The sequence below is a fragment of the Leptidea sinapis genome, chromosome 6 (assembly GCF_905404315.1).
Source record: "Leptidea sinapis chromosome 6, ilLepSina1.1, whole genome shotgun sequence".
In the NCBI taxonomy this organism is placed as follows: domain Eukaryota; kingdom Metazoa; phylum Arthropoda; class Insecta; order Lepidoptera; family Pieridae; genus Leptidea; species Leptidea sinapis.
The window spans coordinates 8,512,960-8,657,138 of record NC_066270.1 but is presented as its reverse complement, the minus strand read 5'-3'; the positions used below and the strand labels follow the sequence as shown (position 1 = coordinate 8,657,138).

General features: G+C 36.0%; 5 protein-coding genes across 7 annotated transcripts; 4 read left to right on the top strand and 1 right to left on the bottom strand.

Annotated features, from left to right (window-relative positions):
* Positions 1-53,732: 53,732 nt before the first annotated feature.
* Positions 53,733-56,904, top strand: LOC126965136 (40S ribosomal protein S15Aa). The gene is made up of 3 exons (XM_050808604.1): positions 53,733-53,830; positions 54,027-54,324; positions 56,787-56,904. Exons 2-3 carry the CDS (start codon positions 54,029-54,031, stop codon positions 56,878-56,880), a joined length of 390 nt encoding a protein of 129 aa, XP_050664561.1. The 5' UTR covers positions 53,733-53,830; positions 54,027-54,028; the 3' UTR covers positions 56,881-56,904.
* A 5,102-nt stretch (positions 56,905-62,006) lies between these two features.
* Positions 62,007-64,438, top strand: LOC126965092 (uncharacterized). Its single transcript, XM_050808555.1, has 2 exons — positions 62,007-62,193; positions 63,661-64,438. Exons 1-2 carry the CDS (start codon positions 62,007-62,009, stop codon positions 64,272-64,274), a joined length of 801 nt encoding a protein of 266 aa, XP_050664512.1. The 3' UTR covers positions 64,275-64,438.
* On the bottom strand, positions 62,164-64,951 carry LOC126965055 (uncharacterized). Of its 3 annotated transcripts, none has more exons than XR_007729452.1 (2): positions 63,890-64,035; positions 62,164-63,340 (listed from the first exon to the last, which is right to left on the bottom strand). XR_007729452.1 is itself a non-coding variant. In XM_050808499.1 (2 exons), the coding sequence occupies exons 1-2, from the start codon at positions 64,771-64,773 to the stop codon at positions 62,461-62,463; spliced, it is 1,179 nt and encodes a 392-aa protein (XP_050664456.1). In that variant the 5' UTR covers positions 64,774-64,951; the 3' UTR covers positions 62,164-62,460. The 3 variants fall into 3 exon arrangements, 2 of the variants coding, with proteins under 2 accessions (XP_050664456.1, XP_050664457.1); XM_050808499.1 differs by lacking the exon at positions 63,890-64,035 and adding an exon at positions 64,475-64,951; XM_050808500.1 differs by lacking the exon at positions 63,890-64,035 and adding an exon at positions 64,817-64,931.
* Positions 64,952-68,925: 3,974 nt separating this feature from the next.
* On the top strand, positions 68,926-109,961 carry LOC126965124 (CKLF-like MARVEL transmembrane domain-containing protein 4). The gene is made up of 4 exons (XM_050808590.1): positions 68,926-69,309; positions 103,423-103,581; positions 104,944-105,045; positions 107,454-109,961. Exons 1-4 carry the CDS (start codon positions 69,157-69,159, stop codon positions 107,544-107,546), a joined length of 507 nt encoding a protein of 168 aa, XP_050664547.1. The 5' UTR covers positions 68,926-69,156; the 3' UTR covers positions 107,547-109,961.
* Positions 109,962-113,373: 3,412 nt separating this feature from the next.
* LOC126965126 (uncharacterized) lies at positions 113,374-143,866 on the top strand. The gene is made up of 5 exons (XM_050808593.1): positions 113,374-113,502; positions 118,104-118,226; positions 135,880-136,068; positions 139,870-139,992; positions 140,571-143,866. The coding sequence occupies exons 2-5, from the start codon at positions 118,113-118,115 to the stop codon at positions 140,643-140,645; spliced, it is 501 nt and encodes a 166-aa protein (XP_050664550.1). The 5' UTR covers positions 113,374-113,502; positions 118,104-118,112; the 3' UTR covers positions 140,646-143,866.
* Positions 143,867-144,179: the final 313 nt, after the last annotated feature.

The following is a 144,179-nucleotide window of genomic DNA, read 5'->3' as shown; positions in this document are numbered from 1 at the left end:
AGTAACAAACACAAAAAAAAAGAATTAGCGAGTTCGGTCCAGCCGTTCACGCGTGATGGCGTGGCCAAGGGAAATTGGGATTCATTTTTATATATCATTTATTATACTGGCTGACCCGACAGACGTTGTTCTGTGCATAATAAATAAAATACGGTTTTTTTATGAATTTGTCAGTAATATTTCATAACACCAAGAATTATTATTTTGTAAAATATGTCTCTGTCAGTGACTAATCACGTTCTATATTATGTATAGAACGTCAATGCTTTCTGTTGTTAACTATAATGAGATTATTTCAAACCGTGCGTCAATAAATTCTCTCATAGAACATAATATGTCCATACAAAACAAATATTGGAAATATAAATAATTATGGGTCCCAAATCGAAATAAAAACTATCCTATCTCTCAAGTTGGACTAAACTGCACTCCATGAAGTAATCCCCATTAAAATCCGTTCATTAGTTTAGGAGTCCATCGCGGACAAACAACGTGTCACTTTATATATATTTAGATATCGCATTAAACACTCTGTCAAATCAGCTGCCTAATTATTACGTTTTATGAAATGTAGCCCGCTGGCTGGTAAATACATAGTTGATAGTTCCTAAAAAATCAATTCATGCTGAGGTAAGACCGTAATAACTAGAACCTATTTATTTTATTTATTTATTAGAAAACTTACAGCTAGTTATAACTATGTTGACATCGATTCGTGTAACAAAAAGCCATTTACTAGTTTTCACGTATATGATTCTAATTAATTTAAAAAATTACTAGAGAGTAATGATATTTTATAATCTATTACATTATTTCTAAGTATAGACTCAGTACTAGTAGTAGTAGCAGTAACTATATTTTTGTTTGTATTTTCCATGTGTTTCAAGAATACCAAGATACCAGCAAGAAGTTGTAACTTATAAAATATAATTACAGTTAATAATAATAATAACTACGGACCTGATGTAGACACGATTTCGTCTTTGACCTGGCTACGATTTGGTGACCTCTTTGGGGAAACTGAAGGATTAGCCTGTGCAATTGCTGATGTTGTTATCAATACGAATAACTACCGAAAATACATCATGAACAGTAGACATATGTGGGGCGTGTCACCATCCTCCTGATGAGTCTATCAGACATATTATTTCCGGGTGTTCTCGTCTTGCCAATGGAGAGTATTTGCACAGACACAACCAAGTAGCCAGGATTATCCATCAGCAACTTGCTCTTCGATACAATCTTGTGCATTTTGATATTATAAGTATTCTCCGGAGCCAGTTCTGAAAATAGTCGTGCCAAGCTCTACTGGAACCGATCTTTCATTCACGGACAGAACTGGTCGGAATAAGCCTGATATTGTGTTAGTAGATCGGTTAGAGCGTCGGGCATTTATTGTTGATATCACCGACCCGTGTGATGATAACCTTGTGAAAGCTGAAATAAACAAATTGTCGAAGATCTGACCTAGCACACGAGGTTACTGACATGTGGGATGTTGATACAACAATAATTGTCCCAATAGTCGTTTCCGTAAACGGTCTTATAGCAAAGAGCCTCGACCATCATCTCAAGAGGCTCTCGCTTAATAACTGGATTAAGGGTCAGTTACAGAAAGCAGCTGTTTTGGGACCGGCACGCATCGTGCGGAAGTTCCTCAGTCTGTCGCCCTAACCACCGGCGGAATTGTCGTGAACCAACGCCGGCGGGACTCTATTTTTTATATTTATATTCGTAATATTAATTGCAATTACAATGAAGAGAATAATAATAATATAATTTAAGTTTAAATTGATTTTATTGATACCATACTTTGATACTTAGTGGAGAAAGTATGATTTGGTTATCTGATGCCGAATTGCACTAGATTTAGTTAAAAGTGTATCAATTTCGGGGTAAGCATTTACAAGTTCATTAAATTTGACACTTGTACGGACGAAGAAGGAATTACTATACATCAATACTCTCAATAACAACCTTGATTACTTTTAACATGGAATCGATTGGATTCTTCTTCGATACTTTGGTTTTTTGAAGTGGAGAAATGCGCCGATGGTCCCCTTGATAATTAAGCGACGTCATATGCCCAGTACTCACAGCATGATTTGAGCCGCAACGCATTAAAAATGATTTAAGGCCAAGCGTAATGCGACACGACCCCGATCACATGGTTACATTCTGTTCTAAAGGTGGATGACCTACCAATAAGTGAAGCCTACGCTAATCGAACTAATTGTGGTAATTAAACTAAAAACAATTAAGCACAGACTAACTTTTTAAACTAATTATTTGTGTATTAATCCTAGAAGTGAGGGTTATCACTTTAAAAACATAACATATTGTTTAGATTTACAAGAGCGACATCCAATTTCCTACTATGCAAATATTGGGGTTGAGTAGGTTATCAACTGTAAAGTAGATCCTGTAGATGAAGCCACAATCTGAGAGTTGAACAAAGCATACAAGATTTTATAACGATACGTTACTCGAACGGTTGGCACAGTCGGTTAAAGCACCGGCACGGAACGCCGGAGGTCGTGGGCTCGAGTCCCGCAACGTTTATAAAATTTTGTTTTTCAAACTTTATTTGTGTATTAATCCCAGAAGTGAGAGTTATCATTTTAAAAACATAACATATTGTACAGACTAAGTATGAAAACATACAGAACCCATGTGCGTAACCTAGATGCCATTCAGTATTGACTGAATGCCAAATTCTGAACTGTTTCGCAAACGTGGAAGTACACATTTAACTATTAGACAAGTTTGACTTCGCTGTCAAATTCCATGTAACTGACACTGGAACACCTGTGTATTTTGTTTTGATTTCAAAGGAAAACAATTTGTAACGTCGGCTGCTGTGAGCTGTGTTTTCTTTAGTATTGATATTTTATATTACAGAACATTTTTTTTTATGGAAAAGGAGTACAAACTAGCGTACGGGTCACCTGGTCTTAAGTGATCACCGCCGCCCATATTCTCTCGCAACACCAGAGGAATCACAGGAGCGTTACCGGCCATGAAGGAAGGTGTACGCGCTTTTTTTGAAGGCATTTAACGCTGTTCAGTCTATCTCCGTTTGTGGCCTACTTGAGATAAAAATCGTAACTATCGTTGACTTTCCCATTAAACTTATCGACGGTAGCTCACTTTATCCTAACACGCTGTCTGTCAATGTGAGGGGACGTATAGCTTACCAGCGATAGAAGTTTGTATGGAAAATGCAATTCACACGTCCCAATATACGGCGATAGGAATGACTTAACGGGTATATTGGGACAGCTACAGATTATTGACAGCTAATTAATTACTGACAGTAAAAGGTAGTAATTCATCTCTATCTGTAGATAGTATATTGGGAACTGCCGTAAGTGACCAATGAACATATATCGTTAAAAACGTCATAACCTCTAGCTAAGTGTTAATTGCATATCATTCAGATGGCTAACAACGGCAATAAATTTTTAAAAAGGGGCAAATGTATTATTTTATTGGCAATGCAAAAGTGTTTTCATACATTCAATATTCATGAAAAACGGAAAATTCCGAGCTGCCTCGCAATTGCGTTCGTCACTTTGTATCCAGTAATTTCCTTGGCTACGGCGCCCTCAAAAGCCGAATAATGCTTCAAGGCAGAAAATGCGCCACTGTGGTACCCAAATAGCCAGCATCCTGTGCAAAGAAGCCTCGCACTGCTTAAACTGTTGACATCGATAAATCGCAATAAGATATTGATTAAAACAAAAAAAAAACAGCCAAGTGCGAGCCAGACTCAGGCACGAAGGGTTCCGTACCATTCGATCTATTAAATCATCATCTATACTTTTGTATTTGTACGTGATTTTTCACGTTTTTTTGTATAGGAGGTCCCTTAGCTATATATTTATTTGTTATAGCGGCAACAGAAATATATCGTTTGTGAAAATTTCAAGTGTCTATCTATCACGGTTCATGAGATACAGTCTGATGACAGAGAGACAGACGGACAGTGTAGTCTTAGTAATAGGGTTCCATTTTAACCCTTCGCGTACGGTGCCCTAAAAGGAACGCAATTAAAAGGACTTGATTAAGTCACTCGTAACGGTCATTTAAAATGCGAAGCGGTTTTCTCACATAAATTACCACAAAGCGAGAACTTATGTAAATATATTTTATCATGAGAACATAATTCTTTTTTGATGTACGCGAGCAAAGGCACAAGATAAAGCTAGTATTATAATGCAATATTATTACTTTGGCATTATCAATAAGCGTCATTAAGCCGAACGGCTTCCGAACAAATTACAGAGTTACGTCTGAGTACAATATGGAGGCATAGCTCTCCCATTAATGTTTTGTTTCAATTTGTAACAAGTCTAAAGAAGTACAATTATTAAACAAAAGTCGGGAACGCAGCTGGTTTGCGACAAATGTTACAATTCCAGACGCGTCACAGTACAGTGTATTTACAGTATGTAGGCCATAATTTATTCAAATTCTTAATTATTCAAAATAGGATTTAATATCACTTACTGAAAGTCACGCCGCCTATTTCTGCCGTGAAGTAATAATGTGCAAGCATTACTGCATTGCCGCAGCTAGTGAAATTACTGGGTAAATGAGACATAAGATCTTGTCTCAACTCAAGGTGACGAGCGCAATTGTAGTGCTCGGAATTTTTGGGTTTTTCAAGAGTCCTAAGCGGCATTGCATAGTAATGGGCAGGGCATATCAATAACCATCAGCTGAACGTCGCCCCTTTTTTTTATAAAAAAAAAAGTCAAATACAACCAATTCGATATATCAGTAGATATAGTATACACCAGACCTGAGAAGGACGGGCGTAAGAACCTCAACGCTCTTCTTCTTTTTATATAAAAGTATGGTTACAATGTAAAATCGTACAGTAAAATTTATTATTTAATAGCCTGAGGGTGGTCGCTCTATTCCCAATCTGTGGTATCGCTAGGAAAGTAATTTATGTTACAGTAACCTTTACCACATAAACGTTTTTTAAAAATTATTCTTTTGAATTCTGTAATACATTAAAAGCTTTATTAACTCGACCTAGCCGTGTAGTAGGCATTATAAGTTTATGTCTGTTCATAGTGTTAGCATTATGGTTATGACAGTTTCAGGTAAATTCACTTGTGTGCCTATATACATACATAACATAATAAAGAATATATTGAGAGGCAACAGTAAAGATGTTTATTTCTTTTAATTTTGCTCTCAATGATTCTTCATAATTTGTAGCAATCCGCGATCCAAATATTTGGAAGACTTATTAGGTTATTCTAGCTTAGTACTGATATTAAAGGAAACTGTTTATTAACCTAAAAACATTCATGTGTGCAATTCACACGTGGTAGAAGTAAAACCTTCAAAAATGATGAAGAATTTTACTATAAAAATGATGAAAAATCTCAAGAAAAGCGTATAATATACTAGTGGACCCGACAGACGTTGTCCTGTACACAATTCTTAATCGGTCAGGCCGTTAGGAGTTCACTAACATACACATGAGCAGGAGAATTATATTGTATGGACGGAATTGAGAATCTAAACCAATCTCAAATTCATTGAAACACAAAAAAATCATCAAAATCGGTCAAGCCGTTTATGAGGTAGTTCAATTGTGAATTTAAACTATTCTCGATTCCACCTGAAGACACACAGAAAGTTTCATTAAAATCGATCCAGCCGTTTAGGAGGAGTTCAGTTACAACAGACGCACAAAAGCAATATATATTAATACTAGCTGACCCAGCAAACGTTGTATTGCCGATATTAAAATCGCGATACAAAAGTAACCTTTGATCGTAGATGGGTGAAAATTTGAAGTTGTATGTATTTTTTAATGCTGACTCATAATAAACAAATTTAAAAAAAAATGTCAAAAAAATTATAAAAAAAAATGCCGTGGACCACCCCTAACATTCAGGGGGATGAAAAATAGATGTTGTCCGATTCTCAGACCTAAGTCAGAATGAGAAAAAACACTCCTTAGCGGCTGTTTAAAAATAGCGGACAATTATGAATAAGGGGGTAGATGTTATACTGTGATGCCTTTTCTCAAGCTTTGTAGGTACCTACTACGCATGCGCGCACAATTCCTCATTTCATCGAGTTTCAAATCACAACGATTCTAAAGAAGTTACACTTCAAGTTTCAACAAACCAATAAAACGATATTTTAATTGAGTAATATTTATTTCTTAGTACTTAAGTACATTATTTTGTATTCAAATCAGATGTTCGAAGTGGCGTCCTTGTGGCGCGATTCAATGACCTTTCTACTAATCTCATACTAAATGTATGGGAGTGTTTAATATCAAAATGTTGGATACATCTCGATTGATTTTTAATAATATATTGATGTCATTTTACTGATATGGAAACGTACTTTCTACATCTGTTTAAAGATTTTGATATTTGTCATAGTTACGTAATAATCGCCTGGTCATTCTTTAAGGCATAAAAGGCATTTATTTTCTCAAAATTGATTCCTTTAGAATTCTTTTTGATTTCATTTCTAACACTACCACCGTTTTGGAAACAAATGGCGCTCAGAGAGAAGCGACGCAAGAAACTCTGGGAGAGTTTTTATGAGAGAGAGCATTCTTTTTAATAAAATATTGTATTGTCATTGTTATTGCTATAAAATAATGATAATCTAGTCTCAGGCTGTCCGATCACTTAGATATTCAGCTGTGGAGTAATAGGATTTACGACAGAGCCATTCTTTAATAAAACATTTAAATTTACTTATAGATAATGCCTGAACAGTGGCTGGGACTTTATTATAAAACACGTTATACATTTACCCTTAAAGCTATTATGTATCTTATGAAGCCTACTAGAATTAGTTACAAGCAATCCCTTATTTGTAGTGTTATAAAACTGAAACACTTTACGATTACATCCTGAATATTATAGTTTATAATGCAAATAAAATTATTTGACTACGGGATTGTTTATAGAAGGTGATTATGACAATGATATGTGTGTCCATACACTTATAACTATATGTATATATAAAAATTGAAATGCATTCAAGTGGCCGAGGAGTTTCCGTTACGTGACTCACACGACTGGCACGCACGTTTGCTCGGGGCTGCGGCCACTAACACACGAATAATGATCCTCGGGGTTCCGTATCTTATTAACAAAATCTAATATATAAAATTCTCGTATCCCGGTGTTTGTTACCAAAGTCCTCCGAAACAGCTGAACCGATTAATATGAAATTTCGTGGGCTATATAGGTCTGAGGATCGGCCAATGAATGATATGTTTTTCATAGCCCTAAATGAAAAGGGTGACCCTCCCCTAAATATATATTTTTTTTATTTTTGTGACAATAATTTTTATTTTAATATGATTCAGCATTAAAAAATACATACATCTTCAAATTTTCGCCCTTCTTCGATGTACAAATATTTTTGTATCGCGATTTTTATATTATTCTGTTCCACCCACAAATACGCTTTATGGTTGTAAGATGGCAATCGAATACAATAATAATTGTAGAACGATATACTTGGTAGGTCTGAGAATCGGTTGCATCTATTTTTATACCCCAAAAATTTAATTATTGAATTTTTTTAAATTACTTTATGGCAATACAACGTTTGCTGGGTCAGCTAGTATTATTATAAAAAAGAAGTATCCTCTTAATTTTTAAAGTAATAATTATTAACGCACGCCTGACCTGGGGAGTAAGCTGGTGACTGCATGGCGAGAGCGTTACGAAAAGTGTGATCGGGCGAGGCGAACGGAAGTTAAATTAAGATATACGTTAGTGAAGATAGAAAGAGCGAGAGTTACGCTTTGTATTTTAATGATTAATATCAATTTAAAATTATATTAGTCATTGTAATGATGTGATATTTACTTTAACTTAAGTTAAATCTTTTCAGTGATAATGTTCTACTTCAATCGCCCGTAAAGTTTACACGCGAACCCTCTTTTTGTATTTCCTTTGAACTCCTGTCATTTATGAAGCCATTTCGTTAATTAAAAGTACTTTCTATACTTTTAAGTAATGTCATCTGCAAGTAAAGGCGCGATTGGGATTTATACCCAGCTGATCCATGATCCAATCTTGGTAACGATATTATTATCTATTCGACTGCGCGACTGTATATAACTATACAGGTTTCAAAATTTACCATAAATTAAAAACCTTTATAAAATTCACCCGCATAATCTATACATATAAATAAAATTGGAGTGTCTGTTTCTAATATTGAAATAACCGTTTTTTTACTACATGTCAATGAATATATATACATTTTTTTTTTACAATTTTTGTCTGTCAGTTTGTTCCGGGTAACCTCTGAAATGGCTAAATGACCGATTTTGACGGGACTTTTATTGGAAGGTAGCTTATGTAATAAGAAGTAACTTAGGCTAAGTTTATTTTAGAAAAATAAAGTAATGTTGCAATGTACTAGAAACGGTTTAACTCTAAAAATAATTTATATGGCAACACAACGTTTGCCGGGTCAGCTAGTAATGACAAAATCAATCTGGGTTATAGTCTTGTTTGAGTAGGAACCAATATATCTATTGATTTCAATAAGGAACCCTTGAATACGATATACACTCAGACAGCTTGCTCAATCGCTTCTAGTTACAACCTTTTTGTATTTCTATAAATACCTTAGCTGTAAGTTGTAACATTAAATTGATAGAACAATTATTATTAAATACACAAATTATAATCACTTTTTAATGTAATATGTTAAAAATCTTAGATAATTTATGTGTCTAGATATAAATAAGTGAATTTGCCAGAAACTGTCATAATGTTAACACCAGGAACAGACATAAACTTAGGACGCCTACTACTCGGCTAAGTCGAGTAAGTCTTTTGTGGGGCGATGTATATGCTTTTACAACAAGATCCCAGAAAATGTTCAAAACAAAAGTATAACGTTATTCAAATGAATTGTTAAAAAACGTTTGTGTGGTAAAGGTTACTATAACATAAATGACTTTCTTAATGATACCACAGATTGGGAATGGAGTGACCGCCCTCAGGCTATTGAATAATAAGTTTAATTGTACAATATTACTTGGTATCCATATTTTTTTATGAAAAAAAAGCCCGCTGAGTTTGTTGCGCCCATTCTTCTCAGGTCTGAGGCATTCATTTTGGAATGGTTGGTAGTTTTTTGACATTCAATAAGTGATGTCACATCCTATTTTGAATAAAAATATTTGAATTTGAATTTGAATACCCTCTTGCTTCTAAAAAACCGATGAAAACAAGCCAGATTTATAGGAGGACGAAATTTATCATGTAGGGCTTTTTCGAGCGAAGTGAAGCGAAGCTAAGCTCCCACCGTGTGACTCCAATTCATTTCTGTGTTAAATTGATTCTCGGCCATTGTCGGACCGATTTTAAAAATTTTTGAACTCATAGAAAGCTTTCGAAATTTTCTAGGTTATTATCTGAGACTGAATTTTGAATTTCGACTTGATACAATTATTATAATTAAAAACAAACATGATTTACAAATTATTCTTAATAAGCACGCGCTATTTATATATTTTATTTAAAAAATTGAACCGATTAATAATAATAACTATTTTTTTATTATTATTAACATCTAAAATAAGAGAAAGATAAAACTAAAAAATATATATAATGTATATTACTATGAAAACTTCCACCGATAATTTGTTTGAACGAGATCTATTACGTAGTTTTTTTTAATAAGCTCATTTGTGCTGTATGATTTTGAGCAGAGATTTTTTGCCTTTTCCATCTAAATAATTTAATACTATTTTCTTTCCTATATAACTCTTATATTATGTTACTTGCTGCTACGGAACCCTTCATGGGCGAGTCCGACTCGCACTTGGCCGCTTTTTGAAGTTATACTGCTTTAGGCGCGTTATGCAAATATCATGAGAGTGAAATTTTAACATGCGCGCGCATCACTGTAACACAAAAGTAACAGGTTGAAAGTGAAGTTGGTTCCTAAAATTTTCTGACGTTTGCGACATTTGTTTTTTTTTTTTTTGGTTTCTTCGTCCATTATTAGGACAGGCAAAGGGTTCAAGCTCGTACAGCCGTATTCGTTAATCAATAATTAATTGTCAAAGCCATCGTTGCAAGATTTTAACAATATTGTTCTTTCAACAAACGTAGAACAGCACGACGAATAAATAATTTTAAGGATTTTTGCTTGGTCAAACAAGTATAACTTCTTGCGTGCATACATAAGTACACACACACTTATTTTTATGATTTAGTATTATTATAAGTTTAGTACGAAATGAGTAAACGCGTTACCACAAAGTAAGGCTTGTTGGTCGGTCAATCAGTCAATCAAACGGTACTTGAAGTACATCACTTGTAATACAAGCTAAACCGCACCCGCGATATTGGCCAGAGAAACCTTTCGTCATCGCACGATTTGTTCACGTGTTACGACGAAGCCGTACACGTACTACAGCTCGACTATTGTACATTCCGTTCGACTGAATTCGTCACAATAATGAGGGTATTATACACCGGTTATAGTCATTCATCTCATCGTCATTTTTTGGGAAATTCTGTTATATTCTATAACTAGCTGACCCGGCAAACGTCGTTTTGCCATATAAATTATTTTTAGAGTTAGGCCGTTTCTTCGACATAGCAACATTATCTTTCTAAAATAAACGTAGCCTATTCCCCGTATATTATTCCTTATTACATCAGCTACGTGCCAATCAAAGTCGCGTCAAAATCGGTCCAGCCATTTCGGAGATTAGCCGGAACAAACAAACAGACAGACAGACAGACAGAAAAAAATTGTAACAAATGTTAATTTGGTGTATGTACCGCACATATATGATAGGAATAGGAAGTGACATCACTTATTGAACGTCAAAAACTACCACCCATTCCAAAATGTATGCCTCAGACCTGAGAAGAATGGGCGCAACAAACTTAGCGGGCTTTTTTTTATCAAAAAATTATGTTTACAAAGTAATATTTTACAATTAAACTTATTATTTAATAGCCTGACGACGATCGATCCACTCCCAATCTGTGGTATCATAAAGAAAGTAATATATGCTATAGTAACCTTTACCACAACGTTTTTTAACAATTCTTTTGAATCACGTAATCCTTTAGTTTTGAAGATTTTTTGGGATCTTTTTGTAAAAGCATATACATCGCCCCACAACAGACTTACTAACTCGACTTAGCCGAGTAGTAGGCACTATAAGTTTATGTCTGTGCCTGGTGTTAACATTATGGTTATGACAGTTTCTAGCAAATTCACTTATGTGCCTATGTACATACATTACATTATCCTACTAATATTATAAATGTGAAAGTTTGTATGTCTGGATGTATCTTTGACCTTCTTTAACGCAAAATCTACTGAATAAATTTTGATGAAACTTTACAATAATATAGCTTACACACCAGAATAACATATAGGCTATAATTTATAAAACTATAGTGTGAATTATACAAAATATAAAAGAAGCGTGATTGTTACTAATGAATACAACTAGCGCCATCTCTTATCAACTAGCAAGCAAAAGATCAATACAATAATTTATATGGCAAAACAACGTTTGCCGGGTCAGCTAGTCCAGAATACATTGAGAAGCAACAGTCAAGATGTATATTCTTTGAATTTTGCTCTCAGCGATTCTTTAGGATTATAATATTAAAGAGCACTTATATTGAGGACTAGCTGACCCGGCAAACGTTGTTTTGCCATATAAAGTATAATTCACGCGATAGTTTTATAAGTAATAAAATTAATTAAAATTATAGCCTGTACATCATTTTGTTCTATTGTCAATAGTTTTTGCAGCGCACGCAAAAATAGGTTTTCGATTTTACACCTTGTGTTACAAAATAGCAATTTTATTACGGATCCCTAATTTTGAAAAAAAACATAGCCTATAGCCTTCCTCGATAAATGGACTACCCAACACTGAAAGAATCATTCAAATCGGACCAGTAGTACCAGAGATTAGCGCGTTCAAACAAACAAACACTGCAGCTTTATATATTAGTATAGATGAAGAGAAGTTTGTCTTGCGTCTTGCTTTATAGCGCAAGTCTCTGCGAGCCCGTAGCATCCACTACTAACATATTATATTTAATTATTTCTGTAATTTACTTTTTGACGCTTTTTCGCAATTTTATTTTGTATTCATTTTATCATTTATGATTATACACAAATTGTCTTGCCCCAAACTAGGCAGAGCCTGTACTATCTATGGGTGCAAGACAACGATATATTTAATACTTACTTACACATAGAAATAAACATCCATGACTCGGAAACATCAAAGACATGACAAACATTCATATTCACCATATAAATGATCGCACCTACCGGGATTCGAACCTGGGACCTCTAGCTCAGGAGGCAGGGTCACTAACCAGTTGGCTACAGGGTCGTCAACAAATAAGTCTACGTTAAAGAAATCATTTTCATTTCATTAATGTTTATATGGTACTACTTTCCATACTAAGGTTACGTGGTAATCACTTTGATAACCGAAACTGTAAATAACCGGTTAAGTAAAAGTCAGTTTCGGAAATTAAGGGCTCGGTACCTGCATCTTACAATTATAATTATTCGATATTATAATTATTTTTAAATTCTATCAATTAAATACATTTTTAGCACGGTCGCCATCTTAGAATTCGCCATCTTGTTTTTATTATGTCTTAGTAAAAACGGTAGTTCCTGTCAAATTTTAAGCTGTTTGTCGGTCTCTTTGCATCTCATAAAAATTAAGTAATACTTAACGGTTTTTGAGATGACCCGGAATGGACGGACTAAAGTAAAATTTTATAATTCCCATTATTTTATTTTTCTATTTATTCAGAAAAACACGTACTTACAGTTTAGTATCAATCCGCTATACAGCATAATATAATATTGTTACTTATAAACCTACAATTTATGCAACTAAGAAAATCTAAAAAAAAATATCGCTAGAAAAGTTTAACCATGCTATGTTAACTATGCCGAAGGGGTTACAAATTTACTAAGTAATAAAATCGCACCAACAAAAAGAAAGCAATTTAAAGAGTCGAGAGTTTTTACAGTACCTAGTATAAAGCAGTCTTTTACTCAATTTATTTTAATAACTTCGCAAGAATAGGTTAAATATAATATTGTCTCTATTGAAGATCATTTACTAAGTTAAGCGATGTTTATCGTTAAAAACAACATGATTTGAGTAAAGATATACACATTATGTATTATTTAGTTTTAAGTTGAGTTACGCGACCATAACCTTCTTCCTTCCGATACCACTATAAGCTTATCTGAATATTCGGGTTAGCTGCTGCCCTTGTTGGTTATGGTAGATCCAAGGTACTGGAATTGATCCACAGTCTCATATTCTTGTAGGTGGTTGGTACGTTGGATGGCTCCGAAACGGTCAGTCACCATGAGTTTGGTGTTGGACATGTTGATGGCAATACCCATTTCTAGACTGACTGTCTCTAGAAGATTCATCAGTTCCGCGATTTCCGTCTGCATAGCGTAGATTGGATAGTCTGACACCGTTTATCTTAACACCGCACAATGCTAGTTCTCCAGACTTTGACGCATTATATATTATCCATATATGTTAAATAACATAGGAGAAATCACGCATCCCTGACAAACTCCTTATTGAAGCTTGAACTGACTGGACGTAACTTTTCCTACCGTGACTGTGCCATATCCCGATTCATATAGACTGCGAATCGACGATACGAGCTGATTGGTGACCCTTACTTCGGTCAACACTTGCCATAATTTTGCCCACTTGACACAGTCAAAGGCCGTCTGGTAATCCGCGAAGCACATGAAAGTTGGGGTGTTATATTCGTAGCACTTCTCCACAATGAGGCGGATGTTCAGTATTTGTACTCTGGTTCCTCTCCCTTTGACAAACGTGTCCGTACACGTTTTAGTAGGGGATACTCTTATGGGTTCGTGTTTGTAAATACACTTGCCCGTCCTGCATCTAAGGATGAAGTCTTATTTGTTGAAAACTGTATATCTTGCTTTTCTTTTTATAATATTGTTTTAGTTACTTAAGATTTTCTTTGTTTGAGTGTTAATGTACTCAGATTATCACGGCGCTAAAATGTACATACATATAAAAGCCCTTAAAAATAAAGCATCTAAAGAAGGTACATAATATGAATTCGATAAGTGATAATAAGTTGGTGCATATGTAGCTAGCGGGCGGACTCCGTGGTTAAAATCATCGGTACTGCCTTATATAAAATAAACAACCGAATTTACTGTACAAGCATTTAACTTTATACAAAGCGGATTCAAACTGCTGCGGGCTGCGAATTTTATTTGAGAGTTGTATTGTTATTTTAACTTAAATGCTCGAATCAACCATGTTTAAATAATTCTGTTTGCCATCCCAGTGAATATCTAGGTCTTGAGCCACTTAACACTACATTTCCAGAATAATGTCATATTTAATATTATCATATTATGTAGTAGGATCCATTGCGTGATTTCAACCGGGTTTAACTTACATTAAAATATTAGTTAAGGCGCGGCCATACCTCAATATCCACAAAAATAGGTTTCTTAGAGAGTCGATTACAACATAATGAAACATTCCGACGCAAAAAATACAGTGCACAAAGACGGAATCATAGAAAAATTTAGAATATTTATATATACTTTGGAATATCCAATAAAAAATTTGGAAGTTGCTTCCTAAAACTAAACTTTGAGGTCAAAAAAATTTTTTTTTAAAGAATTCAATAGAATTAGTATTTTTCTAAGACTTAAACCGAACAATTATTCAATTACATATGTAGGTATATTTTGAATAAACAAAAGAAAACCAGTAAATGCCCATTTTAGTCAGTCCGCGCCTTAATACAAAAATAAAATGGCAGTTGTAGAGACTGCCGATAGAAGTGAAAACTTAGAAATTTTTGTATTAAAAGTTGAAATTTTATAGCATTTAAAAGAATTTAATTATTTATTTAATTTTTTTTAAGATAATAAGGGACGAGACGCACAGGACGTTCAGCTGATTGTAATTAATACGGCCCGTCCATTTCAGTGCAGTGTCGCTCAGGATTCTTGAAAAACACAAAACGCGGCACTACAATTATTGCCCTCGTCACCAGAGATATTAAATCTCATTTGCCCAGTAATTTCATTAGCTACGGCGAACTTCAGACCGAAACACAATAATGCTTACACATACTGCTTCACTGCAGAAAAACACTCATAATCTAGCCGATATCCAGTGCAAAGGAGCCTCCCATTGGTAAAAAAGTTATTTAAACATATTTTCAATAATATAGTAAACAAACAAAACCACTATTTCAACAATGCACAGTGTATACACGTTTAATTTTTCACTAAATCTATTCAATTTCAATTATACGATACACACAGCACCTATGTTGCACAATACGTCAGCTGTATAATATATATATAGTATACTAGTGGACCCAACAGACGTTGTCCTGTAGACACGTCTTAAATTTGAAAAATCGGTCCAGCCGTTAGGAGGAGTTCACTAACATACACATGAGCAGGAGAATTATATTATATGGACGGAATTGGGAATCTAAACCAATCACAAATTCACTGAAACAAACAAAACAATCATCAAAATCGGTCCAGCCGTTTAGGAGGTAGTTTAATTGCAAATCTAAACCATTCTCGAATCCACCTGAAGACACACACCAATCTCAAATTCACTGGAACACACAAAAATATCATCAAAATCGGTCCAGCCGTTTAGGAGGTAGTTTAATTGTGAATCTAAACCATCCTCGAATCCCCTTGAACTCATACAAAAAATTTCATCAAAATCTGTCCAGCCGTCTAGGAGGAGTTCAGTGACATACACACGCACACAAGAATTATATATATAAAGATATACTGCTATAAGCATTTCGGTGACGCGAACTCACGAGATTTCGATTTTCCCCTACCAAAAAGTGCCCTTAGCGGATAAGGTGCTTACTTCAAAAATTGAATCCCATAATGGTTAAAATAACTAGGTACGACGGATTACATCTATAGATGCAGTACAATTGATATGATCTTAATTTACTGCTAGCCATTGTATTCAACGGGCATTCGTTCATTCGAGAGATACGCGCATTAAAACAATGGAACATTGCGTTTTATATTTCTAATGGTTAAAATATATTTGTTTAGCAAAAATACCTGTGTCTGTTTTCAGGCAATTATCGTTTATAATTATATAGTTCCAAAGCATATGCGGAAAAATACACAGTATTGGTCTTAGATCATAATATATAGTCTAGACTCTAGACAGACTGTGACAGATGTGAAAACGTCCTGTGATGTCTCTGGTGTTGCAGGAGAATGTGGGTCTTTTGTGGGGATGATGTATATGCTTTTACAACAAGATCCCAGAAAATGTTAAAAACAAATGTATTAATTACGAATTTGTTTAAGTAATGTATAAAAAGAATTGTTAAAAGTCGTTTGAGTGGTATCACTATTACATAAACGATTTTATTAATTATACCACAGATTGGGAATAGAGCAACCGCCCACAGGCTATTAAATAATAAGTTTTAATGTACGATATTACTTTCTAACCATATTTTATATTTTATGAAAAAAAAAAAGAAACCGCTGAGTTTGTTGCGCCCGTTCTCCACAGTTCTGTGGCATACTTTTTCGAATGGATGGTGGTTTTTGACTTTCAATAACTAATATCATATAATATTTTGAATAAAAATATTTGAACTTGAAAACGACAGAGTTTCATCGAACGCCCTACGTATATGTAGGTAAATAATACTTAAAAAACACGGTAAAGAAGCCGGACATAAATGTTTATTTACACATATTTTTTTAACAGAAGTAGACAGTTTGTTCATTAGGGAATATACAGTTCGCTGGTTGATTACTTAAATTAAAAAAATATCTCAAATATTAAAAATATTTTCAAACTTTTCAGTTGAGCTTGTTACTAAGCGTGTTTATTTAGTTCTTACTGTTCCGTACCTGTACGTTACAATAACCAATGGTGACACTATATTCACTATATAGTCCTTCGCCGCGTCTGTCTGTCTGTTCGCGATAAACTCAAAAACTACTGCACTGATTTTCATGGAGTTTTCACCATTGGATAGCATGGTTCTTTAGGAATGTTTTAGTATATAATTTGTTATATTTTTTCTACATATTTGTGTACATTAACGATATTTGTTGAAGGTGTCGGAAAAAATAAGTCGTTTGGGGCTTTCAACGAAAACGCTGACTACATAAACCCTTACAGATATAACAAAACAATGGATGGTGGAATTATTTTGTATCTTTTTATATAATATAGGTCTATAGAAAAGTCCGAGATAGCACATGGCTATTTCTTAAGGATAATATACTACTTATATCCATTTTAATACTTCAAAAAAGAGGCAATAATAAAGAAGTAATATTATAAAAGCTGTTCACACAAATACGATATTAATCCTTATCATTTTATTACTGCATTATTATAATATCAATTAAAAAAATGTTTTTATTTCATTTTTAACTCATTAGCTTTGATTACACATTCGGCTCTATCTATTCTATATACTTACATCCCTTTTTTTTATTGACATAACAGCGTCTGTCGGGTCAGGTAGTTTATTATATTTTATCTAAGAGGGGGTAAATGTTCAAAAGACTGACGTGATGGTGGTGAAGCCCATGGAAATCAGCATGACATGAAGCAACGCAACACCGGGGATCAAGAGATTCCTTGCCGGCCCTTCATCATATTCATCAGCCGGAACGTCCACTGCAGGACAAAGGCCTGCCTAAAAGATTTCCACGACGATCGGTCCTGCGCTGCCCTCGTCCAACGTATTGTCCTGCGATCTTGACCAGATCATCGGTCATCGGAACACTGCGTCTTCCGGTACGTGGTGACCATTCGAGGACTTTACAGCCCCAACGGCCATCTGTCCGTCGAACTATGTGCCTCACCCACCGCCACTTCAGTTTCGCAATCATTTGGACTATGTCGGTAACTTTGGTTCACCTACGGATCTCCTCATTTCTGATGCGATCTCGCAGGCCGGCCTTTAAGGAAGGCGTATGCGTATCAGTTGTGGGAATACTGCAACCGGTAAACCACAAAGTGGCTGTTCAGAGCAATAAAAATTTCTCGTAGACAATACGCGCCGTTGAAATACGCTCAATATTAATATGTAAGCATTACAGATGGATATTGTTGGAGGCCAGTGGGAGGCTCTTTTGCACAGGATGCCGGCTTGATTATGGGTACCACAACGGCGCCTATTTCTGCCGTGAAGCAGTAATGTGTAATCATTACTGTGTTTCGGTCTGAAGGGTGCCGTAGCTAGTGAAATTACTGGGCAAATGAGACTTAACATCTTTTGTCTCAAGGTGACGAGCGTAGTTGTAGTGCCGCTTAGAATTGTTGGGGTTATTCAAGAATCCTGAGCGGCACTGCATTGTAATGGGTAGGGCAATTACCATCAGCTGGACGTCCTGCTCGTCTCATCCCTTATTTTCATAAAAAAAGGCCACTTGCAGTTAAAGATTTGTAGATTCATGCTTTAAGTGGTCAAATGTTCAAGGGCGCAGCTTGGATTTTTTTAAGAGGTTCAGGTGTAGACAAACCAAGAATATATCAGTAAATATAGATTAAACCGTTCATAGTACAATCATAGTATAATCATTCCACCTTCGCACGACACGCCACAAGTTAGGATATCATCCTCACCATCTGGATGTGTGGCGGTTGAACGGCGAACCTCCACAGTGCGGTTTTCAAGGAGCTTTCTTCCACGTACTACAAAGCTGTGGAATGAGCTTCCTTGTGCGGTGTTTCCGGGACGATACGACATGGGCATGACATCAAAAAAAGCGCGTACACCTTCCTTAAAGGCCGGCAACGCTCCTGTTTCCTCTGGTGTTGCAAGAGATTGTGGGCGGCGGTGATCACTTAACAACAGGTGATCCGTACGCTCGTTTGTCCTCCTATTCCATAAAAAAAAAAAACATGGATAATTATAATTATTATCATGGAGCACGCAAGACCACCCCCAGAGCTTAGCGTGGATAGCATCTCCGTCAGCCGGGCTGACGCGTGGAAAAGGCTACAGGTGTACACTAGGAAGATCCAGCCTTCTGATGAACCTGATAGGACCGGATGGATTGATGTATACCAAACATTCCTTACACCTTTAAATATGATACAGAGCGCGATGATGTTGCATTTTTGTTAAAGTTTGACAGTTGCTTTGGCGTGAAACCGCATATAACATTAGCGATTTTTTAACTAGAAATCATGTTGAAGGCGAGTAAATTTTTCTAGTTTTTAGTTCAGTTTTCTATAAAAAGCGTGTTTTTTTAAACTATTTTATCATATTACTAGCTGACCCAGCAAAAGAGTATTGCCGATATTAAAATCGCGATACAAAAGTAACTGCTGATCGTAGATGGGTGAAAATTTGAAGTTGTATGTATTTTTTAATGCTGACTCATAATCAAACAAATTTAAAAAAAAATGTCAAAGAAATTAAAAAAAAAAATGGCGTGGACCACCCTTAACATTTAGGTTGATGAAAAATAGATGTTGTCCGATTTTCAGACCTACCCACTATGCACTCAAAATTTTATGAGAATCGGTCAAGGAGTTTAACTACAAACACCGCGACATGAGAGTTTTATATATTAGATTGTTCATTAATAATGGGCTACCTACGTAATATAACCTTACGGTTTGTGAGCATTCCTAGCATTATCTGCTACGTCCTTGCAAACGATGCCTTTTAAAATTTAGCTACGAAAGCTATAAGTTACGTTATGCCCCTTTCATTCATTTCAATTGAATATATAGTTCATTGTATGTTCGAACAATAAATATAGTTCTAAGCATGCCCTTGGCGAGCCACAACGGAGCGAACAATCCCATGAAACCGGTCCCGACTCAATTCATTATTGGCGAAGAAAATACCAGAGAACCACATTCACCTTTCACAGTTGATTAAATCACAGGCGATGCATTACATAACTGCGTCGTAATTCTCATTAATCTATAAAATGCTTATTAATTACGATCAGAATCTTTGTCGCCATCTTAGGTCATTTAAATACGTCTAGACTCTAGGCAGACTATGCCAGCTGTGTTTAGACAGAAAAATTTAATTTAAAAAAAGAAAAACTAACTTCTATTTTGAGCAATTCACGCAACTCTATGTACACGTATAAATTATCTAAGGTTGCCATGTTGTCTAAGAAATTGAAACAAAAATATCAAATTTTAGATAACTGGTCATTTAAATCATAAATCCCTTATTTTGCTAGAAAATATGTAACAGTGGGTGTAAATAACTTTAAGGTATCAATGTAATTGGACATATCTGGCATGCAAAATTACTATTGAGTATTAATTCATTTTTCATTCAAAATTCTAGTTATTATTACAATTGATTAAACATTAATAAACTCTTGTAACACAATAGAAGTGTCATTCATATATTTAGTTCCAAAGGTGAACCAGAGATGGCGCTATTGGAATATTAAATCGCACATAAACAACTTTTTGCAAAATTGTCACGTTAGCTCTTCAACTCTCGTATTATCCATTATTCTTAAGCTAGGGACTGTTACTCGTTTTAAATATAGCTTCTTCAACTACTTACACGCTAGTTGCGACTGTTCTGGGACATTAATATATATATGGGGATACTTACAGAGCGCTTACACGTTAGTGTGAAACTTTGTTAAGTATTTCATTGTAGTAAAACTAAATTTGTTAAGTTGTACGTTAGACCAATAAATAGTTAATCTCTGAGATTCTGAGAGTTTTTTCACTATAACAAGTGTCCAGCAAAACCCCACCTTACACTCTATATTTTAAGCACTTAGGTCAATTTAAATTATATGTATTATTATTAGAAGTCATTATTTAAAGTCAATTTAATTTAATATACTGTGTCAACATTTCATTTATGGAATAAAAACATTTATCTATACGCCATGTAAAAAGATCTTAAATGCTGGGACGGGTAATACGCGTAAGATGGGAGGGAGTTAAAGTAAGCATTAATCGGAAGAGCGGTATTATCAATATCACGCACTCACTCGCACTAATATGGGAAGGCGTAGTAAAGCGTTACTTATCTCTGGAATATTTAAAATGCTTCAGTTTTCGTTACATCGAACAAATATTTATATGACATTAAAATTCCTATCACCTAGAATACCCCAACTCCAATATAAGCCTCGACTTGGATAAGATTTTTTTTTTTCATGGCAGGCTTCGTGCTTGCTCAAGAGGCAAATTCGAAGGCTTCGCTTGGTGCGACACTAAACCTTTTATTACCTAGCATTAGGCCCGTCACTGTAACAGACTGCTCACCATATTCCATTGTTAATATTACCCATTTTGATATAACATTCAGAATATTAAGTTAAAATAACTAATAAACTCTGCGCAATTAATAAACGCGAAGTTATTTCAAATTTAAAAATTTTTGTTTTTATCTTATCTTTGCCACTAGACAACTACATGACAGGGACAAGTTTACCAGTGGGAGGCTCCTTTCCATAGGATGCCGGCTAGATAATGGATACCACAACGGCGTCTATTTCTGCCGTGAAGCAGTTATGTGTAAATATAACTGTGTTTCGTTCTGAAGGGCGTCGTAGCTAGTGAAATTACTGGGCAAATGAGACTTAACATCTTTTGTCTCAAGATGACGAGCGCATTTGTAGTGCCGCTCAGAATTTTTGGTTTTTTTCAAGAAACCTGAGTGGCACTGCGTTCGTGCTGAACGTCCTGCTCGTCTCGTCTCTTATTTTCATAAAAAATCTAGTATTTAATATAACGTTAAGAATAGTTGTTGAAATAACCAATAAAAAGTGTAAATTAATAACCGGCTTTTGATCCAGCACTCATTTACAGTTAAAATGTTATATTTATAGTCGTACACATAAATTACTCACATAGGTATGTGACGTTACAGGTTCATCCCGTTACTATCAACTTGTTAGTGCCTCCCCTCCCGGCAACACTCCCTCCATATATGGAACGAGCTCCTAGATGCTATTCAAGACAAGCTTAAATTTCAAAAGTTGCTTCGTGCAACTTTCCCAATTAGAGCATCTGATTGTCAATAGTCAAATTAGAGCATAGTTATCAACTTCACCTTTCCGGCGCCTCTTATGCATGTCAGCAGTTTTCAAATACCATGCAATCTTTTACTGAAAAGTTCAATTTATAGTGAAATAGTCTTGAAAAGTTTTAGTATTCACCAGTGGGCTTCTTTGCACAGGATGCCGACTAGATTATGGGTACCACAACGGCGCCTATTTCTGCCGTGAAGCACTAATTACTGTGTTACGGTCTGAAGGGCGCCGTAACTAGTGAAATTACTGGGCAAATGAGACTTAACATTTTATATCTCAAGGTGACGAGCGCAAGAGTAGTACCGCTCAGAATTTTTGAGGTTTATCAAAAATCCTGAATGGCACAGCATTGTAATGGGCAGGGCGTATCAATTACCATTAGCTGAACGACCTGCTCGTCTCGTCACTTATTTTTTATAAAAAAAAATAATTTAAGACTAGCAAAGAGTTCACTTGATTGTTAGTGATACGCTCATTACAATGCAGTTCCGTTCAGTGCTTTTTTTTAAACCCGTAGTTCTGAGCGGCATCCCAATAGCGTTCGTCACATTGACACATAAGTTTTTGAGTTTCCGTAGCCCAGTACTGTAATTAGGTACGGCGCATATAACCAACCGCAACATAAATAAAAATAAAATTCTATTAGGCTTCATAAGATACATAATAGCTTTAAGCGTAAATGTATACACTCTTATAATAAAGTCACAGCCACTGTTCAGACATTATCTATAAATAAATTTAAATATTTTATTAAAAAATATCTCTGTCGTAAATCCTACTTTATAACTACGTGATCGGACAGCCTGGGACTTGATTATGATTATTTTATTGCAATAACAATGACAGTACAATATTGTACATTTTATTAAGAAGAGCGCAATAATAAGAATGCTGGGAGAGTTTCTTGCGCCGCTTCTTCTCTCTCAGTGCCGTTGTTTCCGAAGCGGTAGTAGTATTAGAAATGACATCAAAAACGATTCTTCAGTAATCAATTTTGAGAAAATAAATGCCTTTAAAATATAAATAACAAAAACCTAATATAGAGAGGTAGTCATGAACGTCATAGGCGTCATTCTAGTGAGATATTTAAAACAACAGAATGTAAGTAATGAACAGTTTCTAATATCCAAAAATAATTCAGAACATGGAAATATATCACCCGACAGATAATATAATGTAAAATTTAGAACAGTGAATGAAGGTTTAGGCAATTTAACACAAAAAAGCACTTGAGTTTCAATTTCGTGATCCTTTGTGTAGAAGGCTATGTTCAACTAAAGCGAGCGGTCGGGCGCGACCCATAACTGCCCCGAAGAGTAAAAATAGCATCTAATTGATCCCATTATTCGTGTCACTTGTTACCAACCTGTGTTACCAGCTACAGGCATCATTTACTCTCTAAAAGGAGAAAAGTTTTAACTTCAGGTTAGATGAGTTTTATTTATTTATTTGGAGAGGTTGCCTATTTCATAATCCGGACAGTCCTAGTAACATTGCGTCCAGAATTGAACTATTGTGTTCGCCACTCATACTAATAGCTTGTCGTCAAGTTTTGTTTTAATGAAAATAAGGGACGAGACGAGCAGGACGTTTATCTGATGGTAATTGATACGCCCTACCCATTACAATACAGTGCCGCTCAGGATTTTTGAAAAACCCAAAAAATTCTTAGCGACACTACAATCGCGCTCATCACCTTGAGTCATAAGATGTTAAGTCTCATTTGCCAAGTAATTTCACTAGCTACGGCGCTCTTCAGAGCGAAGCACAGTAATGTTTACACATTACTGGTTCACGGCAGAAATAGGCGCTGGTGTTACGCTTATGCATTAGCGGATCGCAATCGCAGAGGAGAGAGGCGTTTTATCGGCCTCAAGACAAAATCTGTAGGTTCTTTCGTTTTTGACTGACTGACGCACACACTGAGGTGCCCGTTTAAGCGACAGTGCCAAGTTAGCATCCTGGTTAGTGTATATAATGAAAATGGTCATTGTTTGAGGCTCTTTCACGCCCAAACCACAGATCGTATCGACATGAAACTACCACCATTCGATGCGAATTTATCCTAGATGGTTTATGGCTTATTTCTTTATTCTATTTGTAAGAAGATGAATCAAATTTAATTTATTTCAGTTTAAAATTCGCCCAGTGAAGCGGGCGGCAACGGCTAGTTATATATATAGTAGGTTAGATAATATTTTTTAACCCTTAAATTAAAAGGGTGGGCCAGGGCAAATGTAGCAAGAAGAAGAGCACGAGACAATGCGAGGAATCCGGGACACCTGATGACATGTCATCACTGCATTTTATTAATTAGCTTGTGCGAGTCGGAAAATCCAGACGGGCAAATGGGGTTCTGCAGTCTCCGTTTCCTCTAGGGGATTATTATAATAACATGCACATGTATGAAAACTACATTTTTATGACAGTAAGGGACGAGACGAGCAGGACGTTCAGTTGATGGTAAATGATACAGTCTGCATATTACAATGCAGTACCGCTCAGGATTATTGAAAAACCCAAAAATTCTGAGCGGCACTACATGACGTAGCTGCTGGAATTTTGACAATTCTGTCTCATCATCATCATCATCATCAGCCGGAAGACGTCCACTGCTGGGCAAAGACCTCCACCAAATACCTCCACGAAGATCGGTCCTGCGCTGCCCTCATCCTACGTATTTCGGCGATCTTGACCACACCGTCGGTACATCTTGTGGGGGGCTACCAACACTGCGTCTTCCGCTACGTGGTCGGCATTCGAGGACTTTTCTGCCCCACCGGTTATCTGTACGTCAAACTATGTGCCCTGCCCACTGCCACTTTACTTTAGACTTTAGTTTTTACTTTCTCTGAATCCTATTCTCTATATAAAATTCTTCGTCCATTGCACGGTGATGTGCCAATTTATTTTACTTGCAGCGTTGACAAAATTCAGAAACTGAGGCTAAAACAGACAGTCCGCACCTGCGTGGCGGTGTATCGTTGAACCGGATGGACTTCTGCTTGAACGAGTTCATTGCCGTCACGTTTGCATTATTGCGCGTCTTTTAAAATTTTATATTTATGGGAATATTCCCAACAGTCTTTTGATAGTGCAATCAAAAATTTTCATAAATGTGTTCTTTTTTTTACGAAAATAAGGGACGAGACGAGCAGGACGTTCAGCTGATGGTAATTGATGCGCCCTGCCCATTACAATGCAGTGCCGCTCAGGATTTTTGAAAAACCCAAAAAAAAAAATCTGAGCGGCACTACAACTGCGCTCGTCACCTTGAGACATAAGATGTTTAGTCTCATTTGCCCAGTAATTTCACTAGCTACGGCGCACTTCAGACCGAAACACAGTAAAGCTTACACTGATTTACTATTTCACGGCAGAAATTGGCGCTGTTGTGGTATCCATAATCTAGCCGGCATCCTGTGCAAAGGAGCCTCCCACTGGTATATAGTACACACTGCCGAGTGACAGAAGTATCCTCTACCGGCGGGGTTTACAAGTGTTATTAATGTTCCATCAAAATCTGGCACTCATTTAAAATAACCGCTCTAGTATTTTTATATTATAAGTGTTTATTTTTATAATTTTTTTTTATGGAAAAGGAGGACAAAAGATCGTAGGGTCACCTGGTGTTAAGTGATGACCGCCGCCCATATTATCTTGCAACACCAGAGGAATCGCAGGAGCGTTGCTGGCCTCTATGGAAGGTGTGCGCGCTTTTTTTTGAAGGTACCCATGTCGTATCGTCCCTGAAACACCGCACAAGGAAGCTCATTCCACAGCTTTGTAGTACGTGAAAGAAAACTACACTGTGGAGGACCGGCACACATCCAGATGGTGGCGATGAAATCCTAATTTGTGGCGTGTCGTGCGAAGGTGAAATTCGGCGGCAGGAATTATGTGAAACAACACGTGATAAATGCAGTAGAAGACAGATAATGAAGCGATGTCTCTACGCAACGCCAAGTGATACAGCCATTCCCAGAGCTCTGGGTACCTCCGATAATTCGAGCTGCTCTGCGTTGCACGCAGTCAAATGGTTCGAGCTGATACTGGGGTGCGCCAGACCTAGGTAGGGCGCTAGAATGTGGGCCTGCTTGAAGTATTACCATTTAAACAAATATCTATCTGTTTGTCCCGGCTTATCTGTGAATGTGTTAAACCGATCAAACGGGATATTTAGGACTCAAAGCAAAAAAAAATACATTCGATTAAAACGTGAACGAAATCAGAAGAATGCTCTTAGAGAAAAAATACGTGAAAAACAATTAATTTGATCGATCATACTTTTACAAGATAAGTGTAGAACTTGGCTCCAATCCTACCCACCTGACCTTATAACATCACACCCAACTCGTAACACTTTTGAATAATGATTTTAATTGCAAACTGCTACGTGTAACATTCAATATTATATTTATCTAGATATAAGATATTATTTACACAAGATAAAAGGAATTTATTTTCTTAAAATTGATTCCTTTATGCTTCTTCCGCAAATGACGCTCTGGGAGAGATAAAGCGGCGCAAGAAAACTCTCCCAGCATTCTAGTTTGCGCTCTTTTTAATCTATATACATATATAAAAATGAATTGCTGTTCGTTAATCTCGCTAAAACTCGAGAACGGCTGGACCGATCTGACTAATTTTGGTCTTGAACTATTTGTGGAAGTCCAGGGAAGGTTTAAAAGGTGAATAAACATGAAATTGTCCGGAATAAAAACAACAATTTTGTTTTTCCTTTGATGTGTCCCCCGTCGTCCGATATTTGTTTTGTATGGACATATTATTTTCTATGAGAGAATTTATTGACGCACGGTTTGACAGTTCTGCTGTTAAACAATTTCATTACAACAACAGGGTGCACATTTTACGAAATAATTCTTGATGTTATGAAATATTATTGACAAATTAATAAAAAAACATTATTTTATTTATTATATACAGAACAACGTCTGTCGGGTCAACTAGTAAAATTACCATAATCTAGTTCCAGGCTTGCCGATCACATAGATATCTAGATAGAGATAATATATCATTTACATAAAATGACGTCACCGGAGGCGAGGAGTAGAATTATTTTTGATGTCAATTCTAACACTACCACCACTGTATACTGTGCTACCACTGCACCGCTTCGGAAACAAATGACGCTCTGGGAGAGATAAAGCGGCGCAAGAAACTCTCACAGCATTCTCTTTTTTTGAGCTCTTTTTAATAATATATACAATATTGTACTGTCATTGTTATTGCTATAAAATAACCATAATCTAGTCCCAGGCTGACCGATCACTTAGATATTACTGTGGAATAGTAGGACAGAGCCATTTTTAACATACATAACAGTGGCTGGGACTAGTTTTGATAGTCATTAGACAGCTGAAATTATGCCGAGCTTAAGCTAATACAGCCCAATGTAAAAGTAAAGATTGCGTTTTATCACACTCAGCAAACATGGGTACCTTAAAAAAAAGCGCGTACACCTTCCTTGAAGGCCGGCAACGCTACTGTGATTCCTCTGGTGTTGCAAGAGAATGTGGGCGGATTTTGACCCACTTTAAACGGCTAGATTTCGTTCAAACTTTGTAGATTTATCGAGGACCGATGACATTACACTAATTTGATAAAATTATTCAATTTTTCAATTTGCAAAATATGATTATTGTTAATTTATATAATTTTCATCTCTAGTCCATAAGGCAAGAATTGATGTTAAAGTACTTAATACTTTAAAAATACTCTTTTATAGAAAATTTAACTAAAAAATTAAAAATAAATAATAGTTAAAAAAAACTAAAAAGCACGCTTTATACAAAATTCAACTAAAAAATAGAAAATAAATTAATAGAAAAGAATTAAGTTAATAACTTTTAAGATATTATTAAAATAATAATTCTTCTACATCCCACGCTTTTTTTACAATAAAATATATTTTTTTACACTATTTTAAATTTAAATTTAGTAAAATTTATTTTCTATTTTTTAGTTGAATTTTATATAAAGCGTGCTTTTTAGTTTTTTTTAACTATTATTTATTAATCAAAATGGTTGGATACAATATTCAGATTGCCACGTAATTGCAATGTACGCGGGCGATGTGACGGGTTGCGGGCGCACTCCAATAATAAAACGCCAAGAATAGTGAGGCCTTTGCAAGAAATCCCCAAGCTATTACACAATATTGAAGTGCTTTCATGTAAGCAATTAATCTAGATAATTTTATTATTGCTTAACATTTACGTTCAATATATAACTAGATTCAGAAAAATTGTCTGAAGCAAATTTCAAGAAACTAAGGGCCCCTTAAAAGACGAGTTTCTTGCTCGTTCTTTTCCAACGAAGTCTGCCTGCCGAATGAGCTGTATAAAAAAAAAATAGATATTTCAAGTGTAATATGATTTACCTTTGAAATAAAATATTTTTGATTTGCGTCTGAATAATGTTAGCAGTAAGGTTTGAGTGACAAATAACGACGTCATTTTATATTCTTTTAGGGATCTGTACTTAAAGGGTAAAAACGAAATCTTATTACTAAGACGACACTGTCCGTCAGTCTGTCTGTTTGTCACCAGGCTTTCTGTATCTCATGAACTATGATCTTTTTATGGGGGCTTCTATACTTACTACAAACGTGATATTTTGCTGTTTTTATAGACAATTAGCTTTTACCCGCAACTCGTGGACATTCATCTTCAAATAGATGATTATTTCTTTGTTATCAAGTACCTAAAGCAAAGTTTCATGTTTCATCTCCAAAAATGAAGAATTTTTATGAAAACTTTCATCCCTTATTCCAACCCCATCATGCCCTTTTTAACATCAACGCTTGGTCTATTTTTGAACCAAATATAATCACAATCGAGTTCGGAGTTAGGCGTGAAAGCGTGAGTTTGTTTGGACTTCCAAACGAACTTGTATCCCCCCACATGTCGAAATTTCTAAATCGCTAGAAAAATATTTATTTATATCTTATCAAGTGCCTAAATACAAATTTTCATTATATTTGATAATGTCGAAATTCCATACAAACTTCCATCCTCTATTTCAACCCCTCCAAGCCTTTTTCGCAATAAAAGGTAGCCTATATTCTTTCCCGAGCTCTAGTCTATCTATGTACTGGTTGATCCAAATTGGTTTAGGCGTGAAAGCGACTCACTGCATGGTAAGTGATCACCGCCACGCTCTATTGCAACCTTTGCCTTCCGCCTTGTAGCTTTATATTCTTTAAGGTCATGTCGCCCTGATAGCAACGTATACATACGCCGGGGAACCTGCCAGAAACTGAGCCCCAAGCAATCTATTTTTACTGATATAATATTTTATTTATAGAGGGAAGGTGCGGGTCGGGGTCACCTGATGTTAAGTGATCACCGCCGTCACATTCTCTTACAAAACCAAAGGAATCACAGGAACGTTTCCAGCCTTTTTGAAAGGTTTACGCGTTAGGCGTGAAAAGCACTGTATATTATGGATAATGAATGAGATTAAGCTGTCACGATCGTGTCACTGTCCAAATACGATGTATATGAACAAATATAAAAATTGTGGCGACCCGAGACCGCTCGCGTTCCGTGAGAGCGCTCTTCCACTGACCCAACCGTTCCAGTGACGTAGAGTTCATAAATCTTGTCTTTATCCAACTCTCAGGTTTTGGCTTCGTCTACAGGATTTACTTTACAGTTTAAAACCTGCTCAACTCCAATATTTGCATATGTCTCTTTTAAATCTTGTTTAGATTTAAAAGAGACATCTCAAGTCATTTGTTATTTTTTAAAGTGATAACCCTCACTTCTGGGCTTCATTAATAACACAAATAAAAAAAACACACGCAAGGAACGCGAAGGTCGCAGTATCGAATACCGCATCGTTCATAAATTTTGTTTTTAAATTTAATTAGTGAAAGAGCAATAACATAAAATTCTGCCTAAGCGAATACAGGTCTAGCTACTAGTATCTGTTAAAAAATAATTTAAAAGTGAATTTAACAACTTGATATAAATTCCAAAATTCATATGCTTTCACATGTAGGCCAAGTAAGCGCTCATTTAAAATAGAAACACGTATTTCGTTACTTATAAATAAATTATTACGTAGTATTCAATATTTAATGTTTCACCTCCGGGTTTCCTTTAAAGAGAGCCCAAAGAGGCTGATTAGAATCCTTTCATGATGTTCAAAAAGGTCGCTACGGCATATGTAAATATTCCATAGGTTATTAGGACCCCGCACACGGAGACTAAAATTAATGCCAATCAAAAAACAGTATTTTCCGTAACTGTTGGTGTTTTAGCAAAAATTTGTTAACGTAGCGGGGCACGATCCCGCGATATCTGGGGTTCCGTCCGAGCGCTCCTCCACTGAGCCAGCCGTTCGAGTGATGTATGGTTCGTAAATCTTGGTATGTTGTGTTCAACTCTGGCAACCATCTACAGTTGATGATATTATTGCATATTAGGAAATTGTCTGGCTATTTGACAGAAAGATAATCGTATAACAGTATAAACAAACCATAAAATGTAGGTACTTTAATTTTTTTATAAAATACGCGTTGCCCATTACAATGCCATGCCGCTCATGATTCTTGAAAAACACAAAATTCTCATCGTTACTACAATTGCGCTCGTCACCCGGAGATGTTAAGTCTCATTTGCCCGGTAATTTCACGGCGCCTTTCAGAGCGAAATACAATAATGTTTAGACATTACTACTTCACAGCAGAAATAGACGCCGTTTTGGTGCCCATAATGTAGCCGGCATCCTGTGCAAAGGAGCCTCCCACCTAATTATTTAAGTAAATTAATATCTATCAAGGTCACTTAGCGTTTTTAGAAATATTTTTGGAAGTTAGTTTTTATTAATTTGTTGGCAGTAAGAAATACCTACGTCGCAGCGCTGCAGTCATTTTGAAACATAATTAATTGATTTTATTATCAAAACTAGCTGATACCCGCGACTTCGTCCGCGTACACACATGAATAAGCTCGTAAAAATACTTGTAAAAATCTTTATTCCTTATGACAAAACTTAAGATTCATGCTTCATAAAAAATTTGATTTCAAATTTGAGCTAAAATTAAGTTTATATTTTACCTCCTGAGAAAGTTGGAAAGATATAAAAATTCTAATGAGTTATTCATTGATACAAACTATTCTTTCAATTTGATTTCTTGGCGACGGTGGACCCATCAAAGGAAAAACGAAAGTGTTGTTTTTTATTTAATTCCCAGAATTTTCATATTTATTCACCTTTTTAAATCTTCTCTGGACTTCCACACAAATAATTCAAGACAAAAATTAGCCAAATTGATCCAGCCGTTCTCGAGTTTTAGCGAGACTAACGAACAGCAATTCATTTTTATATATATAGATTAACGTAATGGTAGGTAAAGACGTATAATGTAGTGTAAGCGAGACCACAACATCGGCAATACCACTCCCCCACGCTGCGCACGCTAAAATATTTCTCGACTAAAGTAATGTATGTTCAATTCAGTTAGTTCTACAATATAGATGCGTGTGTAAGTTAAGTTTTATGAGGTGAGTGTTGACCCATGTTACCTGCATTGTGAATGTGTCAAGAAACTTAAATAATTTAGAAGGGTCGCTAAGGTTACAGCCGCTGGGAAAAACAAAGAGCCTACATTTACCCAGTTAACTTATGTTTTCTTCACAAATCCACAAGTAAATCTGACTAAATATGTTAACTTATTAATTTACTTAGTTTTTTTGAAGTGAAAATTTCTTTAGCAGCGTGCCATGGGATGGGTATAAAATGTTAAACTCGCGTCAGGACACGTGACCTGATCGAAAATTCGTAAGACAGTCGTTGAAATTATGGATGAAAGTTTTTTGAGAGATAAACTTTTTAATGTAAAATGATTGTAATAGTTTTGAGGTGTATTTATGTATATAAGTTGTCATTTTTATGTACGATAAATAAGTGAATATTGTATTTAACCATACGAGTATAAGTGCTAGTATTTTTATGTAAGAACTAATATATAAAGCAATTTGTCTGAAATTGTTTGTTATGTGACAGTGCCCTGTAAAAGTGTGTAATCTTAAATTTTGTGAAGAAGAATAAGTACTATAATGTGTAACATGTATGTACTGAACATCTAAAGAACGGCGGATAAATTATTACATCATATTTTTATGTTCTCATGTAAGTGACAATATTATGTTTTTAATGAGAAATAAATATCTTTAAACGTAATTTGTGTGAAATTATTTCCTAACCATTCTAAAATATTCAAAAATGCACAACGTTAATGTTCAAGTTTTCACTTCTGCCGGCACTCCCGTGCAACATGTATTTTTTTATATAAGAGGTTCAAGAGCTAACGTGCAAGAGGTTCAAGTGATGGGACCTGGAGAAGCAACCGCCAATGGACATCCACAACAGCAGGGGATCAAGAGATGCGTTGGCGGACTTTAAGTTCACTCTATGCTTGAGGTCCCGATATCGTATCGGTTCGGGAAAACTGAAGCCGGTATTGATTCCACAAAGTCGCTGTGCGAGGCAAGACATTCCTCGCAAATCGCGTGGTTGTAGAATGCCAGCCGTCAACATGATGCGGGTGGTATTTCGCATTTTGACGTAATGTCCGGTGGTGGAAATCGGAGCTAGTATTAACCCAAATAACTCCTCTGAGAACTCCCCGTGATTTATGTGGTAGCAAAGAACCCAAATCTCTACGCAACACCAAAGAGTCAAGCCGTCAAGATTTCATCGAGATGATTCGAGCCGCTCTTCATCACCAGGCTCCTTTGCACAGGATGCCGGCTAGATTATAGGTATCCCAACGGCGCCTATTTCTGCCGTGAAACAATTGTGTGTAAGCAATATTGTGTTTCGGTCTGAAGGGCGCCGTAGCTAGTGAAATTACTGGGGAAATAAGACTTAACATCTTATATCTCTAGGTGACAAGCGCAATTGTAGTGCCGCTCAGATTTTTGGGTTTTTCAAGAATCCTGAACGGCACTGCATTGTAAAGGGCGTGCCTTATTTTCATAAAAAAAAATCATTGTATGCGGTCACATGGAAGGTGGCAATTTTTTGTTTGTCCTTCCTTCTACCAAGTGACCACGGAACTGAACGTCGTTCGATATGTCGACGGCGAGTTTGCCGACACAGGCTGTGGCAGTTAGAGGGCTTGAATCGAGGGGAAACGACAAAGGGAGACTTTTAGCGGTGATGCACAAACGTTGTTACGTTAGCTTGTCGATAGCTTTAGACCAGGTAAGAACATCCTAACTTACGCTGTATATCTGACCCGGCTATATTGGCCACTTCTATTGTTTTGCAAAGTATTTTTATTAAAGCCGCATTAACTAAAGTCTTAAGTCAGTATCAAGCCTAGTTAAGGTTATTCCATAGCTTGGTTGTGCGTGATTATAGTTCCTTGAAAACAGCCCTTTAGCGATACGAAATAGTACGTCCAGAGGGTGAGTATAATAAATTCTTTATAACAAAGTAACCTTAAACCTACTGTTAGTACAAGATATCTTAAAATATGAGCCTTTCTAACCTAGGACAGGACCGTATTGTCAGCACATGTATCATACAGCAGTGGTTCAGATACTGACAATCGAACCTTTGCGTTAATGCCCTCAGAATACCAGTGGGAGGCTCCTTTGCACAGGATGCCGGCTAGATTATGGGTACCATAATGTGGCATGAAGTTGGGCGGCAGGAATCAGGTCAAACAGCTAATAGAGTCCTCGTATACTTCTTTAAACAACTCACATCTTTCATGCAAGCTCACAACACGCATGCCGTGCTGAAAGGCGTTTAAGACGTCTAAGTGTATGTCTAGCTTTTTGATTATATTTATATATGGACGACATGTATAGCCGAGTGGTAAGCGATCCTACCTACAAATCTAGAGGTCCCGGGTTCGAATCCCGGTAGGTGCAAGCATTTATATGATGAATATCGATGTTTGTTTCCGAGTCATGGATGTTTATATGTATTTATGTATGTTTAAGTAAGTATATTGTATTAAATATATCGTTGTCTTGCAAATTAATTTGGGGCAAGATAATTTGTGTAAAAAGTGTGTCAGTATTATTATATATATATAATTCTTCTGTACGTGTGTTTCAGTGAATTTGAGATTAGTTTAGATTCTCAATTCAGTCCATATACATAATTCTCCTTCTCATATATATGTATATTAGTGAACACCTACTAACGGCTGGGCCGATTTTTCAAATTTAACACGTGTGTACAGGACCTGTGTCGGGTCCGCTAGTTTTATGATATATTAATTTAACAATAATAACAATCTACGCCAACGGTCGACGTCTTCCCATCCAGCGACTACCAAACGACTTATAGGTATTCATATGGTTGTTGTTCTAGAAAGCTTACATTGAAGGAGGGCTATGCCAAAACGACAAACTGAGCTGAGAGACATTTCATAACAGTAGAAATTTAGTATAGTATATGCTGTGAGTGAAACTGAAGTGGTAATGGGCAGGGCACATAGTTTGTCGGACAGATGGCCGTTGGGGCAGTAAAGTCCTCGAATGGCGACCACGTACAGGAAGTCGCAGTGTTGGTAGGCGCCCCACAAGATGGAGCGACGATCTGATAAAGATCGCCGGAATTCGTTGGAAGAGGGCAGCCCAGGACCGAACGTCGTGGAAATCTTCGGGGGAGGCGTTTGTCCAGCAGTAGACGTCTACCGTCTGATGATAATGATATGCTGTGAGTATATGGGTGTTCCAAATAATTACTAGCTGACCTGACAGACACTGTTCTGATCGAGGACAATTAAAATGGTCCTCGATAAATCTATGAGGTTTGAACGTGGCCGTTTAAAGTGGGTCATAATGGCGCCAAATGAGTCGGTTACAAACAAACAAACATACATACATATGAAGCTAATAAAAAAGTAAATAATGTACCTATGTGTTCAGGAATAATGTCGTCTAAAGCCATCGGAAATTAATGATTTTATAATATGTAGTAATAAACTGATAAGGATTAATATCATATTTGTGTAAACAGCTTTTTACATTACCACTTTATAATTGATAATTTTCAAAATATTAAAATGGATATAGTATGTTATACTTAAGAGATAGACATGCCATATCGGACTTTCCTGTAGAACTATATAAGATACACAATTCCACCGCACATTATTTTATTATTACCGATTTAATTGAAAGAGACGGCTTATTTTTTTTCGACATCTCCAACAAATATCGTTAATTTATACACAAGTGTAGACAAAAACAAAATATACTTAAACCTTCCTCAAGAACCACACTATCCATTGGTGAAAACAGCATGAAAATCGGTGAAGTAGTTTTTAAGTTTAGTTTTAGCGAACAGACAGACAGACACTGCGACAATATGTTATATATAATTAAACAGGATTAGGATAGCGGTTCCGACGTTATCGCTTCATGGGGTTATCACACAACTTTATTTACAGCATACTCGTTCGTCAAAATCACAGAGAAACAGGGGAAAAGGCATTGAACTTCAATCACTGCCACAGTTAAGGTACATCCAGTAGGCACGGACTAGTAAAAAAAGAAGGACTCCGTGCCGTGGTATTAGCTATTATGCTAGTGTGTGTGTGGTTACGGGGGATACCAGTTACACAATTTTTTCTCCCTTAAATAATCATATATCCACAAATACTTTTATTGTATTGTTTTTACACTTTTTCACAACGCACGACGGCATTTATAAAATATTTTATTGCGACGCAAACTGATCTGTCACAGACGATGGCAAATCTCATAATGGCGGCCGATCGGCTTGTATTAGTGTGTAAGTGTATGCGTGGGGCCAGGTATTTACACGTTTACCGGCTTCTTTGGTACCTCACTGTTATGTAAGGTGACACGGAGTCCATATTTTTTTACTCGTCCGTGCCAGCAGGTAAAAATAGGGAGTCGCTATTTTCTTTTGATGTGCGGCCATTAACATTGCTTACGATGGCGATAGACTTGAGGAACAAATAAAAATTTCTATTGTAAGTTGTATTTAACTTTACTAGCGTATTCTTTGATATTTCATGTAAGCCTTAATCTGATCACCACAACAAAAAAACACGTTTTAAAAGCGTTACAAAAAGACAAATATAGAAAATAATGTTTCGTTAAAGTAGGCTTCATCTTTATTTACTAATATACATAGCCCAGTGGTTAGTGACCCTGCCTACTGAGGTCCCCGGTTTGAATCCCGGTAGGTGCAAACATTTATATGATGAATATGCGTGTTTGTTTCCGATTCATGGATGTTTATTTGAAATTATGTATGTTTACGCATATTGTATTAAATATATCGTTGTGTTGCAACCCATATCTCAGTGGGAGGCTCCTTTGCACAGGATGCCGGCTAGATTATGGATAACACAACGGCGCCTATTTCTGCCGTGAAGCAGTAATGTGTAAGCATTACTGTGTTTCGGCCTGAAGGACGCCGTAGCTAGTGAAATTACTGGGCAAATGAGACTTAATATCGTATGTCTCAAGATGACGCGAGCAATTGTGCCACTCAGAATTTTTGGGGTTTTTCAAGAATCTTGTGCCGAGTGCATTGTTATGTGCAGGGCGTATTAATTAACATCAGCCATTAGTAAGTCCTATACTGTACTCTACGTATACTGTAGAACTAAGTCTATTACACAGTCCTTAATATTACCCAATTGTACTTTTAATTTTAAGAACATCATTTGCGTTGCTTCCTCAAACCATGCACACGGTACCTGCGTACAGTTTGTCGTCAGTTTCCCGCGAGTCGTACCTGTACTGTGGCAGCGCGTCGCTAGATTGCCTGTATTTACTCGGCTAGCGCACGTTTTAATATTAATAGGTTCCCATACACGAAGAGCTCCTGCACCTGTTTCGATGAAGCCGCGCTGACTACAACTTTTATGCCGATGTTTATGCTTGCAGGTGGGCCGCTTTATGAAATGCACTTTGAACTCATTTACTACAGTCGCGAGCAAAAGTTTGGGATCACTTACATGAAATTGCTTCCGCGCGATCTTGCTTACCTACTAAATAAATTTCTAATTATCATAAAAACTATATCATTTTAAAGGTTCAACTCTTAACTTTAAACTGATACCGAATTCATTAAAATCAAGCCAGTATTTAAGAAGCTATCCCGTATTAAGTGAAGAACTAACGACGTAAGTGATTCCAAACTTTTGCTCGCGACTGTACATTACTTATGTATTACTTTACAGTATCGCGACATGATTCTATTATTCTCTAGTCGTGTTGACATGCAAGCTGGTAATAAAAGTTTAATGACACACAAACGAAAAGCTGTTCAAAATTGAATTAAAAGAATGCAGTCGGTATGTTTTTAATTTTAGTGTGCATGGTTGGTGAATTACTTGATCAGAGATTGATCTATTATCTTCCAACGGCGTTTAAGGACAATCAGATGACCCCTGTCATTAAGTCGGCAGCCATTACTAAAAAAATATCTTTTAAATAAAACGCTTTTAAAAGGATAAAATCGCGTGTAATTGTAACTGTATTATAACATTCGATTTGCGTTAAAGTTAAATTTTTATTATTATTACAGTTAACCTGACGTTTCAAGACCTTTCCAGATCTAGTTTTCAGGGGGAAAATTTTACTGAAAAAATTTAACTTTTACGCAAAATCTAATTTAAAAACACAGTTACAATTACACGCGTTTTAATCCTTTTAAAAATATTTTATTTAAATGTGTAACACTCGCGTTAATCAATGAAAAAGAAAATTCTCTGATTATATTAGAACAGGTGGTTTCTAGGAAAATGCACATGAGAATAGTATCGTTTTATAGTTTGGAGGCTGGTGGGAACACCTTGAGACCGCACTAAGGGAGAATGCCAGATTATCAATAAAATAATATCCGCAGTACTAATGAAACAGTTTTCTATTAAAGTTTGCGCACAAATGGATGTTATGGAACCAAGCTTGATACAATAATAATTATAATATAATATATATAATATTGACACACTTTTCACACAAATTATCTTGCCCCAAGTTAAGCATGTATAGCCTGTGTTATGGGTTACAAGACAATGATATATTTAATACAATATACTTACTTAAACATACATAAATACATTTAAACATCCATGACTCGGAAAGAAACATCCATATTCATCATATAAATGCACCTACCGGGATTCGAACCCGGGACTACTAATCTAGAGGATTAGTAGGTAGGATCGCTAACCACTCGGCTATTAACAATTAACCGGGCGAAGTAGTGTCAGCGACAAGTTTTTAATATTGAAAACCCATGTCGTAAGCTAGTATCGAGATAGAAACTTGCTTTGCCGACTTTCTGGCTGGTTGACTACGGACCTCCATAAAGAATATCATTTATTTTTATTATTTTTAAATACAATCAAATTATAAAAATAAAATGTGTTTGCATAATATTACATGACAGGCGTCATATAGTATAGTAAACATTGTGTACAAAAAGAGGATTTTTAACCGACTTGAAAAAAGGAGGAGCTTCTCAATTCGACAGTATTTTTTTGTTTGTTACCTCGGAACTTTCGACTGGGTGAACCGATTTTGATAATTATTTTATTATTTTAAAGGATACACTTCAAATGTAGTTTTGTGAGAGTTTGGATATGTTCTAATTATGGGATCCAATAGTAACGAAACTCTTCTATTCTTAGGAGCAAATTAACGATACTAGGCCGAATCTTTTTTACGCTATCCGGATATTTGAGTCGTCAAATATGATGATCAATGGAACTCCTTAAAGACTTACAAAAATAACAATAATCGTAACTAGAATTAGATTAATTAATTAGGTTGTATATATATATACATATTACCTATATCTATTGTGGAATAGTGTTTTAGAAGTCGGTTTTTTAGCATACTCTATTATTATTATAGATTATAGAGCACGGCTACATGATATAGAGTACAATACTCTATTTTAGAGTACGGTTGGCAACCCTATGGTTGACCGCAGGTATCTCGGTTCTAAATGGTCGCTGGTCGCACCCGGTTCTCATGCCGCGCGGATATACATGGGTAACTGTATACGAATATAATTCATATTAGTCAATTCATTATGTGCGGTATTCTGGTTAACAATGTAATGCGTAGCCCTGGTCTCCCCCCCCCCCCCCGGCCACTTTGCGTGCGTCATCGCTCGTGCTCGTGAATGCATTCTGTGACGCGACTAGTGCCTATTCACATCCTTGAAGGCCTTAAAGAGTTATTCAGTCTGCGTATCATATTCGACGTATACACTATAATATGAACGTAGGATAAGATGATGTTGCCATACTACATACATACATACTGCACATAATTATTAATAAATAAATCAGTTTAAAATAAGTATTTATTATGGACTTCACAAGGACCACGCGGACGATCTCCCAGCCTATGGTCGGGCCAGATAAAACACTCACGAAGGCCCACCACTTACGACCGCTATAAAGAAGGCCGAGGACCGAAGGGAGTGGAAGGCTTTAGTGACCAAGGTTATGAAAACGTTGAATTATGGACACGACCTTCAGAAATGAAGAATGCGAGAAATAATTGTTGTTATTGTCATCCACCCATCATTCATTTCGACCGCCCGATAGTTAAGAATCGCCCCCCAGTTAGGAGATGTAGTCGGGCCACACGTCGGGTACTTTTGGCGAGTAAATTGTTTATAGCATCATATAATACGCTATTGTATATCTGAATGTATGTAGTGGTTCTTGTGTGCGAGTCCACTACGTGGCCCAAAAATGGAAAGGTTGATGCGACTTGAAGAAGCCAGGCAGGTATGTATGGAAGAGTCCATGGCAAATGGAGGTCCGGAAATTGTACCGACCTCTCCGACAACCAGAGTCACAAAGAGCGAGCTCTGTAGTAAGTTTTGTTAAGTATACTATATACATTTGTGGTACATATTCATTATTACAACATTTCTTGTAACCTTCCGAAATCGGCAGCGCCCCAGGGCACTAGATTATTCAGATACACCATAACTGAGAGTGCCGTACGGCACACTATTCCATCACCAATTTCTGACACTTATATTGTTTTTAAGATGGTTTATTTTGCATGGTTTCATAGCTTGTTTCAATAGCTTTCAGATACAATCACTCATTTATAAGAAATCTATAATTAATACACGTAAAATAATACGCATTGACAAAACGCTGTGCGGGCGAAAATCACGCCGATCTGAGGCAAACCGTGCGATCAGAGTTTCCTGGAACGGAAAGGGTAATCAATAACTTCGGTACCAGTATATCGACTAGGGGAAATCGCGGTTTAGCTCAGGAACGAATCAGCTATCCATTCGTAGTAGTTTGGGGTGAAACTGAACACGGCGGTCGTTGAAACTCCTGACTAAGGACATGCGGTGTGAAGTATTGGACCCGTTGGTGGGTTCGCTTCCCATTATGGTGTTACACTTGCATAATTCAAACGCACTTCAAAGCCAATAAAATCTAAATATTTGTGAAGCATGGCTACACACAAATCACGTTGAATCATTAAGAAAAAAATAGAAATAAACATTTTGACTGTTGAGCACATTGAGGAATTTTCTAGAAACTGTGACATTCATAATGTTAACACGAGGAACAAACATAAACATTTGTTACGCCTACTACTCGGCTGAGACGAATTAATAAGTCTTTAATGGGCGATGTGTGATGACGAAGCAAGAGATAGATCTTTGTGGAGAAAACTTGGGGAGGCCTATGCTAAAAAGCAAAACAATCTAGAAACCGGTGTCTAATATAGTAAATTATCACATAAGTACTTTTATATAATCAAATTAAAATAGTAGATTTAAGATTAGAAATGTAACTGCACTTATTTATAGATTGTTAATAAAGGCTTTTATTATTATTATTATTATCAGTATAATGGGCGATGTATATGCTTTTACAACATGATCCCAGAATATGTACAAAACAAAAGTTTTACCAAATTCAAACGAATTGTTAAAAACGTCTGTGTGATAAAGGTTACTATAGCATAAATGTTTTTCTTAATGATACCACGAACTGCGAATAGAGCAAACACTCTTAGGCTATTCTACGATATTACTGTAAGTATATTATATTGTAACGAAAACTTAAAAAAAAAGCCCGCTGTTTCCGGCGCCCGTTCTTCTCAGGTCTGAGAACTATTTAGAATGGGTGGTAGTTTTTGACGTTCAATGTATTAAATTATATCTATATATATCTTATATCTTTAAACGAGCAATTCTTGAATATATATATATATTCTGAATCTCGGAAACGGCTCCAACGATTTTCAAGGCTTGGTCGTCCGGATATTAAAAATGAATTGCTGTTCGTTAGTCTCGCTAAGACTCGAGAATGGCTGGACCGATTTGGCTAATTTTGGTCTTGAACTATTTGTGGAAGTCCAGGGAAGGTTTAAAAGGTGAATAAACAATATGAAAGTGTTCGGAATTAAATAAAAACAACAATTTTGTTTTTCCTTTGATGTGTCCCCCGTCGTCCGATATTTGTTTTGTATGGACATATTTTCTATGAGAGAATTTATTGACGCACGGTTTGACAGTTCTGCTGTGAAACAATTTCATTACAACAACAGGGTGCACATTTTACGAAATAATTCTTGATGTTATGATATATTATTGACAAATTCATAAAAAACATTATTTTATTTATTATATACAGAACAACGTCTGTCGGGTCAATTAGTTTAGAATAAAATTATTTGAATTTGAAAATAGTTTTAAATATTTTTTCTTGTATACTACGTGATACTTTGTGTACATGGGTATACATTAAAATACTGAAGAGCACTTAAATGTCGGCGCTGTTTTTGCACTTTAATGGGTACAGTGGGAATAAGAGACGGTCCCTCTCTGTTACATCACTGAGAGACATCAGGCGAGAGCTGGCTCTTAATGCTGTTTATTTTGCTAACCGTTAAATTTTTGAATAAGGCAACGTTATTTTATTAATAAGCAGAATTACAGTAAATTTAAAACAGGATTTTTATGTTTTTCATTAATATTCTCATTAACTGTCGAATTTAATTAGCTAATGCTTAACAATTAATTGTATAATTACTTTCATTTTTATTTATAACTAGTTGACCCGACAGACGTTGTTCTGTATATAATGAATAAAATAATGTTTTTTTATGAATTTGTCAGTAGTATATCATAACATCAAGAATTATTTCGTAAAATATGCTCCCTGTTGTTATAATGAAATTGTTTAACAGCAGAACTGTCAAACCGTGCGTCAATAAATTCTCTCATAGAAAATAATATGTCCATACAAAACAAATATCGGACGACGGGGGACACATCAAAGGAAAAACAAAATTGTTGTTTTTATTTAATTCCGAACACTTTCATATTTATTCAATTTAATATATAAAAATGAATTGTTGTTCGTTAGTCTCGCTATAACTCGATAACGGCTGGATCGATTTGGCTAATTTTTGTCTTGAATTATTTGTGGAAGTCCAGAGAAGGTTTAAAAGTTGAATAAATATGAAAATGCTCGGAATTACATAAAAACAACAATTTTGTTTTTCCTTTGATGTGTCCCGCGTCGTTTAGAAATCAAATTGAAAGAATAGTTTAAAATGAATAACTAATTAGAATCTTTATATATTTCTAACTTTCCCAGAAGATAAAAAACAAACTTAATTTTAACTACCTATTAGTTGATAGATTTTATGTACGATTTAATATTTGGTTGGTCTGATAATCGGTCGTCATCTATTTTTTATACTCCAAAAATTTTAATTCTTGATTTTTTTTTCTTATTACTTTATATGGCAATACAATGTTTGCTGGGTCAGCTAGTAAATAATAAAAAATTGGAACCTGTAATTATTTCTGTTTTCTCATTATCCCGCCAAACGGTGTTTAAACTTCATGTGAATCAAAAAGTACTGGGATAATAAAGGGAATCATTGCTGTGACAATACGTAAGTAAAGAAAGTAGGTATGGAGCCAAACGCAACTTTTCAAACTCTTCATCCGCTGTACTTCGTGGTTGTTTCGAGGAGTGGCCTTACTTTTGCCTCTCTTTATATTGTGAGTATTGTTTAACTAGAGCCTTTCTTTGGTTTCTACCTCAAAGTTACACTGTGGCTCGGCCATTGTGGAAAAAAGTTTTTAATTCAAACAAAATCGTGTATTGCAGCTTTAAAATATTTTATAAAAACCTAACATTAAGAGACTAAAGCTATTTTAACATTCTTACAAAATTCACAATATAAGAACTAACCATTTTCTATCTTTAGCCATTTTAACATTATATTGAATTCAATACTGAGTTAGAAGATGCGAAATAGCTCAAAGTAAGCGAAATAGCTATATTTTTCTGATATATATACATACATAATTAAGTATAAAAAAATTCATTACAAGCCATACTACATTACTTCACACCAATTAATAATAAAAATAATATTGACACACTTTTACATTAAATTCTTTCAAATTCCATTAAATTATCTTGCCCCAAACTAGGCATAGCCTGTACTATGGGTACAAGACAACAATATATTTTATTACAATATACTTATTTAAACATACATAAATACAAATAAACATCCATGACTCGGAAACAAACATCTATATTCATCATATTATAATTGTGTGCAACAACCAGGATGCGAGCCCAGGACCTCTAGTTCAGTAGGCAGGGTCACTAACAACTGGGCTATATGGGTCACTATTAAATATATAATTAAAACAATTCCTATTTTTATTCATGTTAAGATTCATCTAAGTCTACGATACATTACTAATTCTATTCTGTTTGGTGCTCAAGGATGAGATGAATACGAATCACCCGGTCAGGAAGTCCTGTTATTTTCACTGGTGTTGTTGACCCGACAGACTGGCAGAGCAGGCGTACTACAATATAAATTGCATAGTATGGCAGAAGATTCAGCTCAGAATGTAGGAACTTTGAGATGACTAACACATATTAAATGATTCAATTATAGTCGGAAATGTAATTCGAGATCAAAAATGTAAACAAAGAAATGTCACTGTCAATTTGACAATTCAGAGGTTATCAACATTTTTCTAGGTAGTTTAATAATAAACTTATTTTGATTAAAAATACATACAACATTTTAAAATGATATCTTTATATATATATATTTCTTGTGTGCGTGTGTATGTCACTGAACTCCTCCTAGACGGCTGGACCGATTTTGATGATATTTTTGTGTATTCCGGTGAATTTGAGATTGGTGTGTGCCTTCAGGTGGATTCAAGAATGGTTTAGATTCACAATTCAAATACCTCCTAAACGGCCGATTTTGATGATTTTTTTGTTTGTTTCAGTGAATTTGAGTCTGGTTTAGATTCTCAATTTCGTCCATATAATATAATTCTCCTGCTCATGTGTATGTTAGTGAAATCCTCCTAACGGCTGGACCGATTTTTCAAATTTAAGACGTGTGTACAGGACAACGTCTGTTGGGTCCACTAGTTTTAGTATATTTCAACACGCACAATGAAAAAGGTTATTTGTGGTTGGCAATAATTTTGGGCTTTACAAGAATCCTGAGCGGCACTGCATTGTAATGGGCAGGGTGTATGAAATACCATCAGGTGAACGTCCTGCTCGTCTCTACCCGTATTTTCATAAAAAAAAGGCTGTATCGTGGGATCAAAAGAGCTATAATGAACAGTAAACCATTTAACTTGGTAGTCATCATTGGCATTACTATGGCAATTTTTGAAGATACCGTAAAATAACAATTTAATTAAATAACTACAAATTCATCAATACTAAATTTTAAAGACGTTGACGTCATATCGTCGCTTTGTTACGGTGTACACTAAATAAGTGGACAACGATTTATTTTTTTAATATTACAGATTGATGTAAAGGTGTTGTGTTGTGATCCTTATTATTATTATTATTATATTCAAATTCAAATATTTTTATTGAAAATAGGATTTAAAATCACTTATTGAACGTCAAAATCTACCACCCATTCTAGAGACTGCCTCAGACCTGAGAAGAATTGGCGCAAGAGACTCAGCGGGCTTTATTTTAATATAAAATATGGATTACAATGTAATATCGTACAATAAACATTTATAATTAAAGAGCCTGAGGGTATTCGCTTTATTCCCAGTCCGTGGTGTCATTTGAAAATCGTTTATGCTATAATAACCTTTCCCACACAAACGTTTTTTAACAATTCTTTTAAATTTCGTAACACATTTGTTTTGTACATTTTCTGGGATCATATTGTAGAAGCATATACATCGCCCAACAAAAGACTTACTAACTCGACCCAACCGAGTAGTAGGCATAACAAGTTTATGTTTGTTCCTCGTGTTAACATTATAAATGTCACAGTTTCTAGAAAATTCCTCAATGTGCTTATGAACATACAAAACATTATCGAAAATGTATTGAGAAGCAACAGTCAAAATGTTTATTTCTTTAAATTTTTCTCTTAATGATTCTTTAGGACCTAGGTTATAAATCGCGCGAATAGCCCTCTTCTGCAGCACAAAGATAGTATTTATATCGGCCGCAATGCCCCATAACAATATACCATGGGACATAATACTATGAAAATAACTAAAGTATACTAATCTCGCCGTATCTATGTCAGTTAACCGTCTAATTTTCTTAACCGCATATGCTGCAGAACTAAGCCTATTCGCCAATCCTTCAATATGGGGACCCCACTGCAATTTAATTAATGTTGAGATATCAATGAAAGAATCTGGATTAAGTAAAAAAAAATAATAATCTTTTACTATTATAGCGACACGGAACAACAGAAACTGCAGAACAATTAACAACGAAATTCAAAACTGAACAATGAAAACTTTAAAAAAAGCAGTAATAGCAAGAAAATATCACGACAACGTAATAAAACTGCAAACCGTACTGACACAACGGACGAGCGCGAGGGGTGCAGGGGGAACGGGAGGGGGCTTCACGTTCCGGCGAGATCCAGAGATTATGTGGCCGTGTATTATCATCAGTCGTTAATGTGTTTAAATCTTCCAGTAAATCGTTAAATATTGCATCTAATGTGACGAAAATGGAATACCTTACGCCCTTATACATATAACAACTAAAAAAGCTTTTTTTATATAAACACTAGCTGACCCAGAAAACGCTGTGTATTGCCGATATTAAAATCGCGATACAAAAGTAACTGTTGAACGTAGATGGGTGAAAATTTTAAGATGTATGTAATTTTTAATGCTGACTCATAATCAAACAAATTAAAAAAAAAAACAAAAATTTAAAAAAAAAAATTTCGTGTGGACCTTTAACATTTAGGGGGATGAAAAATAGATGTTGTCCGATTCTCAGACCTACCCAATATGCACTCAAAACTTCATGAGAATCGGTCAAGCCGTTTCGGAGGAGTTCAAAGTTTAACACCATGACACGAGAATTTTATATATTAGATTAGATGCCCTTAAAAAAAAGGTATGTTTATTTGACTTACTATTCGTTAAATGTTTTGTTTATAAATATAAGCTCACCAAACTATCATTACTTTAGGCGGTGCTGAGGGTGGAATTACTATTAATGGAACAATTATTTTTGCCACACAAATTATCTTGCCCCAAATTAGGCATAGCCTGTGCTATGGGTTGCAAAACAACGATATACTTAAACATACATAAATACATCCATGACTCGAAAACAAACATCCATATTCATCATATAAATGTTTGCATCTACCGGAATTCGAACACAGTACATCTAGCTTAGTATTGTTTAATTTTTTTTACGGAAAAAGGAGGACAAATGAGCGTACGGGTCACCTGGTGTCAAGCGATCACCGCCGCCCAGTCTCTTGCAACACCAGAGGAATCACAGGAGCGTTGCCGGCCTTTAAGGAAGGTGTACGCGCTTTTTTTGAAGATCCCCATGTCGTAACGTCCTGGAAACAACGCACAAGAACGTTCGTTCCACAGCTTTGTAGTACGTGGAAGAAAGCTCCTTAAAAACCGCACTGTGGAGGACCGCCACACATCCAGATGGTGGGGATGATATCCTAATTTGTGGTGTGTCGTGCGAAGGTGGAATTCGGCGGCAGGAATCAGGTTAAACAGCTCTTCGGAACACTCCCCGTGATAAATGCGGTAGAAAACACACAATGAAGCGACGTCTCTACGCAACGCCAAGTCATCCAGCCGTTCACAGAGCACTGGGTCCCCCACAAATCGAGCTGATGATGAAGGTACCCATGTCGTATCGTCCTGGAAACAACGCACAAGAAAGTTCGTTCCACAGCTTTGTAGTACGTGGAAGAAAGCTCCTTGAAAACCGCACTGTGGAGGACCGCCACACATCCAGATGGTAGGGATGAAATGTAGTAGGGTCGCTAACCACTCGATATAGCTTAACAACTAAATAGCTTTTTTCATATAAATATGAACTAGTGTTATTTGTTAGATATTTACAATAACCCTCCCCTTTGTGTCGTGATCACCGAAGCGAAACATCTTTTCCTCATTTACGCAGGATGTCGTGTTGTTACTATAATAGCCTGAACACATGATCGGATTTGGTACGGCAGAACCTAATAGACTAATTTTTTGATATAAATGTCCATAAAATGAAAACTACTGGGCCAAACTATGGAAAAATTTTATGGGAGCAAATGGCATCTATTTTGCATCAAACAAAAGAAGAATTACGTAAATCGGATCATAAATCTCAGAGTAATCGGTGTACATACATAAAAAAAATACCGATAGAATTGATTAAACCTCCTCCTTTTTGAAGTCGGTTAAAAAATCTCCCTTTTGGCACTCTGGGCTAGGCGAGGGCCAGTTTCCAGCATCAATTTCTTTAATTACATTATTGTAATTTAATATTAACCTCGTTAAAAATAAATGGCGGGACATGATCGATTCCTGTCAATTCAAAAAATTAAAAATAGAATTTTGAATTTTATGAACAATATGAATAACTCATATTCATAAAATTCTCACACGAAACGCTCTAGTCGCATTATTACATCAACACTTGCTACAAGTCTGAAATGCGTGAATATTTTAACACCACTTTAAGTTAGTTGTTAAGTTCATCATGGAGCATGAGTTAATAATGTCTTAACTTAGTCCTCACTCTGAAGTGGGCATTCAAAATGCATGTATCGCGCGATTAAACTTTAAAGATTGATTTGGTAAACAGATGTGTGCTGCATTGCAATATTTAGATTGAATAGAGTAACATTTGGAGGTGAATAAGCCAATGGCTCGTATCATACTGCCTTTCTGGGACTTATTTTGATTAGTACTTAAAAAATGTAATGGTGGGGGCGTATTCTCTTAATACCAATATAAACGTGACCTTACCACTAGGGGAATTACTTGATATTTGCCTATTTTTGCCGTGAAGCAGTAATGTGTAAGCGTTACTGTGTTTCGGTCTGAAGGGCGCCGTAGCTAGTGAAATTACTGGGCAAATGAGACTTAATTTGAATTTTTGGGTCTTTCAAGAATCCTGAGCGGCACTGCATTGTAATGGGTAGGGCGTAACAATTATCATCAACGTCTGGCTCGTCTCGTCCCTTATTTTCATTAAAAAAAATATTCCGGTGCTAAGCTCATAGTGCTCAAAATTGTATCACTAGTTCACACAACAAACCCTGGGGTATATAGAAGTCGTAACATAACACTTAAGTTACTAATAATATTGATGCAGTTCTGCCAATTCCAATCTAATAGTGTGCGTCGGCAGGAGTTTCATCCGAAGACTGACGATTCGTTTTTTAATACAGCTGACGCGAAGTGGTTCCCATTCTTCACCCCAGGTGGAGCGAGGTCATGATTAAGATTAGTCACGAAAATGGCGCGAACAGTAAGAGTTGAGCAGTATTACAATATTTAGGTTGAATATAGTATCATTTGGCAGGAGTTGCGGGATAGCGGCCGTTCCCAATATACTATCTACAGATAGAGATAAATTACTACCTTCTAATATCAGTAATTAGCTGTCAATAATCTGAAGCTGTCCCAATATACCCTATATAATAATATAAGTCATTCTAGCGCCTTACATTGGGACGCGTGAATTGCAATTTCCATACAAACTTTATATCGCTGGTAAGCTATACGTGACAGACAGCGTGCACGGATAAGGTGTGGATAAGGTGAGTTACCGTCGATATGTTTATTGGGACAGAAAAGTCAACGATAGTTAAGATTTTTATCTCAAGTAAGAGATAGACTGAATATTGGGAATGGCCGTAAAAGGTATTTAACTTTTAAAAGAATAACCCATATACCTCGAGAAATTATAAAAAAAACACAACAAATGAGATAAAAAGGTAAAATGGATTGAACGAAAACATTGAACATTCAAAGTGAGTTACAGATGACACGAACATACTGAGGTGCGATTATTGATAGTCAAGCGCTTCAGAGAGCTGTTTAAAGTAGATTATAGGTTTTATGATTAGTGAAAAATACATGATCTATGTGTATATAAAAAGTAGTTGCACCAGGACAACTTAGCATGAAGAGCGAAAGAGTCAGGACTTCCCATCTCCCGCCCGTTCATGGTTTCTTTCTTACATATAAGGTGTAAGGTTTCTACTATGCTTTACTACTTTAAGAATTTTAAGGTAAGCTTACAATAATTTTACTTATGTTTCTAGCAAATAAAAAACATTGACTTCGATGTCTTTCTATATCTCTTCTCCTCAGATATTCATTAATTAAATCATTATTATTGTTGATTGATTTTAGACTTAGATTATTGGTAATGAAGAGCTAAAAACTGCAAATACACTGCAACCCGACACCTGTCGTAAAGATCAAATTCTGACATAACAGTAAATAATCCACTGAGCAGATCTGTTGGAGTTATTGTGCAGCACTGCAACTGCATGTTTACTGCAAGAAAAGATTGGAACAGCAGTATTCATGCAGTTAATTTGCAGTAATTTTAGAACAGGTTACTTTTACTGTCGTTTCAAATAAATCATACTTAAAATGTTTGGGTTTACGAGATAATGGTCAGTTGTGTAATATAATATAATTAATTGTAATCATTATTATGCAAAAATTAAGGATAAGTAATATTAATATAAAAACTCAAATATCTAAATAACCTTATTTTAGATTGATTAAATACATACAACCACACTGCTGCGCGCCACGGTTAAATCATATTTTCAGACAAGAATATTTTACGGAAAAGCAATTTTTAATTAACCCTCTTTAGGTTTTTTAGCTTTTAGTAACCATTTAATTAATATTAATTTATATCTCTCTTTGAGCAATTATTAATTGGTCAAAATTCATAAATGGTAACATTACTTGTAGCAGTTTTATTGCAGGATTCATGCAGTGTAAACTGGTAGAATACATCAATTAGCACTACAGTGTTAGTTGAGGTATTGAAATTTGCTGTAAACAAGCAACATGCAAGACTCAAATGATATGTGTAGCAGTGCAGGTGAAGTAATTTAACAGCATGTATATTTGTTTCAGGTATAATAAGAAAATAAATCTGTTTTGAATCAGAGCACCGGTCATTACTATAATCACTTCTAAATTCGTTAACACCAATCAAATGACACACTCTAATCTTGGTGGTCTACTGAAACATGACATTGGCTAGTTGTGGTGCCCCTTCTACAGAAGCAACTAGAAAGAATAGAATAGAATTTCGTTTTAGATTTTTATTTGATTTGAGGTGAGAAACATTTTTTATTATTTATTAATAATATTATAATAGTTGTGAATGTCTTTAGTGCTGGAATCTGACCCAAAATCAGTCTATATACTATGAAAACCAAAAATTTTGCTCTAAATAAAAAAGAATAGAAATTTGTGTGAAAAATAAAAAACTTTTAAAATTTAAGTTATAGTATAATGACCGAAAGCCTCGTCTAAACCTAGCCAGACGCTCCAATCATCCTCCCTGTTATTTCTTAGAGTAACCTCATATTTTCAAGGAGTTTAGTGTGTTCGTCATCCACTCCTGTACATTTGAGTATTACTTTAGTGATGGTCTTATAAACAAACAGTCAGCTTCAGCACTTGGGGCAGTCTGGTTGTTGGTATTACAATTGGTGGGAGATTGTCACCTTGATCATATTTGTCTTTAAACAATTCAACATGTGTTTTGCCTCTACACAAGGCATCCTCAGGACATGTTGTCTCGCCAAAATCTGGCATGAGACAAAAAGACAAATATTGGCGGAATTAACACTAAAGAAAACTCAAATCATTTGTAGAATTATGGATTTCCATAAAGTAATGCCTACTTCAATAAATTTTCATGAGTCATAGAGACCTGCCTGGCGAGTTTATCTGCTACATTGTTACCTAAGAAGCATTGTGTCCCTTGATCCTTTGTAGTCACTGAATTATTAAGTATTGTTTTTTATATGATTGGTGGTAGATTAGCCTAGACTTAAAAGTGTTAGTTACTCTACAGCAGTTAACACCATCTACTGTTGGAGAGAATTCCTACATAGTAGCAATTCACTTTCGTAGAGGGAATGTATACAGTGATAAATAGTATAGAAATAGAAAAAGTTTATTATGCTATGAAAAGTGTTGGTACTAATCTTCTCTCCTAAGACTAAGAGTATAAATTTATTGTTATATTTAATAATTTCAATTTAACGTTTAAAATAAACACACTCAATTTTGACTGTAAGCTAGTTTTTCTTAAGAATAAATATGTCTACTGATAAACTTATTTTTTTTTACTAAAACTAAGTTATTTACATGAAAGAAAAAATAAATATACCTGAGCTATCACCTCTCGCTGATAATCGCATGCAAGATGTAAACACGACCAAAAACAAGCCATTCCTCAGTGAAAACATTTTGGTCAACTTCTCCGGCTCACCCACAACACAAAAACACGTTTTCTCATTACTTTCAGAACAATCCGATACACACAAAAAGTATTTCGTTGTATTCAATATAAATACATTTCTTATGCATTTCACTTCTCAAAAGTTGCCTCATTATGGAAACGTTGCTAGGATTCCAAATATCACAACATAAAGGTATAACACCTGTGGAATACCTTACAAGTAATAGCCAGAAAGGAATAATATAAGTCACTAAAACATGCAAACTGGTACATTAAACTCTTTATAGATGTCACAATTTAGTTTTTATCACATAAAAACGATAACACAGTAATTTTTTATAAAAAGAAAAACTTTCGCAAAGTTTCAAAACTTATTTCCACAATTCATTATTTTGAAGGACGCTAGAAAACACGCACTACCGTCTACGCTCTAACGTAGAGCGAGGAATGGCAATTGGCCAATCGCTAGCACTTGCCAGCAAATTGACAATTTGACATTGACAGTATCTACTGTACTGGTTGTTCTACTGACTGCGTAGATACAAACAAGAAGGTAGGTGTAGACAAATAGAATTTAAGGTCTATGTTCAGGTGTAGATCCAAAAATTAATGATTTTGTATTGGCACGAAATGCAAGTCCATAGGCGACCTTCAAAAAATTGTCGGAGCGGCCGTATTCTAATAATATTAATGAAATCAACTGAAAGCTCTGTGAACCTTGCAACTGAAATATTTGCTATATCATTGTTCAATAGCTCAGCATTATGGAAGTCATTTCTCTGATAGACTAGGATTCCCATCTATTCTGTGTGTTTTCTTCTCATATTTTTAGTTGCCTTCAATAAATCGCAGGTTAGATGGTTAATTTAAAGGTTTAATAAAAATGGCGAATTACTACTACAAAAGTTGTTGGATAAGAGAATGTGACAAATATTCGTTGTGCGGTTCAGTTATACCACCACAACATAATAACCCAGGTATGAGCCAAGTTAAAATTACAATGATGTATTAATAAAGTACAGTAATGAATACATTAAAATTTTGACATTATTTGAATACAATTCTGTACTTAGGTCTATTTATTTTCTATTAGCCTCCTGGTCCACCGAACGCCAATGCTTGAGAAATGACAAACTCTGATCCAGCGTGCTCAGGATCTCATTCTTGGATTCTGGCAACCGGCTCCAGAATGTTGCGCTACGCAATCTCATTATCGCAAAGAAATCCAGTACTCTGGCCCCGGCAAACATATCTGACGCATGCAGTACCGAGGCAACTTAATCAGGATGCTTATCATACGCATCATTGTATTGCACCCTGATGACGCGTATAGAAGCATAAATAGTAAGCTCTAAACAGTCACCCTCAATGGGTTGTAAAATTGGTTGTCTGTAAAGTCGTTTTATGGACCATAATTACTTCATAATGTCATAAGAAAACATTTAAAAAAATTGCATACTTTTATGAATTGAATTATTATTACTGAATTATCATTATTTATATTTATTATCATATAATTATAAAATAACATTTATTTGCACTCGTTAATTCAAATATTTTTTCGCTTATGTGCCACACATTAGGCCTTAGTTATGTGCGCAACATATGTTTGTATAAGTGTGCACTTAGAAGCGCGAATAACAAAAAGAAATTCAGAATGTCGTTCTGGAAAACATGTACGGCAGAGATTAGGGTGAAAGAGTGGCTCTGGCTTCCAAAAACATTCTTTATCTTAGTTTTACTGTGACAAACTGACAACTGATAATCGACACTTGACAGTGACGTTTTAATGCGTTCACCAAATTTCTGAAAAGTGAAAAACAATTCTTTTTAGCTAACCTGTCATTTTAGCAAGTTGAGGCGGGTTTTAAATCCTAGGTAATCATAATAAATATGGCATAAAAGTGTATAAATCTATTCTAATTCGAGACCGTGACACCTTATTAATAATTTTAACTCTTTATTTTGTTATGTCTACGTAGACATTACTTATTTTCTTGTGTTTTTGTTTCTTCCATTTACGGAGGTTATAAATATTTGAACTGATTGTACTGCAATGCATTTAATATTTCAGCCATGGTGCGTATGAATGTATTGAGTGATGCGTTAAAATCTATCCACAATGCTGAGAAGAGAGGGAAAAGGCAAGTGCTGATCCGGCCTTGCTCAAAAGTAATCGTCAAATTTCTGACTGTGATGATGAAGCATGGCTATATTGGAGAGTTTGAAATCGTAGATGATCACAGAGCTGGAAAAATTGTGGTCAACTTGACAGGAAGATTAAATAAATGTGGTGTTATATCGCCTAGATTTGATGTACCTATTAACGACATTGAGAGGTGGACCAACCTTTTACCTTCCCGACAGTTTGGGTAAGTTCTAAGTTTACCAAAGCCTATAACCATTGTTATCAAAGATATTTAATTTAAAACTAGGAGTACGCACAACTACCGCGAATCACCAATAGATCTTGTTGGTTGCTATTTGATATGTTGTGCTATATCATAAGACTTTGGTATCAAGTGATGTTGCTCTTTAGCAAACGCTGTTACTGCCATTGCGGACAAAGCAAAACCCACACCTTCATGGTGTTTCTTTGGTTTTAATAAAAAATTTAAATATAAATTTTATTAGACATATTTCAAGCATTGAATTCGTACTGGATGTTGAGTTATGCTTATTATTCAAATTCAAATATTTTTATTCAAAATAGCATTTATAATCACTTATTGAACGTCAAAATCTACCACCCATTCAAGAGACTGCCTCAGACCTGAGAAGAATGGGCGCAATAAACTCAGCGGGCTTTTTTTTTTATATAAAATATGGATTACAATGTAATATCGTACAATAAACATTAATAATTAAAGAGCCTGAGGGTGTTCGTTTTAATCCCAGTCCATAAGCTGAACTGTCTTACATGTTTATGTCTCAGTAACTTGAATCTGTCCTGGTTTTTAAACTTTATTCTGAGTCTTATATTAAATTGAAATGAGACAGAAAATCAAAATAAAAATTTTTTGGCTGCCATATGATGGAGATGCTGCACTCTGTATTATAACCTCCCCCAATAGTGGCTAGAATTCATTAACGAAACTATACATTTTAGGTGATCACCTTATATATACTATACTCATTCACGGCTATCTGTAGAGAAGTCCTACAGACTGAATAATGCTAGGTGAGATAAATATCACACAGGAATTGAATTTGAAAACACAATATAAATTGTGATCACTTGACAGCCCTAATGTGTTAAAAAAACCTGGCTGTCTATGATTAAGCCTGATAAGTCCCCTCTTAAGGTTAAGGGTGCCTTTACCTCTGCTAAAATAATTTATTAGCATGTTGCCTGTTTGTGCATTATTATAATACATTTTTGGTTCAGCTGTGATGTCTGTGCATTACATGTAATGAATGAATGAGCCTATTTTTAAATTGGATTTAATTGACAGGTTGTGGGAACTATATCTTTATTATTTTGCAGGCTGTTAACTTGAACAGACTTACTATAAAGCATTATTATTTGAATAAAAATTACTTGTAAAAAATTTGATGTCACAGGTACTTAACCAAAATACTCTAAACAGGCAATATGTTAACTATTTTATTTACTTGTACCTTGTAAATGTTAAAGTTTTATCAGTACATATCAAACATAAATATTCATTGTTTAAAATTACTAAATTGGCAGGTAGACTCAGTTTTTCATATTTACTTTTCCACATGGCTCATTGAGAGAATCCACTGTTCATCCATTTTTCACTATCAAAAGTTTATATATGTCCACACCAAGAACACTGAGGAATGTTAGCCAATGGGAGGACACAATCATTCTACATTTCACTCACACTCTTTCATATTAGATGTCTTTCATTACATATTGTATCTATGTGTGGGTAAAGTTACAGCTCTCTGTATCTAAGTACCATACCTAGCTCTTTCAGTCATGGTTTGACTAATACCTATATCTTAGGGCAAATTATAGAGACAATTATTTGGTAGGCCATGTACGTTACTTATTCTGATTTTTTTGTTCCACTTGTTACATATTTTTAAAGTAATAATAATATAAATATATCATTTACCTATGCTTAAAACAGGGAATCTTATATTTACCCAGTATTCATATAAGTGAAAAGTATTAACCTCCTCTTTGCTGAGAGACCTCTTCTCTCTTTCATGAGACCACCGTTTAGTACTCTGTTATTTGTTTAGCACACAAGACATTAATATATAGCCTAACTCATTACTTCATTGTGTCTCTTCTACCATATTTAACAGGGGAGTGTTCCGAAGAGGTGTTTGACCTGATTCCTGTTGCTCAATTCCACCTTCGCATGACACACCATAAATTAGGACATCATCCTCACCATCTGGATTAGTGGTGTTCCTTCCGTACATCCATTTGTCCTCCACTTCCTTAAAAAACTTATATTCAGTACTAATTATAAATAATTAGTCATCAAGCTATATCATACCTAACCAGCAGGTCTAAAAACACCCCTCCTTCCATTATGAGGTTAGCAGTGAATGTGTTAAGTTAAACATTTTAACACTATGTAATCAAAAACTGGTAAAATATAAATTTCATCTTCAACTTAAAACTAAGAATTTGAGCTAAAAAGAGATAAGAAAGAACACAGTTCACCCAACAGTGTTCTAATTTGAACACTAAGCATGACTTGAAGGTATTTACCTTAGATTTGATCAAATCTCCACTTGGTTGTTCAATGTAACAAGCAATTTAGCCCATAAAACTTATAAATAATTTATCAGTTCCTTATGATTTACCTCTATTACAAATCAATTTAATATTGTGTTTCATTTTCAGATACCTAGTGCTTACTACCAGTGGTGGTATCATGGACCATGAAGAAGCGAGACGGAAACACTTGGGAGGAAAAATATTAGGTTTCTTCTTTTAATCTAATACATTAAGTTAAAATGTATTTGTAGTTTTTTTTAAAAGCAAATTCCATTGAGAACCAAACCATCATCATCATTGCAGCCGAAAGAAGTCCACTGCTGATTAAAAAGAGTGCAAAAGAAATGCTGTGAGAGTTTCTTGTGCTGCTTCCTCTCTCTCAGAGCGCCATTTGTTTCCGAAGCGGTAGTTGTGTCTTGTATATTAGAAATGACATCAAAAAGAATTCTAATGGAATCAATTTTGAGAAAATAAATTCCCTTTTTATGCTGGACAAAGTTCTCCCATAGATCGCCGTTAGAGAGTGGTGGGGCCTGCTCTACCAACCTATTCTGGCAATATTGAGCAGATTGTCAGTCCATCTTGTGGGAGGCCTACCAACATTACTTCTTCCGGTACATGGTTGCCATTCGAGGTCTTTACTGTCCTAATGGCCATCTGTCTATCCAGCTATGTGCACTGCCACTTAAGTTCCGTAACCATCTAAGGATGTCAGTGTCATTGGTTCTCCTATAGATCTCCTCATTTCTGATTTGATCTCTCATTCTCCATTGCCCTCTTAGTGACCATGATCTTCTTCATAAGGCCCCCAAAACCCCCCAAAAAATGAGATTCAAATAAGATCTTTTCATTTTCTCTATAAAAGTTGTTTACGGGCAGATGAGTTAAATATGAAATAGTATTTTTAGAATAGAATAGCTAGCATGTAATTTAACATAACTCACAGCTCATGGTCGCTCACGAGGTCTATGCTCAGAGTTTCCCTGCGAGATTGAATCAGAAATGAGGAGATCCAAAAGCAAATCAGTTACCGACATAGCCTAAATGATTGCAAAACTGAAGTGGCAGGGGGCAGGGCACATAGTTTAACAGACAGATGGCTGTTGGTGCTGTAAAGTCCTCAAATTGCAACCACATACCGGAAGACGCAGTGTTCTTTTTTTGTTCAAGATCACTGGAAAATGTTTGATGAGGGCAGGTCCGTTTGTCGTGGATATCTTTGGGGGGTGCCTTTGTCCAGCAGTCTTCCGGCTGATGATGAATTTAAATTATCTGGCTAATTTCAGTAACATAGCTTTAGATTTTCACATATATCATTACTAAGCCATATGAGTGATATCCTAGTAAATTAATTGCTTGCTTTTATTGGTGATTGCTACAATTTATAGTATGTATTGATCCATTCCAAAACCAATCCTAGCTAACTAGAAGGCTGTGCATGAGTCACTAGGGTTATGTAGGGGAAAAACTTACGCATTTTAACCAGGACACTAACAGGGCACTGCAGGTTAAACAAACACTTTGATTGCAGATTCTGTAATAGAGCAGATGAAACCCCATTTCACATCCACTCCAAATGTGGTTCTTTAATGTGTATACATAGCATCTCTGAGAAGTTCAATTCTTGACTCCGTGTCACCTTACATAACTGAGGCACCAAAACAAGCCGGTAAACGTGTAAATACATAGCCCCACGCATACACTTACACTAATACAAGCCGATCGGCCGCCATTATGAGATTTGCCATCGTCTGTGACAGATCAGTTAGCGTCGCAATAAAATATTTTAAAAATGCCGTCGTGCGTTGTGAAAAAGTGTAAAAACAATACTATGAAAGTATTTGTTATGGTTATATGGTTTATTTTTTAAGGGAGAAAAAAATGTGTATCTGGTATACCCCGTAACCGCACACACACTAGCATAAAGGTGCTTCACTTGCTAATATCACGGCGCGGAGTCCTTTTTTTACTAGTCCGTGATTAAACCAAACAAAACTTATTTTCCTTCATGATAAAAAAAGAAACAAAACTAAATTGACTCCGAGACTCAAGTCTCGTGCCCGAATTTGGCGAGTCAACATCTTCTCGATCCTCGTCCTCCTCAGGATGCGTCGGGTAGCGGCGAAACACGTGTCGAATTGATTGAAGACGAATCTTAGCGGAATTTACACTCAAGAAGGCTCACCACACTTGAATAAAAAATGGATTTCCGCAAAATAATGCTTAATTAAATAAATTATCTGTATTCACATCAGTCGAACTGTTTGATATTTTTACGGGCAAAAGCTGAATAACTCAATTAAATTGCCAAGTTACTGATAGTTGATAATGTGGGTTCCATTGTAGTTTGTTTTGTATTAAGTTACATTTTTTTTACTTCCTATTGTGCCAATGTCACGTTAAGGTAGACCACCAAGCTTAGAGTATTTGTTTACTAATTTTAATGGTAGTGATCAGTGCTAAAGATTGAAACAAATTTTATTTTCTTATACCTGAAACAAATATACACGCTGTTAGGACTATAAAGGACATACACTAATATAATTACTTGAATTATTAAATATAGGTACTTAGTGATATTTACAACTTAATCTTATTTATTTTAATATATTTACATAAAATATATACAATAGGAGTTAAAACTAGGGAGAGGAGACATGTAAAGGAAGTTGGGCTTCAGGAGGTATAAAATTGTACAAAGAAGGTTGCATTAAAGGGCATTTGAAAAATAAATGATCCAGATTTCTCTCATCTAGACCCCTGATTTGATTTGAGTCTACTATCTAAAGTAATGCCAAGAAAAATTCCAGAATTATGGAATCTAGCATTGTCGTCGTCGTGAGTATAGAGTCACGCAAATCTGTGATCTTGGTATTGTTATGGACTCTAAATTTTCATTGATACCTCATCTGGATTCAGTAGTAAAAAAAGCTTATAAGCAGCTTGGGTTCATCTTGCAAGTCGGAAAACTATATAAAAAAAATCTGTTTAATAGTTTTGTTGGCAGCCATGCTGTTCATAACGAAAGAATTGGAATGATACAAAAAAGTTGGTAATAGCTCTTGATTTTAGAACCGGCCATATTTATGGTAGCTATTTTATGGATTTATTTTTATGAAAATTAGGGACGAGACGAGCAGGACGTTCAGTTGATGGTAACTGATACGCCTTGCCCATTACAATGTAGTGCCGCTCAGGATTCTTGTAAAACCCAAATATTCTGAGCGGCACTACAATTGCGCTCGTCACCTTCAGACATAAGATGTTAAGTCTCATTTGCCCAGTAATTTCACTAGCTACGCTAGCTAGCTAGCCCTTCGGACCGAAGACCGCGCCGTTGTAGTACCCATAATCCAGCCGGCATCCTGTGCAAAGGAGGTTCCCACTGGTCACTGGTGAAATGGACGTCCCCTCACTACTCCATCAAATTAACCTTAGAGTCCCTCGTTGTCGTCAGCGTCAATACACGAATACAGCTTTGTTTTCAATTCCTTGTAGGACGTGTTATCCAATCCAATGTATTTGTAAGGCATGCTTGCAAATAGTTCAATAAGAATGAGAAACTTCAGAAAATAGATTTGTTCAACAGTAACCGTCCAGGTTTCAGCAAACTAATTTGAAGCAATAATTTTCAATTTCTTACTTTCTTTTGTAAATGATTATTTTTTAATAAAATAAAAATAAAAAATTATAATTTCTTCTCCCCATGTCAAATCCCCTTTACTAACTGATGTAGCCTCATGAAAAAATAAAAGCCAACATATTTGATTGATTTGAACTATTTACCAGGATACAAAGGTGAACCAATAAATAAATTTCTCTTAATACCTAACCGTTATATTTTTCTTATTTTTAGTATAAACATTTTGAATACTACCCTCAGTATTCACAATGACATTATCTAGCCACAAATAAGGAATATTAAAGCAAAGCCTGTAGTATATGTTATGGGTGCCAGACAATATTATATTTAATACAGTAAACATATATACACACGTGGACTCGGAAACACATATTAATATTCAACATACAAAAGTTTTCACCTACCGTAATGCTAAACCGGGACCTCTAGTTCAGTAGCCAGTGTCACTTACTTAGTCTTTTGAGTTGTCATAAGCTCGGATACAAAATATGTAAGAAAATCAGTGCAGAATTTGAAATTTGAGTCTATTCACCCCATTTTACCGTACATAGAGTTTGTTTGCGGTCTCTATGAAATATACAATAACTAGTTAACTTTGTTTAATGTTGCCGACTATTTAGGAAAAAATACAGAATCATAGACAGGGGGGCATTCTTATAACAAATATTTATTAATACGTTCTTATATTTAAGACCAACTATAGAATTTGTAATAATAAGACTACATTTTATAATAATGAATAATCAAACAAAAATATGAACTGTAATTTGTTTAAAATAAATTAATATTATCGCAAACATTCTCGTGAGTCATAGGTACTATTAATCAGACTTATCTTGTTTTACTAAACACCTGGTTTATTAATTTTCTACAAGATAAACGATATACATACGTAAATTTGATACCTACGATTACTGATCATGACAGTAATCACGACCTTCATGTTCACGAAGCATCCTTACACAAGCAATGAATTTATATTGATACAGTTTATATTTTTTATGAAATATTTGATATTTAAAGCACTTTTTATCATGATTCACATTTTTCACATTTTTGATGCAGCACCTCTTTGCACGAGCTCTACTTTTTCCGAACGTAATAATATTATGTCTCAATAATCTCAGTAATTTAACCCTTAACTACCTAACCACCTATTTCTGTCACACAACCACCTGTTATACGTCTGTATTACCCCGGATTAATTTTGATAATATTTGTAAGGAAAGATTTTGTTATTAATTAAAAGGCACATTCCAATCAACATTATGTTTAATTTCTAATAATTGTCAATGTCTCTGTTATTAGGCCTACAAACGAACATATTTCGAAAATGAGATTGATAAAAAGTACAATATAAAATAGGAACTTTTTTATAACTCTTTATAATTTAAATTCAAATAAGAGCCAGTCCACACGGCGCGTTGCGTCAGCGTTGCGTCGACGCAGCGCTACCACTGCGTTGTTTTACATACAAATAACCAAGGTGTTCACACGGCGCGCTGCGTCGTCGCAACGCACACATGACGGACAGCAGCCCCCGAGACGAAGCGGGAGGGGGTGTACTCATGCGACGTCGGAGCGTCAGCGCTCAGTTGCTTGTGCGTTGACAGAGAGGATACACGGAAGCTCATTTCGTTTTACGTTTACGTTTTTGTATTTAGTTTTATTTGCAGGGTAATTAGTTTTATTTGCAGGGTAAAATGAATACCATTGAAGAAATTGACATAGATTACTTGATTACATTGATACAGGAAAGGGAAATTATATGGGACAAGTCAAACGTAGATTTTAAAAATAAAAATTTAAAAACAAAAGCCTGGGAAGACATATCAAAAGTTTTATTTCCTGATTACGAGAATTTCACAGCTGAACGAAAAAATAAAGTTGGTGAGTTCACAGTACAGATATTTATTGTTTTTTTTATTTAAGAGGGCTTTCAAGATTTTCTTGCACCGCCAATTCCGCGATCAGTACAAAATTAATATCTCGACACTCTAAAATTTTAAAACTTAGGGAATTTAGATTAGCGTGAGTACTATTTTATTACTTAGCTCAAAACTAACCTAGACTACGCTGAGTAGGTATAAAATATTATTTTTTTACTGATCGCGGAATTGGCGGTGCAAGAAAATCTTGAAAACCCTCATAATACAATTATACCTTATTTAGCTGCCAAGGCAGAGTTCCTCTAGTCATAAAATAGGTCGCATATTGCTGTCTTATGACATTCGGTGCTGTCTGTTCTTCATGTACGGGTTGTATTGGGAGAAATTCATCAACACTTATAGCAAATTTATCTCTTTGTCTAAAACCATCTCGATCAGCGACAAAATTGTTAAATACACAACATGCTTTTATAATGTCAGTAGCGAAGTCATAGGACACGTCTATCGGTCTGTGAAAAATGCGCCATTTGTTAGCCATAATCCCAAAAGCGCATTCGACATATCTTCTGGCTCTGCTTAGACGGTAATTGAAAACCTTTTGTTGTAAGTCGAGATTTTGACCGCCATATGGACGCATAATATGTTTGCTCAGTCCAAAAGCTTCGTCACCCACAAATACATACGGGGTTGGTATATTGCTACCAGAGAGTGGCTGGGGTTGAGGTAGTGGTAAGTTGTTGTTAATCATTAGCTCGTACAGTTTAGAATTTTGTAATATGGTTGAATCGCATTCTTTTCCGTATGCACCGATGTCGACAAATACGAATTTGTAATTTGAATCCACAATAGCTAGCAACACAATCGAAAAAAAGGCTTTATAATTAAAAAAAAGTGAGCCACTATTTGCAGGATTACACACGCGGATATGTTTGCCGTCGATGGCACCAACACATTGAGGAAAATTTGCCTTTACATCAAAACCCCTCGCTATTGTTTGGAAACTTTCAGTTGTCAGTTCAGGGATGTTGTCTCGAAGAAGATTGGTCCATATAGCACGACAAACTCTTTGTATTATATATGCAATAGTAGATTTTCCCCGTTTGAATTTGAAATGTAAATCAGTTATTGAATTTCCACTTCCTAGGTATCTGAAAAGAAAATAATTATTATAATATGCATTTATGAGATAGATAGATACCCGAAAAAAAATACTGACATATTCAGACATCGATAGCAAATAACTTTCTCTATGTAACCAATTAATTCTAGAATCGCGAAAAAAATAGCAGCTGTTGCATACATTTTGATTCAGTAGGTATTGCTTTTTGTATGTAACAGCTGTTATATTTTCACGATTCCAGAGTCGGTCACATAGTGTTTGTTAACGATATCTGAATATGTCATTAAATTTTATCGAGAAATTCACTATGTATAAATTATTAAATCATGTTTACTATTGGTTTTGCAGGTAATGATTTAATAAAAAAATGGAGAAGTGTAAAAGATAATTACTTCAGATATTCAAAAAAATTAAAAGAAGCATCAAAATCGGGCTCGGGCGCTACGAAACTGAAGAAGTATCATTTATACAATCAACTCCTTTTTTTGAGAAAAGTGGAACAAAATGCCACCGAATCTAGCTTAGACTCGCCTAGAGAAATCAACAATGAATCTACGTCTACAAATGATGACATTACCACAGACAACACTCCGCGCTATGTTCCAGTCGCGCGCAAAAGGGCAATGCAAATGGATGAGTTTGAAAGAGAAGGACTAAAACTTCTCAAGGAGCCGGAAAATCGCCATATGTCCTTTTTCAGAGCTATATTGCCATCTATTCAAGAATTTTCCGACCGAGAAACTCTCCGTTTCCAAAGTAAAGTTATACAAATTATAGATGAAATGCGGTATGGACAAACATCATCATATGTGAGTGGCCCATCAACGTCTCACCAACCACCATATGGGTATCAAACAGCAAATTTTCAAAGTACATACATTTCTGATTTTAATAATTCAATTACATCTCCAGAAACATCTCAAGCAAGTGAAGAAACTGAATACGATTTTTCTAATTTGTAATTACTGGATGATATCTCTCTTAAATAATGTCTAAATTTAAAATTATGACAATTGCTGATTATTTGTGAGTTGATTACTCTCTTAAATAATGTCTAAATTTAAAATTATGACAATTGCTGATTATTTGTGAGTTGATTACTAATTAAACAAACCAAAAAAACTGTTATATTTTTATTACTTAAATATATTTATATAGTTACCTTAAAGTGATTCCCAGCATTTCTACTGGTTCCACTGGATTCCTCATATTAGTATAGTTTTTTCGTATGTGTGGTTCTAAGGACTTCAATAAACATTCGAAGCTGGATACACTCATTCTAAAAAAATTATAAAACTTCTTTTCGTCTAATAGCAACTCCCGATATTCTAAAAAAAAAAACTGTCCATCACGATTTCTTAATGAAATGAAAGGACTGATCCAGTACCGTCTTGTGATCTTGCGTCGATTTCGGCGGTGACGTAGTAATAGGAGCAATGCTAGACGTCTTTTCCGATCCATGATTTGCTATAGACTGACTGCGAATTTTTTTCAAAATACTTGCCGCAACTGTGCGTCGCCGCTGCGCCGACGGAACGTTGACTGCGTCATAGTAACGCTGCAGCGCCCGTGTGGCCGGCTATGCGTCAAAATATTTGCGTTGCGACGACGCAACGCAACGCAACGCGCCGTGTGGACACGCTCTAATAATCACAATTAAAACTCGACAGCTACAACATAACTTGTATGAGCATTGAAGCCAAATAATTTACAATGAAAGCTTTGCATTTGAAAGACATGTATTGTGTTTTGAATTTCTTTGTTACCGTGCAGGTTAAAAAGGCTTCTTCAAGCCGAACCTCTCTCCAGCACTGCTGCTTTTTGAAACTGCAGCTAGAGTCGACTGGGTTTCCGCGCGTTGCAAGTATTGCCTCGTCAGTTGTTCAGCTAGTTTCCTTATAAATTTGAACCTGCTTCACAACAATTTCAGGCAGCAATTTCAAGTAAACGGTAAAAAACTGCGAGCATGTTTGATGGAGCTTGGCCACTCCAATTTGTTTGTTTATAAAATAATATTATCTCCGGTTTCATATGTTTTCGTCATTGGACAAATCTTTTTCGAACCACCACTTAATGTCTAAATCACTGAGAGCCATTTTTTAACTAAAACAAAAATATAAAATGAAAGAAAAATCATTTGGAGTATTGCTGTCATCTCTGGTCTGGCGCACCCCAGTATCAGCTCGATCCATTTGACCGCGTGCAACGCAGAGCAGCTCGAATTGTCGGAGACCCAGTGCTCTGTGAAGGGCTAGATCACTTCATTGTGTGTCCTCTACCGCATTTCTCATGGGGAGTGTTCCGAAGAGCTGTTTCACCTGATTCCTGCCGCCGAACTCCACCTTCGCAGGACATGCCACAAGTTAGGATATCATCCTCACCTTCCACGTACTACAAAGCTGTGGGATGGACTTCCTTGTGCGGTGTTTCCGGGACGATACGACATGGGTACCTGCAAAAAAGCGCGTACACCTTAAAGGCCGACAACGGTCCTGTGATTTCTCTGGTATTGCAAGAGAATGTGGGCGGCGGTGATCACTTAACACCAGGTGACCCATACGCTCGTTTGTCCTCCTTTTCCATAAAAAAAATCACGTAACCACCTAACAGGTGTCAGACGCATGACGCTAGTTTTTTATTCATCCGAGACAAACGCGTGCACATAGGTACATCCTCGCCGATTTGTTGCGCGGTGCTGAGGAGGAGAGAAAAAGGTACCGGAACGAACAAGATGATATTCGGCTCGAGCGAAAAAAAAATATTTTTGCAACTGCAAGGAGGGGTATGGAAAAAAAACGGTTTATCTCGGTTTCCACCGAAACTACAAGTCATATGGAAAAAACTTTATTCCGTTCCATCACAATAAGATACCAAATATCATGTGGGTACTTTAGTAATAATATATTGGTCCAAAATCATATAAAATATTTTAGAAAAACAATATTCCGAACAAATCACAATATCAATCGAATATGTAATGGTAAAGATCGATCATCAAGAACCGATACCACTACATTATATTTATAACTTAGGCTTTATAACCTCACCAGAGGATAGTAAAACTAAGTCGTAATACGGTGTAAGAAGCAATGGAGCCTTTATAACTATATATCTAACTATGGGAAAGTCACGCTGCCGTCTTATGACGTCGGCATAATCGGGCCAGACTCGTCCGGGTTACTTACCACACTCGCACAGAATACCAGCGTGAAATAGCGGGCTAGTGCCGCTATGTTTCGCATAGGTTAGTGTCGAGGTCCGGAGGTTCTGCTAGGTGCTTCCAATCCCATCATAACCTTAATGCGGGTTTTGTCAGTTTGTGACCCACCATGACCTTCTTCAGACGTTCAGGGACGTGATCTTATTCTATTCAAAAACGGTTCATTTTAATTGCGTCTCAATAAAGAACCGAACATGAGTAGACAGGTTTCTTTCAGTGAGCTCTACGTTTTGGGTCAAGAATGTTTTGTTTTATAACTTTGCTACTTATTCAAAAACGGCGTCCATTTTATCCGTAACAGGACAATACGGCCCGTTTCATCATCCCCACCATCTGGATGTGTGGCGTTCCTCCACAGCGCAGTTTTCACATTAACCATGTTGTAGCATGAGCTTCCTTGAGCCGGTATTCACAGGACGACATGGTTTTATTCAAAAAAGCGAGTATACCTTTCTAAAATGCCAGCAACGCCTCTGTGATTTCTCTGTTGTTACAAGAGGTGGTGATCACGTGTTAATATCCGCTAATTAGAAATTATTTTTAAATAGGTATCAAATAATAAGATTATTTTAAAACGTCATTGTTTTCTGTTGTGTAGGCAGGTAGGTGTTTTATATGAAAATTTAAGTGACTTTTTAATAAAATATTAAAAAGGTACAGGAGTATAAGTGAGTCTTATAGATTTGATGTTAGCTGTGCCACAAAAAAAAGTTCAATCGAAAATTTGTTCCTCGATGCGATATCGACTCCTCCGACGGGTCTCGCGCCAATCATGTGTGATTCAACCCTAGTAGGGAAGATGTCCTACTTTCTCGGGCCCCCGCACTCCACGTAGGTACTTTGCTAATTGTATGAAGCCTTGTCCTCATACAGCGAATCAAATGCAGCGAACGGTCTCCCCTTCCCATCTACGACTCGCCTCACCACACATTGTTTCGTTGTTTAATAGTATCGAATTTATAACAATATGAACGAAGTGATTAAATTCTCTTTGAGTATTATTTCACCGCCCTTTTGTATCATAAATATCTAATTATAAAAGTATGCACAGTTGGTACTTAAATTTTACATCTCGCCAAACTGTTGCAACTGTTTGTTGGCGAGTTTACGCTCTTAGACTAAGTATATTATAATATCGTGCATCTTTAATAAATTAAACTATACCTAATTTGTAAGTTATCTACACTATTACTAATACACAATACTATTACTTAGTTATTAATTCAAAATTGCTTTGAATTTGAGAGAGCTAAAACGGCGCACGAAACTCCTAGCATTTTTCTTGCGCTCTTTTTAATAAAAATACCTACAATTATTACAAAAGTTATTCCTACGATATAGCCACAATCTAGTGCCAGGCTGTACGATCGCTTAGATATTCAGCTGTGGAGTAGAAGGATTTACGACAAAGCCATTCTTTATTAAAACTAAATTTATTTATATTTGAACAACGACTGGTACTTTATTATAAAAGTGTAGGTATACATTAGTAAATTCCAAATGTACGATATTCCGAGGGAGATTTATTTTTTCCAAATCAGATTTCTGAACGCAAGTTTAAAGAATAATATGGAAAATATTGTATGTAATGAGCGTGGTGCATTCGAAAGACCGAAATGAATGAAAAATGCGTGCTTCTGATTTTAGCTGCCTGGCAAGGTTCAATAGCAAAACGCTTACAAGCAGGTATATACGTATTACTTACTTGCTAGGATAAGTCCTACTTCCAAAAAAGCCCTATTTTAGAGTTTATATATCGAAGAGTTTTTTTCCAGTAACTCTTTACCAGGTTCTATAAAGCCATAATATATAAAACCGCTAGAACCTTGAAAATCTCCTACAAGATGCGGAGCAAGAGGCTAATTTTAACTAATGTATTTACTAGCATTAATTATTGTGGTTGTATATATAGGATTAGGTAGGTACTAACTAGGGAAAATAGGATAGATAGTTTATTTTAATGTCTCTGAATATATATTTCACATAGACCGTGGAGATGTAACTTAATATATTCGAACAACAAAATATAATATCAGAATAGTTACGTAAAAGATAAGCTTGAGCCTCTCAACCCTGATTCCACAAGTAGGAAATGCAACGGTCGATTGTCGAATGGTATCTGTAAGAATGATAAGTAATAAGTATCTAAAAATATCACATAGACCGTGGAAAATGTGCAACTAGAAATTATATTGCAATCCCAGAATAGTTCAGTAAAAAATAATGTTCAGCCTCGCAACCCTAATTTTGTAAACAAGTGGGAAAGGCAATGATCGATTGTCGAATGCTATCGATAAGGACGTTAAGTATCTAAACCAAAACGCCACGCGATAGGTATGAACGTAAAACCAAGCGACGAGTGACTAGTCAGCCGACTCTCGAGGACGGTCGCCGGTCGCCACTCGCCGTCCAATAGGCAATAGCACCATTCTTATAACTTGTTCCCCGCCATTCGACAGTCGAGACTCGAGCGCCGTCGCCGTACTCAATAAACAACGTTCACACACGCCGGACGAAAATGTGTCATGCGTCTTTAGTGTGCTAAAGTTTCAAGTGTCTGTGCTCGTGCCCTACTCGTAGTATTTTAATTATTATACACAAAATATATAACTAATAATAGTAGGATGATGGCTCCCGAGACAGTTGTGACCGTCGACCACAACAAGCCTAACTCTCCTCAGGCGACGCCTCAGCAGAACGGCGGCTCATTGGACTGGATTAAAGTCAATGTGGAATATTTCAAAACTACACCCGGATTACTCAAAGTGATACAATTGGTGAGTAATGTTTTGCCCACACTTCACGAAACAAACGGACTGTCTTAAGGTATAATTTGTTACAATGCCACCGCATCGTTTCCTTATTCTTGGAATAGAAATACATTTTGTATTGTATAAATTGATGTCATGCGTGATGCGATAATGTTTATTTTCGTACTTAGCATTCTGTCGTTTTATATTGGCACGTAGGTACCTTTTTAATATGTAATTGTATCGGGTGATTAACATTACTAGGTGTGTTCCCAAAGTAATTGAAAATACATGATAAAGTATAAACACACCGAATGCGCTGCATGACGCAATTAATTATATTTCAATAACTAGTATAAGCCCACTGAAATGCTTAGGTACAACTTCCGTCCTACCCTAATTCGAATATGCGTTGGCGCAAGTGTTAGTATGACACACTCAGTTGTTAAATTCCATCTGTAGACAATTTGTTCAATCTAGTCATTTGCATACAGATAAGTTTTCGTTAAACCAGATAGATTCTTTAGATGACGATGCTTAATCTGATAATCTTTGTGTGTATGCCTTTGCTTATATCGGCTACCTATATTCACGGACGAGAAAAAAATAAGGACTCCGTATCACCTTACATAACAGTGAGGCACCAAAACAAGCCGGTAAACGTCTAAATACATAGCCCCACGCATACCCTTACAGTAATACAAGCCGATCGGCCGCCATTATGAGATTTGCCATAGTCTGTGACAGATCAATTTGCGTCGCAATAAAATATTTTAAAAATGCCGTCGTGCGTTGTAAAAACTGTAAAAACAATAATATAAACGTATTTGTGGATATATGATTATTTAAGGGAGAAAAAATTGTGTAACTGGTATACCCCGTAACCGCACACACACTAGCGTAAAGGTGCTTCACTTGCTAATATCACGGCGCGGAGTCCTTCTTTTTTTACTAGCCCGTGCCTATATTATATATGTTATGTCAAAATCGAAGCTCGCTCTATTTCGTTTAGTGACTAGGTACCTTTTACCTAAGTCCACATACATTAAAAAAAGTGTAAATTGCTCCTAAAACCAGAAAAATCGAAAAAGTATTTGAAAACCCAAATACAATATTGCAATGATAATAGTGTACAATGCATTTGCACATTGAGTTAGACACCTAATTAAAAATTAATTTGCTAATTATTTGGACAATTAAGCCCAATACTGATGGCACACTATTAACAAATTTGGTAATATTTTAATTACGAAATATACACTCGATATCGAAACTGGAAAGTACAATAGGCAATAGGTACAATTGAAGCATATTATATGTATACGGAAATTACAATATAACATAATTCCTACTAATATTATAAATGTGAATGTAAGTTTGTTTGATACGCTTTCACGCCGAAACCACTGAACCGTTTTTCATGAAATTTATTAAAGAGATAGACAAGAGCTTGTGAAAGGACATAAGTTACCTTTTATTGCGAAAAAAGCCTTGGAGAGTTTGAAATAGGAGATGGAATTTAGTATGGACGTTCGGCATTACCGAAGATGACATCATGAAACTTTGTATTTAGGCACTTGATAAGAAATAAATTCATATTTGTTCTAGAATTTTTTAAATTCAGACCTGTGAGGGAAATGAAATAGGGGACGAAAGTTCGTATGGAGTCTAAAGAAAGTCACGCTTTCACGCCTAACTAAAATTCGATTCTGATTAAATTTGGTGCAAAAATAGACTAGACCTTGCGAAAGGACATTAAATACCTTTTGTTGTACAAAAGTGCATGAAAAGGTTAAATAAAGGATGAACAATTCTACGCGGACGAAGTCTCGCGTAAACACTACTAGTTTCAATATAAATTTTCATACTTATCGAATTGATATAGGTACCTAATACGAGTATAATATTAATAAAGTATCTAGTAGGTTCCTACTGCTGCTTGTTACTTTGTGATCTCATCATTAATTAGGTGTCCGTGGGTGCATCGTGTAGGTACTGACAAGATTCTTATCTAATATATTTACAGTTAAATTACGAAGTGACTGCCTGAAAGAAAATATAGCCGAGAAAAACAAATACCTACCAATACAAATAATAGTTTAGAAACAGTTTTACACTAACTTAAATTACTGGGAAAATGAGACTTAACATCTTATGTCTCAAGGTGACCAGCGCAATTGTAGTGCCGCTCAGAATTTTTGGGTTTTTCAAGAATCCTGAGCGACACTGCATTGTAACGGACAGGGCGTATCAATCACCATTAGCTGAACATCCTGCTCGTCTCGTCCCTTATTTTCATAAAAAAAAAACTTGGTACACTAAAGGAGTGTCAAGTTTTCGCTCATAAAAGTAGGTGCTCGTTTGAATAATATGTGTAAATAATCTGTTACTTATATTTTTTTTGTTTTATTTATTCAGAGCATTGGTTACAAGACCATCAGATCAAACCAAAATACAATGAAAGAAGAATATTTAAATCATTTTTCAATATAACGGAAAACAAAAAAAACCCCTGTTAGACATATGGGCAAAAAAAAATTAATGTAGGTCAGATCCTCATTTTTATTCTGTTAATAATTATAAGCAAATTAAAAAAAAAAACGATATTTATTGAGAAGGCCTACAGGAAGAGGATTGATATCATTTTAGTCTCGGTCTATTGAGCACCCCAAGTATTGAATTACTAATGAAAAAAGACTGCGTAATGTAGGTAGAATTTTTTGTCGAATATTGTGGGAGCGGCATTACCGATATCGCTCTCTCGCACTAATTTTCACACCATTGACTTTTCTTCTATCTTGACTTTGTAGTTTGTAATGTATATAATATATATTTATCAATCTAATATAATAAAATACAGTGTAGGTAACATTAATTATATGCTTAATCAAGTTTCTTTATTCAAGTTACAAAGGGCCTTGTGCTAGCGTGCCTATCGATTTTGGCTTTATCGGTCACTGTCGAAGTTATCAGCATGGCGTGGGTTTCAACCGTTTCAATTTGTTCTATAAGTACTTATTTCATTTCTTTTTTGAGTAATGCCTAAATTTCCTAATCCTTTCATCTCGAACTTGTTTAAAAACTCCTAAAAACATCTTTTATGTAGTAGTTTCTTGAATTCTTAATAAAAATTTCGAGGATTCTAAACTCCGTCAAAAAACTTGAAACTTTATGGATATATCTTATGCTAAGGTATGCCTAGAAATACACTAGAATTGTTTCATTAAAATCCAGAGAGTAGTTTCGAAATTATAGATAATTTTCGATTACCTATACTGTAAGGTAAAAACAAAATTTTCGTTTATTAAGTTCTTAATTTTTACTGTCCATCTGTTTACTGATGTGTTAATAGGTTGGGACTGGAACAGAACCGTATCATATATTGTTATTTATTCGTAATGTAGCAAGTAGCCGTCACTTTGTTTGCAAGTGGTACTTCCCTCATGTTCTTTTTTTTTTATGAAAATAACGGACAAGACGAGCAGGACGTTGAGCTGATGGTAATTGATACTACCTACCCATTACTATGCAGTACCGCTCAGGATTCTTTCACCTTAAGACATAAGATGTGAAGTCTCATTTGCCCAGTAATATCACTAGCTATGGCGTCCTTCAGACTGAACCACAGTAATGTTTACACATTACTCCTTTACGGCAGAAATAGTCGCCGTTGTGGTACCCATAATCTAGCCGGCATCCTGTGCAAAGGAGCCTCCCACTGGTCAGCAGGTTTCCGTCAATTTGTGTACAAGTGGTACTGACTTAATATTCTTGATAGATGAGGAGTCTCTTTGGAGTCTGGACTACAAAGAAATGACCGAAATACAGTTTGCTCTCGATTCCTGTGGTGTTTCTAATGCTAGGAATTGACAGAGAAAATGACATGTCAAAGATTTTTCATTAAAAGCCCCCTCGTCGAATATATCTCCGCTAACTTGAATAACATTATCTGCTATTGCCAAGAGATCCTGTGCCCTCATAGTGCTTTAAGAAAAAATAGAGTAAGATTACTTAATTTTGTCTGTAACATCTTTTTTATATGGCTTTTTAAGTTGTAGAAAATACATAGCTATAACTTGAAAAGTTATCTTCGGTGGACATATATTATCTTGTAGCCAAAACTATCTATGAGTCATTGATAGTAAGAGACAACACATCGTCGTGGTTCGTGTATCGCAGAAAGTATAACCGAAGGATGTTCTTATCTAGAACAATAATAACTATGAAACATCATTAGTCATATTATATCTTTACATAATATTATTAAATCGTACAAAGTCAAAACTGCACATTGATGAATTTCTGTGTATTAAAAAATAATAACGAATCCAAAAAAGTACCTACTTTATAGAATTTTTGTCTGGTCAGTATTTACCTACTTATATAGCCGGACAAAAAGCGAATCAAATTTTACGTGAATTTTAAATACGAGGTCAGGAGAGTCTCCTTTGCACAGGATGCCGACTTGATTATGGGTAGGTTAATTCTGTCGTGAAGCTGTAATGTGTAAACATTATTGTGTTTCGGTCTGAAGGGCGCCGTAGCTTGTGAAATTACTGAGCAAATGAGACTTAACATATTAGTATAGTCTCAAGGTGACGAGCGCAATTGTAGTGCCGCTCAGAATTTTTCGGGTTTTACTGCATTGTAATGGACAGGGCGTATCAATTACCACCTACTGAACGTCCTGCTCGTCTCGTCCCTTATTTTCATAAAAAAAAACACATTTTTGCTGCTTCGATGACGTCGCGGACTTCAGCTAGTTTAAGTAGGTAGTTAGTTAGTCAGTTTATAGTACGCTATTGTCCTTTCTAGATTATTTAAGAATCCTAGGCTATATTTTGATTTCTAAATAGGTACCTACTACCTACCTATATTATACTACCTATATTATATAATAATAAATGATTAATTGTTTAAATATTCATAGCAATCTAGACGAACTATGAATTCCAAGTTGGAACTTAAGCCGTGACGTAAGTTCTTAATATAAATTTACGCATTTAATATTGCAGAAAAAACACAAGATGAAATTTGAGTACGACCTTTTAAACTTATACATTTATAATTCAATATTACCAAGGTAAAGTACAGAATAGTTTATCATAAATACATTGAACGTAAAGACACAATAGGTATAAAACTCTGTTATCAAGATCGTTTGTAAGCCCAGGGCAAAAAACAATTGTTAATAAAAACAAAAGAAGTGAAAACTGATAAAAGCCAAAAACATTACAAATATGTGAACTCTTATCATAAACCAGTGTTTATCTTGTAATATCTTGGCAGATTATATAGCCCAAAGGAATAAGTATGACTAAGGCCTGTGAAATATAGTCAAATATTTGAGGGCTTTCTGTTCTGCACTATAGTGAGATATTAAAAAAATCCGTAGTTGTAAGGAACAACAAGGTAAGGAACAAATAATAATAATAACATTATTTCCCAAACATTACAATAATTAATAATAGTTAGTAGTTACAAGTTTTTTTTTTTATGGAATAGGAGGACAAACGAGCGTACGGGCCATCTGGTGTTAAGTGATCACCGCCGCCCACATTCTCTTGCAACACCAGAGGAATCACAAGAGCGTTGCCGGCCTTTAAGGTGTACGCTTTTTTTTTGAAGGTACCCATGTCGTATTGTCCCGGAAACAACGCACAAGGAAGCTCATTCCATAGCTTTGTAGTACGAGGGAGAAAGCTCCTTGAAAACCGCACTGTGGAGGACCGCCACACATCCAGATGGTGGGGATGAAATCCTAACTTGTGGCGTGTCGTGCGAAGGTGGAATTCGGCGGCAGGAATCAGGTTAAACAGCTCTTCGGAACACTCCCCGTGATAAATGCGGTAGAAGACACACAATGATGCGACGTCTCTACGCAACGCCAAGAGATCCAGCCGTTCACAGAGCACTGAGTCCCCGACAATTCGAGCTGCTCTACGTTGCACGCGGTCAAATGGATCGAGCAGATACTCCATGATCCCCTGATGACAGCAATACTCCATGTGTGGCCGGGCCTGCGCTTTGTAGAGCGCTACAAGCGCTACAAGTTACAAATAGTTCTAAATTATATTATTAATTATTTACATACAAAGACAGCTAAACTAGTATGAACTGTGTTTCAGCTGTCGGAGACGTCTCGGTACAAGACATCATTACCTATATAGTCAATCAAATTATCAAAATCAGATAAAATAAAAGTATAACTTCTAAGAATATGTGTGTGTGTGTGTGTCTTTTTTGTTCTGAGGGGAAAAATACTATTACGTATCGTGGGGTCAGGATGCCAGGGACCCCGTATGTCGGATCCAGTCTTATACCGACTAAAAAACCGCCTCTTTCTTCTGTTCCCTCGTTGTTCCCCGCGGGATTGCCGTCAAGCATTTCGTCACGGGGAGTGACTTAGCTGTTAGCAGCTACTTAGGGACTTAGCTGTTAGCAGCTACTTCCACTCGATGCTTGACTTAGTTGGGATCTTTCCCTCTCTTGGGTGCGTAGCTCCTTTAGCACTTCGGTTGCATAGCCGTTTGTAGCATCCCAAGCTTCCTGTGATTCCAGCAGTATGTTTATAATATTTTCTGGCTGAATCCTGGTTGTGCTTTTTATCGCCTCTTCCCATTTACTTTGGGCAACTTGTGTGTGTGTGTGTGTGTGTGTGTGTGTGTGTGTGTGTATGTGTGTGTGTGTGTATGTGTGTGTGTGTGTATGTGTTATTATGATTTGATTATATTTATTAAGTTGTACTGGCCTTGTTTGCGGTATAGGTAAGTAGGTATTTAAGGCAGAAGAATATTGAGTGTTTTGATAATATCATTCTACAATATGAACTCAATTACTGTGATTAAAACCACATTACAACTGTAATTCATTAACGAACAGGTCACACGGTGATGTCGTGGCTTGACATACTTTTAAGTCAACGGAGTTAACTTTTTAATGACAGATTAAAAGTATAAATAAATAACCAGTGGGAGGCTCCTTTGCACAGGAAGCCGGCTAGATTACGGGTACCACAACGGCGCCTATTTCTGCCGTGAAGCAGTAATGTGTAAACATTTCTATATAATGACAGATATGTACCTACTCCTCCGCCAATTTCTATCAATATTCTGGTAATAAAAACACCCACTAAAACAACTTGGTTTTGTGTGATTTCTACGCATTTGTATGGTATCGTATGTAGTGTCGTATCGGGCTGGTGAAAGCTGTTATAGAAATGAAAGTAGTCCCCCACAGCCAACATATTGGAACCAACGCTTTTGGAGCAGCGTAGCCGGTGTTACAACCTAGCGTTTCTCATCATTTCACTTTCTGTACATTTAGGTAAATTACCAAATAGGTATTACAATTTCATAATAACAATAGAAAATTAGGAAATTTATTGAAGTAGGCGTTACTTTACGGAAATCTATAATTATACAAATGATTTGAGTTTTAAACAATTCGACACGTGTTTCGCCTCTACACGACGCATCCTCAGGACGTGTTGTCTCGTTGAGTCTCGTGGCAGATTTTGGCGAGACAACACGTCCTGAGGATGCCTAGTGTAGAGCCGAAACACGTCGAATTGTTTGAAGACAAATATTGGCGGAATTAACACTAAAGAAAACTCAAAACATTTGTATAATAGAAAATTATGTTTAAAACGCAATAATTAAGACTATTCTCGTGTAACACAACTAAACGCCTGTAGAATTACTAAACATAGAGTAAATACAAAACGAATTTGTTAGTTAGGTAATAGGTACGTACTACCTATTTACTTCGAAACAATGATGGATGAATGCCATTTGAAACGGAACAAAAACTCTTGCTATCCGTGTTTGAGTTGCCAAGGATAAATGTAAGTAAAATGCAATTTGTAGTAAGTTATAGAACAGTTATACAAGATTGTCCATGTTGTACATATTATTGTTATAATAAAAATCACATCTCGCAGAAACCTGACGCGTCTCAAGGACTCTTGATTAGCGCATTGTTGCACAACACACTACATAAACAAAATGAAGTCATTGTTATTTATTATGTATCTACTACTACTATTTATATATTATATAATACTAGCTGACCCAGCAAACGTTGTATTTCCATATAAAGTAATAAAATTTTTTGGGGTGTAAAAAGTACATGCAACCGATTCTCAGACCTACCAAATTTATCGTACTACAATTATTGTAAGTATTGATCCATTGCCATCTTGCAACCCTATAGCGGATTTGTGGATGGAACAGAATAATATAAATATAGCGATACGAAAATAGGGGTTGATCGTAGAGGGTTGAAAATTTAGGGATGTATGTATTTTTTAATGTTGTATCATAAAAAAATAAAAACAAAAATTACGTTCAAAAAAATAAAATTAGGGATTACCCGTAACATTTAGGTGGATGAAAAATAGATAGTAGCCGATTCTCAGACCTACTGAATATGTATATAAAATTTGGTAAAATTCAGTAAAGCCGTTTCGGAGGAGTAAGGTAACTAACATTGTGACACTTGAATTTTATATATAAGATTATATAATTCTCTATTAATTAAAAGATAAAAAGATTTTCTTGGTATTGACGAATTGAAAAAAGAAGTTCATAGTTTGGTACTTCCTGAGAATATTATATTAATATTAGATCGGATACCTGTAAGTAAAGCAAATTAAGAGACTATCATATGGCTATCAGCGAAGGCTTTTGATCGCGTGTTGCACAAAGCGCTTATAGCGAAACTGCCACCATATGGACTTCCCGAGAGGTTGAGCATATGGGTTACCAGGTTTTTTGGCAGACCGGAGCATCAAGGTCGTTATGGACGGTGCATGCTCTGACTTAAAACCCATAAACGCTGGTGTCCCCCAAGGCTACGTTCTTTACCCTACACTGTTTCTACTTCTGCATAGCAATGAATACTGCTGATTAGCAGCATATCATTGCTGCATAGCAAAGAGTGAAGACAGACCATCGTATGCTTCGTACATCAGACGTGCCAACATCTCCCGAGAAAGCGTCGACGAGTACAGGAACAAACATTTCTGAAATTGAGACCATGCTTTGCAAAGATTTGAAACAAGACCGACAAAATTTAGTCCAATTTAACTTCGAAGACAAGATTATGTGTGCACGGCTAAAAAGTGTCAATTTGCCGTATCCCCTCGATTTGTGAGCACTCCTCTAACTGCCACAGCCTGTATCAAAGACCGACGATAAGACATATTATAATGGGCCTTACAGACGGGTTTAAAGATTTGTTTATATTATATATGAATAAGGTCTGAAGACGAAGGTTTTCGACCAGTGTGTATCCAGTTATGACTTACGATACGCAGACGTGGTCGCTAACTATGGGCCTTATGAGAAAGGAGAGAGGGCTATGCTCGGAGTTTCCCTGCGAGATCGAATCAGAAATGAGGAGATCCGTAGGAGAACCAAAGTCGCCGACATAGTCCAAATGATTGCGAAACTGAAGTGGCAGTGGGTAGAGCACATAGTTCGACGGACAGATGGCCTTTGGGGAAGTAAAGTCCTCGAATGGTGACCACGTACCGGAAGACGCAGTATGTGTAGGCCCCCCACAAGATGGACTGACGATCTGGTCAAGATCGCCGGAATGCGTTGGATGAGGGCAGCGCAGACCCGATCGCCGTGGAGATCTTTGGGGGAGCATATATGAATAAAATAATATTTAATAAAATTGGTAGGTACCTTATTGTAATTGACTCACAGCGAAACTTTAAAAACATTAAACATTTAGCACAGTTACGGTACGACTTTTAAATTTCGCTTTCACTTTCCTTATATTTTCGAAACGTTTTTATTTGATATTTATTAAATGATGTTCTCTTACTTCCTGTTCAAATATTTATATTACACAATGCGAGAGCCGTCCAAATTAAAAATTTGTAGTCTTTAACTGAAAACATTTCTAACATTTCCCGACACTAAAGAAAAATATGATGTTGATAAACAACAAAATGAAGTTAATTTTGTCTGTCTCGTAATATGGTTACAGCATTGTTTTCAGAACAATTGGTAAAATTTTTTTCCTAATTAACAGTATTTTCGAAAAATCGCTACCAAATAGTGAATCTTCTGTTAGAAACTGTAAATATTCGGATCGTTAGTTCAATTTGATTCGTGTAAGTTAGTTGACACTAAGGCCAGCTGTCGTGCTATATAAGCTAGAGTGCTAAGTTCGAGTATTCATGACTTATTGTGAATTTATAGTTTGAACTCTTTTTTTTATGGAAAAGGAGGACAAACGGGCGTATGGGTCACCTGGTGTTAAGTGATCACCGCCGCCCACATTCTCTTGCAACACCAGAGGAATCACAGGAGCGGAAGATGTACGCGCTTTTTCTTAAGGTACTCATGTCGTATCGTCCCGAAAACATCACACAATGAATTTCATTCCACAACTTTGTAGAAAGTTGAAGAAAGCTCCTTGAAAACCGCACTGTGGAGGACCGCCACACATCCAGATTGTGGGGATGATATCCTAACTTGTGGCGTGTCGTGCGAAGGTGGAATTCGGAGGCAGGAATGAGGTGAAACAGCTCTTCGGAACACGATAAATGCGGTAGAGGACACACAATGAAGCGCTGTCTCTACGCAACGCCAAGTGATCCAGCCGTTGACAGAGCACCGGGTCCACGACAATTCGAGCTGCCCAAATACAGTGATTACAAGAATTGTGTGTATTTAAATAACCTCCCCTCTAACCATTTAATACTATAAATATCATTGCCCTCTAACACGTATTTGAGATGTCCGCGCCGTCTGATCACGTCAGGTGTGCGGACCTCACACTAATGTTTAAATAGTTAGTAGTAATAGAATATCATCTTCCTGTCTATTCTTGTTTACATTACCAGGTTGTTTATTTTGTTTTACGCCCAGTCGGCTGTCGGCTGCTATTTTTGGAGCTATCTATTCCCTTGTTCTTTTAGATGATGTTTTCTGTTAATAAATTTATATGATACGTCCTTTAGAACCTAAGTTTTTTATTCTTTACTAGCTTTTTACCGCGACGACGTGCGCGTGAAATAGTTTTGGCAACATTTTTTATTTCTTAATATACTCACTTTGCAAATAATACACTACAAACTACAGTGATTAGTAAATTCATTTTTATAAGCTACCAACTATAAAACTTTCATCCCCCTTTTTCATCCCCACACAGGTAAATTTAAAAACGATAGAACAAATATTTATTTATTTCTTATCAAGTGCCTAAATACAAATCTTCCTACCTTCGATAATGACGATCTTTTATACAAATTTACACCCCCTTCTCAACCCCACCAAGCCTTTTATTCGTAATAAAGGTAGCCTATGTCCTTTCCCAAGCTCTTGTCTATCTCATTATTAAATTTTATGAAAATCGTTTCAGTGGTTTTGGCGTGAAAGTGTAACAAAGAAACTTACATTCACATTTATAAAAAAAAAACGAATGGCATTCGTTTTTTGTAGAATCTTAAACTGAAACTGGATTCTTTGATTCGCACTTACACGTTATAATTACGAACGGCGATACGTCGCCCGCAGGAATTTATTGGTTAACTACTTAACTTCTTCCAAATAAGTTATTACTGAAAAACATTATGCAGTAGAGATGATTTGAGAACCTCATTTTTTCAACATTCATGCTTATCCCCAAGATGATTTTTTTTTCTTTATTTATTTAGAGGCTTTTATATGTATGTACATGTCAGCTCCATTATAATCTAAGTACATTAATTTAACTAACTTAACAAACTAAAAAAAAGTTAATAAAAAGAACCCCAAGATGATGTATCATCAACTCGGGTTTCTATTTAATTATTATCGTTATTAACTAAGTACTTACTTTAAGTACTTAGTTTGTTTTATCTTTTAAGTACAACCAAACTTAATTGAGCTTTTTGACATATATTTAAGTATTAAAAGTGCGTACCTACCTACATCTTCCAAAAAAAAGGCATTCATTTTCTCAATATTGATTCCTTTAGAATTCTGTTTGATGTCATTTCTAATATCCTAGATACTACTACCGCTTCGGAAACACATGGAAGTACTAAAAGGACCTATCCTAAAGCCACAGCCTCAGCTGACTCACTGCCTCAGACTCGTTTGTATCCCCACCAATAATAAATTGAGAATATTAAAAGGTGATGACGTAAGTCCTATATTAAAGTTAACATTGTGCAAGTTATTACGTAATAACATGCCCACCGAAATACACAAACGATGGAGTCAGCTATAATGTTACACACATGCAAGCACCAGTTAGATTCATCTGTCGTAAGACTTAACTAAATTACCGCAGGATGTGTGAGGCAGTTCAAGTGGTGACCCCTGAGCGACTTCCTAATTAACAATTATGGTCTTTTATGCTGTTACTCATAGAAATATCACAAGCGAGCTATATAACCTGATCCTCTTATTAAGCGATCAATCTCTTCAGTAGGTCTTACCAGAATACGCAAGTTTACAAAAAAAAAATAGGAAAATGGTTGACCCGAAAGGCCATCCCCGCTAGTTCCATACATGTTCGCTTCAAACTGTACTTATGACGATTACATACAGACGTACGAACACCATACGCACGGGGATAGTACTTAAAACGTAGAGATCACGACCTTCGCACGACACGCCACAAATTAGGATATCATACCCACCATCTGGATGTGTGGCGGTCCTCCACAGTGCGGTTTTCAAGGAACTTTCTTCCACGTACTACAAAGCTGTGGAATGAGCTTCCTTGTGCGGTGTTTCCGGGACGATACGACATGGGTACCTTCAAAAAAAGCGCGTACACCTTCCTTAAAGGCCGGCAACGCTCTTGTGATTCCTCTGGTGTTGCAAGAGAATGTGGGCAGCGGTGATCACTTAACACCAGGTGACCCGTACGCTCGTTTGTCCTCCTATTCCATAAAAAAAAAGAGATCTGATGAAAACTCGATTTTCGAAAAACGGGGTAAACCAATTACTTCCCGAAATTTCATTTAAATTTAACCTTGAAGCCCAGTTCCATTATTGCTATTGGGTGATAGATTCAGGTTTCAAATATGTTAAATGTATTTATTATGAAAATCTAATTACATCATTGGTTGCCATAATGAAACAGACTGAGCTTAAAAGTTAAACCCCCCACCCAATGTGATATTAATGAGCTTTTAAAGTTATACTTCTTTAGGTGTGTTGTGAAAAATGATGAGAGTGAAATTTTATGTGCCGTATTCGTTATTTATTAATTAATTGTCAAAGCCATGGTTGCAAGATTTTTACAATATTGTTCTTTCAACAAACGTAGAATAGCAGGAGAAATAAAAAAATTTAAGGATTTTTGCTTTGTTAGGTCAAAGAAGTATACCTAACTTCTTGCGTGCATACATAAGTACATACACACTTTTTTTATCATCAGATATTATAAAACAAAGTCCTCCACCGCGTCTGTCTGTTCGCGATAAACTCAAAAACTACACCACCGATCTTCATACTGTTTTCAGCAATGGATTGCGTGGTTCTCGAGGAAGGTTTAAGTATATAATTTGTTAAGTTTATGTATACATTAACGATATTTGTTGAACGATACGTGTCGGAAAAATATTAGCCGTCTTGGAGTTACGAAAACGCAGTCTAACCCCATAGATATATACTAAAATAATGGAATTGTGTATCTTATATTGGTCTCGAGAAAAGTCCGCGATGTCTTTCTATTTAGGGATAACATACCTACTACCTATATCCATTTATTTTTATTGACAGAACAGAACAGCGTCTGTCGTGTCAGCTAGTTTTAATTAAGAATACTATGCAGAATTTAAATTGTAACCAGCCAGTAAAATTACCTTTCAAATTAAACAACGCATCAATAATTTCAATAATTTTCCATTGGATATTGACAAAACCGTTTGTAAATATTAACTTTCTTCTTCGAATCTCTTTCGGTTGTTGCGTATCGAGGGCAGCCATTAACTTTCGCTGAAAATGTCTCGTATATTTACGAGTACGTATGTTGTAACTAGGTAACAGTATTGAATGTCGCACGTCAAGGTTGTGCGGTGTGGTGGACTGGTGGACGTCGAACTACCTAAATGAACAGTTTCAATAACCAAGCTAATTGAAAGTGGCTTAAGTTTACAAGGTTTTTGTAAAATAAATAGTTTTTGTCGTGAAATCTTCTTTAGTCGGGTTGTGTCATTTTTGGTAGGGGAAAACCGTATGAACTCGCGTCACTGTTGACCTCGACATACTCGTAAATCTCTTTGATGTCTTGTATTTGAATTTTTGACAGAAATAATTCGTTTCTTATTTTAGTACCCATAAGCCTATTATATTATTTAAATAATATAATATACTAACTGACCCAACGACTGAGCAAACGTTGTATTGCCGATATTAAAATCGCGATACAAAAGTAAATGTTGGTCGTAGATGGGTGAAAATTTGATGCTGACTCATAATCAAACAAATTTAAAAAAACATGACAAAAAAATTTGGCGTGGACCACCTTAAACATTTAGGGGGATGAAAAATAGATGTTGTCCGATTCTATATCATAATGTTAACACGAGGAACAAACATAAACTTGTTATGCCTACTACTCGGTTGGGTAGAGTTAGCAAGTCTTTTGTTGGGCGATGTATATGCTTCTACAATATCATCCCAGAAAATGTACAAAACAAATGTGTTACGAAATTTAAAAGAATTGTTAAAAAACGATTTTCTTAATGACACCACGGACTGGGAATAAAGCGAACACCCTCAGGCTCTTTAATTATAAATGTTTATTGTACGATATTACATTGTAATCCATATTTTATATTAAAAAAAAAAAGCCCGCTGAGTTTCTTGCGCCCATTCTTCTCAGGTCTGAGGGAGTCTCTTTTGAATGGGTGGTAGATTTTGACATTCAATAAGTGATTTTAAATCCTATTTTGAATAAAAATATTTGAATTTGAAATCACAGACCTACCCAATATGCACTCAAAATTTCATGAGAACCGGTCAAGCCGTTTCGAAGGAGTTTAACTACAAACACCGCGACATGAGATTTTTATATATTAGAAAAATAATAATTATAGTATCCGTTTTTAAATATGACGATAATAATGCGAGAATTGTTTGTATAATGCATGAAATATGAAAAAAACAATACATTTTTATGTAAAACTGAAAAGTACCTTTACTAATTTATTGACATGTTTTGCACTTGTGATGTGCGGTCCTAGACTGACAGCTTGTTTCAATTTTTAATTTAATCTATATGTATATAAAAATGAATTGCTGTTCGTTAGTCTCGCTAAAACTCGAGAACGGCTGGACAGATTTGGCTAATTTAGGTCTTGAATAATTTGTGGAAGTTCAGAGAAGGTTTAAAAGGTGAATAAATACTGAAAATAAAATGAAATAAAAACAACAAATTTGTTTTTCCTTTGATGTGTCCATACATAATTTCTATAAGATAATTTATTGACGCACGGTTTGACAGTTCTGCTGTGAAACAATTTCATTACGACAGCAGGGTGCATATTTTACGAAGTAATTTTTGATGTTATGATATATTATTCACAAATTCATATAAAAACATTTATTTTATTTATCATATACAGAACAATTACGTCTGTCGGGTCGGCTAGTTTTTAATAATAATATTATCTGTTTTTTCGCCTCACAAGAAAGAACTTACACTAATGCAATAATTATATATTTTTAATCAAAAAAGGATATGATATCACTTATTGAAAGTCAAAAACTACCATTCATTACAAAAGGTATGCAGCAGACCTGAGAAGAACAGGCGCAACAAACTCAGCGGCTTCTTTTTTTATACGCTTTATATTAGCTTCACCTGTATGTTTGTATGTATGTTTGTAACCGACTTCTTTGGGCGCGATTTTGACCCACTTTAAACGGCTAGATTTCTTTCAAACTTTGTAGATTTATCGAGGACCGATGACATTACACTAATTTGATAAATTTTTCAATTTTTCAATTTGCAAAATATGATTTTTATTAATTTATATAATTTTCATCTATAGTCGATAAGGCAGGAATTGATGTTAAAGTACTTAATTGTTTTAAAAATACGCTTTTATAGAAAATTTAACTAAAAAATTAAAAAGAAATAATTAGAAGAAGAATTATTATTTTAATAATATCTTAAAAGCACTCCACGCTTTTTTTTACAATAAAATATTTTTTTTTACACTATTTTCAATGTAAATTTATTTTCTATTTTTTAGTTGAATTTTATATAAAAGTGCTTTTTAGTTTTTTTTACTATTATTTATTTTTCATAAAAAATATGTTTACAAAGTTATATCGTACAATTAAACTTATTATTTAATAGCCTGAGGGCGGTTGCTCCATTCCCAATCTGTAGTATGATTAAGAATGTCATTTATGTTATAGTAACCTTTACCACACAAACGTTTGTAAAATCATATACATCGCCCCACAAAAGACTTACTAACTCGATATAGCCGAGTAGTAGGCATTATAAGTTTATATCTGTTCATGGTGTTAACAATATGGTTATGACAGTTTCTAGAAAATTCACTGCCTAAGTTGCAGCAATAAATTATTACATTAATTAACCTCAGAACACGTCATTCTCATGTGAATTTGTTGCATTTTAATGGGAAAAATAATTATTAAACGTGTCAGTGATATTAAAATGTACTAGGGCAATAGTGAAAATCGTGTTGTCAGCTTAAAACAAATTAGGTTCAAAGGAATGTACAATTTAGACTTTAAGGGTTAAATTATAATCGTGATTCTTGCTATCAAGAAACGATTAAAAGACAAAAAGTCAATTTGATAATATTGTTTTTCTTAACTATGATATATCGTGTTTATATCTCTTTTATTTCAAATCAAATCAAAATCACTTTATTCATTTAGGTCACGGAAATGACACTTATGAATGTCAACAAATATTTTTTCTTATTTAATCTACCGCTACTTCGTAAAGGGTTGAGCTAATGAGAAGAAGTAGCAAGAAACTCATTGCCACTATTTTATATCAAGATTTACATTTTCTTAGATTTACAAATCATTTCAATTACAATATAATATAAATATGTTAAGTGATGCAACACACATACTCACTAGTACTACATATACAACGTTAAATATTCAATGCCTTACAAGAGTAAGGCCCTCTTTCACCACATTCAAGTAAATTATCAAGTAAGCTAATCACTGAGTAAAGTCAATAGTAACATAACATGCGAATTTCACGACCTTAAAGTACGGGACAGTTAATCTTAGTGTTAACTAATCTTAAGATTAACTGTCCCGTAACTAACTTGCCACATCTTCTGCCAATTAGCACGGTTACTTGACAGTTACATGATATTATGTGCCTACTATTATTATCATTTGTTGTTTTGTGCATCTTTTCAGAGGTAGCATAAAAATAAATTCTTAGATATGGGTTTATTCGATTTGAGTGATCATAATTGGACGAGTTGAGATTATTCTTCCATGGAACAAATACCAAGTATGCGTATATTTAAATTCCAAGATATCACCTCTCGTGTAAAGTATGCACTTCTCTCTCTTTTAATTTTATTCATAATAATGATAATCACACCAGTAACCAGTAATTGACAAAAACTGTATTATACTATTTCCAGATGCTTTCTAGTTTCAAAGGTAAACAAGCATCTGGCGCTAAACAGTGAAATGAACGCTCAACATTTGACAAAATCATAAATGACAATCTGCAATGACGTTTGACAAGTGATATTTGACGTAAAATTGAACGAATATGACGTGTGATAGATTCATTACTCACTTAACCAATCAGTAGTTACTCAAGACATAAGTTTCCCTTGTGAAATTGGAAAAAGATACTCATAACATGAAGCTTCCAATTAACGTTAATTGAGAAGTTACTAATCACAGCTTTACTTGGACATGGTGAACGAGGCCCTAAGCCAAAAAAGTTAATGTAAATTAATACAAAAGTTATTGAGTACAGTAGCTGCATCATCCGCACAAACCGTATATAAATAAATAAAGGTATTCTGTGAGCATTTTATAAACGATTATAAATAATATATATACTACACGTTTTTTTTGAAAAAAAAATTGTTTACGTGCATGAATATCTTATTTCCTTAAACCGTAGATGTAATGAGTCATATGTACTGAACGGAACACTATTAACGTCGGCTATAATTTGAATTTTGAACATTAAAATTGTTACGAACTGAAATCGATATAACACGTATGTATAAAACTATATTAACTTTATTACTTTTAGTACTGTATACCTAATAAATTACATTTTCTTAAATTTTGTGCAAAACAAAATCTTGAGAGGGTTTTTTTTAGCGTTAGTTTATTACTTAGTAATCCGAGAAGATCCCGTTATGTAATATTGACACCCATAACATGAATCCTCTTTAAATAAAGATTCTGACAGTTAGGTACCTACTGCTAACATTAATTCAATTTACCTACGAAATAAAAATATTTTTGTTTGTTTGTTTGATAAGAAGTCATTATTGTGAAAATTAACAGTCAATTTTATATTACTGGTCCTGTTCACGGACTAGGAAAAAATAAAGACTCCGTGTCATCTTAAATAACAGTGTAGCACCAAAACAAGCCGATAAACGTGTAAATACATAGCCCCACGTACACACTTACACTACTATAGACAGACCGATAGGCGGCCATTATGAGAATTGTCATCGTCTGTGACAGGTCAGTTTCCGTCTCAATAAAATATTTAAAAAATTCCGTCTTGCGTTGTGAAAAAGTGTAAAAACGATACTATATGTATAAGTATTTATGGCCATATATGATTATTTAAGGGAGAAAAAATTGCGTAACTAGTATCCCCCGTAACACCGCGTATCCCCCATTACCCCCCGCACACACACTAGCATAACGGTGCTTCACTTGTTAATATCATGGCGTGGAGTCCTTCTTTTATAACTCGTCCGTGGTCCTGTTTACATTAAAGCTTGTCAAAGCGAAACAATGTTTTTTCGAGAAGGTAAAATACATTTCACTACCAATATTATTGTCAATAAATCACAGAGCTGCTTACAAAAACATTGGAAGTCATAAAGCGAACTATTACTACGAACAACACTTGGAACCACTTGTAAATTTATCAGTAATTAATGGTTAAAACCGGTTTGTATCTATTATTTCGTTCGGAGTGTGAATGTTAAATGAGTGTTGTCTGAGTACCTGCTCGGATTGCTGTCCCCCTCTTACCTTCCCATTTTGTATCGTAATTTAGTTCATGTCATGTCAACGGCTCCGGGTGCAGAGATTGTGTGACCGGGTGTTTTATGACAATAACGGACGAGACGAGCAGGACGTTACATTCGAATACATTACATATACATTCGAATTTATAGATTAAGATATTTATTCTCATAAATAATTACTAGGTACAATTCACTTACATGAGAACTTAAAACCTAACTATTTTGTTTTATTTGTTATATTTGATATTTTTTTATGAAAATAAAGGACGAGACGAGCAGGAAGTTCAGCTGGTGGTAATTTATTCGCCCTGCCCGTTACAATGCAGTGTCACTCAAGATTCTAGAAAAACCCAAAAATTGTAAGTGGCACTACAATTATTGCGCTTGTCACTTTGAGATGTAAATTGTTAAGTTTCATTTGCCTAGTAATTTCATTAGCTACGGCGCCCTTCAGACCGAAACACAATAATTTAATTCCACCTTCGCACGACACGCCACAAGTTAGGATATCATCCCCACCATATGGATGTGTGGCGGTCCTCCACAGTGCGGTTTTCACTTAGCTTTCTGCCACGTAATACAAAGCTGTGGAATGAACTTCCTTGTGCGGTGTTTCCGGGACGATACGACATGGGTACCTTCAAAAATGTGTTTCTCCTGTGATTCCTCTGGTGTTGCAAGAGATTGTGGGCGGCGGTGATCACTTAACAACAGGTGACCCGTACGCTCGTTTGTCAAAAAAAAATGCTTATACTGCTTTATGTCAGAAATAGGCGCCGTTGTACAATCTAGCCGGTATCCTGGGTAAATAAGCCTCCAACTGGAAAATGCCCTTAGTTGCCTCTTACAACACCCTTGAGCCTGTGTCATCCCAATTATTCTTATGCCCCGGGGAAGCACAGGGCAAAAGCCAAAAACAAAAGAGTGTTACAGCGTCTTATAACTTTTATGTGCAAAAGCGTTTATTTCCGTCAGTTTGTCTGTATGAGCGTTTGTCACTACACCCTTCGTTAACGGCTGTGCCGATTTTCATAAAATTTTCTTTTTATTTAAACATGCTACCAGTACAATAAATTCGAGTACACAGAGTCAGTCATGAACAGTCCTATGACCTATTAATGAACGGGTATAAGAAAACGACATAGCTTAGGACCTTGCGTTGAAGTATGAAATAGATTAGTGTTACGTCATCCAACCAAGTGTGATCTATTGTAATTACCGCTTTATAAATAGGCCGTTTGATGACTGACTCATTTTTAAAATAAGAATGTTTTGTCTTTGGAGGGTTTCGTGTGTTATTTATACAATGCCAATCCGCAGTGTCAGTAAAAGAAAATTATGCCAATCACCAAAGTTTTAGCCACAGCGAAAATCATAAAAATTATGGTGCGAATATATTATACTCGAAAATATTACAAACGATGCTACTATGTATAAACAAATGTCATTCACACAAACAAAAACTGACATACTGCCGGAGAGTTCCATTTTCAAATACCGTTATTGTTTTTTAAATAATTGTATTGTAATGTAGATGGCAATTCCGTAAAAAATAAAGACTCCGTGTCACCTTACATCACAGTGAGGCACCAACACAAGCCGGTAAACGTGTAAATACATAGCAAGTGTAAAAACAATACTATAAAAGTATTTGTGGATATATGATTATTTAAGGCAGAAAAAAATGTGTAACTGGTATACCCCGTAACCGCACACACACTAGCATAAAGGTGCTTCACTTGCTAATGTCACGGTGCGGAGTCCTTCTTTTTTTATTAGTCCCTGCTCTTTGTATGTAAGACAGGATAAGGACTACTTTGCAGTTCGCAATCTGAGTGAATTATTGTTACCACGGTCCATCCAATTATCTTGACTGACTCGAAGTTCTTCCATATGCACCTATACCTTGTTGAATACATGTTTTGTTCCCAATTTGTTCTGCATTTAATGCATCATCAGAAATTGCAGGCAAACGATTTTCGAATGATTGTGTTGTTGATTTATGTGCCGTAATAAATAAATCAAAACTATGACATATTTAAAAAAAAGTGTGTGTGTACTTATGTATACACGCAAGAAGTTAATATACTTATTTGGCGTAACAAAGCAAAAATCCTTAAAATTATTTATTCCTCGTGCTATTCTACGTTTGTAGAAAGAACAATATTGTAAAAGTCTTGTAAAGATGGCTTTGGCAATTAGTTGGCTGTATGGGCTTGAACCCTTTGCCAGTCCTAATAATGGACGATGAAACCAAAAAAAATAATAACAAATTTCGCAAATGTCAGACAATTTTAGGAACTAGGAACCAACTTCACCCCGTTACTTTTGTGATACAGTGATACGCGCGCATCCTAAAATTTTAAACATGAACTCCGCATATTCATAATTGTCGCACGTGATTTTCGTTTTGGTTCCCGACTCTGTGCGTCAACTCTCACTTAGCCGGTTTTTTAGCCGTGTTGCTATGGGGAAAGCAACACATGATGTGAGGCGTGGTAACGGGAAGTGCATAGATCAGGCATAGATACAGGTCGTTGACATGAAAAATTCTATTTGTGAGCGCCATTATTGCAAGACAATGTCTACTCTTTTAAATTATTAGAACAAATAATGTAAAAATGGTAAAATAACCTGTAACTATGTATTACCTAGGATATTAAATACACAACCTGAAGATCTTATAGATATACTAGGTGACCCAGCAAACGTTGTATTGCCGATATTAAAAGCGCGATACAAAAGTAACTGTTGATCGTAGATGGGTGATTGAATTTGTATCTATCTTTTAATGCTGACTCATAAACAAACAAATAAAAAAAAAATGTCAATAAAATTAAAAAAAAATATCGTGTGAATGAACATGAAAAATAGATGTTGTCCGATTCTCAGACCTACCCAATATGCACTTAAAATTTCATGAGAACCGGTCAAGCCGTTTCGGAGGAGTTCGGTCCTGCACACCATTACACGAGAATTTTATATATTAGATATCTACAACACGGACTAGTGTGTGTGCGGTTACGGGGTATACCAGTTACACAATTTTTTCTCCCTCAAATAATAATATATCCACAAATACTTTTATATTATTGGTTTTACACTTTTTCACAACGCACGACGGCATTTTTTAAATATTTTATTGCGACGCAAACTGATCTGTCACAGACGATGGCAAATCTCATAATGGCGACCGATCGGTTTGTATTAGTGTAAGTGTATGCGTGGGGCTATGTATTTACACGTTTACCGGCTTGTTTTGGTGCCTCACTGTTATGTAAGGTGACACGGAGTCCTTCTTTTTTTAACCGTCCGTAATCTACAAAAGAAAACATTCAAAGTAAAGCTAAAAAAATACTACCTAGAATCTAATAACCAGGAATACCTATGATGTATTTTTTAATATTACTACTATATGTTATATTAAGTCTTAAGTAATGAAAAAAATATTGTAATGCAAACTTACTGCTCGCACATAAACCTTAGAGGTTTTGCGAGTATGTCTATACTATTATATATATTGAGATAATTTTGTTCATTGAATAAATAAAAAAAATAAAAAAAAATGTAGAAATTGTTTCGAAGTTATACTTCTTTAGGCGCGTTATGAAAAAATGATGAGAGTGAAATTTTAGTAACACAAAAGTAACAGGTTGAAGTTGGTTTCTAAAATTTTCTGTCGTTTGCGACATTCGTTATTTCATTTAGGTTTAATTAGTATAGTCAATTTAATTCAGGCGACGTGTCCCCCTTGAAGTCATGTGTCACGCGGGGGCTACAGATGATCAGCATTGCAACACATTTGTGTTGGAACACATGCTGAGTGGCTCCTTTTTTAAACACCACACGTTTTTATATTTTTAAGTTGTTTGATTTTTGTTATTTGTGTGTGTGTGTGTATAAATCTTTCTTTCAAATAAAGTTTAAATTATTTAACTAAGTATTTAACACATATCTTAATTTAAATGATCTTTATTTAATTAGGCTTGAATGAGCCACATTTAAATCGACATATTCTGGAAATGAACTTACTTTATTTTATGTAGAATGAGAATGAGTAAAGTCGAAGGCTTAACTGTGTCTAGGCCAGATCCACTAAACATAAACGATGGCGAAAGAAAGGTAGGAAGAAGAAGAAACGAAAGATTATTTAGTACACTTTGAGGCTGTCAGTAATACTTCTTACTAGGTAGCATTAACTCGCTAACCTAATTGTTAGCTTTAATGTGCAACTACGAATTCTGAAGTTCTTTGGTCACATCTCCAGAAATGAAGGATCGATTGAGCGATTGATAGTGCAGGACCAGGTGGAGGGGAAAAGAGCGAGACGACGCTCACCCACGCGATGGATGGATCTTATCAAAGCAGTGACCCAGTACACCTGTGGAGGAGTGCTCCCGCAATGCTACAAACCGCCAAAAGTGGAGGAGCATCGCGAGGGAGACAGTGCGACCCAAATGTTGGGTCAACCCATCTTAGCGATCACGACTACTCTGACAAGAGTGACCGATTGAGAAGAAGATCTCGATAATACATACCCATACTCCATATATATATCCCTAAGGATTTATCTCGAATGATACCGTACAGTGAAGTAAACAATAAAACAGGAGAAGGAAACATTATTGTTTATGTAACACTAAGTTATGTCATACTCGACCTTAGTGTCTGAAGCATAACGTCGAGCTTCCCTTACTCTGGTACCTATCTAGGATTTATGACTTTCCCGAAAATTGCAAATGACGTGACCTTCGAAATTTGCTAGGCTTTCTTTTTATGAGATAAGCAAAGGTGTTATTGGAAAGGCGGAATGGAATTGAAATTATATTGTTTAATATAAATTAACAATTGGATTAAATTAATTTCACAATTTAATTAGCTTTTTATGTATTATATGTTATGATAATTATATACTATTTCATTGTCAGCATTACAAAATACTAAATACTTTTACACAATGTTGAAATTAATGTGTTTTGTTTTTCACAATGATCACGGAAGCATGGTCGGTGAGCAGTCGACGACATACTTAACCCACTGGAGATGTCAGCTAATATACAGTTAGTATTGTTGATATGTGTAACTCAGAGTAAAATAACATAACTACTTTATGTACCGCAGTATTTTAAATTCTGAAAATTGTAAAACTGCATGATTTATTTTTTACACCTTATTACCTAGTAAGGCAGTGCCTAGGAAACGTACTTTTCTGTAATAGGTACTAACGAATCCTGCCAAATAAACTGTAGGTAGATTCTGTTATTAAAATTTAATTTAATTTGACTAATACAAATAAAAAAGTGTGTGTGTCAGCTCCGATTCACGACTGGAGTTTACTCCTCAAGAACGATTGTCTTTGAACAGGTACTAAAAAAGTCGAGACATATGTTACGTTATATAGAGACTGTTAGTAAAAAGTACGACAGTGTGTATTATGAGAAATTCGCTCGCGGCCGTTCCCAATATCCAGTCTATCTCTTACTTGAGATAAAAATCGTAACTATCGTTGACTTTTCTGTCCCAATAAACTTATCGACGGTACCTCACCTTAACCGTGCACGCTGTCTGTCAATGGGGTGACGTATAGCTTCCCAGCGATATAAAGTTTGTATGGAAATTGCAATTCACGCGTCCCAATATAAGGCGATAAGAATGACTTATTGGGTATATTGACAGCTTCAGATTATTGACAGTTAATTACTGACAGGAGAGGGTAGTAATTTATCTCTATCTGTAGATAGTATATTGGGAACGGCCCACAGTTAACTCATAAATTGTTTGATGTTGTGTGTTTAGTTGATTTCTCTTTGCGTCTTTACGTAAATACACGGAATGCTCAAGATTTTCTTTTCAAAGCTTCACACACTTTCTTGGACCGAATGTTAAGTGCGATGGTTCTATTACATACTTATTTCTTTCTTTGAATTTTAATAGATCATAGATAAAAGAATTTCCTAATGCTATTTAGTGACCTTTTATGGAGAAGAACGAGCGTACGGGTCACCTGATGTTAAGTGATCATCGCCGCCCACATTTATTGCAACACCAGAGGAATCACAGGAGCGTTGCCGGCCTTTTAGTATACGTGCTTTTTATAAAAGGTCCCCTGTCGTATCGTCTCGGAAACACCGCACAACGAAGCCTTTTTCACAGCTTTGTAGTACGTGGAAGAAAGCTCTTTGAAAACCGCACTGTGGAGGAACGCCATATATCCAGATAGTGGGGATGATATCCTAATTTGTGGCGTGTCGTACGAAGGGGAATTCTTCGGCAGGAATCAGCTAAAACAGCTTTTCAGAACACTAAATATTTTAGCAAATTGCTCAATTGATTTGGACAGTTGAATTTAAGATTTATGATATTCAATAGCCCGTATGTGCAGTAAAGTCCTCGAATGGCGATCACGTACCGCAAGACGCAGTGTTGGTAGGAGATCTGTCAAGATCGCCGGAATACGTTGGATGAGGGCAGCGCAGGACCGATCGTCGTGGAAATCTTTGGGGGAGGCCTTTGTCCAGCAGTAGACGTCTTCCGATGATGATGAATAGCCCGTATCACTGAAGATATGACGTAGCAGACAATTAACTCTACTTTATCGAGCGGAATATATTGACACTACACACATGGTTAAACTTAAGACGATATGTCTTGGGGTGTCAGTCTTAAGACGTTTTAGTTCCGTTAAAGTGATTAACATGTGCATAGCGTTTCCTATTGGTTATATATACTTGACAAATTCGATAGCCAACACACTTATTATGGGTGCGTTGGCCGGCCAATTCATTGACATTCATGTTTTATCTGTGTCACTTTTACTTATCTAAAAATAAACTTATCTAATAACAATACAACTGCAATAAATGATATGATTTTTGTTACTGTTAAATATTAAAATATGTAAGTATAATAAAAATATTTAAGCATATTAGCTGTAAAATTATTATTTCTTTTTAGTAACTAGCCCAATAAACACTAAACTTTCCGTGATAATATTAATTTTATTTTTCGACATAGTTCTAATTCAAATTCAAATATTATTATTCAAAATAGGATGTGACATCACTTATTGAAAGTCAAAAACTACCACCCATTCCAAAACGAATGCCTCAAGCCTGAGAAGAATGGGCGCAACAAACTCAGCGGGTTATTATTTTCATCAAAAAATATGTTCACAAAGTAATATTGTACAATTAAACTTATTATTTAATAGCCTGAGGGCGGTCGCTCCACTCCCAATCTGTGGTATCATTAAGAAAGTCATTTATGTCATAGTAACCTTTACCACACAAACGTTTTTTAATAACGTAATACTTTTGCTTTGAACATTTTCTGGGATCTTGTTGTAAAAGCGTATACATCGCCTCACAAGACTTACTAATTCGACTTAGCCGAGTAGTAGGCATCATAAGCTTATGTCTGTTCCTGGTGTTAACATTATGGTTATGACTTATATACAAGAAGGCATCCCATAAGTGTAGGTATATTGTCTCAATGTTATGAAGACAGTGACAAAACACACCATCACAGTTAATAATAATATTGACACACTTTTTACACAAATTATCTTGCTCCAAGTTAAGCATATATAGCCTGTGTTATGGGTTACAAGACAATGATATATTTAATACAATATACTTACTTAAACATACATAAAGTCATATAAATATACATATAAACATACATAAATACATTTAAAGATCCATGACTCGGAAACAAACATCCATATTCATCATATAAATGCTTGCACCTACCGGGATTCGAACCCGGGACCTCTAGCTTAGTAGGTAGGATCGCTAACAACTCGGCTATACAGGTCGTCAATATAGAATACGGACCTTAGAATATTTACTGATGCCATTTTAGTGTACGGCGTTTTGTTGCTAGATCGAAGAATTACAAAATAATGACAGTTTTAGAGACTGTAGAAGTGAAAACTTAGAACTTTGAGTATTAAAATTTGAAATTTCATAATGTTGAGAAACAATTAAATTATTTATTTCAATTTATTTTTACAACTAATTCTCAATAATAAATAAACAGAAACAATATTTCATAGTATAGTATATGCCGATTGAACTTTTCACTAAATCCGATTTTATCACTTATAGGTTATAACATATACACAGCACTAATATTGCACAATGCGACAGCTGTATAGCTACAGATATACTGCTTTAAGCATTTCGGTGACGCGAACTCACGAGTTTTCACCCACCCCAAAAGTATCCAACTATAATTTTTTTTGAAATTATTTACATAGTGCGTGCGCCAGCCATGAGTTTGTCGGTGACGCGAACTCATAACATTTTCCTTTACCATAATGTGCCCAACGCTGCTGAAGAAGCTTTCACTTCAAAAATCAAAAAAATACCTATACAGGCATGGAAAACAATGATTCAGCATCTGTCTCCAGCAAGAATCGATTATACTTATACCCAGACCATCTGTACACTTTCTCTTTGCACAAATAAAACTGAAAACAAAATTTTGTGAACGATGCGGGACTCGAACCCGCGACCTCTCGCGTTCCGTGCGAGCGCTCTTTCCAACTGAGCCAACCGTTCGAGAGTGCGGAAGAAGAAGAAACGATAAATGATAACCTCCCAGAAGTGAGGGTTATCTATCTCTAAAAAAAAACATTGTTTTACACTTTCTATTTTTCTCACCTACATTTGACCTAAGGTTTTACGAGGTTTCATTAAGTTATTAGTATTCAGAATGGGCTTCGGACATCCGGGCATCGTGCCATTATTGAGAGCAAATTTTACATGCAAGAGCGTTTATGGAAATGTCACTGAGCGTTGAAGAACGACGTTCATTCTGAACTCCCCGTGTTTGTGTGTCGCAATGTATTTTCACCTTCACACTGCGTCACGTGACATGGATTTCTGCCCTCGTTACCGCTCCGACCGCACACCAGATCATTTGTGGCGTCAAACTGTGGCTCCACATTGAATACGGCCGCATACTATATAAATGCAAACACGAAGACCAGAAATAGATTTTTTTTCAATTATGGAAAAAGGAGGACAAGCGAGCGTATGGGTCACCTGGTGTTAAGTGATCACCGCCGACCACATTCTCTTGCAACACCAGAGGAATCACAGGGGGCTTTTTTTGAAGGTACCCATGTCGTATCGTACCGGAAACACCGCACAAGGAAGCTCAATCCACAGCTATGTAGTAAGTGGAAGAAAGCGCCTTGAAAAGCGCACAGTGGAGGACCGCCACACATCCAGATGGTGATTATTCACCATAGGGAGTGAAAAAACCTATTGCAACAATACTTGATAAAATACATGAAGCTACATCAGTTCGTAAAGGGGCTATGACATGGGAAGAACTGTACTGTGTGTTTTCGAATGCATTTATCATGACAAGTGTTCAGAAGAGCTAGTTTTTCTGATTCCTGCTACCGAATTTCAACAACAAAGAACACATTTGAAGGTGACAAAATATACTTGGTTTAGGAAGTTAAGTGAAACACTATCTGGCAAAACGAGTTTAGAACAACTAAACTGTACCAATAGGATGATTGAGCTTTTTAAGGTGATTTCAGATCGATACAATATGGGTATCTTTAAGGCCTTCCCGTGTGAGTCTTCTGATGTGACAAGAGAGATAGGCGGCAGTGATCACTGCCCATCAAGTGATTCGACGTTCGTTTGTCCAGACTTTTTAAATTTTACAAAAAATAAGAGGATAACGCTCAATTGATGCGTAGACGCTTATGCCAACAAAAGTCTTGTTTCGATACTACCTTAGCTTATAATTAAATCTAGTGTTTTAAATATGAAGTACCGATTACTTTGACTCTGAAAGGTAGAATGACATTCATTTTTTGACAGGAAGTAAGTTGAATGTTTGCAAAATGGGACACTATATGCGCGAACAAAATTGGAAAAAAATCGAAAACTTACTTTACTTTTTCATATGGGTAGTTTTTGACTTCCAATAAGTAATTTTATATCCTATTTTTAATAGAAGTACGGAGCTGTAATTTGAACCCTTTGGATTATTTTCTGTGGGTAACATTAACGATAAATGTTACGCAAACCATCCAGAGACAATTGAAATGTTGAAACGTGAAATCGAAGTTGTTATTGAAGAGATTCAAGCCGAAACAATCAAAAATTTACTGAAAAATGGGGTGATCGGATGGGGTACTGCCGAGCCAGGCGTGGTGGTCATATGAATGATATTGTGTTCCATTCTTAAATGAAAAAGTTCAACCTTTCCAACAAAACAATATAAATTAGAAAAAAAAACTTTTTTATAGCCGAATTCAAATTCAAAACATTAGATAGCTCAACCTATATATGACCTGCACGCTTGATTGGAGCCATGAATTTCTCTATAATAACGTCCGGTGTCAAACACAATAATCCCAGAGTCGTCTGAGAAACTTACCTTTGAATTTAAGAAAATGTTAAGTTAATGTCAAGTCACATCTCTGACACACCTGTATGAAGTGCCTATATTATGATAGTGTCAGAGATAAAATATATAAATCGACCTGATAGGAAAAAATAAATGCTTCTTACAAGCTATTTCATCACCGATTTTGTCTTAATCACTTATATGAATAAATAATTAATAATTAAACGGATACTTCATTATTACCAAGAATAATTTTCAATTGTAAAATGCCCAAAAAGGCTCAGTTTGTACCAACAAAATATTTAGAGATAATCGTACTAACCTAGCTTATCTCTCCTGCATCAATCGTATTTGTCGCCAATTTAACACACTTACTCAAAATAATCAGCAACTCAATTTATTTATTCCACATCAACCTGCTTTCGTCGTAATGTCAATGACTCCCTGCGAAAGGGAGCTAATTTGTAGAAATAACTATAATTTTTGTTACACAACTTAAAATAATCTGTATGTCTCTAAATCTTTTGTAAATGCTGGTTATTGATATTTTTGCTGTGTCTTTAAGTTTAAAGTCTCCTTGTTGTTACTTATACATTTGTGCATGAATATTGTTGGTTTGTCAAATAAAATAAATTTAATTTAATCACTCCTGCTAAAAACGTCTATAAGCGGAATGTGATGAAACTTACAAAATTGTTCCAAGTCAATATTGTATGTAAAAAATGAGTGGAGAACTCATAAAGATTTTGTTGCAACAACGTTCTCATAATAACAATGGTTTCTTTTGTATTGTCACGGTTCTTGTTTGTATTTATACCGCGTTCATCTGAACAGTTCTAACAATTAAAAAAAAGTAGTTTTCACATTTAAAAAAATAAGAATTGGTTACCTGTTGCCACGATCACGCCCCTACTATTTGAGAATCTTTCCGAAAGCCGGACTTCTTCTACTTACTATTCGAAGTCCCAGGGGCGTGAATATCATACAGCAATTTGGCAGTGCGTACCTCGTTATGAACCTAAATAAATATAACACTAGTGTTTAAGTTAATTTAGTTTAATTTGGTTCCGTTATTTATAACCAAACTTCTATTGGACATCCAATCATAATTTTTTTCCATACGTTAGATACTAACCCCCTTATTCATAATAGTCTGCTAACTTAAAGCATTGCTAATTCTCACTCTGTCTTCTTCTATTGACCTAAGTCAGAATGAGAAAAAACACTCCTAATCGGCTGTTTAAAGTTAGCGGACCATTATGAATAAGGGGGTAAATTGGGTAAATTTCTACGTTTAGCAATCTTTGCATCTTCTAAAGCTAAACTACGACGAGAAAACCATTGCACGCCCCTGCGAAATCCCTAAAACTTACTTTTACCTTATTTAATAATTATACTTTATCTGTAACACCCTTTCTATCTTTTACCTTATGTAATAAAATTCTCTATCTGTTAAACCTTTTATGAATGATCGCTTTACAAAATTCAAATCGCAAATTTTTATTCTCCGCGATAAATAAAAATCTATTGAAGTCCCATCACACAGCTGTCTCGTATAACGGCCGAATCGTAAACATGAAAGCAGCTTGTGTAGGTATTTGGTACCGGCGTGTATGTATTGTTCCTCATGAACAAAATCCATCACAAGAATGTATAGAAATACCACCTGTTTGCGAACAATTACGACAGCTAGGTCGTTTAGCGTGCCGGTCGCGGCATTGGCGCGGCCGATATGAAACCGGTCTTGGTGAGGGGAGGGCTTTGCTCAGTCAGGGCTGTCAATTGTTATGTTCTATGCATTAGCATAATTTGAGTGGCAGCTACTTAGTGGATGTGGGAAATTATTTACATATAATGCAAGAGGTAGTTATGGTATCATTGCTAAAAGGTTAGACAATATCTGTTTATTTTTTAAAGTGATAACCATCAGTTCTGGTATTAATTACACAAATTAATTAGAAAACAAAATTTATGAACGATGAGGGACTCGAGACCTCTGGTTTTCCGTGCGAGCGCTATTCCACTGAATCAACCGTTCGAGTGACGTATCGTTCATAAATCTTGATGTCTTTGTAGCAAGTCTCAGGCTGTGGCTTCATTTAAAGGATCTACTTTACAGTTGATAACCTGCTCAACCCCAATTGTGTAGATAATATCTTTCATTTAGAACATAACAATTTGCTATGATTTTTGGAGGATTCGTGATCGACAAGTTGTACTGGAATCATAACCTTCCTTAGTTTGCGTAGTACTTTCGGGACTTACTTACTTCTCTATGACAATTGCAACAGGAATATATATGTCATGAAACAATCGAACTGGCTACCGGTTGCTTATAATGCAAAGTGTAACATATTACATGTCTATAAGTTCTATTTGTTTGATACTTAAAATATGATAAATTTTCTCAATAAAAACGACGTCATTACACATAAAAACATTTAACTTCGTGTTTACCTCATACGGCTCAAACTACCAACAAGGTCATTCAAATTTATTGATTTCCACAATACATACTAGCTTTATAAATACGTGCCTTGTAAATCCGTGTCTACATTAATCATTAACTTGAATATCCAGTAAGTAAATTTTACTGTACCCACTCACACAGTTAATGGTGTTCAACGAATATGTGTTTGACATTAGTTTAAAATACTTGAATGTTTTATACCTCACAAAAAGATCGTAGAATTAGATTTATAAATTATATTGATACACATTCAAGATGTTACATCTTAACATTGATTGAAATATGAAATAAGTTTTGTGATTTTTATTGTTAATTATTTATTAGTTCTGCCCCATTGCTACTACCTCAATTTTCTTCAAAGTCATGGAGTATATTCTCAAACGCCAGCTCTTGGGATACCTAGAGGAGCACCAGCTGATCAACGATTAGCAGTACGGTTTACTTCAAGGTCAATGTGATTCGAGATCACTTACCCTAACTGCCACAGCCTGCATCGGCATCGAGTGACGGTCAGTTCCGTGGTCACTTGGAAGATAAGGCCAAACTGACCTCTAAAAAGTTTGGTGTAGTCAGTAACACGTGACAGTACTTCTCTATAAGCCACCGCCTGCAACTATATAAGGAGCAAATTCGGCCTCACATGGAATGTTCTTCTCACCTCTGGGTGGGCGCTCCGCAGTACCAGCTTCTTCCATTTGACTGCATACTACGAAGAGCGGCTCGAATCATCGACGATCAAGTCACCTCCGATCGGCTTGATTTTCTGTGCATCTTCTACCATATATATTACGGGGTGTGGTCAGAGGAGTTTTTCGGGTTGATACCAGTAGCCGAATTCCACCACCACATTACGTCAAACTGCTAAATACCACCCGCATCATGTTGACATCTGTTATTCTACAACCGCGCGTTTTGCAAGAAATTTCTTGCCTCTCACAGCCACTTTGTGGAATCAATTACCGGTTGCTGTTTTCCCCAAACCCATACGACTTAAGGACTGGCCGGCGGATGTCCATGCGCGGCTGCCTTACCACACGCCATCACCTGAGCCTCTTGCCCGTTTACCCCCCTTATATAAAAGAAATGGCACCAAACATCGCTTTTATAATTATAATGTGAGACCATAGAGCAACACGTGTCGGTGTGTATGAAAGGCATTTATTTTGAAGTGGCTGGGACTTTATTATGAGAGTGTATACATTTATTTACCCTTAAAGCTATTAATGTATCTTATGAAGCCTACTAGAGTTACAACAATCCCATATGAGACATTAAAATAAATGAGACATTCAATTTAAAAGATTGAAAAACAATTTAAGTGAGTATTTACGGTTGCAACCCTAATGGCTGGATATTGACCAGGTAACCGGTACCGTTGGCGTAGTGGTACTGGGAAACCACTCACGTATTTCTACACTAAATTGTTAATTTGCTTGCTAGTTGTATTAACGGAATAAATAATTCACATCAATCTCATTTCATTTCATCATTTTTTTATAGTCTAGTGTTTTATTAATTTCTATATCATATGTCAATTCATTGTTACATTTAATTACAATAGAGATGTTATCAGCAAAAACTGTACAGTTATAAGTAGTAATGTTAAGTAATTCGTATATGTAGATTATGTATAGAAGTGGACCCAGTATACTTCCTTGTGATACACCTTTCGTTTTAAGTCTAAGTTCCGATCGATAAGTTTTTACTTCTTGTAAGAAATGACAACAATGAAATTTGAATTTGACAAATTATAAGTAAAACATATGAAGTGTTCTTTTTATTGTAGCATTTCATCCAAGCGATTTTATTTTTTTTATTTTACATTTAGTGGTGTCTCCGCATTCTACTTCATATCCGTGTCAATTATCATACAGGTTTTTTTTTTGAAGTATATGGTCTAAGTCTGAACCCGGTTGCATCGAAAAAAATATTTTTGTTAAAATACCTAGTTTAGTACTGCGCCGTTGGATACCTTCGTCTTTCGTATTTTAATACTTCTTTTCTATAGACGGCACTGTTATTTTATAAATTACTATTATTATGGGCTCATAATTCAATAAAATAATTTAAATTTCAGATTGTTGGCATAGTATGCATGTCTTTGGGGACACCGTGGGCCTCAGCATGGTACGTGTTCGTCGCAGTCACAGCCTTCATCACGACATTGATGTGGTCGTTCGTGTACCTGCTCAGCATCAGAGAAGCCCTGAAGATACCCATCAATTGGGTTTTATCTGTAAGTGTATGATGCAATATTATGATTGTGATGTGTGTGCAACAGTTTGCATTAAATTCATTGAAACCTCCTGAACTGATGTTAAATAGCGAAAAATTATTGCAAATTTTTTATCATTTTTATATTAAACAATATAAAATATAACAAGCTTTTCGAAGTGGTCTCCACTGGTTGTAATACAGTCCTTTAAACGTTGAGGCCAGTTATAGTCAATAGAAGCACGCACTCTTTCCATGGGAAAATTCTTCACTGCCAATCGTACGGATTGTTTTAGGAACTCCAAATTATCATGGCGCTTAGAGTAAGCCGTACTCTTTAAAACTGACCATAAATCATAATCCAGCGGATTAAGATCGGGACTTTACGACGGCCAGTCTTCAGGTCTGATGAAGTCCGAAACGTTCGTTTCTAACCAAGACTGCGTAGACCGAGCTTTATGACATTAAAAATTGTAACAGTATTTAAGGCCAGACTAAGTATAAATCAAACTGAAGTGTCTTTTTCCTATGTCATATGAATAGTTTTTCTAATATAATTTAATTTCAAATATTTTTATTAAAAAAAACCCATTCATTTAATACTCTGTTAACCATTCCGCACATAAAATAAGAAATACAGACATTTTTTGTGTCACAGAAGTGCTTTTTTACCACGTTGGCCATGTTTCTCTTTGATCGAAGTTAGTGTTATTGTGTTCAATATCTGTTTTATATGATAGTTTTTGTAATAATGAAATGTTTGTTAAATTATGAAGTATTTATTTCAGTACAATATGCAAAACTAATGTTCTTAATATTAAGAATTAATATAGCCTATTAACACAGCCACAGATTAGCCGCTAATATGTCAATGTCAACTAAATCAAAGAAGACTGACTTACAATTATTGAAAGTGACACTGACGTTCATTACAGTATCAAGTCTTAATCTCATAGACCAAATATAGTAACTACACTAATTGATAGCTTCCGTCTCACTCACTTATGTAAAGAAATGAGATAGAGTGATTAGATTTTTTGTTTCGCCATGCGTGCCGGTTTTTTCAAGGTCAGCACACCCGGTGTGCTAAACAAACTTGAGAGCGCTGCACAGAAAACTTGTGAAACGAGTGAAATATCCACTATTTATTCAACATCAGTGACAATTTTAAGTAGAATCGAAGGAAATATGGTGCGATGTAGTGTTTTACGATGTAAAAGTGATAGTCAAAGAACACTTGTATAATATTATGTACCTATTGTACCTGTATATATAGGATATTATCTGTCTCATGTTGGCCACGCCAAACCGATGTCTAGTTACTATACTTGGTCTATGCTTAATATGATGAGACAGCGATTTTGATTCATGTTTATATTTGCAGGAGTTGATCAGCACAACAGTGGAGACTCTGTTCTACTTCATCGCCTTCATTGTGATATTGACGTCTGTGTACGGCACCTACGGACGGAACGTTGCCGCTGGTGTAAGTATCTTATTATAAAAAATGTCAAACACTCGTTGCCCGAGGCGCCATTTTTCATCCATGCTGGACAGTAGGGTTTTGTGCATTGCTAATAGATACTATTCAAATAATATTGGAAGTGGAACTTTGTTTTCGAAAAGAGAAATTTTACAGCAATGGCGTAACGAATTTCAGTTACGCGCCATATTGTTTCTTTTTATTAAATTTCAGCATAGTGACTTAAAGAATAATATATTTGTTTGAAAGTGATAAATTGAATACGAATATAAGGCTTAAGAATTTTATTTTCTTAAGCTCTATCTACCCAATTTCTGTGAAGTTATAAATAGTACAAATATGATAGGTCATAAAGAAGTTACACTTCTTACTCTACATATATTTTTTTAACTGGAATATTACTTACCCGATGCAGGCGGTATTATTAGTCTTTAAAATTTGTTAATTTAAATTAATAATTCTTAGGTACTATTAAAATTCTTTCAGCTGTTAGGAATACTAAACAAAACTTTTATTTAATCTGACAAAAACCTTTTTTTACACGCTTTTTATTAGCTTCACCTGTTTGTATGTTTGTAACCGACTCATTTGGGCGCGATTTTGACCCACTTTAAACGGCCAGATTTCGTTCAAACTTCGTAGATTTATCGAGGACCAATGATAATATATTAATTTCATAAAATTATTCCATTTTTCAATAGGAAAACAAGATTTTTGTTAATTTATATAATTTTCATCTATCGTCGATAAAGCAGGAATTGATGTTTAAATTTCAAGCATTAATTTTGGCTGAATTATCTAATATTAGGATATTTTCGAATACCAAAGAGAATTTTTTGCTCTTTAGCGTGTTTTTTTTAAACTGTTATATATTATTATTATCTAAAATCACAACCGTAAAACGCGATGTGAAATTATACATCAGAGACCGCTTGTTTGCTTAAAATATTGATTATTTCAACATAATGTATTTGTAAAAACTTATCAGTGCGAGAGACAATCAGAATAAACAGGATGTAACTGATGGACTGTCAGGATGAACAATACGTTGCATATAATGTTTAAGAATCTCATCTTTATTGTTCATAAGTTCAACTATTCTAGAATTCTCTATTATTTCGATTTTTAAACGTTGTTTCAAAAGTCATGATGCTCACGTATTACTGAACTAATATGCCAGTAGTTGAATAAGGTTAGTTATTAAAAAATATAAAATAGAATGGCGCCCAGTACTCGCAAATAAAAGCAGTACAGTTAGCAAAAAAAGAAATACTTACTATAGGCATGATGACAGATTTTAAATTCCTCTTCTTTATCTGGATACGTCTAAGGTTTACGAAAAAAAAGAATCTGTACCGAAAATTACAGTATTTTTACCATTGACATACCATTACTGTACACAACTAGACTCCCAACTCCCAAGTGCATATTAAAAGGTTGTCTAAAATATCAGATTGGCGCTGTATATACGTATTAAGTGATATAGATAACATTAAAACAAACGAAAGAGGCGGCCGTCTCTTTCGCACATTTCATCGGTGATGTATTTTGTTTCTACGTCAAGTTAGTTACATTTTTTTACGTCAAGTTAGTTACATAATTTTGTTCATTTAAACTTACTTGAAAATCGAATCTTCATCCTTTTAAAGTTTGTATGTGGTGTTATTTGGACAGCTTTTCATTAAACACAATTTCATTGCGTGGCGTTGTATTCAAAGCGCGGTCGAAACACAACTGAACGATAACTCTGCCTAACAGAAGCGTACGCAGAGTTTTGCTTCAGTCTATTTTTGAGCGTGAATGTGAGTCCAGTTGTTTATTGTACGTCAATGATGCTTACCAATCTACTTTGAATCACAACCGAAGACGCGATGTGTCATGGCGGCCGATTATGACGTCACGACTCAGAAATCAATGAAAACGCGTTATAAAAAACAAAACTTGAAGTGATTAATGGACACGTCATTCATGATTCAGTTAACATGTTTGATAGTTTTAGTAGTAGGACGTTCAGCTGATGGTCATTGATACGCTCTGTCCATTACAATGCAGTGCCGCTAAGGATTCTTGAAAAGCCCGAAAATTCTGAGCGGCACTACAATTGCGCTCGTCACCTTGAGACATAAGAATATGTTAAGTCTCGTTTGCACAGTAATTTCACTAGCTTCGGTGCCCTTCAGACCGAAACGCAGCAATGTTTACACATTACTGCTTCACGGCAGAAATAGGCGCAATTGTGGTACCCATAATCTAGCCGGCATCCTGTGCAAAGGAGAGGACTGGTAAAGTAGAGTAAAAAAATTAAAATGTTTTATTCAAAATAGGATTTAAAATACTACATATACTTTCACTTTCTAAGAAAAATATATATTATCGTGATTATTTTGCTTAATATTGTATGTTGTTTTCAGGTATTTGGTATCATCAATATGCTGGCGTACGGCTACAGCTCATATATTCTCTACCAGGAGCACAGAACGGGCGCTGCTACCATTACACAGTAGAGTATTTACAGTAAACACATTTTACTAATGTCGTAAACTAGCTGCCCGCTGTCGCATAAATCATCGGTCAACTATGAGCTTCTTGTTATCGATAAACACTGACTTCTACTATATACCACTGGACTGGGAGCTGTCAAAGTGCTTTTGTGCCTGATATTCGCCATTTTGGCGCTGTTGGCCATGTAGCGAGAGTTTGCGGTACTAAAACTAGTGATGACAACCTCAGCAAACATCGATAGATGGTGGGAAACTATTTAAAACAAAAATGTGTACTTTATTACGTTGATTCTTGAAGTATAAATATCACGTAAAACGAACGAAATTAATTCAAAATGCAAAAATACCTCAGAGTATTATACGTTCCTTCGCAGCCATTTGTATTATACGTCAAAATTAGTTCTCTGGACGCTCGCGAGTGGCGCTTCAAACATATGGAACAGCTTATCCAGTGGTATTTATACAGGTCAGTGTCGATAAATGACACAAAAAGCGCACCAATGATTTACGCGACGATGGGCATTGAATGTACCTGACATTAGAATGGTAATGCCATACAACCTCCGAACAATTTAAAAAAAAGTAATAAAATCTAAAAATATTTTATTTACTCTGGTATTATAATTTTATTACGTTATAAGTAATAATTTAAATAATTCGGTATTCGACATTCAATAAGTTGAAAAAAAAAAAGATGAAATAGACATATTATTATTTACAGATATTTTTGGTACATGCAGTTATTTATTACTATATTTGTGTTCATGAGAGTGACTGTATTTTTACTACTTACTTAATTTTTATATAGATTATTATTGGTATAATGTTGTTGTCAGTTTCAAAGTTTAAGATAATTAATTAATAATACTTTATTTTATTGACAACTTATACCGTCCACAAATAAGTTAATATTGGCCTTTCTTAGAAAAAGTATTTGTATATTACACGTATATGTAAACTTTTTTACGGATTATAACACAATGCACTTTTAAATGCAAACTTTTTTATATAGAACGCAATTTTTGCTACGACTAGTCGATGTCCGATGTAACTTTGGTAATAAATTTTAAATGTAATATTAGTACGAGTACTAGAGAGTTATTACATGAAATCTCAAAAATGATTGATATATATGACAAATAATATACATTTGTACGAATGTGAAACTCTCCCTGCCCTCGGGAACCTGACAGGACACTGGAAGACGCGTCCTTTCTTCATCTTTCGGACTACTACGAGACTCTAATTAAAATAAAACTATCCAATAATTCGCATAACTTTTTTCAAATTGAAATCTAATTTTAAGGGTATTTTTTAAGATATGGCAAAATATTCTACATCATCCTCAATTTTTTTTCGAATTTCTTACCATAAGTCTAATACACTTTTCCACACAAGCAAAAGTAAAAAAAATAACCAAATTGCTTAGGTACCATGTCCTCTATTAAAATGAAACACTTTTCAAACTGACTTTACTATATTGACAACATTTATTTAGTCCAACATCATTTGGCTGTCCAGTTTAACTTATTTACTGTCCAGTTTAACGGTGACTGAGGGAATATTTTTATTTTAGCTATTAATAATGTATTAGTTAACTTGTTATTGGCCAAATAACAAAACGTTATATCAATTATCGTAGGGGTACAATACGGAAATCAAATGTCAAACACTGTGTTTTTAGGGTATGTTCCGATATGCACTGCGAGCACTGCACAGTGCTATCACTGTAGAAAAATTCGATCCGTTATGGACTGCCAGTATTCTGCCGCGAAATTTTTGACGTCATAAATCGCCGCCATATTCTACTGTGAGCACTGGCGTTTTCGAGGTAAGGTACTCGCAGTACTGTGATCACATGATCAGTCAAAACCACTCGAGTGCCTAACGTTTTATAAACAATACATACAGTTTAATCCCAAATAATTTGAATTTGACAGTACTCCAACAACAGTTTTTCTAAATGAACTAGATGCGGCTGACAGTATACGGGATTGCGTTCCGTTTTAAATAGTTACCAGTATAACTGGCTATAAAGGAACGCCTTCACACTATACTAAATTGACGTCACACTGTACAGTGGTCGCAGTGCATATCGGAACATACCCTAAGTTACCGATGTGTGACTGACCGACCAACATGTAGACCAGACCACAGATAATCTTATGTTAATTGTTGCCACAGACTCTGAGGGCAGTTACACTTTGACATTAATCAAACTTATTGTATCTGTTATATTCAACAGTTAATGGTTATCGTTAATATGTTACATATTTTTATTTAACTAGTTCTTGTTAATTTTAAATATTATGTTATTGAATTAAGTATGTATCGAATGTTAAATTATGAGGAAGAGATAATCCATTGTTAGCTTAACTTACTAATCTGTATAAATAAACTAAACTTATGTTAACAGAAGTTTTGTTTTATTTTGTCATGCATTTCTGGGTACTCCATACAGTATTGTTGATATGAGGTTTTTTATCTACTGTCACTAGATGGCGCTCTTTCGACGCCATACAAATCATAGTTAACTTTTAGACGTTCAAATAGGTAAAAAATCTCATACTCGCAACTCTGGTGATCTAGGGGGCCACGGTATGCCCTCACTGTGGTCATTGGGTTTAATCGTGCTGCAAATGATATATGTTAATGTAGACAAAATGGGTATGCAGATCCGGTATATAAAAAGGTGTCCATAATCGTGCGGTATAACACATGTTCTGTTTAAAAGGTACCCCCCCCCATTATGAATATGCGCCTCGTCACAGCAAAACGGAGCATAAACGCGTAGGCGTAGAGAAATCGCTCCAGAACGAGCCTAGCATAATTCTGCCTTTTTGTGTAGTCATCTTCTTTCAACTGCTGGGTATTTGGAGTTGGTATCGATGGAAGTTCATTCATTCATTCGTTTCTGAATAATTTTATGAATGTACCTACGTCTTTTTCAAATCTTCCAAATTCTTGATGCTGCAATCTTCTAAGGTTTAAATGGTATGGGTAATAGTACCCAATTTTTCTCAGGTCTGAGGCATATATGTATAGACATATATGCCTCAGACCTGAGAAAAACGGGCGCAACAAACTCAGCGGGCTTCTTTTTTTTATATGATTGATGATCATATGATTAAAATGTAAAATCGTACATTAAAATTTATTATTTAATTGCCTGAATGTGAGCGATCTCTCCATACCCAATCTGTGGTATCATTCGTGTCCGTTGACACACATGATTTCCCATAAAATAAACTAGATCTGAACTTAGTACCTACGTATTACTACTTACTGGCTGGTCACCTGAATAGTACCTATATTTTTTTAATCAAATTTAAATAAAGAATATTCTGTTGCTTCTTCTTCGTCCATTCTGTTGTACACATATAATTGTCTTAGTCTTAAAGATCGTTGATGACGTCACATCGCCGCTTTGTTACGGTGAGCAAAACAACTATCAAGCATCACTAAGATATTATATTATACTAGCTGACCCGGCAAACGTTGTTTTGCCATATAAGGTATAATTCACGCGATAGTTTTATAAGTAATAAAATATTGCCTGTACATCATTTTGTTCTATTGTCAATAGTTTTTGCAGCGCACGCAAAAATAGGTTTTCGATTTTACACCTTGTGTTACAAAATAGCAATTTTATTACGGATCCCTAATTTTGAAAAAAAAAAACATAGCCTATAGCCTTCCTCGATAAATGGACTACCCAACACTGAAAGAATCATTCAAATCGGACCAGTAGTACCAGAGATTAGCGCGTTCAAACAAACAAACAAACACTGCAGCTTTATATATTAGTATAGATTGGGATTTATTTTTTCACTATTATTTTCAGTAAAGGTGTTGTGTTGTGATGCATATTTTTATAGTTATCTACTATAATGATGAAAAATCAATGTAAGAATCTGAGTCAAGTACAAAAAGTATTTATGTTTGTGGCAGTTCTATTATAGCGGCACGTAACAATAAAATCTATAGAATTATTAACAACAAGAGTCCAATCGTAATAATGAAAACTTCAAAAACAAAGCAGTGATAGCACGTAAATATCACGACATGTACCTAACGGTAATGAAACTGCAAACCGTACTGACGCAACAGAACGAGAGCGAGGGGGTGAATGGAGAACGGGAGAGGGCTTCACGTTCCAGCGAGGTCCAGAGATAAGGCCGTGTAGTATGTGTTTCGTGTTTCATATGAAACTAATGAGGAAAAATAAAAGTATCGATATAATATACAAGGTAAGTAACAATACATTAAGCATAGAAATATCCGACCATCTGTAATATTAAAAAACACGTTTTACGAGTGAGAGGCTCGCTTGCACAGGATGCCGGCTAGATTATGGGTACCACAACGGCACCTTTTTCTGTCGTGGAACAGTAATGTGAGTTTCTTACGCCGCTTCTCCTCTCTTAGAGCGCCATTTGTTTCCGAAGCGGTAGTATTATCTAGTATATAAGAAATGACATCAAAAAGAATAAAGAAATCGATTTATTAAGATAAATGCCTTTTATGCCTTTTTATGCCTTTACATGAGCAAGAGGCTTGGTAGCTGAATTGTGCTAGCTAACGTCAGGATCGTAACATGGATCATTTTCAGTATAAACATGTATTAAAAGACAAAGTGTTACATTACGTTGAATACACCGTTCTGGCTATTTGAACATTCCAGCACGATCATGATCCAGGGTATAGCATGAACCATTAACGAATTGCTATCATTGAATACTTATCCAGAGCATCTTTGGTGCGAAGTCAAGAAAATGGTTTCAAATCGACAGTATGGCAGTTTAAGAGAGCTGTACATGTTCTCTTTGAAGAGTATAATATCTATCTCTCTTGCGAAATGACAAAAAATTATAGAGTCAATGCATCGCCGATGTAAAGCAGTTACTAAAATACAACATGTCACTTAATATTAATTTTAGTTTAAAATACATTAGATTGTTTTTTTATTTACGCTCATTAATACTAACATATTATTCTGTGTTCTAATAAACTCGAATTAAGGTTATTCCAAATTTAAAACTTTTTGTCTTTATCTTACCTTTGTCACTACAGAATTACATGAAAGGGAGAAGTAATTCTAAACTTGGAGTAACTTTACGCTGCGTTTATTAATAAGATAGTATAAGAGTAATATATTTAATCTAAGTTTCCTATAAAACAACTCCCAAGCAGTTTAATCATGAAACTGGGCATCCTTTTTGTACTGATAGGAGCATTTTTTTTCAATTTAGACATCCCATGATACAAATATTCGCAACCAGCTGAAAATTATCTGAAATGCGAAAAAGTACGTCGCTAACTGATAATAATTTATTTACTCTTTGAATTGTTACATGTATCTCAAGAACGGTGGCTCTTAGGAAAAAATGGACTTATTTAGACTTTCTTCTAGATATATATTTTTTATATCTGATCTATAATTTTTGTCTTGACTAATTTTATGATTAAACTTCGGTAAGTTTTATCGTAAAATTAATCGGTGTTTTAATACCTTACCGTCCCTATCTTGACTTACAGTTTTTAATTTTATGATAAAGCGCGAAAAGACCCGATTTTGTGACCTTTGACCCCGAGTAATTTTTTTTCCAATTTTCAGTTGGTTGCCCTTATTTTTTTATCTAATTGGACCGGACTAAAATTTGTAAGAGACAGTATAAAATACAAAGCAGAAAGGTATTGCTAATTAATAGCTAGTAATGTATTGAATGGTATCCAGAATCCTGAATATTTTTGCCATCTACTTATAAGCTTTTCATGCGAAAATTGTTCAATTGTTATTGAATGGTATCACGCATGCGCGGCCCAACAAGTGACTCACCACACACCCTACGCGTACGATGATATGAGGCACGAGCTGTTTGCAGACAGTTGATACTTCAATACTCGTCGTGTTAACGCGTGTGGAAAATTCGCAGTTTCGCTTTATCTGTTTTAAAACGTAAGTACATACTCTATAGTATTCTTCAATTATGTTATTAACCTTCTACTAACTATACCAAGCGATAGTGTTGTATACCTTATCGTTTAGGTACCTACTACAAATTAAAAACATCTGTATTCCATTCTAAGTCGTAATGCAATTACTGACAGAGCATAATTGCTATATTAATATAATTTCTTTAATGATCACTCTATCTAAAAAAATATCTACTACCGGACGTCCAATACACCGACACAAAGAATTGTAGAGTTCATTATTAAGTCGCTTCCAATACTATAATAGAATAGTTTAGATATTTTATAACTTACTTAGGTTTTATATGACTATAATACATTATTTTTTAGGATTTTACATTCTATTCTCTTGACACTATCTGTAGTTAAGGTTTAACTCAAGTTAACGTTGACTTTAACATAGACTGCAGAATGTGTTCCTTGGCATAGTTCAAGTTAAAAAGTGAGTCAATATCGGTAAGATAGGTCCCTATTTAGTTAAATAACAATAGATTTAGCCTTTAACTGACGAAGATTGGACAGTATACTGTTAAAGTCATCTAAAAATTGTCAAAGGCGCAACAAGTTTAGCTTAACCGGTACCTGAACATGTTTGTTATCGCTAAAGTTAGTTAGATAATATTATAGTTAGTGAAACTGCAAATATATATTTTTTAATTTTTATATCATATAAAGTGTGGGGGGAACTCGTGTTATATCCCCTGATTTTTGTTGTTTGAAAATTCAGATTCAAATATTTCTATTTGAAATAGGACTTAAAATTACTTATTGAACGTCAAAAACTATACCACCCATTCGAAATAGTATGCGTTAGACCTGAGAAGAACGGGCGCAAGAAACTCAGCGGGCTTTTTTTTTCATAAAAAATAGTTACAAATTACAATGTTATATCGTACAATAATAATTAAACGTTTGTTTTGTACATGTTCTGGGATTGTGTTGTTAAAGCATATACATCGCTCATTAAAAGACTTACTAACTCGACTTCCGAGTATCCGAGTATTACGCAAAGGAAGTATATTTTTGTTAACATTATGATTGTCGCATTTGCTAGCGAATTCCTTAATGTGCTTATACAGAACATTATCAAGAATATATTGAGAGTTAATTTTTCTCTTAATGATTCTTTAGGACCTATGTTATAAATAGCGCGAATAAATAATTCTAAAGACTGTGCAAGCCGGTGTTGCAACGTTGAGATTATATTAACCTCGTCGGTATATTCAGGCCGCACAGTGCTTGCCGGCAGTCGACCTCGACACAATATAAAGCTCTGTTTCCTCACATGCCTTGGTCCGCGGTCCGGCTTAGGGCTGCTACATTTTTTTAGACCGATTATGTATAAGTCAAAGTCAAAGTAAAAAAATCTTTATTCAGTGTAAAACTTTAAAAGAAAGAAAGAAAAGTCAGGATGAAGTACAAAAGATACAATAGCATGCGAATGAGTATAACAATATTCATTAACAAAATTTAGAACATTACTTCCAACTATCTTTATTATTCAAAATAATCTTTCACATTATAGTTATAATAGGCCTTAGATGTTAATTTGGTTTTAACGATACATTTAAATTTTTTAATAAGTAATATTTTAAAATCATTTGGGAGTTTATTAAAAAATACTAGCTGACCCAGCAAACGTTGTATTGCCGATATTAAAATCGCGATACAAAAGTAACTGTTGATCGTAGATGGGTGAAAATTTGAAGTTGTATGTATTTTTTAATGCTGATAATCAAACAAATTTAAAAATAAATGTCAAAAAAATTAAAAAAAAAAAATCGTGTTGACCACCCTTAACATTAAGGGGATGAAAAATAGATGTTGTCCGATTCTCAGACCTACCCAATATGCACTCAAAATTTCATGAGAATTGGTCAAGCCGTTTCGGAGGAGTTCAATGTTTAACACCATTACACGAGAATTTTATATATTAGAGAGAGATAACACAATCCACTTTAAAAGATTTAGCAATTTTACGGAGCCTAGTAGATGGAATTGCGAGTTTATGTTTGTTTCGAGTATTGACATTATGTACATAACTATTCTTTTTAAAATGGCTAATGTGTTTATGAGCGTTTAGGAAGTTCTTAAATTAATGCCTACTACTCGTTTAAGTCGAGTTGGTAAGTCTGTTGTGGGGCGATGTATATGCTTTTACAACAAGATCCCAGAAAATGTTCAAAACAAAAGTATTACGATATTCAAAAGAATTGTTAAAAAACGTCTGTGTGGTAAAGGTTACTATTACATAATGACTTTCTTAATGATACCACAGATTGGGAATGCAGCGACCGTCTCAGGCTATTAAATAATCAGGTCTGAGACATTATTTTTGGAATGGGTGGTAGTTTTTGACTTTCAATAAGTAATGTCACATCCTATTTTGAATAAAAATATTTGACTTAGAATTAGAATATAGTATTCTTCAATTCAGTATCCAAAAAAAATATAGTAGATATTGGGTTTATACAAATTAATACACATATTTGTAAAACATTTCTTAAAAGAATATTTTCCTGAGCTTTTTTTGATAGGTTTACATTTTAAAGGAACCTTTCGTAACTAAGTATATTTACAATCTATTTCTAGTTACAAAACACCATTACCGTTTATAAAACCAATACCTGTTCTGATACTGACTCTATTCCGCTTATTTTTCCACTTAGTTCATTACAGAAAATATGCGGTCTGTATGCTGATAAACAAAAGTAGTAGTTTCGCCTACTATATTATATTTTGTAAGTAATAGTAGTTAGACACCTTAAATAGTAGGATATTATATTATATAGTCGGGTTGACAACCCTGGTACTGTTGCCGACGCGGTCGCGGTGACGTTTTCGGCGATGACATCCTACGTTCAAATCATATATTTAACATCAATATACAGGGAGTAATTGATGTGTGACAAGGCGAAAAAAACTTTAAACTGATATTGATTCGTTGGTTGGATTAACTTGAGGTTTTCCCGATTTCGGGTTCGAATCCCGGTAAGTACAAAAATTTATGTGATGAATATGAATGTTTGTTTACGAGTCATCGATGTTTATTTGTATTTATGTATGTTTAAATAAGTATATCAGTAATGTAATAAAGATAATATTAAACAAATCGTATAACTATATTTACAATATTATGACTACATAAAATCAAAACTTTCATTACGTGGAAGCGAAGCCAAGAATACTTGCTGATTCAAGTTTATTTTGGATTCCGCTCATCATCAGCTGAGGAAGGTATAGTACAATATGCAATTCGTTATGCTAATAATATAGTGTTCGCTACACTTTAAATTGTCTTATCATGCGTTACGAGTCAGATATTGTCTTCACTCGTCAATCGAGCAACTAATACCGTTTTAATCCAGGTGAGCCACTTTTTCCCTGCGAAATCGGATCAGAAATGAGGAGATTCGTAAGAGAACCAAAGTTTCCGACATAGCCCAAATGATTGCGAAACTGAAGTGGCAGTGGGCAGGGCACAAAGTTCGACGGACAGATGGCCGTTGGGACAGTAGTCTTCGAATGGCGACAACGTACCGGAAGACGCAGTGTTGGTAGGCCCCCCACAAGATGGACCAACGATCTTGTCAATATCGCCGGAATACGTTGGGTGAGGGCAGGACCGATTGTCGTGGAAATCTTTGTCAGCAGTTGGCGTCTTCCGGCTGATGATAATGAACTCTGAATATAATAATGAAATCTGCTTGTTACGGTACTAAAATCTAAAATCAAGTCAAGTGTTTGTCATATTCGGGGTTCCTTACCGTCATACGACATAAAATAAAATAAAGACTGTGTTCATTTTAATACTTTTCTAAAGCTGTTGTTTATTTACATGGAAGCTATTTTGTAATTTGACAGCATGTTTTTTTGTTGTTATAACGGCAAATATAACATAGACGTATTACACACACTCTGTCAAAATTTCAGATATCTAATTATTGCGGCTTATGAGAAACACACCGCTGTCCGACAGACAGATGGACGGACAGACTGAGCATTTCTGTTAGTTACTCTTCGGAATTTCCAAAGGGAAATATGTAAATAATAAATATTATCGACGCAATTTTTTTGATGTACTAATTCGTGGCGAGTGCGAAGGTGGAATGCGGCAGGAATCAGGTCAAACAGCTCTTCGGAACATTCCCCGTGATAGATGCGGTAGAAGACACACAATGAAGCGACGTCTCTACGCAACGCCAAGTGATTCAGCCTTCCACCTGTCGAGCACTGGGTGCTTCATAGGTTCACGACCAAGACGTCATCTCCTATCGGCTTTTTTCCTTGGTGTTGCGTAAAGTTGTGGCTACTCCCTGCATCATCTACCGTATTTATCACGGGGAGTGCTCAGAGGAATTCTACCACAGGCCATTACGTCAAAATGGGAAAATCCATCCGCATCATGTTGACGTCTGTCATTTTACAACCTAGGGCTTTGTGAGGAACCTCTTGCCTCATACAGAAAGTATGAAGTAGCATTTATTCGAGTCGAGCCGAGTTTACCCCAACGAGCGTCGCACAAAAAGTTTGCGGATCAGAAATTCAAAACCCTGCGTTAAAAGTATCTCTTCAATATTTCAGATTGGCACAATGTCACACACTGTGACTATAACGAGGACGACCGCTACCACATCTGGCACAGCCTTGTTCGTGAACACGGGCTACCTCGGTACCTTACCAGGACTACTCAAACTTGCGCAACTGGTAATCATATTATTAATACTTTTTTGTACACCTCTACTTTTATCTGTCATTTATATAACCACGAGCACTCTTTTAATATAATATAAGTACATACTTTATTTAGTATTTGAAAAAGTCTATACTCTATGGCATAAGAAAGCATTGTATAACGTAGTTTAAGGTCGCCAAAAATGCATAGTTGTTTTGTGCCACAGACAACTAAATCTAGGTTAGGTATGGTAGGTTCATAGAAATATTAGGTAATACATGTTTATACATATTACAAACATGATATTTCCATCTTTATCCTATCCTATATCTTTATTTCCGTCATTAGACTAAACATTTTAATATTTCCCGCGTTGGCTGTATGGGTGTACCTTTACCATTCCTTGAAGTAAAAATAAAACCACTCACCAGAGATAACCTATGCATACAAAACATTTCCTGCCCATTCAAGCGGCAACTCGAAAATTTGTGGTTATTGTTTAATTTTAAATAACTTTGTCGTAGAAAAATTATAATATGCGGTCTAAGGTCAAAAACGCTCGTGGCGTTATTCATTGCGACGCAAGTCACACCACTCACGTTTTTTGATCCTTGTTATACAACTGTTGCATAAAATACTATAAATAGCCAGAGCCATAACTAAATATTAATATTTCTATTACTTTGGGGTGGAGATGAGTATATCTGTTCGCACTCCTTTTGCTGAACGAGAGTTTAGCTGTCAATCAGTGTACTTATAGTATCTATTGTTTATGTTATCTAACAAATAATAATAATAATAATTCTTTATTTGCATAATGTGTGTATACAAGTTATCAAAATAATTCTATACGAATCAACACATTAGCCAAAAAGGGCATGCAAATTACAATACCTCAATTAGTTTTTCATAGTCAATCGTTTGAGGCAATCGCGCAAAAAGTATGAAATCACTGCGAAATACAAATTAGCCTATATGCCCAGAAGACTCGCGATAAACTAAAGTGGTGCTCAGTGCTCACTTAAAATAACGAAAAAATAATTCCTTAATAGGGAATTCCTCACAATTATAGTTTATCGATACTTTTTTATACTTATTTAGCAACCCTCACCAACTACCTAAACATGGCTACTGCCATGCTGCTATTTGGTTGGTAACACAAAAAAAGTATTTTTTTGTGTTTTTCCTTTTTTTGTGTTTTTCGAATATCTTAATAAATTTAACAAATTATTTATTAGATAAACTTTTTTTATTAGTGTTCAAAGAACTTTCTCCCACGTACAACCTAGCAGGCTGTGGAATGAATGATCGTGGACAAATGTCAAAAAAAGTATGTACATATTTCTAAAGGTCTAGCAATGCTCATTTCTCCATAAAAAATCCTGAGTATCAAACGGGCAAGTTGGTACGATTTTTAACAATTAGATTGCTTTGTATTACGTAAGATGTAAGGCATACCTACCCTACAATTCTATTTTATCGATACTTTATCTTATACTTTTATCCTACACATACACCAACAAGATAAACTAGCCTACAAACTATAACAATTATTAATAAATTAATGAATGGGTAAATTTTGTAACAAATAAATTATTTTGGTAAGTTCAACTTACAAAACCATTGTTTTCTGAGTGATTTCTTGAGCAGCAAATAGGTAAGTTGGTACGATTTTTTATAGGTTGCTTTCAATTACGTAACATGTCAAACAAGTAATAAATCGTTATTGTTAAGTTCTTCCCTACTCACAATAATTATCTCTCAACTCCTTTATAATTTATAAAAACAAAATCACGAAGCTGTTTAGTTTTAAGTACCTAGGGTGTAGTGTATTTTTACAACAATCATTACAGGACAATTTTAAAATAAACTTAAATAACTCATTGTCTATCGATTACAACTCCCTTTAAAGAAAGCTAATTATCGATAGAATATATCTTTACACTACCCCGCCCGTACGAATTTCGAGCTTGCTTTGAATCGCGCCGCCCGCGACCGTCAAAGAGAACCCGCCGGCACGTGTACGCTGCCAAAGAAAACCGCCACTGGCGGCAAGGCCGTCTTATGACACTATTGAAATATTCAAGTTCATTGAACCCTTGACCCAGTTAACTAATACTACACAGTGCGTATAAATTTGTGCAAAATGAAAAGTCTACTTTTTGACAAAACCAATGCACGGATTTCGTTAATTTTTGGTATATCGTCAGCAAATATGCTAACAAGTATGTACCCACATTTGTTTCATAGAAGTTAGTTCCATACTGTATATCCTTGGCTAACTTGTCTTGCTTTTGATGAAGTGGAAAATCTTCTGACCAGACTGACATGACAAACACACGCATTGTATAGATGGACCCCATTAAAGGTCCAAATTCAAACCCACATGGACACACTCACTTACACACACACACACACAGTTTTCAGACTTGTTTTCATTGTAAAATTTGGTTTTTAATCATTTCTGATTATTTTTTTATTGTTTATTAATTAAAATGTATTTGCTAAGGAAGTTGCGAGATATTCCCAATACAACGGTCCTAAGACAACTTACTGGGAAGTCTCAACCACTAAAAATGTATATGTAATCTTTGAAATAAACGAAATTTATTTATTTATTAGACATTGAGTGTCTCGGGTCAATGTCTGTCTGTGTTGCGTTCAGACTTCAGATATACGGAGCGAAAATAATGTAGTAGAAAGTTTTAATTTTAAGCTTAAACTTCTATAAGCAGGCTATGACTCCCGATTTTTTTATCCAAATGTTTTGAGTTTTCTCTAGTGTTAATTCTGCTAATACAAATATTAGTAGACAAAGTCTTTAAACAATTCGACACGTGTTTCGCCTCTACACGAGACATCCTCAGGAGAGGTTGACTCTCCAGACTCTGGCACGAGACTCTTTGAAACACGTGTCGAATTGCTAAAAGACAAATGAACTGATGAACACTAGAGAAAACTCAAAACATTTGGATGATTATGGATTTCCGCAAAGTAACGCCTACTTCAATAAATTTTCCCGATTTTTTTTTATTTCATCAGGTTGCAATCAGCAGTGCCAATTAATTTAGCTGATTTTTTTAATTCAGTTTTTTCTGCGATTTACTCGGCATTTTGTTAGTAAATAGTGTAAACATTGTACTTTTACGCTGATGAGACCACAAAGTTTTAAAATTGTCTTCGGAAACATCTCCACGTTCTGGGAATTAATTTGTCAGACCATAGTTAACACGCTGTGTTAATTGCTCGAACTTGAATGAGTCAATAACTCTAATTGGCGCATCTAATAGCCCAAACACATGATCGTATTTGGTACGGCCGAACGGGCCATATTCCTTAGGCCTATGTATTTTCTCATAACTTTATAAACGCTTCAAACATCTGCGTCTGAAATTAGCTATCCATTTTATACCTAAACTAACCGTTCCCGCAACGAAGCGGTCGTTGGGCGAATTTTAAAAGGAAATAAATTAAATTTGATTCATCTTATTATACTAAAAAAAAAAATAAGTAGCCATAAACCATCTACGATAAATTTTGCATCGAATAGTGGTAGTTTCATGTATTTTTCACACATTTTCATTATAAATATATATTAGATATACACATAATGCAACAAAGGAGCAAGGTTTTCTTATCTGCGCTTGCGTCTGTAAGTAAAGGGTTCTATTTCATCAAGAGCAACTCTTAAATTATTAAATCGAGAGCAGTTATTCGTATATCAATTTGCTAGACAACGTAAATATTACTATGAAATTAGAAAAAAAAGATGGGTTAATGGTGTAGTTTTCGCACAGTTTTACAATAAGGCGCCCAGATGTGCTCAAATACAGTAAAAAAATACTTTTTCTCTACGGCAATCACAAAAAAACAGATATTTGACAGCTTTTTTTAAAGTGTTAGTTATTTTGCCTTTAAAATAAGACCAACATTGAGCCCCAAGGGGACGTACAACTTAAACCGGCGCTGTTTTACAAATTAACATAACTATGGATATGGGGTATTTTCGTCGATGAAGTAGTTTATAGTAACTAAATAACTATATATATAAAACATTTTAATTAGAAAAAGTGACGATCCGAGCCAAGACGTTCACCGTATCGTAAGTGATACGCCCCGACTACAAAGCAGTGACGCTAAGTATTCTTAATTGAACCCAAAATCAGAGCGGTATCACAATGGCTCTCGTCTCATCACTTAGAGACATAAGATGTTTATTCTCATCTGCCCAGTAATTTCAATAGTAACGGTGGCCTTCAGGCCGAAACACAATAATACTTACACATTACCGCTTCAGAAAAGTGATAAATTCAACTGAGAATTGAAAAATGTATAACGATTTAATAAATTCAGTTTGTTAAAATGCACAGACACATTTTTACACAGACCAGACATTCCACTTACAAGACGCTGACAGCATATCTCTATAACTAACACTATAAGGCGCCAATGAACCGCTGTGGCTCCCCCTCCCCACCTCCCACCCAACCGACATCCTGTGTCTCGACGAAGCTTCCCTCTGATATTTTAAGGCCTAAACACATGATCGGATTTGGTACGGCGTGACCATGGTTCGGTGGGCTCCTCGCAACAATTGGTCCGGCGTATTACTAGTAAATACAAAACAGTCCGGTCGGTAGCACTAATAATTTTATATGATGGACAATGCGATATACCATTGAATATGGTTCGCTAATACTAACCTTACTTATGCTAATACTAACCTTATTTATTATTTAAGTTATCTCTCATGTAAGTGACTTTTTGTCTTAATGGGAATAAAGTTTATAAACTGAATATGGTTCGCTACCAGAGCGCGTCCGATTTTTCTGCCGTACCAAATCCGATCATGTGTTTGGGCTGTTAGTTGCAAAAACAATACTCGAATATTTTGAAATGCCACCTAGCGATTGCTTTTTTTCAATTAAGTTACTCTTTGTATTTCAACCGATATGATTAAAACAAAAATCATATGTTACGAGATACTTGCCAAAATACGACAATAAAACCGAATTCAAAAACATTATAAAATGCAAGCATTAGGTAGAACAACATTCCCGCCTGAATTATTCAAAATATTAATGCTCCATCCTAACCCCCTTATTCATAATAGTCTGCTAACTTAAAGCATTGCTAATTCTCACTCTGTCTTCTTCTATTGACCTAAGTCAGAATGAGAAAAAACACTCCTAAGCGGCTGTTTAAAGTTAGCGGACCATTATGAATAAGGGGGTAAATGTCTTTAATTTGAATTGAGTTGTTCAGTCGTGATAGAACAACATAACAGACAAACAAAAAATGGCTGGTTCACCTGGCGTTGCGTCGCTGTCGCTTCATTGTGTGTCTTCTACTGCATTTATCACGGGGAGTGTTCCGAAGAGCTGTTTCACCTGATTCCTGTCGACGAATTCTACGTTCGCACGTCAGGCCATAAATTAGGATATCATCCCCACCATCTGGATGTGTGGCGGTCCTCCACAGTGTGGTTTACAAGGAACCGTCTTCCACGTACTGTGGAATGAGCTTCCTTGTGCGGTGTTTCCGGTATGATACGACATAGGTACCTTCAAAAGAAGCGTGTTAACCTTCCTTAAAGGCCGGCAACGCTCCTGTGGTATTGGAAGAGAAAGTGCGCAGCGGTGATCACTTAACCAGATGACTGTTTTACGTTTAAAATATTTTAATAGATTAAAAATATAATCCAATAAAATTCTCCAGAGCATAGTGTATCATATTTTAACATATCATAAACATTTATTTGTGCGTTTCCCTTCAATAAACAGCACTATGATGTCATGCTTACGTCACGTATTAGGTATGTTGTGAGTAATATGTTAATGTTAAAAGTAGATTTAATTGTAAGTTTTGACATTGGCGCAAAAATGGCTAGACTGCTTACTTCAATGGCAAAATGCAACATCGACCGTGAATCTTTAGTGTTATTTAACCTGATAAATGTTTAATAACCTACAGGTTTAGATAATTTATACGCCTAGATAGAGTATTTTACTGTTACAAAAACCGATAGAAACAGGCCAGGAGTATTAGTTAAGTGTGCGTGGCAAGCAACGTCTTACAATCACGATTTGTATGACACTTTGTGTTAGTGTGCGTAAATTGCTCAAAATAGAGGCTAGGCTATATTTTTCGACGTTTTAACAGCTGTCATTGTCAATCTCGACGTATACATAATCTAAGCCTACAAGTTACCTTCGACAAAGCAAATAAGTCTCATACTTCTTAGATAAGTTCTAAAGTATGGGCCAATAATAGGTGTATTCTTGTTTTTCACTTCTTGGGTTGACTGTATAAAGTTACTTATTTAAAAAACAATTTATTGAAATGGGGCGTGGAAATACATTATTGGCGTGTTTATGGTAAAACTATTAACTATTTTTCCTAAGATAATTTATACGTCTAGGTAGACTATAACAGCTGTGAAGACGTCGAAAAACATTGTGTTTAGAACTAACCTCTATTTTGTGCAATTCACGCACACAGTGTCATACAAATCGCTAGTGTAAACTAATATTCCTGGCCTGATTTCATCGGTTGTCTAACAGTAAGAGACTCTATCTAGACGTATTAATAATCTAAGCATCTTTCCTTTTCTTCTCTATCTCTCGTCAATTGATTAATCGTCAGGCAGCACTTTATCTATGGGATGTCTGGCATCTTTTGGATGGCACAATGTTTATCTATGGGAAACATAATACCTCGATGAAGCCTCGACGGATACATGGACAGAAGATAAACTCAATGATATAAAAGGGTTCTTTTTATACTTTACAAGTACTTTATTGATTTTTATATTTTCCTCTGTTTAGTTGTCGAGCAATTAACTTGTATGTTGTCGCTAATTCTAGTAGGCTTCATAAGATACATAATATCTTTAAGGGTAAATGTATACACTTTTATAATAAAGTCCCAGCCACTGTTCAGGCATTATCTATAATTAATTTAAATGTTTTTTTAAAAAATGCCACTGTCGTAAGTCCTACTACTCCACAGCTGAATATCTAAGTGATCCGTCAGCCGGATTATGATTATTTTATAGCAATAGCACTGACAGTGCAATATTGTATTTATTAAAAATAAAAGCATAAATGAATGCTGGGAGAGTTTCTTGAGCCGCTTTTACTCTCTCAGAGCGCCATTTGTTTCCGAAGCGGTAGTAGTGTCTAGTATATTAGAAATGTTATCAAAAAGAATTCTAAAGGAATCAATTTTGAGAAAATAAATGCCTTTTAAATCATACAAAAGCTCACCGACATGTATATTTGTGTAGATTTCGTTTTATAGCCCTTATAGACTATACACTAATTCACATTTTATCATCTATGTACCTGCGATAAGCATATTTTATATTAAGTGTTAGTGCAAACAGAGGCCATGACTTCATTCGATGTCTATTTTCGTTATCCTCTGGCATTGAGCAGCCACCGTTTTACACTAAACTCGATTTTACGCAAAACGTATTATTTATGCGGGCGTAAACTCTGTTAATTTTCGTCTCAAGAATAATGGCAGCTATTTTTTTTATATGTTTGAGCTAAAAGGCTATGGACCGAGCCAATGGCCTTGAGGAATCGAGCGGAGCTAGGTTACCTCTCTCGCACAAGATCGCCATAGTTTTATTTCTATCTTCTTCCTTATAACAAAACTATGTCATGTTAAATAGTATTGGTATACAATTAATAAATTTTCGAACAATATTTATCTAGATTGAACTATTAGCTGTAAAAGTTAGGGCTATTTTGGTGTTTTTTTTTCGCACTGTCTATAAAAAATAGAAATCTTAAGAAAAAATGAATTTTCTTCTCATATTCTGTACATAAATAATTATTTTTTGTAAATATATATATATATAGCTTTATATAAAAATGGTTTCAATTATGCGCTATTATGAGGATTTCTTGGGATGGCCAAGCGCTGAAATCCGTGGTTCTTGATTGTAGTCTTTATTCTCATTCCCCTGGATGGAGGTTATCACGTCTTGCATCATTATTGAGGTTATCCCGACCGTACGGGTCACCTGATGTTAAGTGATCACCGCCGCCCATATTCTCTTTTAACACCAGAGGAATCACAGAAGCGTTGCCGGTCTTAAAGGAAGCGGTACGTGCTTTTTTTGAAGGTACCCATGTTTTATCGTCCCGGAAACACCGCACAAGGAAGCTTTTCATTCCACAGCTTGTTTATAATTTGAAGAAAGCTCCTTGAAAACCGCACTGTGGTGGAACGCCACACATCCATATGGTGGGGATGATATTCTAATTTGATTAATGTAATTGTACGGTGGTTTGGTTCCGTACAGAGTAAAACACAAGTTAGGCTCAAATGGTATATTGAAACCTTAACTTATGCTATATGATAAAATGGTAAAATGTTGGTATGGTAATGAGCACGCGAATCGATCGGCGGCTTGTCGCGAACTGGTTACAATATTACTTAGGAAATAACGCGAGGCGACGTAAACGCTGATACGCGAAACGTGATGTACAGTCGACATGCTGTTGACCGTACATGCTGCCACCGCGAGAGAAGAAAGAGTGGTGGTGAAGATGGTACAAAAAAGAAATGGTTATGGTTAGCGAGTGACGTGAGACAAGGTGATAAACAAATTTGCATTATCTAATGGTAACCTTAATGTCTCTAGCCACAGTAATCACTAAAATTATGCCTATGCACTACAGGAGAAGTGGATTGGTCTTTCACTTCATCACTACACTTATCACTATTTTTACTAGCACTAGATTGCCCGTGGTTAACTACACTTACACACTGGTCACTAACACTATACACAAACGCTGCGTTCGTCAGACCCCGCGGCTCAGGGCGCGGCGGGTGCGACGCGGCTGGCCCTGCGCCAGCGGCTGCCGGCGCGGGCGGCGCGCTGGAGTCCTGGCGTCGGCTGCGGCGCGGGCACCACCGCCGCACGGCGTACGCGGCGGCCCCGGCCACCAGCACACCCGCCACCACGTATATCGCGACGTAGTGGTGAACGTCGTGATAAGATATACCACCCTTTAGACCACTCTCTGAATTCATTTGTTTTATTTTTGCGCCTATATCATCTAGCTCCTGATCGTAACCACCCATCACTGATGCTGGCTCCGAAATCAGCGACACGAACGTCTTATTCTGGTTAAAGATGTGGTTGATGGGGTGAATGTCTATAGCTGGTATATCCGTCTGTATGGTTAATGTATTGTTCTGAAGCCTCCGAGCATAAATGGTAATGTCTTGTCCTTTCAGAACACAATCTGGACCCAACCTAATAATGCCGCTATTATTAAGATGATTGGAAAACATTTGCTCTCCACAGATGATACGTACTGGATACGAGTCGCAGCAAAAGAAAAAGTATGTATTGACCTCGCTTAGCTGAGACCACCAATCTAGACATTTGGCAGTTTTGGTTCTGCACTGCTTCGTCTCCTGGTCTTTGGAGCACATGACGTCATCATGACTCATATGAGAAATTGGTTTTTCCAAAGGACAAAGTTGTGTCTCAGTATCTAAATGAAGACAATTATTTAATTCTAAGTGTGATATGGTCATAAATGAGTCTCTTCGTAAGTTGATCGCAATGTAATCCGAAACTGGAACTAGGGTGACCGTGGTTTTGCCGTTCCGTCTTGGTACAGGATAAATTTTATATACTTGGTAATGGTCTCTACTCACTAATGGTATTCTAATTTCAAAAATAAAATAGTCATTTAGCATTTTCGCTCTGACCTTGAGTAAATGGTACATTTTGGTTAATTCTGTATGCGTGTTCTCTATTGGTAAACTTAAATCGTTGGACAATCTTCCGGAAATAATATTTAATTCTTCTAGAAGCTGGTCGGGTTTCAAAAGATGTATGTTGAACTTCCCAAAGTACACCTCCGAAACAGTATCTAAAAGAACATCCTGCACATTCTTCAAATTCGACTCCAAGCTGTTAGCTGCCATAGCGCATAATAAAAATTCATTATTGTTTTCCACGTCTTTCAATTGACTCTTGACATCATTGGTAGCGTTCTTTAACTGGTTAAGGTAATGAGTAAATATTTTATATTGTTTGTCAATTGAGCCTTGCATCCTCTTCAATACATTATATTCTGCTTCTATTACGGAAGTCTGGTTTTTCCATAGAGCAGCAAGATGGTTTTGGTTTTCCCTAATTAAATCGATGTCCTGAATATACTGCTTAGCGAATTGGTCATCGAGTACACCGAACAGCGCGTGTGCAACATTACCCACAGCGTTGATAAGGCCGCGCCTGCGCCGCGCGTGCCCGCGTGGGAACTGCTGCGTCGACAGAATGTTATTGTAATGCGATAACTCTGTATAACTGTGCTGTAATTGTATTAAAATAGATTCACAATGGTTTCTGACTGACGATTCCTTGCAAATATATTCCATATGATCAATATATTTGGATAACAATTTACTGCCTTGCCAATATGGTTTTAAATCGTAGTATACAACTAGTTTCCATTCGTCCTGAACTAGTCGCATGGTTGATATTTTATCTAAATATAAACTTTGACTGTCGTTGAAGTTTATAGCGTTGTATGCACACGTGGCTGGTGAAAATAAAAAGGTAAACAACATAAGTGCCATGGTAAATAAATTAACAATTCCTCTTCTAGCTCGTCGCTTTGGTTTTGGTAAATCGTCGTTCGACTGGTGTTTCGGCTGGTTATGGTCAGTGGTTTCATGAATTTGGTTACTGTCTTCGTCGTTGGAGTGGTTAATAGGTAAAAGAGATAGTTTGACTACTGGTCGCTTCATAATGCCATTTTTGGTTTTAACAGAGACTACTCGAACTAGCCCATCTTGCCCCGGATGTAGCTGCACGATTCGACCGAGAGCCCATTTACCCGGTGGCAGGTTAGCATCGTGTATAATTACAATGCCGCCAACATTTAAATTTGGTTGTGAACGTCGCCACTTGGACCTAGCGTTCAACTGTGTGAGGTACTCCGCTCTCCATCTCTTCCACACATCTTGGTAAATCTTCTGCACTAACTGCCATCTGGTTCGTAAGTCGTGTTCTGACTCAACAATGGTCAATGTTGGTCCACTGGACAGAAAATGAGAAGGGGTCAAACAATCTAAGTCTTCGACGTCTTCACTCAGCGGGCACAGAGGTCTGGAGTTAAGGCATCCTTCTAGCTGAGCTAGAAGAGTAGAGAACTCCTCGTAGGTGAGTTTTTGTTCTCCTATTACTCGCTTCAGGTGGTATTTCAAGCTCTTCACTGCAGCCTCCCAGAGACCGCCTGCGCTTGGCCAAGATGGTGCGTTGAAGTGCCATTCTATCGACATTTCAGCTATTTCTGCATAAAACTGGGCATTCAATATGGTTTTCAAGTTAACAATCTCCTCTTGCAAAACTCTATTTGCTTTTATAAAGTTCGTCCCGTTGTCACTGTAAATGTGACCGGGCGATCCTCTCCTGGCCGCAAGTCTTCTGAGGGCTGCCAAAAATGCTGAGGCGGTGAGATCAGAGACCAACTCCAAATGTACAGCCTTGGTCGCCATACACACGAAGACGGCGACATATCCTTTGGTACATCTCACTGATCTACCCTTCGCAGACTTGACGTCAACAAAACCAGTAAAATCAACCCCCAAATGGTAAAAGGGGCGGGTCCTGTTGATTCTTGCAGGTGGTAAGTCTCCCATCAACTGGTCGTGTTTCAGGGGGTCGTGCCTTCTACATAGCACACATCTCCGTAGCCTCTTCTTTACAGCATTGTTTCCTCCCAGGATCCAATATTCTTGACGCAGCCAAGCAAGGGTTAACCGGGGACCCCCATGAAAGGTCATCTTATGCGCGTGGTCAATAATCATGTCAGTAAGCAAATGGTTATGTGGTAAAATACACGGATGTTTCATACTATCTTCTATTTTGGCGTTGGTCAATCGCCCCCCAACCCTCAAGAGCCCCTGGTTATCAATAAATGGTTTCAATTTTAATAATTTACTCTTAGGGTTAGGTTGGTTATGGTTTTTAATATATTGTATATCTTCTAAAAATTCTACTTGTTGTATATGCCTTATAATTAAGTTTTTAGCTTTTCTTATTTCTAATATAGTTAAGTAGTTTGTTTTATTAGTATTAAATGACTTAGGTGTAAAACGTAACACCCACGCAAGCACTCTTGAAGCTCGCGTAAAATCGCTGTATCTGCTAATTATACTATCTATAACCTTGTTTTGATATTTAATTGTGTTTACATTTATATTTAATAATGGTTTTTTAAGCTCTTCGCAGGTTGTATATAATTTATTGGTTAATTTGGACTCTTCAAACGATCTTAGCCAGTGGGGACCTATCCACCACATGGAATGGTTAATCAGCTGTTCTGTGGTAATGCCTCTACTTGCGCAGTCAGCTGGGTTGTCCTTTGTTGACACATAATGCCAGCTACTCGATGGTATAATGTCAATGACCTGCTTCACCCTATTCGCGACGAATGGTTTCCATTTACATGGGTCGCCGTTGAGCCAGCCTAACACAGCTGTCGAATCAGACCAACCGTAGATTTTGATGTTGTAATCTGATAGGCATTTACAGGTGATCTTCATGACCTTGGTAAGTAGAACCGCTGCACATAACTCTAATCTAGGTAACGATACATTTTTCTTTACAGGTACGAGACGAGACTTCGAAGCTACTAATACTACAGAAGACTGGTTGCTGGTAATATTGTTGACTCTGCAGTATACAACACAAGCGTAGGCATTTTGTGATGAATCACAAAACCCATGTAATTCAATGGTGTCGTTCTTAGAAGACTGCAACCACCTTGGTATGGTAATATGGCTAATTTTCGTGATGTCAGCCTCTATGGTTTTCCATTTTGTGTTGATGTCAGCTGGTAATTCGTCGTCCCACAGAAGATTTAAGAGCCATACTTCCTGGAAGAGTAGTTTCAACTTGGTGGTAACTGGTGAAAGCCATCCAAGCGGATCAAATATCTTCGATATATTCGAGAGTAAACTTCTTTTGGTGAGTTTACTGACTGGTTCGGAATTCAATTGAAAAGTGAAATAATCTTCGTCGGGATGCCACTTAAGTCCTAATGCCTTGGTTGATTCCTGGTATTTAAAAACATATGCTTGGTCTTCGCATGGTAACTGGTTATCTGGTAGTACATCTGGTTGATTTGACGACCACTTCCTTAGATTGAATCCACCTAACTTAAGGAGATTTATGAGGTCGGAAATCAGCCTCCTTGCAGACTGGAGGTCATGATGTCCATGGAGGAGGTCATCCATGTAGAGCCTGGTAGCCAGAACTTCTGCTGCTTCTGGGTAACGGTGACCTTCATCCTTAGCCAGACGTTTCAATGTCATCATGGCTAGGAATGGTGCGGCCTTGGTGCCGTATGTGACAGTGGTAAGTTGGTATTCTTCTAATGGTTGCTTTTCAGAGTCCCTCCACACGATCTTCTGGAGCGGCTGGTCATCATCATGGACATCTATAAATCTGAACATCTTCTCTATATCGGCTGTGAAGGCTATTTGGTACTGCCTCCACTTTAATATGAGAGTAAACAAATCCTCTTGTAAATTTGGTCCAGAGTACATAAGGTCATTCAACGAAAGTCCAGTCGAAGTTTTCGCTGAGGCATTAAAAACAACTCGCGTGGCAGTCGTCGTGGAATCCGTTCTGATTACACAATGGTGAGGTAAATAGCACTGAAGTATCGGATTACTATTACATTTCTTCATATGGTTTAAATTAATATATTCATGGATAAATTGTTTGTAGTTCTGTTCGATAATTTTATTTTTACAAAATCTGCGTTCTAATTGCCGAAATTGGGCTACGGCTTTGGTTTTAGACTCACCCAATTTTTCGGTAATCTCTGGTTTTAATGGTAACCGTACAACATAACGTCCGTCTGGTTTGCGCGTAGTATGCTGTTGATAATGATGAAGGCAATGGTTATCTTCATCCGTAATATTTACAGAGTTGTCTGAGATATCTTCAATCTCCCAGAACCGCTGTATATCCTGCAAGTCGACCATGACGACGTTGCAATATGTTTGGTTTGGTTTTATGGTACCACTAAGAATCCAACCGAGCTTGGTATTTTGCGCGATTGGTAGTGATGTGCCATTACGAATTAAACCTGGTAAAATAATTAATTCGTAAACTTCAACGCTTAAAATTAAATCTATTGGTCTACTTTTATAAAACTCTGGATCTGCGAGTGGTAACTTTTGTAAATACGGCCAAGCTGGTTTTTCTAATGTTTCGTGTGGTAAATTCCCGACGACATGCTTCATCACATAGGCTTCCGTTTTAAATGTGAAATTATTATGAAGAGATGACACTGAAAGCTGTGCGACTCCCTTACTATTGTTGGCTTTTGCGCCTACTCCGACCACCACACAGTGGCGCTTAATCCTGGGTAGGCCTAAAAGTTGAGCGGCATTCTCTGTAATGAGAGATGACTCCGCGCACGGGTCTATGAGGGCTCGCATGGTATGGTGACAGCCATCCATAGACATAATATTAACTTTAGCTGTTGCTAATAATTTGGGCATGGTTTCTTGTGGGGCATTGGTAACGCATATATTGGATCTTCTAGGAGAATTTTCGATCTCGGTATTTCTAGAAGTAGATGGTGCAAAAGTGACAAGAGCATTATGCAGAAGAGTATTATGCTGCTGGTTACAAAAACGGCAAGTTTTTTCCGAAGAACATTCCTTGTCATAATGGTTAATTAAACAGTTTTTACATAATTTGTTGGATTCAATGACCTTAAGTCGATTCAGCGGTGCGGATTCTAGAAATTGTTTGCATTTAAACAATTCATGGCAACACGTTTTACAGAGTATGCATTTCCGTTGTGGCGCAATATGTACTGGTTTCGTATTGACGTGGTTTATTACAGCTGGTCTTGGTTTAAAATTTCTGTTCATAAAATTATGTAAATGGTTATTGGTATGCTTTTCAGCCCATGGTTTTTGGTATTGGTTTTGGTGTACCTGGGATGAATTTGATTTGTTGAAGTCCTGCTTACGACGAGAGCTTTCTAACGAAGTAAATTTAATTTCTAAAAATTTCAAAAAATCTAACAAAGTAGGCAATTCTTTTGGATTCTTAAGCGACACAATGTAATCATTATGGGTTTCAGTATCTAACTTTTGGCACAAAATATAGACGATCAATGGGTCCCAGTTGGAAATGTCGATGCCCATTGCTTTTATAGAGTTAAGACACTCGTTGGTGGTGTCATGTAACCTTTTGATGACCGCTGCAGATTGATGTTGAATCGTAGGCATGGTTAGTAACAATTGTATGTGAGAATTAAATATTAACCTAGTATTATGGTAACGTTGGTTTAATATGTCCCAGCATACTTCGTAGTTTTCAGAATTGATGCGTAAATGGTGAACTAATTTTTCAGCCTCGCCACGGAGCTTACTTTTCAAGAATTGCATTTTCTGCGCATTTGGTAAAGATTTATTATGGTGAATTGTTTCGGAGAATAAATCTTTAAAACATATCCAATCTTGGTAGTTTCCGCTGAAGGTGGGAATGTCCATTTGTGGGGTTGAACGTTCCCTGTAAGATGACGACCACATCTGTCTGTTCACTGCCTTCTTCATGGTGTTGTATTTCTTCTCCATCTCAGCGAATGCTGTCTCATACTCTTCGTTGTCGAGCAGCCCTTCGCTGTCGATGTCCCAGTGAAGAGAATCGATGACCGACCATCTTGATTGGATAGTTCGTAAAATATCTTCGAACTCCCAGCGGTCGGAGCAGCTTTCAAGGTCGACAGCCTCTATGGTACGGGATAGCGCCTTGAAGTTGCTCTTCTGCTTTCGCAGCATTTCTTCGACCCTACTGGAGTTGCCCTGGTTCGATAGCTTTGGTGCAGGGAAGCTAAAAGAGGGACCCTCCTGAGCGGGAGAGAAAATATCGCGCCTATCTGAGCCCTGCGATAATGGTGTAGCAGGTCTCAGTAATGGTTTGCTGGGATCGCTGGTTACGTAATTAGAAATCATATTCCTAACTTCCTGGTAAAAATCTTTCGTCCGCTGGTAATGGTTTTCCGCGAAGTAGCGATGGTTAGGGTCTTCAAACTCAGCACAAAGCCTAGTATGGTTGGTCTGGAATTCACTCCAGTACGAGTCTAAAGCGTTGAGACGTTTTTCAATATAGGCGGGTGTCTTTCGTTCTGGCCCGTCCTTCTTGAAATTAACACACTGCGTGTTAATCGCGGACATAATCTGGTTTTGGGTGGTTAATAGAGCCTCCATGGTTACGGGTCAAAAGAGAGTGGTAAAGAGTGGTGAGTGATAAAAAGGAAAGATCTTACTTGAAGACTGGTACGTGGTGACCTGGTGTGTCCTCAGCAGTCTCCCCGTTGGTAGTCGCTGGTAGTATCGCCGATCTGGTGAACTGGTTACACTCCACACACAAGCACTTTGGTCAACACTAATTTGGTTCACTACACACGCGACGAATTTTGGTTAAAATGGTTAACTAATGGTACTGGTTAATAGAACGATGGATCACAATGTTTTTGTGTCCTCGAAATGGTTAAAAAAATTCTGGTCACTGGTTAACAAAAGGCCGAAGGACCACAATGTCCTTGGAATGGTTAAAAAAAATTCTGGTCACTGGTTAACAAAAGGCCGAAGGACCACAATGTCCTTGGAATGGTTAAAAAAAATTCTGGTCACTGGTTAACAAAAGGCCGAAGGACCACAATGTCCTTGGAATGGTTAAAAAAAAAAAATTTGTCACTGGTTAACAAAAGGCCGAAGGACCACAATGTCCTTGGAATGGTTAAAAAAAAAATTTGTCACTGGTTAACAAAAGGCCGAAGGACCACAATGTCCTTGGAATGGTTAAAAAAAAAAATTTGTCACTGGTTAACAAAAGGCCGAAGGACCACAATGTACGGTGGTTTGGTTCCGTACAGAGTAAAACACAAGTTAGGCTCAAATGGTATATTGAAACCTTAACTTATGCTATATGATAAAATGGTAAAATGTTGGTATGGTAATGAGCACGCGAATCGATCGGCGGCTTGTCGCGAACTGGTTACAATATTACTTAGGAAATAACGCGAGGCGACGTAAACGCTGATACGCGAAACGTGATGTACAGTCGACATGCTGTTGACCGTACAGTAATTAAATCACAAATCTTTAATAGATCTTAAAGCAATTGTAACGTTTAATGTTTAACGTGGATAAGCTAACTAATCATTGTTTGTCCAAGACTAAAGTCACCGACATAGCGCAGGTGGTTTCGAAACTGAAGTGGCAGTGGGCAGGGACATAGCTCGACGGACAGAGAGCCGTTGGGGAAGTTAAGTCTTCAAATGGCGACCACGTACTGGAAGACGCAGTGTTGGTAGGCCCCACACAAGATGGATCGATGATCGCCCGAATAGGTTGTATATGGGCAGCGAAGGACCGATCGTCATGGCGATCTTTGGGGGAGGCATTTCTCCATCAGTGGACGTTTTCCGGCTGAAATGATGCTACTAGCTTATACAAATGGTCGCACGGACGGCCGGACCATCGGAAGGTTCGGACGGAAGGAACAATGCGACAAACCATCGAATATGATCCGTTACTAGAGCGCGTCTAAAGGTTCGCCCGTACCAAATCCGATTATGTGTTTAGACTATAAGTGTTCCTGTTATTTTTCAGCTGCTGGGCGCGGCTTGTGTTGGCGTCGTCGGGTATTACTTAGAACCGGGCTACACGCGCTACAATGGACAGAAGCCTGAACTGTTCTTCCTTCTTGTATCAGTCGCCTTCCTCATCGGAACATTCTGCCTATTGCTCTCCTGTCTTATATCATTTACAACAGCCTCGATGATATCCAAAACAATCTATGTAAGTATATACTGATGAGACTTTAAGATCAATTTTGTGTGAATGTTATGTGGAAGACCTAGATCATTTATACGTCTAGATAGACTATGACAACTAACTTCTATTTTGAGCAATTCACGCACACTAACAAAAATCATATAAAACACGGGTATAAATGCGCTTGTCACGCACACTAAACTAATATTCCTGGCCTATTTTCATCGGTTGTCTAGTAAGGGCCGAAAAACATAACCGCGTTGAGCACCGCGCCGCTGAAATCGGCAGTTTGCGTTGCGGCGTTGCGAAAAAGAGCGTTTTACTATCGTTAGTAGGGTAACCAGTTCGTCGTGATTTTTTTTATTGTAAATAGACGTGTCTGTGGTATCGTTGTAAGAAAATTATTGCTTATTTGTTATTAAGAAGCCATTACTCTGTTTTAAATATACGACACAGAAGATACTGGATACATCCACTTAATGAGGCTATGAATAACGATGGCGAATACTTTTCTCGGATATACAAAGCATTAAATTGGACGTTGTTGGTTTTTATGGCTCGGAATCAGTTCAGTAGTCGAACATCCAACTGAATCATTGTCAGCAAGTTATTTAAATTATCTGATGAGTTTGTATAAAATGCTTAACAATCTTAGTAAAATTATACATATTGTACTAAAATTGTATAGTAGATGTAAATATATAGAATGGGCCATTATATATGACGAGGAAAGAACCTCTGTATTGTTTTTTAAAAGGTGTGACGTCATTACTGTTGACATCACAATTGCTATCTTGCTGAAGATCACTCATTGGTTCTTCCAAAGAAAACTACACGAGTAAGTATTTTATTACTTTCGTTTATTCAACGGGCAGCGTTGCGACGTCCCAGAGAGGTCCGTACCGTACGACAGCCCGAGCACGACTGACTCAAGTGTCCACCGTGCGGCTGTATTTATAGGAACTGGCGCACGTGCTAATCCACATGTTTTCAATTCGTGTTGTTTTTACAATAATTTCACATCACAATAAACTAATGAACTAATTTTAACTAAAATTAGTCAAACTGAATTATTCTCGTTTTTATAATAGGTGTGTTGTACTATTTGCGCCGATACGGCCATTCTGACAGGCGGTGCGCGCTCTGCACCAGCCTGGTTGGTATTTGTAAGTTGTGGTGGCTTCTTATAGATTCTCGTTAGTTCTTATCGACTGTTATTGTAACTGTAGGTTGTCGAAGGTTCTCGTAGAGTTCTCGAAGATTCTCGTAGAGGATTGGTAGTTTTTCGCAGAGTTCTCGGAGATTCTCGTAGAGGATTCGGAGGTTCTCGTAGAGGTTTCGGAGGTTCCCGCAGAGTTCTCGGAGATTCTCGCAGAGTTCTCGGAGATTCTTGTAGAGGATTCGGAGGTTCTCGTAGAGGATTCGGGAATCTCGCAGATTCTCGTAGGTTCTTGTTGACCTGCAAGTATAGAAAGTTTTTCTGAGTAGTGCATCTGTTATCAACTTGAGTTCCTTTGTTGTAGTTATATAAACACAAATGCTATAATTATAACTGAGGATTCTCATACGTTCTCGTAGAGTTCTCGTTGAACTGCAAAAATAAAAAGTTTTATGAGGCTTTTCGGAGGTTCCCAAGAGTTTTCGGAGGGTCTTGTAGTGTTCTCGCGGGATTCTCGTAGAGTTTTCGGAGGGTCTCGTAGAGTTCTCGGAGGGTCTCGCAGAGTTCTCGTTGAACTGCAAAAATATAAAGTATTATGAGGCTTTTCGAAGGTTCTCGAAGAGTTCTCGTAGGGTCTCGCAGTGTTCTCGGGGGTCTCGTAGAGTTTTTGGGAGGGTCTCGTAGAGTTCTCGGAGGGTCTCGTAGAGTTCTCGGAGGATCTCGTAGAGTTCTCGGAGGGTCTCGTAGAGTTGTCGGAGGGTCTCGTAGAGTTCTCGTAGATTAATAAAAGGTTTCCATCAGGATGTTTTGAATTATAGAATAAAACTGTTCACATTGTGTATCCATCAAGAGTCCGTGGCTAACACAAGTGTGAAACGTGAGTAGGTCAGAGGTAACACGCTCCAGACACTCGTATGGATCTGTGGTGTGTACGTGTCTAATCACAATTGTACAAGGCTTCCCAACGGTATCTCCATGGTTCTCTTATGGATACATCATGGGTCCGAGGTTATCCAAGTTTATGACATGATTAGCTCAGAGGTACCACTCTCCTGATATTCATACGGATCTGTGGCGTCTACGAGTCTACTCACGATTCCACAAGGCGTCCCAACGGTATCTCTGATGGATACATCAAGCAAACGTGGTTATCACAAATGTATGACGTTGTTAGCCTGAGCTACCACCGCCAGAGCTACCACGTTTCAGGCACTTTTCTCGTAGGACTCCCTCGTGGATTTATAAAAAATATTCGTCTGGTTTTTTTTTTAATTATTGAATAGAGGTACTTCCCTTTACTCTGATTATCTTCACACTGAGTCTTAGTGTGGCTGCAGTGACAGCCTTTCTCATATGATTGATGGAATGGGCTGGGTGTGTTGTGCAATAGGATCTCTGTGAGTGGGTAATTCGTTTTCCGCTAATACGGTCAACTGTTCACCAGTACTGCAGCGCACTCGTTCCAGTCTAATTAAGTAGACTAGAATCCTTTATCTTCGCTTCGGTAGATAAAGCACATAAGTGCACCGAAATTTTCTGCATTGTCACCAAGTCATTTCTTTATGAAAATGTCCATCATTTTCATCAAGAAAGGACTTGGTATCCCTCCCATCTGATTTCCATAATATGGGTATGCTTGCAGTCCTTGTGACCCTGCTTCCAATGGCGTATTGTTATCTACCAACGGTCCCTTCTGCTGGATGTTGGTTGGTCGCAGTTGATCAGGTCCTATCCCATTTCTGATGACGAGGAAAGAACCTCTGTATTGTTTTTTTAAAAGGTGTGACGTCATTACTGTTGACATCACAATTGCTATCTTGCTGAAGATCACTCATTGGTTGTTACAAAGAAAACTACACGAGTAAGTATTTTATTACTTTCGTTTATTCAACGGGCAGCGTTACGACGTAAACTGAATTATTCTCGTTTTTATAATAGGTGTGTCGTTTTTATAAATTTAAAAATAATAATATTTTTAAATTTTCGCCGATATATATATACATCTACTTTACAATTTTCAAATTAAGACATTATTAATGGCTTAATTTGACATACTTAGACAAATAGTGTTATTTTGAATTAAGTGAAACAAAATTATAATTCTAATAAATTGAAAAACTAATTTCACAGAGACAACTTTGTGTATTTACTTCTTTACTAAATAAACTAAAAGAGAAAAAAATTCCTTTTTTTATGACAGAAAGGGACGAGATGAGCAGGACGTTCAGCTGATGGTTATTGATACGCCCTGCCCATTAAAATGCAGTGCCACTTCGGATTCTTGAAAAACCAAAAAATTCTGAGCGGCACTGCTCTTGCGCTCGTCACCTTGAGACATAAGATGTTAAGGCGCTTGGTATCATGAAATGATCATCTTCGAGGGCCTACTCTGCAGTAAGTTAGCTGGGAGATTTAAAAAAATCTATGTTAGGTACTTTTACCAGTTTGGCTCCTTTGCACCGGCTGCCGGCTAGATTAGTACCACAACGGCACCTATTCCTGCCGTGAAGCAGTAATGTGTAAGCATTACTGTGTTTCGGTGTGAAGGGCGCCGTAGCTAGTGAAATTACTGGGCAAATGAGACTTAGCATCTTATGTCTCAATGTGGTGAGTGCAGTTGTAGTTTATTTCTAAGTATATTATAATGGCATAATTTTATGTTTTAGGAACTGATCTACCATGGCCTAGCGTTCGTTCTTTACCTGGCAGCGGGTCTCACGCTGATGATAGAAGTCAATCACCAGCGCAGTGGATACAGAAGAGATTTTGAGCCGTATTTAGCCGCTGCGGTAAGTCGACAGTTATTTACAATATTTACTACAAGGTTCTACTTTAATGTGGGTAATTAATACTTCTGTGACGTGGCAATTTTAAAAATATAAGCAGTTTTACAGACTGCCGATAGAAGTGAAACTTTTAGTATTAGAAATTGAACTTTCATAATGTTTCAAAACAATTTACAACACACTACAAATAAACATATCATCCCCACCATCTGGATGTTTTTAAAGTGATAACCCTCATTTCTAGGATTAATACACAAATAAAATTTTATGAACGATGCGGTTTCGAACCCATGACCTATGGCGTTCCGTGCCAGTGCTCTCCCAATTGAGCTAACCGTCCGAGTGACGTATCGTCATAAAATCTTGTATGCTTTGTTTAACTCTCATTAAATTTCTTGGTTTATTCTCAGGTATAACTTTATACCAAGTTTATTTGTAAGGCCCTTACGGCCTGTGTTTAGTGTTATTTCGTGCGGTGGTATGATATCCTTCGCATGTGAGACGCGCCCTCTACAAGTTGACAGGTTGTACTAAAAATTATGTAATATTGCCTAATAATGCTTTTTTTTCTTAAATTTCAGATAATGGGATTGGTTATGGCAGTTCTCTATTTATTAAGCACGTTCCTGGCAAATCGATCTTATCGTGGACTTTAAGAATTATTAATAATTTATATATTACAGTTTATTGCATTTTGTAAGATTTTTAATGATTTATTTAGATAAATAAGACTCTATATTTATTTGTTGCTTCATTTGATGTATCTTGTATTGTGTCAACTTTACCATGAATATTATAAGTGTCGGAACGTAAATCTAGCGCTGAACGAAACGTGGAGGGGATAGCTGCGCATGGGTACTGTCGCGCACACATTACAAATATAACTTTAATGAATTAATAGTATAATAATAATATTAATGACATTATTTTAATGTAATGACAAATAATTAAACTAGCACAGGGCGGAATGTACCAGTGGGAGGCTCCATTGCACAGGATGCCGGCTAGATTATGGAACCACAACGGCGCCTGTTTCTGCCGTGAAGCGGTAATGTGTAAGCATTACTGTATTTCGGTCTGAAGGGCGCCGTAGTTAGTGAAATTACTGGGCAAATGAGACGTAACATCTTATGTCTCAAGGTGACGAGCGCAGTTGTAGTGACGCTCAGAATTTATGGGTTTTTCAATAATTCTGAGAAGCACTGCATTGTGATGGGCAGGGCGTATCAATTACCATCAGCTGAACGTCCTGCTCATCTCATCCCTTATTTATAGCGTATGGGAACCCAGGTTTTGTTGAGAACGCAAATAATACTTTGAAAAATTATTTAATATTAAAGTGTTAAGTAATTCTGTACAAAGTTAATTACGTGCCAGAGTCGTCAAAAAATTCTCAACAATAGAATATGTATGTGTGCGTGAGTATATGTGCGTGTATTTAACAGTGCAACTCAAGCTTAACAATAAACAACTTAAAAAATGTCAGCCAATAACAATATAATTCAGAACGTGACTGTACACTGGAAGTGCCCGGGGTGCCGTATCGGTACGGGGGAGGGAATACGACTGGCGAGCCAATCGGCACTAAGCAAGTTCGCCCTTCACCGCTCTAACCCCCCTTCACCCCTCTAAGCCCCCCAAGATACCTTTTAACTTCAGCGCTAGACTTACATGCCGCCATTTATACTTTAATATCCGGACGACCGAGCCTTGCTCGGATTTTTAAGAATGTACAAAACTTGAACAAAAAAAAACTAATAGGACATCTGGATTCGAACCGGTGATCCGGAAAGCTTCTGCTTTCCGGATCACCCAATGTCCCATCTGAGCTATAATAGTCATGTATATAGTGGCGAAATTTACCTTTGTATTCTAATGTTATTGTAGCTGTTTCTCATTCAAACATGGATAAAACCATTTTTTTTTAATTGAACCTAGCTAGATCGATTTATCACCCCCGAAATCCCCTGCATACTTAATTTAATGAAAATCGTTGGAGCCGTTTCCGAGATTCAGATTATATATATATACAAGAATTGCTCGTTTAAAGATATAAGATAAGTTTCTATGACGCACAGAAATATTAATATTTATTAACCTTTACCGATAAGTAATAATGTTAATGTAAAAAACCATAGTTTTATAAATGTAGTATTTCTAATGCAATTATTAAATGTTTCTGTTACTTATTTACGCATTTTATGTTATGTTAAATAACAGTTTACTATTAAGTACCTACTCTCCGGCCAATTAATTGTTTTATAATTTCGTATCTGAGATTTATTTTTTAGATTTAAGCTAATATAACTTATGTTTTCTAAAGAACTTTTTAGGCATAAGAATGACTAATATTTTTCTAGTTTATTTTTAGTTCATAAGTTTTTCATATATATTCTAGAACTCCAATACACAAGTAAAACATTCAACTTATCATATAGTAATTATAGTTTTTATAAGAATTGACTGTAACAATGTGAATCTGAGCTTTAAAGTTGCATCGGCGACGGGTTTTCTTGCAAACTGAGTTCTTGAAATATTTAAAGAAAAATTACATGAAAAGAAAAATGAAAATGTGTAACTCCAACTTACAAGAGAAAGAATGGAATCTTTATTCATAATCAAATAATTAAAATATCTTACTGCTGCTGAGAATTACAGCGTCAAAAATCATGAATTTGTATAAAAAATGTAATACGTCTCTTAACTACCCCGACATTGTTTTAGCTGAGTTTAACTTTAAAGCTTTTTAGTAGCTGTGTTCCTATATGGTCCTGTGGGGACAGATATAGTGCTCAGTCGAAACCACTCCCTTTTCAATACCATGTACCAAGAAAACTTGAAGCATTTCCACTTAAGGCGCGGACTGACAAGGATTGTAAACGCTTCAACCAACCCTACAATATTTGTGTTGAACATGTTGCTAAGCTGCATATAGGCATTTATTACTGATTTTCTTTTGTTCATTCAAAATTTACATATTATTAAATTGAAAAATTGTTCGGTTTAAGTTTTTGAAAAGTACTTATTCTATTAAATTCTTTAAAAATTGAATGTTGTTATAGCTGCAACATTTGGAGATTTTTGACTCCAAAGTTTATTTTTGGGAAGCAACTTCGAAATTTTTTATTGGATATTTCAAATTATATATAAATATTCTATTGGGTTAAAATTTTCTTTAAGTCCTTCTTTGTGCACTGTATTTTTTGCGTCGGAATATTTTCATTTCGTTTAGTTATTATCGACTCTCTAAGAAACCAATTTTTATGGATATTGAGGTATGACCGCGCCTTAAGACAGCGGGTCTGTATCGATGACCAAAATAAATGTCTTAATTTTGGTATCGAGTATAGCTCGCCCTGCTATACGTATAAAGGCACAAATGCATTTATTTTCTCAAAATTGATGTTTTAGAATTCTTTTTGATGTCACTTCTAACACTACCACTTCAGAAACAAATAGTTCTCTGAGAGAGAAGAAACTGCGTAAAAACTCTCCCAGCATTCTTTTTTGCGCTCTTTTTAATGAAATATACAATATTGTACTGTCATTGTTATTACTATAAATTAATAATTATAATCTAGTCCCAGGCTATCCGATCACTTATCAATCCGGTCGTAAGCAAAATCGGTTGAAATAAAATTATTGTGTTTAGACGAACGCTACAGATATTACGAAGGCGAACCAAGAATATTAGGTCATTTAAAAAAAAGTATTAGTTTATCATGTTTTATCCAAGGATGATGAATCTAGAGTTCTTGTTTCAAATATTTGTCTTTTAATAGGATTCACAAAAGTTGCGATAGAGCTTTGAGCTTCCGGAAGTGCCTCTATTGAGTAAACAAAGCTTTCAATGTATTAATAAATTTGTAATTTTTTATTATTTGTTTTATTCTCTACCTTCCAGATAGTTCGTAATTAAACTTTGTCTAGCCATAAATATTGTGACAAAAAAAACATTAATATGACATTTGAATTTGGATCTCGCATTTTCGCGCCAAACTGTGTTAAATATTCTTGTGACCTCATTTTTTTTAATTAAATGGCTCCGTCGACTGGATGTCGACGATTCAGCCAACGTCAAGGTGGAGAGATTTTTTATTTTTATTAGCTGCCTGAAGTACAGAAAGAACTAAGTAAAAGGTAATGATCGGTTAATATAGCTGTGGTTTCCTATTGTGAACTGAAGAATA

Excerpts from the sequence above, each read along its gene's own strand:
- LOC126965136 (XM_050808604.1), top strand. The coding sequence starts at position 54,029 with ATGGTGCGTATGAATGTATTGAGTGATGCGTTAAAATCTATCCACAAT. Across the intron at positions 54,325-56,786 it reads TTACCTTCCCGACAGTTTGG|ATACCTAGTGCTTACTACCA; the intron begins GTAAGTTCTAAG and ends TTTCATTTTCAG.
- LOC126965124 (XM_050808590.1), top strand. The coding sequence starts at position 69,157 with ATGATGGCTCCCGAGACAGTTGTGACCGTCGACCACAACAAGCCTAAC. Across the intron at positions 103,582-104,943 it reads CCATCAATTGGGTTTTATCT|GAGTTGATCAGCACAACAGT; the intron begins GTAAGTGTATGA and ends TTATATTTGCAG. Across the intron at positions 105,046-107,453 it reads GACGGAACGTTGCCGCTGGT|GTATTTGGTATCATCAATAT; the intron begins GTAAGTATCTTA and ends TGTTGTTTTCAG.
- LOC126965126 (XM_050808593.1), top strand. The coding sequence starts at position 118,113 with ATGTCACACACTGTGACTATAACGAGGACGACCGCTACCACATCTGGC. Across the intron at positions 118,227-135,879 it reads TACTCAAACTTGCGCAACTG|CTGCTGGGCGCGGCTTGTGT; the intron begins GTAATCATATTA and ends GTTATTTTTCAG. Across the intron at positions 136,069-139,869 it reads TGATATCCAAAACAATCTAT|GAACTGATCTACCATGGCCT; the intron begins GTAAGTATATAC and ends TTTATGTTTTAG.
- LOC126965092 (XM_050808555.1), top strand. The coding sequence starts at position 62,007 with ATGAATACCATTGAAGAAATTGACATAGATTACTTGATTACATTGATA. Across the intron at positions 62,194-63,660 it reads TGAACGAAAAAATAAAGTTG|GTAATGATTTAATAAAAAAA; the intron begins GTGAGTTCACAG and ends TTGGTTTTGCAG.
- LOC126965055 (XM_050808499.1), bottom strand. The coding sequence starts at position 64,773 with ATGGATCGGAAAAGACGTCTAGCATTGCTCCTATTACTACGTCACCGC. Across the intron at positions 63,341-64,474 it reads ATGCTGGGAATCACTTTAAG|ATACCTAGGAAGTGGAAATT; the intron begins GTAACTATATAA and ends TTTTCTTTTCAG.